The sequence below is a fragment of the Lemur catta genome, chromosome 2 (assembly GCF_020740605.2).
Source record: "Lemur catta isolate mLemCat1 chromosome 2, mLemCat1.pri, whole genome shotgun sequence".
NCBI lineage: Eukaryota > Metazoa > Chordata > Mammalia > Primates > Lemuridae > Lemur > Lemur catta.
The window spans coordinates 23356270-23483734 of record NC_059129.1 but is presented as its reverse complement, the minus strand read 5'-3'; the positions used below and the strand labels follow the sequence as shown (position 1 = coordinate 23483734).

General features: G+C 42.5%; 5 protein-coding genes and 1 pseudogene across 8 annotated transcripts; 1 reads left to right on the top strand and 5 right to left on the bottom strand.

Moving 5' to 3' along the window:
• Window positions 1-31359: 31359 nt before the first annotated feature.
• LOC123631550 (thioredoxin-like) lies at window positions 31360-31790 on the bottom strand. The gene is given in 2 exon segments (XM_045541306.1): window positions 31360-31590; window positions 31592-31790. Coding segments are annotated over 2 exon segments (387 nt in total). The 5' UTR covers window positions 31760-31790; the 3' UTR covers window positions 31360-31371.
• An 11108-nt stretch (window positions 31791-42898) lies between these two features.
• On the bottom strand, window positions 42899-44667 carry FAM220A (family with sequence similarity 220 member A). Its single transcript, XM_045541301.1, has one exon. It carries the CDS (start codon window positions 44665-44667, stop codon window positions 43906-43908), a length of 762 nt encoding a protein of 253 aa, XP_045397257.1. The 3' UTR covers window positions 42899-43905.
• On the bottom strand, window positions 44602-56227 carry LOC123631551 (small integral membrane protein 10-like protein 2A). Its single transcript, XM_045541307.1, has 2 exons — window positions 55840-56227; window positions 44602-44749 (listed from the first exon to the last, which is right to left on the bottom strand). Exons 1-2 carry the CDS (start codon window positions 56023-56025, stop codon window positions 44729-44731), a joined length of 207 nt encoding a protein of 68 aa, XP_045397263.1. The 5' UTR covers window positions 56026-56227; the 3' UTR covers window positions 44602-44728.
• LOC123633612 lies at window positions 45774-45902 on the bottom strand (annotated as a pseudogene).
• Window positions 56228-71101: 14874 nt separating the features above from the next.
• RAC1 (Rac family small GTPase 1) lies at window positions 71102-92276 on the top strand. Its single transcript, XM_045541305.1, has 6 exons — window positions 71102-71436; window positions 79966-80037; window positions 81958-82075; window positions 89326-89388; window positions 90142-90301; window positions 90613-92276. The coding sequence occupies exons 1-6, from the start codon at window positions 71402-71404 to the stop codon at window positions 90741-90743; spliced, it is 579 nt and encodes a 192-aa protein (XP_045397261.1). The 5' UTR covers window positions 71102-71401; the 3' UTR covers window positions 90744-92276.
• A 2822-nt stretch (window positions 92277-95098) lies between these two features.
• Window positions 95099-124704, bottom strand: DAGLB (diacylglycerol lipase beta). Of its 4 annotated transcripts, XM_045541285.1 has the most exons (15): window positions 124476-124704; window positions 122581-122732; window positions 115943-116114; window positions 114783-115041; window positions 113085-113207; window positions 112143-112270; window positions 109990-110116; window positions 107281-107364; window positions 105247-105324; window positions 101970-102050; window positions 101752-101879; window positions 98057-98125; window positions 97898-97970; window positions 96069-96319; window positions 95099-95950 (listed from the first exon to the last, which is right to left on the bottom strand). In XM_045541285.1, exons 1-15 carry the CDS (start codon window positions 124568-124570, stop codon window positions 95752-95754), a joined length of 2019 nt encoding a protein of 672 aa, XP_045397241.1. In that variant the 5' UTR covers window positions 124571-124704; the 3' UTR covers window positions 95099-95751. The 4 variants fall into 4 exon arrangements, with proteins under 4 accessions (XP_045397241.1, XP_045397242.1, XP_045397243.1 ...); XM_045541286.1 differs by lacking the exon at window positions 122581-122732 and having other exon boundaries at window positions 124476-124548; XM_045541287.1 differs by lacking the exons at window positions 122581-122732; window positions 124476-124704 and adding an exon at window positions 121176-121266.
• Window positions 124705-127465: the final 2761 nt, after the last annotated feature.

Below are 127465 nucleotides of genomic sequence, written 5' to 3'. Positions count from 1 at the left end.
AGAATAAACACATCCCAGTTACATAAGCAGAATTTTATATTATCTCTATGGTTTAGCCTGGGCCCCCATTTCAACAAAGTCTGCAAAAATGTTGGAAGGATAAAGGCTTAGGGTGTCATTTCTGTGCTTTTATGGGAAATTGGAAGACTTCAACACATTCACAACTCAAAGGAATTAATATCTAATGGAAAAATTAGATTTTTTTTTTAAAGAGGTACTTCCCGGTATCTCTCAAATCCCACCAAGATAGCAGTTATCTAATATGTTTACATGCATGTTGCCCCTATCCACTAAGGTAGGCACTCACTTTATGCCTAGTTTATGAGTGATTTGCTCAGATGTTGAAAGTTTTATAAGTGAATTTGTAAGAAAAACAATTCATGCAACAGGCATCCAACACCCAGTTCTACAAAACCCCTCTCAAGCAGATTCATGGAACATCACTCCAAGATAACAAGTATTAAACCCAATTATTAAATTGTTTCAATTGTTCAGTCAAACAATAAATATTTAGGTACCTCCTGTATTCCAGGCACTGTCCTAGGTGTTGGGAATACAATGATGGTGAAAAAGACAGATTCAGTCCCTGGCTTCATGGGACTGATGCCCTAGAACGAATGCAGCCATTAAGCAAATAATTACATAAATAATTATTTAATTGTAATTTTGATGTCCTACCCTGTTTATAGACTTTCTCAGTGTTTGCCGTTTCATGTACATTGGCTTTGCTGCCTTAAAACTCCTTCAGGACAGAGGCTGTATGCTGTATTTATTCTGTCTCCGCTATCTACCACAGGGCGTGGCCATGTCAAAAACGGGAGAAAACAACAGTATCTGTTACTGCTGCTGGATGAACAGGGCCATCAAAAGTGGGAAACGCTTTGAAAACATGTTGAAATCCATTTGTCAGCCTTTTGACCATTGTAGAAATAGTTTAAGAAATCAAGAATGTGAACATTCCGGAAAGGTCAGAGGACTTCTTCCTTGTACCTTCATCTCCATCCTCCAAGTGGAAGTCTGTGAAATCAGACAGAGGTGTCCTCTCCCAGTGCTAAGGATCACAAGAACCAAGGCCAGTTTCTTTATGCCTGGCCAGAAAGAAGCTGCCCGTGCTGCCTGAGTTGTGGCTGATTCCAGAACAGTTCTCATCTCCTCTGATAACAGTCAAGAAATGCAGACACAGAAGTGACTATCAGCAGATGGGGACCTTGGCTGATCTGTTACATGTGCTCAGGGGTCTGGTCTAGTCCAGGAAAAGCGCATACCGTGGCCAGCTCACTGCCGGCTCACAGTCACGAAAGGAAAGTAATGTTTTCTGAAATCTAATTTCATCTAGTAAGGAAAACATTTCTTTGGAATAGAGATGATCTCGTGCAGATTAACACACTCCACTCTGCTCAGACAAACAACATGGGTCCAAGTGTCAAGTCACATCCTCATTAAATTTTCAAAAGCCCAGACATCCCATCCTTCAGTGTGCTCTGTCTCTGTTTGCAGTCGTTCAATGCATCCCCCTTAGTCTTGTTCTGCCCTGTCTAGAATCCACACAGTTGACATCAGTTCCCTGGCCTCACATTACCAAGGGCAGCTTAATTCCTTTTAGATTGATTAGCAACTTGCATTTTTGTAAGAAAAAAAGTGGTCAAATTTCGCTTTTGTGTTAACTTAGAACAAATCATTTGACAACCATTTCGAGCTCTTCGCCTTTGGAAGAAAGGAATTATACCCAGTCAAGGCAGCATCAATATTAAACATTATATGCAAACTGTCTTCTATAGTAGTAAAAAGCTGTGTTATTTTTATCTAGTTCTTCATTTTTATAAGTATGTCCCTGACCTACTAAAAACAACTAAAAAAATTAATTTAAAAAATTAAGTTGGCCAGAAAAAAAGAAGTTGGTCGGAGTCTGCAGTGTACAGCTTAAAATCATCAAGAAAATCTATCCCAGGGTGCAGAGTATACTATCAGACAGGCAATTAAAAAGAAAAAAGTGAAAATTACAAACATAAGAACACAGCACATCTGTCTGCCATCATGGTCCCCTGAATAGGAAATATGCTCCTAGCTAGCCTCCAAGTGACAGAACACCAGTCACGGAGCACTGTGATCCAGTGGGCCTGACTGTGCCCATATAAATATGATTCTGCAGTTTGACTTGGAGGACAGCAAAAGCCAGCCATGAGTTCTGGTCATTGTACTAAGAACCAGCATTTGTCACTGGGTCCTAGCCATGATGCCACCTCGGGTACCTGGATAACCGGGCTCTAAAGTCAGACAGCCCAGACACTTCTGTTTCTTGACTTTGTAACCCTGATATTGCGCAAGTTGTTTCACCTCTCTGTGCCCTGGTTTCTGTGAAATTTTTCTGAAATGGAACCAAGAATAACCCTGGCCTATCTAGTAACCATGAGAACTAGATGCTATTGTACGCAAGCAGTGTGTGGCACACAGTAAGCACTCAATGAATGCTTGCCATTGTTATCCACAGAAGTAGAAAGGTTCCCCACCCTCTCATACACTAGCCTGACTGAATCTGTCAGCCAAGCCGGGATCCAAAGCTGAATTTCAGTGAGGGCTCCTGCTTCCTCGGCTACCTTCTAGTCACTGCCTTTCCTTTCAAGCCTGCCTTCTGGAACCCGCCCCTGCCAAAAGGGGACTCTGCACCTCCTCCTTTGATGGTAGCTTATTCGTTCAACAATGTGTTTCTTTTTCTTTTTTTTTTTTTTTTGAGACAGAGTGTTACTTGTCACCCCAGCTAGAGTGCAGTGGCGTCATCATAGTTCACTACAACCTCAGCCTCCTGGACTCAAGCGATCCTCCTGCCTCAGCCTCCAAAGTAGCTGAGACTACAGGTGTGTACCACTGTGCCTGGCTATCAGTGACTTTTAATGAAGGACATGTCAGACTGCAGCACCCACAGTCACTAAGAGGACCCTGGAAACCTTCACCACATCACCTTGCAGCAGGCAAAGCTCTTTTTCTTAGAAAAATAAAAAGAGAAGGAATCTGCTGTGCACACCCAACTCAAATACTTCCCGCTCAATAATACATTAATCATATACATTTGATTTTTAGAGTTTTTTTAACTAATATATTCTTTTTTTTTTTTTTTTTTTTTGAGACAGAGTGTCGCTTTGTTGCCCTGGCTAGAGTGAGTGCTGTGGCGTCAGCCTAGCTCACAGCAACCTCAAACTCCTGGGCTTAAGCGATCCTACTGCCTCAGCCTCCCAAGTAGCTGGGACTACAGGCATGTGCCACCATGCCCGGCTAATTTTTTCTATATATATTTTAGTTGGCCAGCTAATTTCTTTCTATTTTTAGTAGAGACAGGGTCTCGCTCTTGCTCAGGCTGGTCTCGAACTCCTGACCTGGAGCGATCCACCCGCCTCGGCCTCCCAGAGTGCTAGGATTACAGGCATGAGCCACCGCGCCTGGCCAATATATTCTTAATTTGTAATCAACGTGATTTAAGTTTATCACTGAGGTTTCAAATATGTAAGCAAACTATCAAGGTCACCTCCTTCACTGAAATAAAAACATGAAATGATTGTATTTCTTCCAATGGGGCTGCCCAATGATACAATACTAAATATCTCTTTCCCCTCCTTTAACAACACACTGGACAGATTCAGGGACCTGTGGGACTATAACAAAGGATCTAGCATTCCTATCATTGGAGTGTTCTGGAAAAAGAGGAGAAAGAAGGCAAAGCTGAAAAAATATTTGAAGAAATAATGGCTGAAAACTTCTTAAATTTGGCAAAAGACGTAAACCTACAGATTCAAGAAGCTGAATAAATTCCAAGCAGAATAAATCCAAAGAAGTCCACACCAAGACATATCATAGGAAAACTTTGAAAATAAAGGGAAAAAAGCTTGAAAGCAATGAGAGTGAAACAACACCTTATGTTATGTATATTTTATCACAATAAAATTTTTAAAGGCTGTTTTTCTAAAGATCAATAAAATTGACAAACTTCTAGCAAGATTGACAAACAAACAAACAAAAAAGACACAAATTCCCAATATCAAGAAGGAAGCAGTCTATGCATACATCAAAAGGATCATGAAAGCATACTGCAAAAAACTCTATGCTTGTAAATTTGACAACTCGGATGAAAAGGACAAACTCCTTGAAAAGCAAAAATTACCACTGTTCACCCAAAATGAAATAGATCATTTGAAGAATCTATAATGATTAAGGAAATTGAGTTCATAATTTCAAAACGTCCAGAAAAGAAGTCTCTAGGCTCAGACAGTGTCACTGGAGAAGTCTACCAGACACTTGCAGAATTATTTAATTAATTAATTAATATCAATATTGGCCAGGCACGGTGGCTCACACCTGTAATCACAGCACTTTGGGAGGCCGATGCAGGAGGATCACTTGAGGCCAGGGGTTCAACACGAGCCTGAGGAAGAACAAGAGCAAGAACCTGTCTCTGCAAAAAATAGAAAAATCAGCCAGGCATGGTGGTGTGTGCCTGTAGTCCCAGCTACTCGGGAGGCTGAGGCAAGAGGATCACTTGAGCCCAGGAGTTTGAGGTTGCAGTGAGCTATCATGACACCACTGCACCCAACCCACAGTGACAGAGCGAGACCCTATCTCAAAAAAAAAAAAAAAAAATGGGTAAAAGACATGAACAGACATTTCACCAAAAAGGATATATGGATGAAAAATAAGCACATGAAAAGATGTTCAACATCAATAGCCATTAGGGAAATGTAAATAAAGACCACATGAGACATCATTATAGACCTATCAGAACAGCTGAAAACAGTTAGTAACAACACCAAATGCTGAAGAGGATGCAAAGAAACTAGATATCTCATACTTTGCTGGTGGGGATGTAAAATGGTGTAGCCACTCTGGAATGTATTGCAATTTGGCTGTTTCTTTAAAAACTAAACATGAACTTACCATATGACCCAGAAATCACACTTCTAGACACTTAACACAAAGAAATGAAAACTTATGTCTACACAAAACCAAAGACCTGAAGGCTCATCACAGTTTATTTGTCATAGACAAAAACAGGAAACAACCAAACTGTCCTACGGTAGGTAAATAGTTAAACTGGCACACCCATACCATGGAATACAGCTAGCAATAAAAATATGATAGGGTCTATTGATACATGCACCATCTTGGAAGGATCTCAAGGGTGTTATGCTGGGTGAAAAAAGCCAATCTAAAAAGGTCACAGACGGTAAGAATCCATTTACGTAACATTCTCAAAATGACTAAATTATGAAGATGGAAGACAGATTACCAGGGGTTGGTATGTTTTCAGGGGAGAACAGCGGGTGTGACTTTGAAGGCATAGCAGGAGGAAGATTTTTGTGGTTGTGGAACAGTTCTGTACCCTGATTGCAGTGGTGGTCACATGAATCTGCACTTGTGATACAATGACATGGAACTGCACACATGCCTTTTGCCAGTGTCAGTCTCCTGGTTTTGATATTTTACTGTAGTTACATGAGATGTCATCAAGGAAGGAAATCAGGAGAACAGAGCATACACGAGCATCTCGGGCCTCCTCTCACAGGCATCCTCTGCCCTGGGGCTCCCCATCCAACTGGCTAAGATGCAGAGCGACATCACAGCAAAGGCCCTTCCTTCCCCTGTCCTTTTCCGGGGTGTCCCACCTGTGTTCTGCCCTGTCATCCAGCTCCCTCAGCGCATGGCCCACAATGAACCCTTGCACTTCTGACTACTCCCCAGAGAACCCCAACTGCACAGTGGCTACCTGGGGGCGAGGTGGTGTTGACTGGGAAGGGGCAAAGGAGACTAGCAAAGTTTTAACCTCAAAATAAAACAAAACACACAATATTGCTTAAAAGAGGAGAGGAACATAGGTGGTCTGGCTTTGAATCTGTGTTTCAAAGATTTGTGTGGATCGGATTTGTAGCTCCGAGATTTTTGGACTATGGCTTCCAATATGGAGTTTTTGTTTGTGTACTGGGCTGAATAATATCTCCCCCAAAATTCATGTCCTCCCAGAACCTCAGAATGGAACTTTATTTGGAAATAGAGTCATTGCAGGTGTTATTAGTAAAGACAAGGTCATACTGGATTGGGAGGCCCTAAATCCAATGACCGTTGACCTTATAAGAACAGAAGACATTCTTCTTGATCAGGTTCAATACTAAAAAAAAAAGAAGAAGAGACACAGACAGGGAAGAAGGCCGTGTGCTGCGGCTACAGTTCAGGAATCTAGGGATTGCTGGGAGTCACCAGAAGCTGGAAGAAAGTCCTGGAAGGATCTTCCCCTTGAGCCCTCAGAGGGAGTGTGGCCTTGCTGACACCTTGATTTTGGACTTCTGGCATCCAGAACTATGACAGAATAAATTTCTGTTGTTTTAAAACTACCAGGTGTGGTCATTTGTCACAGCAGCCCTGGGGTACTATTACTGTTAGACTCTGTCTTTCACAGGGTCCCTCTCGGGTAAGTGGAGTCTTTGGCTAAGGACACCCGGAGGAAGGAAAGTGTCTGCCGTCCTGAAGCAGCCAGTGCCGGCTCCCACACAAAGAGGATGAATCCCAGATGGAATCCATCTGGGAACTGAAGAACTGTCTTCTACAAAAGGAAAAAGGGACACACCCTCAAGCATGCAGCATTTTTCTGTGTGTAAAAGAGGAGCTGGAAAACAAGCAAACAAAAATCACATTCTGGCGCCACCGCACAAATGCACCGCCCAGGGCATACTCTCCTCTCGGCGCCTGCTCGCTCTTGGAAGACTCTAGGTCAGCCGGCTGAGTCACAGCCGTTCGAACCTCCTCCACACTGTCAAGTTCAAAGGAGACAAGAAGCGAGGCCTTCTGGACCTTCACAGGGAGACACCCTGCCAGAGCAGGTGACTCAGGGTGACAGAGTGTCCTAATTTCTGAAAAGGCTTTGAGTTCCCTTGGCTTCTCCTGAGTGGAGGCAAATTCCTTCAGGTGTCTCTCTCTTGGCCTTTAGCATCCTCTTCTCCTCTGGATTTAGGATAAGAGGTGAGCAGCTAGGGGGTTTGGGTTCTGACCAGCACCTCTGTCAACACCACCACCACTACCACTTTCACCACCACCATCATCACTAACATCATCACCACCACCATCACCATCACCACCATCACCACCGCCATCACCATCGCCATCATCACCACCATCACCACTGCCACCACCACCACCACCATCATCACTATCACCATCACCACCACCATCACCACCATCACCATCACCACCATCACCACCGCCATCACCATCGCCACCATCACCACCGCCATCACCATCACCACCATCACCACCATCACCACCGCCACCACCACCACCACCATCATCACTATCACCATCACCACCACCATCATCATCACCACCACCACCATCACCACCATCACCACCATCATCACCATCACCATCGCCACCATCACCACCATCACCACCGCCACCACCACCACCACCATCATCACTATCACCATCACCACCACCATCACCACCATCACCATCACCACCATCATGATCTTCATCATTTAATAAGTACAACAATATTATAGTAACTACTTCTAAGCACTAGCTGTATGCCAAACTCAACACTAAATGCCCTTCGTACCTTCCCTGGAGCCCTTCCAACCACCCTACAAGGTAGGTGTTGTTAGCCTCCTTTAGAAACAAGGAAAGGAGGCTCAGAGACATTATCTTGCCTGAAACCACACAAGTATGCACGTTTGCCACCCTTCCATTTGTGGCAAACACCCTGTCTCTGCTGCCCCTGTTCTTTCCAATACACCATCCAGTATCTAGCACATAAAAACAGGAAAATATTGCAGGTACTCCCCAGGCCCTGGCAGCAGCTCATGCCCAGGAGTACCCAGCCTGCCACCTGGACATGACCAATGTCCTCTCCTGTCCCCTCTTCTTTTCCTAACTCTGTCCCGTCTTTGTTGAGCCCCTACCAGATGATGCAGGCACTGATCTAGGGACTGGGATTTGACACTTAGCATTGAATTTTCCTGTGGCTCATGGTCAAAGGGTTTTGGATGGGAAATGACTCCTTAATGGGTATGGGATTTCCTTTTGGATTGACACAAATGCTTGGTGGTGGTTGCACAATATGGTGAATGTGTTAAATGCCACCAAATTGGCTAACTTTATGTTATGTGAATTTCACCTCAATAAATTAAAAAGGCATGAAAATTACACAGCAAAGGAATTCCATGGCTGATTATTTTTAACTCTGTCAGTGCCTAAAAGCCCATCCTGCCTCTTTCTTTGCTGGAAGCTGGCTCTCTGTCAAATGTGTTCAGGGAGCAGCAATTCCCCAAGGCCCCTGTGGTGGGCCACAATGGGACAGAATTTTGTTCTCACTGTCCTTCCCTCCCATTTTTCAGTGATTTCATGTCTTACACATCCTGTTAACACTAAAGTTGAGACAAGACAGGATGTTCACAGACTTGAAATTAAGGCTCTCTGAGAGGTGACTCAAGGAAGCGGATTTTTGCTGTGCCTGCCCCTAGAGACTGAGACATCTCCTTCTGGGTGATTCTGGAAAACCAACCACTGACAGAACTGCCAGCCCATGTCTCCAGACACCCTCCCCAGGAAGCATGACAAGGCAGCCTCCTAATTGCTGGGTGGCCACTGAGTGCTGTGACCCTCTGAGACATGTCACCCAGCAGGTTCTCCAAGAAGCACTACTTGTCCCACAAGCTCCAGGAGGCTCCAGCAGGACCAACCTGACCACGGGTGAGGAGGAGCAGCTCGGAGCCCTCTTGACAAGGACAGAAAGAAACTGAGAGCAAGACGCAGCCAAACAATCCCAGCAGAGGTGCCCAAACAATTCCTTGTATGCCAATGCTCACAGCAGTACTATTCACAAAAGCCAAATGGTGAAAACAGCCTAAATGTCCATATGACACAAGTGGTGTTATAGATCCATACGATAGAATATTACTCAGCCATGAAAAAGAAGGAAAAACTGATACATGACACAATGTGGATGAAGTTCAAAAACATTATGCTGGCCTGGTGCGATTGCTCATGCCTGTAATCCTAGCACTCTGGGAGTGTCAGGCGGGAGGATCACTTGAGCTTAGAAGTTCAAGACCAGCCTGAGCAAGAGTGAGACCCCGTCTCTACTAAAAATAGAAAAATTAGCTGGGCATTGTGGCACGCACTTGTAGTCCCAGCTACACAGGAGGCTGAGACAGGAGGATCGCTTGAGCCCAGGAGTTGGAGGTTGCAGTGAGCTATGCTGATGCCACTCCACTCTACCCAGGGTGACATAGTGAGACTATGTCTCAAAAAAAAAAAAAAAAAAGGAAATTGAAACCCCCTCCTCACAACCCTCACCCAAAAAAATTATGCTAAGGGAAAGGAGCCAGACACAAAGACCACATATTGCATGACTCCATTTATAGGAAATATCTACAATAAGTAAATTCATACAGACACAAAGAAAATTGGTGGTTGCAGGGGGCTGGGGCAGGGATAGAATGAGGAGTGACTGCTTATTGGGTATGAGGTTTCTTTTGGGGTGGGGTTTAAATATTTTGCAACTAGATAGAGGTGGGGGTCACACAACAGTGGGATGTACTAAATGCCACTGAATTGTATATTTTAAAATTTTATATATATTTTTTTTATTGTGGTAAAATACACTAGAATTTACTGTCATAATCATTTTTAGGTGTACAGTTGAGTGGCATTAAGCACATTCACATTGTTGTGCAACTATCACCACCATCCATCTCCAGGACTTTCTCATCTTCCCAAATTGAAACTCTGTCCCCGTTAAACAACAGCTCCCCATCTTCCCTCCTCGGCCCCTAGCAACCACTGTTCTACTTTCTGTCTCTGAATTTGACTACTCTAGGGACCTCATGTAAGTGGAATCATGTAAGTGGAATCATGCAGCATTTGTCCTTCTGTGACTAAAACGGTTGATTTTGTATTATGTAAATTTCACCTCAATTTAAGAAACAACAATACCAACCACCTCTCCACCCTGAGTGTTTTAGCCAAGGGCTGAATCTGAGTTGAGGCGACTACAGCCCCTCCTGGATCTACCTTCCACTGTCACCCCTGGGAAAAAATCAAATTGGCAGGAGATCAAACTCAGCATGTGCGGTGGCAGCTGCAGCCAGGCGCTTCCCTTAGGGAGACTGTGAGATCCGAGTAGGAGGAAATGCTGCCCAGGGCCTCAGACAAGGGCTCCATGAGCAAATCTCAAGTTTAAGTGCGTAAGAAAAGTGGCTCGGCTGTGGTTTCCTCCCTAAGTGTTCAAGAGCAGACAGCTCATTCCTGCTAATGGAATGGGCTGTATCCGCTTCCTGGATTTTGTGAATGGGGTAAAAACCCATGAGAAAAATATCCCATGCAGCCCCGCCAATGGCCCCCATCCATTTGATTTCTGAGCATAACTTCAGGTTAATTATTTATAATGGGGCTACAAATGAAGTGTTAGGAGTAGACAGGTTTCTTCTTCTAATTGTCAGGTTTCTGTGAAGGAGCCTTAGCCTGGAGGGGTTTTGTGATTACAATGAAAGAAAATATAAAAAGGTGAAGTGTGCTTTGGCCTGGTCCAAGATACAGCCAAAGTATTACTGAGAATTAAAAGGAGAAATTAATTCCTAATACTTAAAATATAGAAAGAGAGGGAACATGGAGGAAAGATGGTTTCTGTGAAAGTCCCCGTGCTACTTGGCCCTAATCTGATTGGCCTGCAGCTAGAAACCACAGAGAGCTGCCCACTAAGTCATATGCCAAGTGTGGGGTAGGTTAGTTGTTGATTCTGAAGATGAAACAGCAGAAGCCAACCTTCTGGTGGGAAATCCCAGGGCCAGGGAAGGGCCTGGAAGAGGCGTGGCCATGAAATCAAATTGAACTTTGTTTTTCTAGAAGACCACACATGTGACACCTTCTATTTAATTTCTAGCCACTTTTCTCTTGTAGGAGCATCTTCCAGCATTTCCCCGGTTGCTTCTTACTTGGGCAATGAATACCCAGCTCTTGAATCATTCACACCCCACATGATTAGGATGGAAGAAAGAAAAAAAATAGGAGGAAAGAAAGAACCAGCTTCCAAATAGTCCTGTTTTGCTACTCGCAGAACATTTGGGGGAAGAAATTCTAATGGTGTTAGCTCAAGTGCAATATGAATGTTACCTGTTTGTTTATGCACCCCCTTGTCCCCAGACACCCCTGGAAACTAAGAGCTGACATATTTATCAGTTTAAATCCCAGGTATTCTTCCTTTGAAGCCAAACGTGGCATAACAGGACACAATAGGAAGTTCCATAGAGAGGACTTGATTTGTATAGCTCAATCGTTGGAGGATTTCTTCATTCCCATCCCACTAGGTGGGTTTGAGTTTCTGTGAATTCTGAAGCACATTTTTGCTTCCACACATTGCACTTTGTGCACCTCAGAAAGAATTATTCATTTAGGTGTGAAATTTAATAACAGATACATTTAATTATAGACCTTGCAATTTGCCTGTCATGGAGTATAGAAAACAAAGTGTCCCATAGAAAACCCAAGAGAAGGAGAGATGAAGAGGCCGTGACTCTCAGGCCAAGAAACCACTGAATATTGAAGACTTGGAAAGATGTCAAAGCAGGGAGGGGCCACATGGTGTGACTGCAACTCTCTTCTGGCACTGTCCACCAAACCACTCACCCCCACGAGCCCCCAGTGGAGCAGGCACCATAGGACACATCACCAAGTTGGAAAACGTTGCTTGTGACTTTTCCTCTGCCAGAAGCATATCTCCCCCTTCTTTTCCTGGTCAACTCAACATGCTCAAAATGTAGCTCAAGCCTTCCCCCCTCTGGGGAGCCCTCTTGGAACCTCTGCTAGTGAAGGAATAGATCTCTGCCCAAGAGAAAGGATAGAATGGCACAATGATGTAACTGTCCACCTTGTGAGCACCCCATCACAGGATACGTTCAAGTGGAGGCGAGAGAAGATATGCCTGAATTAGATTGTTCCTAAGTCACTTCCAGCTCTTACAATTGCCTGGCTAGAGTGCATTGGCGTCCTCATAGCTCACTGCAGCCTCCAACTCCTAAGCTCAAGTGATCCTCCTGGCTCAGCCTCCCAAGTAGCTAGGACAACAGGCACACCACCATACCCAGCTAATTTGTTTACTTTTTGTAGAGATGGGATCTCACTATGTTGCCCTCCTGCCTCAGCCTCCCAAGAGTGCTGGGATTACAGGTGTGAGCCCAGCCTGCATTTTCAAGTTAACAGAATTAAAGGCCGTTACCAGATCACAAAAGCTGCTCCTCAAAGAACATTCCATCCTGCAAATTGTGGAGGGTAATAGCGGTGGAGTTTACTGAAACTGATGATGAACAAACCACTGTGACGGAGGATCAGAGAGGGCCTGCCCATGCGAGGATGTGGAGAAGTGGAACTGTCGTACACTGTTGGTGGGAATCTGGCATGATGCAACCGCTGTGGAAAGCAGTTTGGCGTTTCCTCAAAAAGTTAAACATAGAATGACTATATGACCAAGCGATCTACTCCTATCTACTCCTAGGTATGTACCAAAAAGAATGAAAAACAGGTGCTCAAACAAATACATACAAGCTTATAGCAGCATTATTCACAATAGTCAAAAGGTGGAAATATCCCACATGTTCATTAATAGATGAATGCATACACAGATTGTGGTATACCAACAATAGAATATTTCCATAAAAAGAAATAAAGTGCTGACACACGCTACAACATAGACAAACCTTCAAAACACTATACTGATGCTGAGGGAAAGAAGCCAGACACAAAAGGCTACCTGTCATACCATTCCGTTCATATGAAATGTCTGGAGTAGGTAAATCCACAGAGACAGAAAGCAAAAAAAAAAAAAAAATAGAAGAGAGCTGTCTCTATGTGAGGACTCCTCAAAGACACCCTGATAGGAAAATTTTAGTGCTAGAATGTGGGGCCAGTGTCCTTGATGACACTCTCAAGTCAATAAAATTGGTGGTCTCCAGGTTGTAAAATATACTTCTTCACCCTCAAGAACTGATTCATAAGGGAGAGGAGCAAATGTGACTACTTTATTAAGTTCTGCTTATTACACAACTATCAAAACTGGAATCCCTAAAGATGTCTGGTTGAATCCTAAAGAAAAAAAAAATGGAATCACCAGGTTAGGACTTAGCATTTATTGCATGCCTACTGTATACCAAACACTTTCCTTATCAGCACTCACGTGATTCTTGAGACTTTATGTATGTCTCATTTTTCCTGGGTTTTTAGAACCAGGCAAACCCTCGGAGTAAACCAGGAGGCCCAGAGAGGTGATCTTCTGCACATAGTCACATGGTTTAGGACCTGAGTCCTGGCTCCTTTTGGAGGCTCCTTTTCAGATCACCAAGGTACAAGGAAGATAGCTCAGGAATTTGCTAGAAAGCAGAAAAATCTTATATGAGATTGGAAATCTGATGGGAAAGACTTGCAACGCAGACGGCTGAAACACCACAGTACGCCACAAAAAGTTCACCTGTGGAGTTATTTATAAGAGTAGCTAGATCCCAGTATGCTTAATTCTCACTGTGCTTTTGCTCCCCTCAAAGAAATAAGCCAAATACAAACAGACCATTCACAAGAGATGATACAAATGATTCTAAAAATTCAACATGGAGCCGACAGTCATGTGCATGTGTGCCAGGAGTGTGAACTGATGAAACCCTTGAGGAAGAGCAAATGGATGATATCATTATAAAGCCTTTAAAATGTTCACACCCTTTCACCCAGTAATTTCCCCTTCTAGGAATTCATGCTAAAAAAAATACAGAGGTACAGACCATTTTTTATGTCTTGGATGGTAATCAAAGCATTATCTATAATGGAAAAGTAGAGAAAGCCTAGTCCAACAGTAGGGGGGTACAGTTCAGTAAGTTGTTACACAAATCCAGACAATGGGCTATTATATAATCATAAAATGATCTTAGTGATATGGAAAAATACTTGTGAGATAATATTGTTTGGAAAGCAGTATAAAAAATTCATAGGCAGAAAATAGAATGGTGGTGACCAGGAGCTGGGGGCAGGAAGGAATGGAGAATTAATGGGGATAGTTTCAGTTTGGGAAGATGAAAATTTCTGGGAGTGGATAGTGGTGATGGTTACACAACAATGTTCTATATAATGCCACTGAACCATAAGACTAAAAATGGATAACATGGTAAATTTTATGCTATATATATTTTACAATAAAAAAGCAAGATAAAAAATACCTATATGATATCTAACCACATAAGAAAAAACTTACATATAAAATATTACCAACAAAATAGACCAAAATAATAACATTGGTTACCTTTTGGTAAGAGGTCTATAGATGACTTTAATTCTCCTTTCTCTATTTTTCTGTATTTCCTATATATTCTGTGCACATACAGTATTCAGAAAAAATAAGCTTTCATGTTTAAATGCAGCCTAATTGAACAAAGGAAGGATTGAAGTTTCCACTGTAGCTTTTCTGCACGGTTAAAGCAGGCATGTTAAAAGATAAAACACACCAATGCTCACAAATATAACAACCTCCCTTAGCGTTCTTTTCAGAGATAAGAAATTGTTCTATAAAACAATTTTTTAAAAACCAGCATTTAAGAAAAAAAATCACGGTAAGTAAAATCCATGCATGTTTATAGTGTCTTGATTTGTCTTCATGTTTTGGTTTCGCCTGTTCTTACTCTCTTTAATTCTCCCATGAACTTAGAAGACATAGCCACAGTGCAGCTACAATTTTGCCTTTGCTAATAACTTAGTTTATGAATGTTATAAATATAACTGATTTGTAAAGAAGAAAGCACATTCTTGGCAAAAACGGAATGTCTCCTAAGATGGGCTTAATTAAAACAAAATACACTCTAAATAAAATATCTCATCAGAACACATGAAAATTTTAGAAGTTGAATATGACAGAGTATGCCTAAAGGCATTAAGAATATTTAAAGCAAACATTCTTCTTTGTACAAGTCCCAAAATATGTCTAAGAGTGCACAAAAAGTCAAGACCACAGAACAAAGACTCTCTGCTTGAAATTTTAATATGCACATTAAAAAGACCAAGAAATACGACTGTAATCTGGGTGAGATTAGACAAAACCAGGAAGGTGATAAAATAACAGAAGGAAGTGCCTTTCAACATAAGAATTTTCAGTTTTATTCAAGAGACCTTAGCTCTGAAAAATGACAGTGGCAAGTGGCCATGTTCGAGGCAAAACTTAATGGCTAAAAGACATTTTTAAAAGTTATTTCCACTTTCCCACTTTGAAAAGGCTTTCTTTGTTTGCTCAGCTCAATATGAAGTTTTACTAGTTTCCAAAGTGATCTTACCCACATACACTGTGCAAGTAACAGAGACTGAAGTTCTCCCATTGGAATTCCTGAAACAGATGTGACTTAGTGTGGCTTCTCTTGGAATCTCATATTCCAAACGATCAGTTAAAAACAACCTCTGAAGAGCACTGGCCTTTAAAATGTATTTGCCAAAAACCAAGCATTGCATTTTAAGTCCAAAGTTTTATCTGCTCTGTTCACCAACACTTAGAAGGTGAATTTTTGGGAAACATTGGCTTGGCGAGCAGGCATTCGTGTTCCTTCTTAACAAGCCCCCAAGGGACTCACCAAGCCAATGTTTCTGGGTTGTTTACCCACCCAAGAGCTGCTGCCTGATTGAATAGCCTGTAGGACTACATTATATTTCATTTTTCCATATGCCAACATACTTGCAAAATTTTAAATGGCAAATGTTGCAATTAAACATATCATTTTTAAACTTTATATCTGGAATTCTCAGGGCCTGAATGGGTTTACATATAGTTTCTCACAGATAGGTGGCCTCAGGGTATTTACATGTTTCCCAAGTAAAGAATCTACTTTCTGTTTCCAAATATATCAAACACTTTGAGCTTTAGCACATTCTTTACCCCTTTATTTTCCAGGAAGGGTGGGCTGGGTTAAAGTGAAGTAAAGTACCTCACTATAGTGACTTACATTTCCCTAAATTGTGTATCTTTTAATGTTGTGATTAATTGCTCCAGACTTTAACTATAGACGCTTGCCCCTGGAAGTCACTGTAGGATCCAAATAAAGAGGGTGAGGTAATAGGGCCATGTTTGGGTTTTAGAAAGATCAGTGTGGGATACAGAAGATTTGGAGGGTCAAGACAGGAGACAGAGAGACAGGTGTGGAATGTGCTGCAAGTAAGAGATAAAGGGCCAAGCTAAGATGGTGCAAGTGGAGACTGACAGGGAGAAATGGCCCAAGTCAGCAATGCATCTGAATGACAGCATCATTATCACTGTTCCAGGTACTCCTAACACACCACCCCAAAATCTAGATGTATAAAACAATCATTTTATCATGTTAATGTGTCTGTGTGTCAGGAATTAACACTGGGCACAATAAGGGTGGCTTGTCCCTGCCCCATGATGTCAGAGGCTTCAGCTAAAATGACTCAAAGGCTGGGAGGGGTGAGGGTAATTTGATGGCTGGGGGCTGAAATCATTCGGAGGCATCTTCACTCATATTTCCAGCAATTTGTGCTGATTTTCAGCTAGGGCTGTCAGCCAGAGCACCTACACATGGCCTTCCTCGTAGCTTGGGCTTCCTCACAATATGGCGGTCGTATGTAAGGTCTCATACATGATGATGACTCAGGGTTCCATGCACAAACATTCCAGAAAACAAGGCAAGAGCTGCATAGCTTTTGGACCCAGGCTTGGAAGACATTGAGTGTCATTTGTGCCACATTCTATTGGTTATAAATGAATCATAAATCTGCCCAGATTCAAGGTGGAGGTAGTATTCGATTCCATCTCTTGATGTGGTGACTAGGTTCTAGAAGAGCACGTGGGAGAGAAGATATTCTTGTGGCCATCTTCCTTTAATACAATCTGCCACATTCATCGACCATGTTCTCTGTGACAAGTGGCAGTCATCGGGCTACCTCTACCATCCTCATGTAACCCTCATAATGACAAGGAGACAGGTATTATCCCATTTCACAGATAAGTAAACTAAGGCTTAATGAGGTTGAGGGACTTGCTCATGTATATTAGGCCAATGAGTTAAAGATCCAAATGCAGGTGGTCTGACTCTGAAGTCCATTCTCTCACCCCTGCTCCCATCATAAGTGATTGTTGAGGGTTGAGGATGGGAAACAGAGAGACCAGGGACAGTTTGATGGGACATTAATGAGGGAGGAAATCATGGGGAAAGAGTGGGCTTTTGTGGTAGGGGGAGACAAGGGGATGCCTGGGACAAAACTAAATTTCTGCACCAGACATACCCAGAGAGCCAGAATGGGAGATGGAGGCTGAAGGGAGAGGAAATAGCTGAGCATGGAGGTGCAGAGGGCATCCGGCCGTTGGCGAGAGCTGGCTGGAGAATGGAGGCCTGGGCTGAGATGGCACCTGGGTTAGGAAGTAAGGGTGGGGCCATTCACTGAGAGGATGGAAGCTGGGCTGGATGAAGGACCCAACAGATGCAGATTGCCCTTGCAGGGCCACAAGTCTGACCAAAGAAAAAAATCTATTATCCGAACACATCATTCTAAGTGAAAGAAGCCAGACACAAAAGCCACATATCATGTGATTCCATTTATAAGAAATGTCCAGAGTTCGTAAATCTAATAGAGATGGAAAGCAGTGGCTGTAGGGAGGGGGGATGGGGCACGTTTGCTTAATGGATACAAGGGTTCCTTTTGGGATGATGAACATGTTCTATAATGAGATAGTAGTGATGATTTGCACAACATCATGAATATACTAAATATGACTAAAGGTAAATTTTGACATGTGTCTTTTACTGCAATACAAAAAAACTACGGTCACAATCCATATAAGGAAAAAAATGATAAATTAGACCTCATTAAAGTTAAAATTGTTTACTCTTAGAAAGCCCCTGATAACAAAATGGAAAGATAAATTGCAAACTGGGAGACATTATTTGCAAATCACGTATCCAACAAAGAACTTGTATCTAGAATATATAAAGAACTTTCAAAACTCAACAGTTAAAAAAAATGAGCCATTTGTGTCAAACAAATGAAAAAGCAGTACAGGAAAATGGCTCCTCTGTGGCTCACTGTAAGGAGAAGTCTGTGTGATTATCTAATGTCTGTGTCCCTGATTAGAGCCCATAAATGCAGGTACTGGGACTGGTTTTGTTCACCAGAGTGTGGCACAGGGCCTAGCACATAGTAGGAGCAGAATAAAAATTATTCAGTGGCCAGGGCCGGATACAGGCTCACACCTGTAATCCTAGCACTCTTAGAGGCTGAGGCAGGAGGATCACTTGAGGCTGGGAGTTTGAGACCAGCCTGAGCACCTGAGCAAGAGCAAGACCCTGTCTCTACAAAAAATAGAAAAATTAGCTGGATGTGGTGGTACATGCCTATAGTCCCAGCTATTCAGGACGCTGGCTGAGGCAAGAGGACCACTTGAGCCCAGGAGTTTGAGGTTGCAGTGAACTATGATGACGGCACTTCAGTCTAGCCTGGGCAACAAAGCCAGACCCTGCCTCAATATATATATATATATATATATATATATATATATATATATATATATATATATATATAATTCAGTGAACGAATGAATAAATGAATGAATGAAATGACTGAGTGCGAACAGGCCTGGCACAGTGAGAGCAGAGAGCAGGCACCAGGTAAGTGCTGGCCAGTTTGGGCCTGGAACTTCTAAAGCATCGTGGCTGGAGAGCCTATTGAACATAGCTCTCCAACTGCCTCGCCCCAGATGACAACAACGGGGAAAGAGTAGCATATTCATTCATTCATTCATTCAGCAAATATTTGTTGAATGTCTAATATGCGCCAGGCTCTGTTCTTAGCAGATGAAATCCATCAATGATCAAAACAGATGACAATCTCTGCCCTCCTGGAACACAATTCTATGTTATCTTAAAAGCCTATAGGCATTATTTACAAGAGCCAAAAGTTGGAAGCAACTCAAGTGTCCACTGTGGATGAATGGGTAAACAAAATGTAGTCTGTCCACACAATGGAATATTGTTCAGCCTTAAAAGGGCAAAAATTCTGACACATGTTACAACATGAACAAACTTTGAAGACAAAAGGACAAATACTAGATGCCACTTATATGAGTTACCTCATATATATACCTTATATGCTTCCACTTATATAAGTGCCTGGAACTATCAAGTTCGTAGAGACAGAAAGTAGAATGGTGGTTGCAAGGGGACAGGGGAAAGGGAATGGGAAGTTAGCGTTTAATGGGGACAGAGTTTCTGCTTTGCAAGATGAAAAATGTTCGGGAGATTGATGGTGGTGATGGTTGCACAACACTGTGAATGTACTTAATGCCACTAAACTGGTCACTTAAAAATGGTTAAAATGGTAAAATTTTACACTATTTTTATTATACCACAATTTATTTAAAAAGATGATAAGGGCTATACCACAATTTATTTAAAATGAAAAAAGGGATCTTGTGAGCAGGATTTACCATTTTTTTTTTTTTTTTTTTTGAGACAGAGTCTCACTCTGTTGCCCAGGCTAGAGTGCCGTGGCGTCAGCCTAGCTCACAGCAACCTCAAACTCCTGGGCTCAAGCGATCCTCCTGCCTCAGCCTCCTAAGTAGCTAGGACTACAGGCATGTGCCACCATGCCCGGCTAATTTTTTCTATATATATTTTTAGCTGTCCATATAATTTCTTTCTATTTTTAGTAGAGACGGGGTCTTGCTCTTGCTCAGGCTGGTCTCTGAACTCCTGAGCTCAAACAATCCGCCCACCTCAGCCTCCCAGAGTGCTAAGATTTACCATTTTAACTGGGGCAGTCAGAGTCCTTTTCACACTTTTATTCATACTCAGTTGATAGGGGGGGTTTTAAAACTGCTCTTCAGAGATAGAATTGTGTTATAAACTATTGTGCAATTGTGAGTTATATTGGAGCAAAGAGGATAGTTTAATTTACATGCTTCTGTTATCCAGAATAAAGGGAGAAAAATATTCTAGATATTTGAGAGCTGTGCCTTACATGGCTGAAACATTTTCCCAAACTTTTCTGTTGGAAATATGCATATATTGGGAAATCATACTACTGTCCTAACTTGACAAATATACTATACTTAAATAAAGTATTTATTTAATTGTTTTTAAAGAAAGTGATTAGGTACAAAGACTTGAAGGGGGTGAGGCAGTGTGGGCCATGTGGGCTCCTGGGGAAAAGCCGAGAGACGCAGGGCAAATCTCCCAGCCTGACTGAGCTTCCAGAAGGGCCCAGACACTGGTGTGGCTGGAGTGAGTAAGAGGAGGAGGCAGGAAAGGTCAGAGAGAGAACAGGGCACAGATGACGCAGGGCCAGGGAGGCACTGCTAGGACTTTGGTTTATAATCTGAGTCACAAGGGTAGCCAAGAGCTTTTATGCAGAACATCAGATCAATTTCAACAAAGTAGCAAAGAAAAGATCCCAGCCAGAGCTCTGTTCTCAGGGTCAATGGTAGCTCGAAACCGGGAGTTGTTTTTCCCTGTTATTTAATTTACACCAGGAATAGGAGGCCCCTAGAAGGAAACTGCGGGGAGCGGGTTACAGACTATAAAGAAAACTTTATGAAAATGTAATAGGCCACTGGTCCAGATTGCTAATTTCTCAGTTAAAAACATGAGTTCAGTTAAACTTGGGAGTTGTCTTGGCTTCTGAGATACTGAGCAACCATCTACTTCAGGAAGATAAATGCAAAACATAAGTGAGGCATGAAATACACTGGAAACTGGCCTGCCTTTTCAAGTGAATGCTTTCACCATGGTTCTAAAGTCTTGTATGTATAACCGGACTATTACGCAGATGTTGAAAAGTATGAGCTAGATCTCTACCAACCCCTGTAGAAAGATGTTCCATGATACATTGTGAAATTTTTTAAGAAAGCAAGTTTATCTGTCTCTAGTTTAGGACTGTTTAAAAAAACGCAAATTTAAAATGGTTTGCCTATCATCCCATTTTGGTAAGAAAAAAAGTATTTACATGAATGTCTTTATATTATGGTATATGCATAAGATAAAACTCTGATGAAGAATTAATATGGTTAGATCTCTGCTAGAATGACTGAGAACTTTCACATTCTGTGTTATATATTTCTGAGCCGTTGGAATCTTTAAATAATGAACATGTATTACCTCTGTAATAAGAAAAGGCAATAAAGATTTTTTTTTAAATAGAGTATCTAGCCAGGTGTGGTAGCTCACGCCTATAATTCTGGCATTTCGGGAGGACAAGGTACAAGGATCACTTGAGGCCAGGAGTTCAAGACTAGCCTGTGCAGACCATATGAGACCATGTGAGGCCATGTCACTGCAAAAAAATTTTTTTTTAATTAAACAAACATGGTGGTGCATTCCTGTAGTCCCAGCTACTTGGGAGGCTGAGGTGGGAGGATCGTTTGAGGCCAGGAACTTTTGTTCACATAAGCCAGTCACAAAAAGACAAATACTATATGATTCCACTTATATATCTCTAGAGTAGTCAAATTCATAGTCACAGAAAGTAGAATGGTGATTACCAGGAGTCAATAAGAGAAAGTACAAGGAGTCGTTTAATGGACAGAATTTCAGTTTTGCAAGATGAAGAAGTCCTGGAGATCAGTTGCATAATAATGTGAATATACTTAACATTACTGAAATGTACATGTAAAAATGTTTAAGATAGTAAATTTTGTGCAATGTATTTTTTACCACAATTAAAAGAAAATATATGGGGGCAGATATAAACTTCCCCAGAATTGAGAAAACCTGTCTTCATCAAAATTTTTAAAATATTTCTTCTGGCTGGGTGTGGTGGCTCACACCTGAAACCCCACTCTGTGGAAGGCTGAAGTGGGAGGATTGCTTGAGGCCAGGAGTTCAAGACCAGCCTGGGCAACATAGCAAGACTCTCATCTTTAAAAAAGATTTAAAAATTAGCCAGGCATTGTGGCACATGCCTGTTATCCCCGATACTTGGGAGGCTGAGACAGGAGGATCACTTGAGCCCAGAAGTTTGAGTTTATAGTAAGCTATGATCACACCACTGCACTCCAGCCTGGGCAACAGAGTGAGAGCCTGTCTCTAAAATATATGTGTATATACATGCGTGTGTGTGTGTGTGTGTGTGTGTGCATATATAGATGTTCACTTAACATATACTTTATGGGGTTTTTAATGTTAATGAATTATTTTCAACATATCCTTCAATGTGTTATGTCAAAAACAAAGTTCCAACAACATGGCACTGGTATAAAAATAGACACATCGATCAAAGAAACAGAATAGAGAACCCAAAAATAAAGCCTCATACCTACAACCAACTGATCTTCAACAAAGTAGACAAAAACATACAGTGGTGAAAGGACATCCTATTCAATAAATGGCACTGGGAAATTGGATAGGCATATGCAGAAGAATGAAACTGGACCCGTATCTCTCACCATATACAAGAATTAAATAAAGATGGATTAAAGACTTAAATTTAAGACCTGAAACTATAAAAACTCTAGAAGAAAACCTAGGAATAACTCTTCTGGACATTGGCCTAAGCAAAGAATTTATGACTAAGACCTCAAAAGCAAAGGCAACAAAAACAAAAATAGACAAATGAGACTTAATTAAACTAAAAAGCTTCTGCACAGCAAAAGAAGTAAATAGACAACCTGTAGAATGGGAGAAAATATTTGCAAGCTATGCATCGAAAAAGGAATAATCACCAGAATCTACAAGGAACACAAACAACTCAACAAGCAAAAAATAAATAACCCCATTTAAAAGTAGGCAAAGGATGTGAACATTTTTCAAAAGAAGACATACAAATGGCCAATAAACATATGAAACGTATGAAAGGTATGAAAAAATGCTCAAAAATCACTAATCATCAGAGAAATGAAAATTAAAACTACAATGCCTGTAATCCTAGCACTCTAGGAGGCCAAGGCGGGAGGATCACTCAACGTCAGGAGTTTGAGACCAGCCTGAGCAAAAGCAAGACCCCGTCTCTACTAAAAAAATAGAAAGAAATTATATGGACAACTAAAAATATATATACAAAAAATTAGCCGAGCAGGTGGCGCATGCCTGTAGTCCCAGCTACTCGGGAGGCTGAGGCAGGAGGATTGCTTGAGCCCAGGAGTTTGAGGTTGCTGTGAGCTAGGCTGATGCCACAGCACTCTAGCCTGGGCAACAGAGTGAGACTGTCTCAATCAATCAATCAATCAATCAATAAATAAAATGCACAAAACTACAATGAGATATCATCTTACACCAATCAGAATGGCTATTACTAAAAAGTCAAAAACCAACAGATGTTGGTGAGGATGTGAAGAAAAGAGAATGCTTATACATTGGTGGTAGGAATATAAATTATTAAAACCTCTGTGGAAAACAGTATGGAGATTTCTCAACGAACTAGAAATAGAACTACCATTTAATCCAGCAATCCCACTACTGCATATCTACCCAAAAGGAAAGAGATCGTTATATCCAAAAGATACCTGCACTTGTATGTTTACTGCAGCACTAGTCACAATCACAAAGATATGGAATCAACCTAAGTGTCCATCAACAGACGACTGGATAAAGAAAACGTGGTGTATGTACACACACACGCACACACACACACCATGGAATACTACTCAGCCACAAAAAAAGAATGAAATCATGTGTTTTGCAGCAACATGGATGGAACTGGAGGCTGTTATATCAAGTGAAGTAACTCAGAAACAGAAAGCCAAGTACTGCATGTTCTCATTTATAAGTGGGAAGTAAATAATGTGTAGATGTGAACATAAAGAATGGAATGATAGACATTGGAGATTCCTAAGGGTGAGAGAGTGAGAGGGGGAAGAGGGATGAGAAATTACCTAATGGGTACAATGTACACTATTCAGGTGATGGTTGCAAAAGAAGCCTAGACTTTCCACCATGCAATATATTCATGTAACAAAATTACTCTTGGGCCCTCTAAATCTATTTTTCAAAAAGTTTCTTCCTGCAGATCACATCAGGCAGAAATTTTTTAAAAATATTCCATCATCCAATCTGATAGATTTATTACATAATTCAAGATATGTATATATACCTCTGTCTTACAAAGTGTAGTCTATAAACCACCTGGGGTGCCTGAAAAGATACAGATTCCTAGGTCCGCACCCCCCCAGCCTTTATTGAGGGTGGGACTTGGCCATCTGTACTTTGTTAAGCACTTCCAGTCATTCTTATTTGAGAACCACTGGTACGGTTTATACAACTGAAGTTAGGGAACGCTCCAAATAAAACAAACATTTTGCATGGTTTGCAATACAAAACTAGGGAGTTCACTAAAGTGACAATGACCTTATGTAATTTTCTGATGTTAAAAGAGCACAAAGACTTCCAAATGTCAAATACAAAAATGAATCCTGGGAGAATAAAAGTCCCCAAAAGGCAACAATTTACAAACCCTAGATCTAAGAACTTCAGTGAAATTCATTTTCATTCATTTAATTTCATGAGTAACAACTTCTCTGGCACATAAGGAAGAAAATGTTTCCTTTCTGGTTGCTTTAGAGAATTAAAAAAAAAAGAAAGGAAAAAGAAAATGCTACAAGATGTGGGGACATTCCGGTTATGATATCTGCCATTGTCTCATTGGTTCCATGGGCCAACTGGGCCCATCAGTCTGCCGGAAGCAGTCCATGTGTCCATGTGCAGATGAATGGAGAAACAAATGTGGTATGCCAATACAATAGAATATTATTCACCCCTAAAATGGAATGAAGTACTGAGACATGCCACAACATGGATGAACCTTGAACACATTATGCTAAGTGAAAGAAGCCGGACACAAAAGGTTACATATTGTGTGAGTCCATTTATATAAAATATCCAGAATATGAAAACATTTGGAAAAAGAATATATATTGGTGGTTGCCAGTGAGGGGGAGAAATAGGGAGCAACTTTTTAATAGGTACAAGTTTTCTTGGTGATAAATGTTTTGGAACTAAATAGAGATGATATCTGCAGAACATTGTGATTGTATTAAATACCACTGAATTGTTTAGTCTGAAATAGTTAATTTATGTTATGTGAATTACGTCTATTAAAAAATGCTTAAAAACAGTATAAGGGAAAATAATTAGGAGTGCAAATTAATCTGAGTATCATGATCAATTGGAAAGATGTATGTGGGCTGGGAAAAAGCAATTTGTCTAAGGAAGGCATTTGCTTGTGCCTCAACCCTCCCAAACTGAAATTAAACCCATGTCTTTAGCCCCGAATAATTCCATCAGACATTGAAGCTTAATTTCAGTTAATTTCTCTGAACTTCTTCTAGTTTCATTTTAAATGCAAAATAGAAATAATTGCAGGCAGATCATACCAATAGCTTATTAAAAGTTGAATTCTGTTTGCAAACATAGCTGGTCAAATCAGGAAAGTTGATTTTTTTATCAATCATACCTTCATACACCTGGGGAAAAAACAAAAAAAGAAAGAGAATCGAAGGAATTGAAGAACTCAAACTCCAGTAAGCAGAAAGCACAGAAACTAATAACTTGGCCAAGAACACAAGTGCCATGGTAAGTAGTTTTTGGGTCTCACGACAAGCCTCAAAGTTACCATCCTAATAAAGGCAGCTACCCTCTAAGGCCCATTTATGAGTTGTCTGAGATCTTCAGCACCACAAGATGTGGCTGGAGAGGGGGAGCCAGGCCAGCCACCTGGGGAACCCACTAGGAGGAACCACACACTTAAGACTTATGAAGGTCCTCAGATATTGTTGGTTGACCAAATACATCCATTTTTATTTTTAATTCTTATGTTTGAAATTCATTATAAACAGAATATATTTATTTCTCATACTTCAGATTCTTATCCTTGACTATTTGTCATGAATCTTTTCCTCATAGTTTTGTCTTCGTTTGTTTGTTTGTTTGTTTTGAGACAGGGTCTTGCTCTGTCACCCAGCCTGGAGAGCAGTGGTGTAATCATAGCTCACTGCAGCCTCCAACTCCTGGGCTCTGGCGATCCTCTTGCCTCAGCCTCCCACATAGTTAGGACTACAGGTGTGTGTCACCTCACCTAGCTAATTTTTAAATTTTCTGTAGAGATGGGGTCTCACTATGTTGCCCAGGCTGGTCCTGAACTCCTGGTGTCAAGTGAGCCTCCCAAAGTGCTGGGATTACAGATGTGAGTCACCCTGCCTTGCCTTATAATGCTTTGTCTTTAATCACCAATGCTGGCACTGATGCCAACAACCAAATCGGAATTTTAGCCATGAAACATTTCCCACCGCCCCTAATGTACAACCATAGTATTTAAGACGTGCTGGTATTTGGGATTAGCAACCGTGAGGCTGAATATCAGGTTTTAATCTTAATTTTAATCAGATTGCTAGCTAGAAAGCTTTTTTAAAAAATGTCTTAACATTATTAGAGCTAGCTTTTATTTTTAATGTGGTATTAACTAGTATTTCAATGAATTGAAGTTCTCACGTAGGCAAGGACGGTGTACTGCCAACAGTATCTAGCATCCTCTGAGTGCCAGGCACAGGGCAAAGTACTTTGCATACTTTAGCACCTGCAGTCCTCCACTCTAGCCCTAATGGCAGAGATATTATTAATAATGTTTTATAAAGAAGGCAGCTGAGGGTCAGAGAGGTTTAGTGCCTTGCCATGGTTACACAGCAGGAAGTGCTGGGGACAGGATTCAAACCCTGGTCTGGGGCCAGGCTCAGCAGCTCACACCTGTAATCCTAGCACTCTGGGAGGCCAAGACAGGAGGATCGCTTGACCTCAGAAGTTGGAGACCAGCCTGAGCAAGAGTGAGACCCCATCTCTACTAAAAATAGAAAACATTAGCTGGGCGTTGTGGCATGCACTTGTAGTCCCAGCTACTCAGGAGGCTGAGGCAGGAGAATCACTTGAGTCCAGGAGTTTGAGGCTGCTGTGAGCTAGGCTGATGCCACTGCATTCTAGCCTGGGCAACAGAGCAAGACTGTGTCTCAAAAAAACAAAAACAAAAAAAACCCTGATCTGAATGATTCCCAAGACTTCCCACTGAGCCCTGTCCTAGGAGCATCATACTGGCTAATGGTGTGTTTGTTTGTGTGTGTGTGTGTGTGTGTGTGTGGGAGAGAGAGAGAGAGAGAGAGAGAGTATATGATTGTGGTAAAACACACATATCATAAAATTTACCATCATAACCATTTTTAGGTGCACAGTTGAGTGGCATTAAGCACATTCACATTGTTGTGCAGCCATCACTACCATCCACCTCCAGGACTTTTGCTTCTTCCCAGGCTGAAACTCTGCACCCATTAAACACTAACTCCCCATTCACCTCCCCCAGCCCCTGGCAACCACCGTTCTACTTTCTGGATAAGTGGGATTATATTTATACAATACTTGTCCTTTTGTGTCTGGTTTACTTTACTTGGCATAATGTTTTCAAGGGTAGGTTTGTTTTCTAAGTTAAAAAGCAATTTTCACAAACTTCCCGAAAGGAAATACCCTGTTTACCTGTAACCTTTAAAGACAAAGCCTGACTCTGGGCCCATGGCCACTGGAGTTGAGGGAGGCTGAGACCTGCCCCCCTAAAACTATGGGGAGAGCCCTGGGGCCAGATGATTCTCAAAGACATAGAATTGGATCAAACCCACTGAGCTAAGCAGGTGGATGTACAGGGTTGACCCAAAAGAAGTTACAGGACTATTTCCTAATATAACTTAAATTTGGAGTGATGCAGTTTTGGGTCAGGTATATGCTATTTATTATTGATGAAGATAAACTTTCTGGCTAAAAAAAAAAGAAAGAAAAATCTTGTTTCCTGTAAAGAATGCACTATTCATAGACATTCACAGCAATCATCTCTTTTTCTTCTTTTCTTCTCTCACTCTGAGAGGTTCCCTGAACAGAAGTAGATCGCCTGCATTTACCAGATTTGAGCTGTTTAACAAGTGGCTATTTTTGCTAATCTTTTGGATTAGTCTTTATAACTGCCAGAGAAACACCGACTTAAAAAGGAAATGTTTCTGCCTTAGAACTTCTACTCAGTTGAAAATAGTCATGATCAGTTAAAAAAAAAGAATGCTGCATAAGTACCCAAACAATTTATCTCAAAAACTGGCCTGGAGGGCTAAAAATAACCTCTAAACAAGTAACAAAACCTGGGCAAGGTCCAGTATAAGAAGCCAGAGCCAATAGATCCTTTGGGACGTGAGGAACCTCTGGGCTAAAGGGCAGATCGGCTCTTGGCTTACTTTGATCTGGTGCCAGGATCAAAGCTGACGAAGAGATTTATTCCTATGGTTGCAAAAGTGCAATGGAGCTTTATAAAGCTTTGGGTGGCAAAGCACTAAGATGCATGACGTCAAGAAGTCTTCCCTGGGCCAGGCGTGGTAGCTCATGCCTGTCATCCTAGCACTCTGGGAGGCCAAGGTGGGAAGACGGCTTGAGGTCAGGAGTTTGAGACTAGCCTGAGCAACAGCAAGACCCTGTCTCTACTAAACATAGAAACAAAAATTAGCCAGGCAACTAAAAATAGAAAAAATTAGCCAGGCGTGGTGGTGTGCGCCTGTAGTCCCAGCTACTGGGGAGGCTGAGGCAGGAGGATCGCTTGAGCCCAGGAATTCGAGGTTGCTGAGAGCTAGGCTGATGCCACAGCAGTCTAGCCTAGGCAACAGAGCAAGACTGTGTCTCAAAAAAAAAAAGCCAAAACAAAAAACAAAAAAAAGAAGTCTCCCCTGGGCAATGTTTTCAGTTGGGGGGAGGAGTGAGGAAACGGATGGGACAACTCTTAGCGTGCAGGACTGATGTGGCCCTGGCAGAATGTTTAGTTTCCCTGGCTCTCATCCCTAGTGCTGATGACACTTGCTAGCCATTGAGTCAACCCAAAACCACCCCCACATATTTCCAGATGCTCCCTGGGGGTCAGTACAGCCACCCCCTACTAAGAGCCACTGAGATGGCATGTCTGAACACAGCTCAGCCTGGCCAACTCCCATCCCAGTACTCCCTTTATTTCTTCCCTTGAACTGGCTATAGCATGGACTTAGAATGTACGCTAAAATAGCTTTATTGAGATATAAGTCACATACCATACAATTCATCAATTTAAAGTGCATAATTCAATGACTTAATATATTCACAGAGTTGTGCAAACATCACCACAATTAATTTTAGAACATTTTCATCACCCCAAATAGAAACCCCGTAACCTTCGGTCATTGTCCTCCCTAGTCCTCCCATCCCTACCCCAGCCCCTGGCAATCACTAATCTGCCTTCTGTCTCTGTAAACTTGCTTATTTTGGACACTTCATATAAATGCAGTCGTACAATATGTGGTTTTTTGTTTGTTTGTTTTTGAGACAGAGTCTCACTCTGTTGCCTGGGCTAGAGTACCGTGGTGTCAGCCTAGCTCACAGCAACCTTCAACTCCCAGACTTAAGCAATCCTTCTGCCTCAGCCTCCCGAGTAGCTGGGACTATAGGCACGTGCCACCATGTTTGGCTGTTTTCTATTTTTAGTAGAGATGGAGTCTCGCTCTTGCTCAGGCTCAGGCTGGTCTCGAACTCTTGACCTCAAGCGATCCTCCCACCTTGGCCTCCCAGAGTGCTAGGATTACAGGTGTGAGCCACCACACCCAGCCTATGTGGCCTTTTGCATCTAGCTTGGTTCACTTTGCATAATGGTTTTAAGGGTCACCTGGTGGTAGCACGTGTCAGTACTTCATTCCTTATTATCGCCAAGTGTCTTAGTTCAGGCTGCTATAACAAATTATTAATATCACAGACTGGGTGGCTTAAACATCTATAATATTTCCCACAGTTCTGGAGGCTGAAAATCTAAGATCAGTTCCAATTTTCTACATCCTTGGCAACACTTACATTACGTCTTTTTGATTATAGTCACCCTAGTGGATATGATTTTCATTTCCCTGATGGCTAATGATGTTGAGCACCTTTTCATGTGAGTTACTTATGTATTTGACTACTTTGTTGTTCCCCATTCTTACTGAAAGAGCAGATGAGTACAATAGTCAACATTTCCTCTTCCTGGGTGGCTTTGCACTTGTATAAACTTAGAAATATTGCCTTGTCCCTCAAGGGTAGAGAAGGAAATGAAACTAAATTGGAATGGTGTTCAATATGCGGCTGTCACTCAATTCTCTCACTTAATCTTTCCGACAAGTCTGGGAGGGAGATGGTGTAGTCTGGATTTTGCAAACAAGAAAACTAAGGCCAAGGCCAGGTGCAGTGGCTCATACCTGTAATCCTAGCACTCTGGGAGGCTGAGGCAGGAGGATCACTTGAGCCCAGGAGTTTGAGGTTGCTGTGAGTTAGGCTGATGCCATGGCACTCTAGCCAGGGAAACAGAACGAGACTCTGTCTCAAAACACACACACACACACACACACACACACACACACACACACACACACACACACAAACAGCTAAGGCCAGGCTTCTTAAGTATCTGCCAATGGATGGTCAGCTGAAACTCAACCCCACATCTGTGTGGCTATGTTTTCCTTGTGATCCTCCCCCATGAGCATCTATAGCAACAAGGTAGGAGGCAAGAGTATTGGCCCTTTTGCAGCACACTCTCTAGAAGCACAGAACAGTCCTTCAGGTGCCCATTCTTCTGAGAACCAGAGAGCTCAGAAACAGGAGCCCCAGGTCTGCAGACATTCTAAGAGTGAATTGTCTATTGGGTCCAAGGGTGTCATAACAGCTCAGGCTGCTATAATAAAATACCACAAACCAGGTGGCTTAAACAACAGACATTTATTTCTCAGTTCTGGAGGCAGGGAAGTCCAAGATCAAAGTGCTGGCCAATTCAGTTCCCTGGTGAGGACTCTCTTCCTGGCTTGCAGACAGCTGTCTTCTTGTTGTATCTTCACATGGCAGAGCGAGCGGGCAAACTCTAATCTTTTCCTCTTCTTATAAGGACACTAATCCCATCATGGGGGCCCCACCCTCATGACCTCATCTAAACCCAGTAACCTCCCAAAGGCCCCACCTCCAAATACCTTCACACTAGGTGTCAAGTCTTCAACATATGAATTTTGGGGGACACAAAATATTCAGATCTTCACAGAAGGTTAAGGTCTATAGCTGAGGAAACAAAGTGTAGGAAGAGGATGGAGAGATCTCACCCTCAAGAATAAGGAGAGAAACAGAGAGAGCTGAAAGATCATCCCATAACCAAGTCAGAAAGGAAGCCTGGGGTCACTGGGCACTTCATCTAGGTGGATCTCACAAGACCTCAGAACCTTTGTTATTTCTCCTTAAAAATTAAAAAAAAAATTTTTAAGGGTAGAATTAATATTTTATTGTCACTTATAATCAGGTGGCAGTTGGATATGTAGTCTCCATACTTCATACTTTATGTAAATAAAAAAATTACAGGTTTTAAGTAGCCAGTGGCTAATAAAAAAACATGATTAGACTCATTATTAATGGTGGCTTCAAGCCTTTCCCTATTAGCTCCAGAAAACTCACCCACCTTTTGTCCCTTTTTGAAAAACTGGTAGATTGGCATGCATTTGACTTCACACTCTGAAGCAACGTCCTGACAGTCATCCACATCTACTTCGAGGGACAGACACCACATTGGACTACTTTTCCAATGAAAAGAAAGAATGAAAGAAAGTCTTGATCATTTTGCAAGGTCTACACCCCGTGGCTGAGACATCAACTACTACTAGTTCATCTCCGGCAGCAGCCAAGCCTTCCTGAAAAGCAAAATTGCTCTTGATCTGCTCCACCATCATGGCTACTGGGATCTGATGAGTGACTGTAAGAACTGACAGAAATGGATCCAAAGCGCCAGATCAAGCTTTTTTAAAAAAAAATCTTATTGTGGCCGGGCACAGTCGCTCACGCCTGTAATCTTAGCACTCTGGGAGGCCGAGGAGAGCAGATCATTTGAGCTCAGGAGTTTGAGATCAGCCTGAACAAGAGCAAGACCCTGTCTCTACTAAAAATAGAAAGAAATTATATGGACAACTAAAAATATATATAGAAAAAATTAGCCGGGCATGGTGGCGCATGCCTGTAGTCCCAGCTACTCGGGAGGCTGAGGCAGGAGGATTGCTCAAGCCCAGGAGTTTGAGGTTGCTGTGAGCTAGGCTGACGCCACGGCACTCTAGCCCGAGCAACAGAGTGAGACTCTGTCTCAAAAAGAAAAAAAAAAATCTTATTGTGACAAAATATACATAAGAGTCACCATTTTAACCCTTTTTAAGCTTTGTGTCAGTGTGCAGTTCAGTGGCATCAAATACATGCACAATGTGTGCAGCCACCACCACCGTCCATCTCCAGCACCTGTTCATCACCCCAAACTGAAGCTCTGTCCCCATTAAACTCCACCTTCCCGTTCCCCCATCTCCCCTTCTTGCCAGTTCTTGTTCTGTGTTCTCTTCGCTGTAATTACAGTGAAACTTTCAACAGGACGAACCTTTATACAGTATTGGGGATCACAAGAAACTGGGGCAACTGCACCTTCTCTGCAGAAGGAAACCTCAAGAAATAAGAGCCAGCTCTAGCATCTGGGAAAGAAAAGGAAAAGCAAGCTGATCCCAAGGGGCTAGGAAGGAAAAAATGAAGAAAAAAGGGGGCCCGTCTGCAATGAGGGAGAGGACCAGGTGCCCCACAGAGTCAGACCTGCAGGACCTTGGAAGCCTCTGGAAAAAGCATCAGGGTGCAGCTTCCTAGGGCAACCAGAGCAGAAGTGTTGAATGGTCCCGTCACCACTGCCTACGACACTTTCATTTTCGCTCTAAGTGTTCCCAGTAATTTGCTGTTCAATTTGGTAGAAATACACCCACTTAATAGCAAATCCAATTAATGTGGATTTTCCCCATTTGTCATCCTAAGTAACTAGGGTTTGCTTACATGAAAACTTATAATGAATTACTTACTCCAAGCAGCAGAGCAAAACCTGACTGTAATTTCTTATTATCAGTTTGTTTTCACATTTTATTTGTTTTAAACAATTGGGTCATGATAAGGTTCTTTCTTGGGCAAAGAACCAAAAAAGAGAGAAAAGCTGCTAGAACTAAGGGCTGCGATAGGAGCTGGGCCACTGGCCACAAAGGAGAGGACTTGGTCTTTGGCAACTTGATGGGGACAGTGGCTGCCAGTCACAGCACATGACAGTATCAGACTTGTTGTCTGTCTGCTGCTTACAGAGCAGAGACGATGAATGGTTGCATGCATTTGAGCCTGGGGGGCTTCCGAGCCTGTGAGTTGGCAGGACAGGGGGTTCAGGGGTCCTGAAGTTTCTGTCCAAGGAGGGCAGGCAAAATCACACTTCTCCAGTCCAGGAGCTGGATCTCAAAGCTTTGTCTTGCAAAGTGTAGCACCTCATGCAGGCCTGGCTGGCACACTGTAGTTACTCAGCAAACCTTTGTGAGTCAATTAGCTAGGGCTGAAATGAGGCATCTATGATAGAAGCTTCCATCCAATCCAAGGAGCTGGAACTTGAGTCAGCAAGTGTCTGAGAGCCACTTCCAACACCTTCTAGGACTTCTCCCCAGCCTCAGAGACTATCTCAGCACTTACACACACCCACATGTTAATGATTGGTGTGGGGTCACTTACCTCTCCAGCCTGATGCTTGAGATCAACTTCTGTTTTGCTCACCTGTTTATCTTTAGAGCCTGGCACCTCTATCACAATGAAATAAAGACATCCAGTTCTTACCGCAAATCCTGGAACACTAAAAGTACTGTTGCGGAACATTTCGAGCCTTGGCCTGCCTGCTCTGATCTGCTGTATGAGTCCCAAATGCACGTGGGGCCCACAAGCCGGAAATGAATGTGTTTCCCTAATGAGACGACCTCAGTGCTTTGATGAGCCCTACCGAGCCCAGGATGGCATCCAAGAGGATGGAGGACGTCATTATTAACATTTGGCCATACTTTGTTCATGAAGCAGAAACACCCAAGAGCATCCAACTCTAGCCAATCTAACCTCTTCTGCTGCATCGTGTGGAAGAGCATGCTGTGCTTTCAGACTGAAGAATATCACTTTATAACAAGCATGTTGATGTTCTATTGTGAAATAGGACCAAGAAGGAATGCCCTTCCCAGCCTATCTCCAGGGAAATTCAGACTTCACAGGCCTGGCAGGAAAACATCTACTTCCTGCCCATGACTGTAAGATGCATTATGTCACATGGGGAATACGTTCCAAATCCTATTTTTGGCAAAAGAGGCAATGTTGGAGGCAATGGGGGCAGAGGGCACCAAGTCCAGCCTTGAGCTGGAAGGAGCTCAAGTGTTCCTCAGTAAGCCCGCAGTTCTAGGGGGACAAATGCTTCCAAGACCTGCCTCCATTCCTCACGGGCTTCTGGTCTCATGTTTCGAGGATCCCCGTGGCTCGAGTCCGGGGGGTGTGGGGGGTGTGGTGGGGGTTTGCTGTACAGGATGTTCTCATGAATCATTCCAAGTTCGACGAACTGTCTCATTATCAGAGCCAAGGTCAAGCTTTAAACCTGAGTATGCATTTCCTTTGGAGTGTGCTAAAGGGTAGCACACTCTTGAACAAGTCACACGCTCTGGCGACAGCGTAAGAGAAAAGGAAATTTTTTAAAAGGTGCAAGACCGAAAGAGACTTTTCAGCCAATTGATATTTGCACGATAAAGTGCTTAGGCTTCCCAAGGTTATGCATTTTTTAAATAAACAAAATAATGTAATATCAAGGCAAAGAGAGGTCGCCACTCGCCGAGAACCTCCTAGGTACCTGGCACTGGGCTAAACTTTCACATCTTTTACTCCCAGAGAACTATAAAATCCCTTGAGAATAAGATAAAAAGCAAGAGGCCAAAGACAATCCCTTTTGTAGAGCAAAAGCTTACAGAAAATCATGTGCAAACTCATGATCTTTTTTTTCACCACTTTACAAGAATGGTGTTTTTGTCTTACACTGATGGAGGGGTGGTTAAAGGTGAAAAAAATCACACACTTTAATATATTAAAGTAAGATCTTCATGTCCTGAAGATGCAAAATTGTCACAAGTATGTCCTTAAGGTCTAGCAGGCTGTCGAATAGAACTCTCAGTGACGATGGAAATGCCCTTTGTGTGCGCTGTCCAATACAGTAGCCACAAGTCACACATATAGCTACTGAGCATTTGAAATCTGGCTAGTGTGAGTGAGAAACTGAATTTTAAATTGTGTTTAACTAAAATTTAAGCTGTTATACATAAGTATATACAATTTTTATTTGTCAATTTTTTTTTTTTTTGAGACAGAGTCTCGCTCTGTTGTCCAGGCTAGAGTGCCATGGCATCAGCCTAGCTCACAGCAACCTCAAACTCCTGGGCTCAAGCAATCCTTCTGCCTCAGCCTCCTGAGTAGCTGGGTCTACAGGCATGTGCCACCATGCCCGGCTAATTTTTTCTATATATTTTTAGTTGTCCAGATAATTTCTTTCTATTTTTTTAGTAGAGATGGTGTCCCGCTCTTACTCAGGCTGGTCTCAAACTCCTGAGCTCAAACAATCTTTCCTCCTTGGCCTCCCAGAGTGCTAGGATTACAGGCGTGGGCCACCACACCCAGTCTTTATTTGTCAATTTAAAAACATTTTTGTAGAGATGGGGTCTCGCTATGTTGCCCAGGCTGGTCTCAAACTCCTGGGCTCAAGCAATTCTCCCTTCTTGGCCTCCCAAAGTGCTGGGATTACAGGCGTGAGCCACCCTGCCTGGCCTATTTGTCAATTTTTTTTAAATAAATAAAAATTTTAAGCCATCCCATGTGGTTAAAGGCTACTGTATTGGGCAGTACAGGTATACTAGCTGTAGATTCATTAAAGATCATCATTTCTTTGAATCTGAGGCCATCGGTGGAAAACTCTGAGGTGGACATGGCCAGTACAGCTTGAGGTTAGTGGAGATTCAAGCAAGAAGTGGAAGGCACAACTTTCTTCTTTGAAGTTCTCATCGATACCAAAAAGTTAACAGCATCATCCTCTTTAGGAACAAAGAGAGGTCTTGATTCTTTGACAAAATATTTATCATTTTCTCAACCAGAAAATCAAATATCAGTATACAAGCACTTTTATAACAGCAAAAATCCTTCCATTTCTCCCTTTGTGCTCCTTATGCCTTGATCCTTTCTGAGCTGCTGAGCTCTATGAGGACAGGGGGCATGTTTTATTTACTGCTCTATTTCCAGCACCTTCTAGGATGCCTGGTATACAGTAGGCACCCAATATTTGCTGAATGTTGAGTGACTATCTTGAAAGGAAATAACAAGGAACATGGCATGAACAGTGAACTGGGTTCATTAAGCTGTTCAAATCCAGACTCTCCCAGTCCCAAACCATGTGACCTTGCCCTCGTGTCTTCAGCACGAAAATGAGAGCCACTGTTTTTCAGGATTGTTCTGAAGATTAAGATAGTGCTACACCCAGCAGCTTCAATGCCTGTTCACACCTAGGAGCGGGGGCTCAATGAACAGCTGCTATTAGCTATTAAATGGTTAACTGCCTGATCGCAGATGGAATATTCTTAGGAGTTATGCCACTAGTGACAGTTTCTCTTTTAATAAAACATCTTAAAAGAACAGTAAGGGCTGGGCGTGGTGGCTCATACCTGTAATCCTAGCTCTTTGGGAGGCTGAGGTTACAGTGAGCTATGATTGGACCACTGTGCTCTAGCCTGGGCAACAGAGCAAGACCCTGCCTCTAAAAAACAAAAAAATCACAGTAAATATGAGGGAGAACCATGTGCATAAAGATATGAGCTTTACCCCCAAAAGATAAGAGTTTTATAATAAGTGCATGCTAGGTTTTGTGATCTTGCAAAATGTTTTGTTTTTTTTGAAACAGGGTCTTGCTCTATTGCCCAGGCTAGAGTGCAATGGCATCATCATAGCTCACTACAACCTCCAACTCCTGGGCTCAAGCGATCCTCTTGTCTCAGTCTCCCAAGTAGCTGAGACTACAGGCATGTGCCACCACGCTGGGCTAATTTTTCTATTTTTAGTCGAGACAAGGTCTCCCTCTTGCTCAGGCTGGTCTTGAACTCCTGGCCTCAAGTGATCCTCCTGCCTTGGCCTCCCAGAGTGCTAGGATTATAGGTGTGAGCCACCACCTAATCTGGCAAGATGTAATGAAGGAGTTCAACTATTACATGTCTGACTCAAGCAGGAGAGAGGAAGCACCATCCTAGCAATTTTTTCACAACAGACTAAAACAGAAATATTTAACAAAAAGAAAGCATAGAGCTTATTCAAACAAACTGTTTTATTTTCATAAGTCATAAGTGGTACTCAAAACATTTTTAAGACATTAGTTTGCAAGCTATTTATATATACTCTATTATCCCCATTTGCCATTAAAAAAAAAAGTTCCCTGCTACCTCCTTTACAAAAATGCATTGGAAAGAGCAGTCGTTCATTGATATTATGGAACAATAGCAGCTCCCAATCCTTTAATAGACGCCTACATGTTAAGAATATTTCACTACAAGCCACAAAAGAAATTTAAAGTTGTGATTTCTGTAGTGAAAAACTGACCCGTTCTGTGTGGCAGATTTCCCTTTAAGGCTCTCCAGGAGGCTCTCATGCAAAGAAAAGGCTCAAAAGGAGTCCACCGTGCCCCCCATGAATCGGCACAGGGATGCCACCATTCCGAAGGGGCCTGTGAAAGCTCCCATCCCTGGGGGGCTGCGTACATCCTCGGGCAGAAGTGAAAACTCCGACAAGCCCACTCTGAGCAAAACTACTATTCCTGTAGATGCAGTGCAAAAATGTGGTTTCTTACTGAAAGTCATTCTCCAAAATAAAAAATAAAAACAAAACCCCACGCTGGATTTCTCTAACGCCTTGATCATCTTGCTTTAAAGCACCATCAGTGGGTAGTGAATTAAAGAGTTACTATCTTGTTGTAAGGTTTGCTACATTACACTCACTTAGGTCAACAAACCATGCAGAACTGAATTCAATGTGGCATTTTCACGTTAATTTTTGCATAAGAATTTGGATAAACAAAATAACCAGAAAGAACATCCTGAATCAGCACACTCCCTGAGTGATCACGTGGCTCCCTCTCGTGGCGACTGTGAACCTCAGACGCTTTCTTTCTAACTTCACCCATTGCCCCCAAATTATGAAGCTCTATAAATTACCCTGAGCTTCACTAAATACACACCGTCCCGTAGCAGTGGCCCATCCACTGGGGCCTGCTTCTGTCATTCACCTTCAGAGGGAGGTGGGAATTTTCCATCCTAACTTAAAATTTGCCCGTAAAAAAGTCCACTTAATAAAGTGACTAATTGGCATTCTCAAATGACACTTGACCTCATCTGCCAACTTAAAACGCAATATGCATATGCCCCTATAGCTTCAAAAATAAGTATCACCTTTAAAATAGCCCTATGCTGATTTTAACAGAGTTTAAAAGAAAAACCGGGTTTTTTCAGTCATGTTAATAGCCATATCGATGGATTTAAACTATGAAAGTGGTTGTGCGCGTTTCCCACTGAGAAAGAAGAGGGCCACGACAGGATTTAAGCCCAAGAATCCCTTGCTTACCTGGGCAGGTGCCTTGATAGGAATGATTCTCATCCCTTTTCCTGGATCCCCTTTCCTGCCTCCCACAAACCTAAACCAAACCCGCCATCGGTCATGAATCTGAGTCGTAAAGGGCAAAATGCACACATCACATTTTAAGTTACAAGGTCAGGTCTGAAAGCTGAATCCTAGTGTTCTGCCACTCTTGTGGTCAAAAGACAAACACGTTGCTCCCTGCAGGAAGCTGGTAGAAAAATTAAGTCATTTCTGGTATAATATTCACCACATAAATGATGTGAATCTTCAAACAACACGGCTGATTCCGGTATCCCAGGACGCTTTTTAGAGACAGTATGACAAATAAAGACGACAACCAGAGCATATAACACGTTCAACGCCAAATGTATAATATTTACATGGAATCAAAGTGAGGTGTCCGGTTAAGATATTGTTATAGAATCCCTAATAGAGGAAAAAGGCAGCTGATTCTAATGGAAATTCCCAATGTTCCAACTTTTCTAAATTCATGTACTTGCCACATCTTGCTCTGATGCAGTGGAGTAGGAAACGTGAACATTAATTTAACAATGAACCCTGCCTGCCATTCGCCTGGATGCAAGGATGCAACATTTGCCTCGACATACTCTCCCAAAGGAACCACACACAACACAAGGCCAGAAAGAAAGTTTTTCTCCCTTACTGCAATTTCTAAATGAACGCAGACATGGATATGTTTGGTCTTGCCACATATAGAACAAAGTACTTGCATTTAAAATAAGTCAACCCCGTTCTTTTCTCAGCTCACCCTCATATGATAGGTTTTTCCGGAACGAGGTGAGTCATCACTAAGTCTTGGGAAGTGGGGGCATGACAAGAAACAGTGATTTCCTTACACTGAGTCATATGTATGTGCCTTTGTACTAGGTAGGATATCACCTTAGATGTCCTACAAAGTTCTAGACTTGTCAAGGCATCTGAGAACTCCGCTGAAAAGCAGCAGCTATGCAACTTCAAAGAAGCACAGACACAACACTTTCTCCAAGTCATCAGAAATAAGCAGCAGTGGAATGCTGGTAACCTTAAGTACAAGTTTTCAGAGTTAGAAAACAGAGCCTAGTTCCTAATTGTCAAATTACTCATTTGTTTTCTGATAGCAGAATCAGCTCTCTTAGTAGGCAGATGAGGAGAGAAAACAGGTTGAATTCATTGCCTTAAAAAAAACTAAAAGCATTAAACAGTTAATTGGAGAATTCCACTCATACTGTGTGGTAAGGCACAGCTACCCTAGAAAAATCCCTTGTATTACGTACCTAAACAATTTAAAAGAACTATAAGGAATCTACTCAAACCACAAAGCAAAACTGCAGTGATGTCTGCTCTGCTCCTGCTCCCTTCAATAATGGATCTGTTTAACAGAAGAAAACATCACACTTAAGGACTCCTCAGACCCAACATGCCGAGTGCAATGGCCCTTTCAACCCAACCAAAATGCTTTGTTAAAAATGTCTTGGCCAGGCACGGTGGCTCACGCCTGTGATCCCAGCACTTTGGGAAGCCAAGAGTTTAAGACCAGCCTGTACAATATAACAAGACCTCCCTCTCTACAAAATATTAAAAAAATTAGCTGGGCATGGTGGTGTGCACCTGTAGTCCCAGCTACTCGGGAGGCTGAGGCAGGAGGATTGCTTGAGCCCAGGAGTTTGAGGCCGCAGTGAGCTATGATTTGGCCACTGCACTCCAGCCTGGGAGATACGCTGATAGCGTCTCTTAAAAAAAAAGTCTGTATGAATTTCAGAATACACAGAGATTTACATTAATCCCTACAATGTTTTGCATCCTACTTATAAAATTAATAGACATACAAGAATGATCTAAGTTCAAGGGTTTCCTACTTTTTATTCTCTATATGCTTGCAACTTCATAATCACTTCAAGATCTTACCATTCATCCCAATGTCAAAAAAAGGGAAATTTTATTTCCAAATATGAAAAACTAAGTCCAAGACTTTGCACTATGCATTTTTTTTTTTCTTTTTTTCAAGACAGAGTCTCACTGTTGCCCGGACTTGAGTGCCATGGCATCAGCCTAGCTCACAGCAATCTCAAACTCCTGGGCTCAAGTGATCCTTCTGCCTCAGCCTCCCAAGTAGCTGGGACTACAGGTATGGGCCACCATGCCTGGCTAATTTTTTCTGTATATTTTTAGTTGTCCAGCTAATTTCTATTTTTAGTAGAGATGAGGGTCTCAGTTTTGCTCAGGCTGGTCTTGAACTCTTGAGCTTAAATGATCCACCCACCTCGGCCTCCCAGAGTGCTAGGATTACATGCGTGAGCCACCGCGCCTGGCCTGCATTGTTTCTAAATTTAAAATGATTGTGCTGTCCAACACTTAAGAGCAGAATCTATGTTCCATTTTTTTTTTTTTTTTTTTTGAGATGGGAGTCTTGCTATGTTGCCCAGGCTGGTCTTGAACTGCTGGTGGGAGCCACCACACCCAGCAAAAGCCAGAACCCAGAAAGGCAAAAAGGAAAAAAAGAGAAAGAAAATGCACGTAAACTTAAAGAACCACAGTTCTTTTCAAATAAGCTTCCCTTGGTTTTCCTTGCCAAAATGATATAACCTGAAGTACTTCAAATGAATCGTCCCTTTTATAATTCAATCATGGAAAGTTAATGTATCCGAAAGAATACCTTATTTCTGTACTAATTGCCTCAAAAATATAAAAGCTTATAGAAGGCCTTATGTGGTCATGAAGAACTTTATGCACATTTATCATCAGTTTCCTCTGGGCTGTCACCTCTCTTCCCCAGAACTTTCCACAGGAGAGGGCATCTTCAGACAGGAACACAGTATCAAAGAGAAAAACTGCAGTGATGTGTATAAAAAATTTAATGTGGGCCAGGCATGGCTCATGCCTGTAATCCCAACATTTTGGGAGGCCAAGGTGGGAGTATCACTTTAAGCCTAGGAGTTTGAGACCAGCCTGGGCAACATAGCAGGACCACATCTCAAAAAAAATATTCTTTTTCTTTTTGTAAATTTTCTTTTTTTTTTTTTTTTGGAGACAGAGTCTCGCTCTTTTGCCCTGGCTAGAGTGCCGTGGCGTCAGCCTAGTTCACAGCAACCTCAGATTCCTGGGATTAAGCAATCCTTCTGCCTCAGCCTCCCGAGTAGCTGGGACTACAAGGCATGTGCCACCATGCCTGGCTAATTTTTTTTCTATATATTTGTAGTTGTCCAGATAATTTCTTTCTATTTTTCAGTAGAGACGGGGTCTCGCTCTTGCTCAGGCTGGTCTCGAACTCCTGACCTCAAGCGATGCTCCCGCCTCGGCCTCCCAGAGTGCTAGGATTACAGGCGTGAGCCACCGCACCCGGCCAAATAATATTTTTATTTAAAAAATTAATGTAGGCTAGGTGCGGTGGCTCACGCCTGTAATCCTAGCACTCTGGGAGGCCGAGGCGGGTGGATCGCTCGAGGTCAGGAGTTCAAGACCAGCCTGAGCAAGAGCGAGACCCCGTCTCTACTAAAAATAGAAAGAAATTATCTGGCCAACTAAAAATATATATAGAAAACATTAGCCAGGCATGAAGGCATATACCTGTAGTCCCAGCTACTCGGGAGGCTGAGGCAGGAGGATCCCTTAAGCCGAGGAGTTTGAGTTGCTGTGAGCTAGGCTGATGCCACGGCACTCACTCTAGCCAGGGCAACAAAGCGACACTCTGTCTCAAAAAAAAAAAAAAAATTAATGTGAAGAAAAAAGTGATTGTGAACTTTACCCAAAAACTGTTTTAGAAAAAGCACACCTTATTTTTTATCCTTAAGAAAACATTTCAAATTTATTAACATTTGATGCTAAGTAGGGAATTCTGTACTTTTTCTTTGCAATTGAACATTTACATACTTGCAATTTACAAATCAAAACAAATAAAATGGTGAGTCATGGAAAGTTCTATCCCAAAGGAGTACGCTTATTTAACAAAAAATGGTGGGGAGAGTAAAAGGAGGGCTTGACAAGAAAACAGTTCCCATTTTCAAACATTTAAGCGTGCCCACCTCATTTCACAATCCATCAGCGACACCAAAAGGACATGTACATTGACCAGGGCTTTCCTTGCTCAATCAAGACAGTGTCATTTAGATTGGCTGGAGACGGTTTGTTTCGCAAGGACTCTTACTTTGGGACTCTGAGCACCACCCCAAAGGAACACAATACACTATTTCATTATATCCTGGGAGGAAAGTGAGAGTTGAGTTCCAATCTAGTTTAACATTTTTGTTTTGCAAGTTCTGCTTCTAATCTCCTGTATTAGCAACCTACTTTGGTGTTAGAAAAGTATTAGGAAGACAAGAGCATTAACAAAAACACAAGAAGAACCAAGGCCACACACATAAAATAAGACGTATTTATTATACTAAAGAACAAATTTTATTTTTCATTTTCCCAAAACACTAAAATAACACACAGCATAGTAATTTAGCACACAATATAAATTGATATATGCAATTAATAATCCCCAAAATGTTTAAGTCTTACTTTGGGAGTCCTTAAAAATTTACACCCTTAAATGACCTTTATTAAAGTTATCAACAAACAATAAAAGGAGTTACCTCAGAAAAATCTTAGTGTAAAAGATACCTCAATTCCTAGAACCTGGGAACTTTTTATACGGGAAACACTTGATTTCCCTCTCTATAACTGAGCTACATCAAATAGTTTCAAGCTCCTTTTTATATTTAAGGTAACACTGCTTGGGTTCCTAGTTTGAGAAAGGATTATTCTAAAGGTAGGTTTAATATTGCAACTTTCACCATAGGACCTCTGTCTAAATTGCATTTCCAGTGAAAGGAAAGGGGTGTGAGAAAGGAAATCAAATTTTGCTGCAGACCAAAATCATTCTACAAAATGCAGAAATGATAACAGCTTAACCATGAACTCAGCAAGGCTTAGTCAAAGTACAGCGGAGTAGACTTTACAAATATCCACTTCCATTAGGTGATCGGAGACAAGCTGAGGAGACACAGCATTTGGGACAGTAGCCCTTTAGAATGGGTATTGAAGATATGTAGAGAACTTCATGTTAATCAGAATGTTCTGATCTGATATTTATATAGGATATATCAATATTCTCCTGAATGTTTTCCCAATCCTGAATGTCTTTCAAGCATAAATTAAAAACACTCCAAAATTTCCTTCTGCATCAACCAGCTTCTTCTGAGTTAAAGCTCGACTTAATTTGTCTGGCCATATAAACCAAGGCAGGAACTTAAGGGCTGCCTGGTTTGCATCCAGATTTAATGCAAAAGAAATCATTCTAAGACAACTTTTAAAATTAATCTATTTTTATTGTTCTGCTTGTACCTTAACTATGGCATAATGGATTTGCTAATTCAAAAGGTCATAGAGCCAGTAACCCCGGTGTTATCTGCAGACCATTTGAGGTACTTTTTACACTTGAAAGCATTTTCCTGTATCCTACTGTTTGCTCTGAAAACATGCGCTTTAAATGTTCAAGAAAAACATGTTTTGTCTCATCATTCAGGAGTACTTCAGGATTCGCGTGCAGCATTGCAGACAGGACAGAACGCAGGCAAGACAGTTCCAACTCACAGCCCAGCCCCTCAGGAAAAGCACTTGGTGGGTCATCCTTAAAAATTCCCATTTCCAATAGTTCTTGATGGCATGGCAGTCCTGACACCCAAGGCTCTCCTTTGGAGCACTGTCCCCTGTGGCTGTCTGTGGCCCTAGGCCCTCTTCCCAGCCAGTCCCTCCCCAGAGCTTCCACACCACCACAGGACACTGCAGGAAAACACTCTTCTGCAGGAACAGAGAACAGACCCACGGCCTTGCTTGGAGTGGCTGCTGAAGCTGAATTTCTTCTTATTGATTCTTTTAAATATGGAAGCACTTTGTTGCCATTGTGAAGCAAGAAGTCAGCCCCACTCAGATCATTTTTCATTTGCAATGATAACGTCTCAGTCTGTGAATTTCCATTTACATCAACCGTAAGCTTATTCATCCAGGAAGATGTATCTGCTGGACAAGGGCTCTCCTCCTGTGTTCTTTTCTTAAGGCTGTATAATGGTTTGTCTGAGTCATCTCCTCCCTTCCACTTAACTTTTTCCAGGCAGGTGCCAAAAGGCTTTCTTCTGTCCCTCATGCTTTGTGTTCCTGGATGCAGTGAGCCTGAGGTCACGCCTTCATCAGCCAGGGGAGGGCCTTCAATGGATCTCAATATGAACCTAGAAAAGACAATCAAAGTTTTACAATGAAGACAGCAGGCTTAAGAGCATCTATACCCACCAAATATTTTCTAACAAATACCAAGATCTTTCTAACAATCTCTGCTACCGAGTCCTACACTGCAATAGAAAACAGAATGATAACCTACCCATTAGCGATCACAATAAAAAGAACAGCACTTTATCCAGTATTTCCTAAAAATGCTTAAAAATAAGAAAAGCATAAATTCTGAGGCTCTGTACTCTTCACATCAATATGGTTTTTTTGTGTAGCTTCAATAAAAATCTTTCCTCCCTTTCAACAGTATGTAATTGGGTGACTTGATTATTATGTAAACAAGGCCTTAACTGAAGCGTCCTATTTGAGAATGATTCTGGGGGAGTCAGGTATAACAAGCCACTTTTAGGGAATGAAGGTTGCTTTACTCATGGATCCAACAGGTCCCCACCCACTGGAAGCCAGCCTGGAGGGGTCCTGGCAAACAAGATCCCAGTCTTCAAGGGGTTTTACGGAAAGTCACTTCCGGAAGCTCAGCAAATTTGGAGCCTTGATAAGAAAATAATTCATCCAAACTTACAGGTACTGCAGGTAAAAATATGATGGGAAAAGTCTCTTGGGCTTAGTTCCCTACCATCAGATTAGCAAATAATGGACACTTTTAAAGGCTCACCTGAGAATCCTCACAAAAACTTCTGGACACTTGACTTGCGACCTTAGCAGTTATCCAATACCGTACAGCTCTGGGTTGCAAGAACAAACTCAAGGTGACCTAGATGGCTAATCAACACTCTTGCTGCACCTACAAACCTAAGGAGACCTTCTTCTGAGATCAAGAATAATCTGTCTTTGACATTATTATGCTACAAACAGGGAAGATGTCAGGAAAAATTGTGAAACGTAGGATTGCGGGGTCTGCTACCTAGTGCATCCTTCCAGGTTACCGAATTTTACAGGGGCCTGCACCTTTCATTGTCTTTGAGCTGCTTTACAACTCTGTAAATTGTTTTTTTTTTTTTCATTCAGTCCCCGTAGGGACCGTCAAAAATTGCCAATGCCAACTATATTGCAAGTCGTCATGGCGGGGTATTGGGAAAAGTTTTCAATTAGCAATAATTGTGCCTCGGATAAACCTCATTACCACTGCACAAAGCTACAACTCTGTAAATTGCCAAAACTTTAAGAGTAAGGCAAATGACTTCCTGTCCAAAGAAATGAGAATTAATTTTGTTTCATGGAATGTAACTGATTATTGCCCTGTAGATATTGACCAAGTTCGTGACTCACTATATTTAGAAGGTAAGATGGCTTACAGGTATCTTCTGACCTTTAATTCGGGGTGACAAAGGCATCTGTCATTAACTGCAAATGGGCGGAGAAGCAGGTCTGGAGGGAAGCTCAGTTCAGATTGAGACATACAGACTTTGACTGTGGGGCTGGGCACAGTGGCTCATGCCTGTCATCCTAGCACTCTGGGAGGCCGAGGTGGAAGGATGGCTTGAGGTGAGGAGTTTGAGACCAGCCTGAGCAAGAGCAAGAGCAAGACCCCGTCTCTACTAAAAATAGAAAAAATTAGCCAGGCAGGGAGGCGTGCACCTGTAGTCCCATCTACTAGGGAGGCTAAGGCAGGAAGTTCACTGGAGCCCAGGAGTTTGAGATTGCTGTGAGCTAGAATGACACCATGGCACTCTAGCCTGGGCAACAGAGCAAGACTCTGTCTCAAAAAAAAAAAAAAAAGACACTGACTGTGGGACTGTGGCAAGCAGTTGAATTAATTAATAAAGCCTTTAGCTCAAGAGAGATGCCAGAGCTGGGGACCTACACCTAGACATCGCCAGCTTCTGAGAGGCAGATAAAATGATGACCCTGGTAAACACATCAAGAGAGAAGACGGAAAGAAGGCACGCTTCAGAAGGCCAGGAACACCAAGATATAAAAACCAGACTGGGGAGGGGCCCACCACAGGCATCAAGAAGGAAGACTCAAAGCACACGGGGAAAATACATTTCTCACATGAACTTAGGTAGCTACAGGGAAACTGAAAAACCACACAATCTTCTAGAGCCCAGTAGTCATTAATATGGGGTGATCCCACGTCAAAGAACATGAGAGAGTAAATATTAGAATGTCTTGGCCTATTTTTATCTCTTCTCCTTTGAAACTTTTTCTGTTTAATAATATATATTTTGAGAGTAAAATGTATAGTTTATGAATACCCATATATATCCTGTGGCTCATGCTCAAAAACTTTTACTACTATAAGTATTACCATTACTCTATATAGTTGAAAAATATATTTGAACCATATAAAGTCATATAGAAATGTCAATTGTGAATTACTATAAGCGTGGATTCCAGCTACATTTCAAAACACATACTTCCAAAGTTCACTGAGTCAAACCTAATTAAATTCTCTCAAATTACCTTGTCAAAACATATTATTTCAAACCTTATATTTATTTTACTGATGAAATATACCGAGAATGAACATTACCCTTAAATGGAAGCATTACTAAATATATTTTAATACATATTAAAATAGGTATTCTTTAATTCTTAAGAAAAACAGGTCATTTAATATGGGACAGCTCTCAGAAAAATTAGTTTCTCACCACTTTTATGTCCTTGTACAAGGACTTAGTACTATTCAGAAAGATGAATTATTTCCAGAAGTGTATTAAAATACTTTAAGGTGCCATTAATATAATCATTTGTTTAATGATAAAGTAATCATGTATTCGACCATGACAGAATAAATTGGTCCCTGAAGTTCCTCTAGTTCTTTAATAAATTCAGTATTAAACAATGTATTTAATTCTCCTATCAAAAAAATACTTCAATAGGTCACTGAAAACACTTTGGTTCAGACCCCTCAACTGACCTCTTCTGATATTAGACTGTTACACATATTATTAATACTTAGATTTTGACAGCCAGAATAACTTCCAAATAATTTCTAAACATATTTATCATTATGAATATTTTTGTAGTTTATTCTCACTATACTAGATACATATTGTACGAAATAAAGTATGCACAAGTATATAAAATTAACTCTTTGGCCTCATCATCCCCCATCCCCATGTTGTATCTACACAATAACAAACAGTATAAATGATGGCAAAAAAACTTAGCCACTGAAACTGAGACCACCAAAATGAGGGAAGGAGGCTTATTTTGAAGATCAAGAGAGTATGATTCAGGAAAATTAAAGTACAGTCCCAGGAGTAAGTCCCTGAACCTATACCTCCCCCACCACTCACCAAAGCTGTTAAAGACTGAAAATTGATCCATGGAGGTCAGAGGGGCCTAAGTGTTCGGGGAAACAAGGTTGTCCAGGTACACCCCGGATCCTCATTGCAGACAGAAGGCACCTTCCCCACAAAGCGCTGCCTGTCTGAAGCAGCTGACCTGCTGGATGACAATGGCCTGACCCAGTTAGGCAGCTGCTGCCCTCTTGAATGCCTGTCCCCTCACCTTCCCTAACCCGAGCTATTCATGGCCTCCAGGGCCTGATGGTACAGAGTACCACTGCTTTGTAAACTAAAAATATCCTGGCCCTGGTGCTTCTGAAAACAAGCTGGCAAGGCTAGTTCCCAAGGGGGCTGGGGAGAAGACACAGCTAAAACCAGCGGGGCAACGAGGAGTCTTGAGGGGACCCTGTGAATCCAGGTGGCTCTCACACGCTCCAGGATGAGCTGGCTTCACCTGCCTGTAGATGCGAATGCTAGTACACCTGAATCTCACTGTGCTCATGACTAAAATGATCAGGCTGGAAGGCAGCTGAAACTAACCCCCCAAATTTCCACACAGCTTAGGATGAGAAATAGGAACAGCTCCATCATTTCTAAATCAAGCTGAGTCATAACCACAGGGAACACACCGACATCACTGAGTTGTTGCTACTAATCACTCAGCACACCTAAATCACACTTGCCCCTACAAAACCAGCTGTGCGCCCCTCTCTAGCTGCCACCCTGTTTCCTCCTCCTGTTCACCTGGGTGCTCAGAGGTGCACTCATGAGGTAAGGAAGGTACAGACGCAGGGCTGTGCCCCAGGTTGGGGACCTGGGCCATTTCTTGCTCTGGGAGACTCATACTTCCGTCCAGGATTCTTTGAAGACTTGTACAAAAAGCACCCAGCATCTTCTCTGACTAGCATCTGATAAATACCAGCTACTATTATCATCATCATCATCAAGAGTGTTTCAGGGAATGAATGAAAAAATGTTGCTGAGAGGTGCATAAAGCAGGGGACAGAGAAGTGACTGCTGGATATGGTAGCACAGAAGTGGCCCTAACATGGATAAGTGTGTTTCAGTGGAGGGGCAGAGGCTATGGCCCAGGCTGGAGTGGGCTGAGGCACAAATGGAGACCGCCCAGAGCACCCCCTGCATTGCTGGGAGGGCATACAGTGTAATAGCCTGGAAGGAGGGCAAGTTGATAACAGCTTTACAAATTACAAATGCTTAACACCTTTGATTCAGCATTCTGCTCTTAAGTTTTGCTACAGATTCAATCGGCAAACATTCATTAAGCCCCTACTCTAAGCCAGGTGCTGGTGTTAGGATAGTATACTGAGCAGACTAAAAGGGCTGTCTTCTTAAAGCTTACTCTCCAGTGAACCAACATAAAGGACAAAAATGCCACATGCACAGGTTTTTTACTGCAGTACTGTTTGGAGAAAGGTCAATTTGGACCCATCCTGCCCATCACATACTAGGATAAATTCCAAATGCATAATATTTAAAAGTAAAAAATGAAATAATAGTCCCAGGCTAAAACATAGGTGAATTCCTTGTATTCTTAGAGTTGGGAAGGCCTTTCTAACAATAACAAAACCCAGAGGTCAGAAAAGATTGTTAAACTTTGGCTACATAAAAATAAATGGCATGGCAAAAACACACAAGCAAAGTTAAAATGTATTAAGTTAGAAAAAAAATCCAACTCTTACCATAGGCAACTCTTATCTAACAGAAAACGTCAAGAAAATAAGAAAAAGACAAACCCAATAGAAAAATACGCAAAGAACACGGACAGTTCACAGAAAAAGAAATGCAAATGGATCTTGCTCTCACACACCAAAATTCAGAAACACATGCAAAACGCAACCACCTCCCTCCACCTCCACTGCTGCCGCCATGAAAAATCACTGTCATTTCTCACCTGGATTACTGCTTCCACCCTCCACTCTTACAGGATATTGAGAGCAATCTTTTAAAATTGGTTACAGATAGAGGTACATATGATCCAGCAATTCCACTCCGAGGTATAAAGCCAAGAGAAATGGAAACACGTCCACACAAAACCTATACAAATGTTCATAGCAACATTATTCATAATAGCCACAAAGTGAAAACAACCCAAAAGTCCAAATGATGGACATAAAATACAAAAAAAAAGACTAAGAAAATGTTACCAGTTGGAGGAGATTATCAAAAGACATGGCAACTAAATGCAGAGGGAGATCCTTCAACAGAAAAAGGACATTGTGTTGGGGGGTGGGGGGAACTGGTGAAGTCCAAATAGTAGTATTACACCAAGATTAATTTCTTAGCTTAGGCTTGCCATGGAAGATGTTCACACTAGAAGAAGCTGCACCTAAGGTCTACAGGAGCACTCTGTACTATTTTTGCATCTTTTCTGTAAGTCAAATTATTCCAAAGTTGTAAAATGAGCCGGGCATGGTGGATCACACCTATAATCCCAAAGACTCAGGAGTCCAGGAGCTTGAGACCAGCCTGGGCAACATAGCAAGATCGATATCCCCTGGGATTTATTTAAAATACTCCACTGTGGAGTGGGGAGACAAAGACAGTGGGGGGTTGGGGGGAAGAGATAAAAGTTAGGAAAGAGTTGATCCTTATTGAAAAGGGGTGATGGATGCACGGGGTTCATTATACTATTCCATTTTGCATCTACTTGAATGTTCCCATGATAAAGCTTTTTTAAAAGAACGATCCTTTAAGAAAAGTAGTAAATCAGGTTATGTCACACTCCTGAGCTCAAACATCCTGTTTCCCAATGTACTCAGAGTACCAGCGAAAGTCCTTACAAAGGAACATGCGACTCCCTCAAACTCCCATACTTTTCTGGGCTCCTGCTCTCTCCCTGGCCCACTCACTCCACTCCAGACCCACTGGCCTTCTTGCTGCTGTTTTTCCAATGCAGTGCTACTCAAAGAGTGATCTGTAGACCACTAGTTTGTTGTTGTGACTATACAACAGAAATTAGGACTAGGCACTTAGAAATTTTTACGGTACCTTAACATCATCACAATATCTAAGAGCAAAACCTCTTTTCTAGTAATTACTCTTAAAAATTGCAGTAGAATATACATAACTTAAAATTTACCATCTTTGGTTTTTTTTTTTTTTTTTTTGAGACAGGGTCTTGCTCTGCTAGAGTGCAATGGCACCATCATAGTTCACTCACTGCAATCTCAAGCTCCTGGGCTCAAGCAATCCTCCTGCTTCAGTCTCCCAAGCAGCTGGAACTACAGGTTCATACCACCATGCCCGGTTCATTTTTCTATTTTTTGTAGAGATGGGGTTTCGCTCTTTCTTGCTCAGCCTGGTCTCAAACTCCTGACCTCAAGCAATCCTCCTGCCTAGGCCTCCCAGAGTGCTAGGATTACAGGTATAAGCCACTGCATCCTGCCTCATAAACTTTAATATCTGCTTAAACCATTATATGATTTGTAGGACTCTCAAAATTTGAGTCAAGGATACAGGTGCTCACTATTCTTTCAAATTTTATATAGGTTTAAATTTTTTCAAAACAAAAAGTTTATGAAAAACCATGATTCAAGCATTCACTTGAAAGACAAGAAAGATTCCATAGTATTTGTTTCTTATATATTTAGTATTTACCACAGTTGTTCAGTATCTCAGAAACTAGGACAAACTTCTAAGTTTAACTGAGTTCATGTTTTTGGCCTGGCCTCTCAAGCTTTCACAAAGCTTATAAGCTTTTATAAAGTTTTCTTAACAGTCTATCATCTCCCTCAATTTTCTTCTAGGAACCTGATGTCAATCAACCAACAGAGTAAAACTCATTTCAAGCTGCAATCAATCCTGGGAACAGGGTCTTGGGATCTTTACTGCTTTTTAAAATCGTTTGGACACAAATAACATCATTTCAATCAGAGGCAAAGCCAAAGCCCTTTCAATGCCTGCAAGATAGCAGGGAGCTGCCCTTGAACCTCTCAGTCAGAATCTTCTACCACCTTTTTCCTCACTGACTCCTCCAGCCTCACCAGCCTTCTGCTGCTCCTGAACACACTAGGCTTACCCGGTTGTGGAGCCTTTGCCCCAACTCAGCCCTCTTCCAAGCCGGACATCTCTGTGGTTAAAGCCCCCTCCTCCTCCAAGGTGTTGCTCAAACGTCACCTTTTCAGTGAGACCCACTCTGACTGCTCTGTTTAGAAAGGCTACCAGCTCCCCAACCCTCCCTGCATTCCTGAACTCTTCCTACTTGCTTGGGGTGAATGAATAAAGATTTCCAAGTGATAAGTGAACACTGAAACGTACGGAGTCATGGATTTAGAAAGTCATTCAGAGAGAAAAGACTAAGAGTGAGTAGTCAGGAACACAAAACAAGGAGCGAGGCAGCAGCCAAAGAAAGGTTTGCAGGCCTGGTCAGTGCAGGACAGTGCAGCAGGAGGGTACAGGGAAAGCAAGGACATTGCTTGGTCTGACAACTATCACCAGCCTTCACCAGATCTTTTCCCTGACTGCTCTTTTTTAGGCCTTCTCTTTTAGTGTTTATAAGAATCTAGGTGACCTGGGATTAAGACACTTGATTCTTCCCTAAGGCCACACAACTGAAAATTATAGGTATGACTTGTTAAATTATAGCAGGTTCACAGTACCACTTTTTATCTTGCTTTTAATACATTTGGTATGGATTCTCATTCTTTTACTGCCTTGTATTTCAGATTCTGTATACAAAAGGAGGATGCTAATAACTCTAGGACACTAGGGCTTGCTTACTAACAGTATTTTAAATCATAACCCTTCTTAGTGTACAAAGCCCTTTTGCAATCTATTTTTTCATTTAGTCATCTTTCATACTAAAGAGGTATTAACCTCCTTAAAAATGCCTCACTGCCCTACAAGATTAGAAGGTCCTAAGCAAACATGTGGAAAATGGAGTCCTTTATACCTTATTACTTGTGAAAGAGATTCCAGCACCCCTGCAATCAAGAGGATGGGTACAGTGTGTTCTGAGAAAAACAGAAGACAATAAGTCACGCTGTCCCCCTTACTCAGATTCTATTTCCTGTTGCACTTCCCTTTACCAGAAGGTCAGAATAATGAAACTTTCAAATCAGGTAAGTTAGTAGTTTTTCACAAATGAACAAAAACTCTAAAACCTACAGGGTAGTTTAAAGTGGCAAATGTAAATATCACAGTAAAGAAAAAAGACACCCCAGCCCTCAACTCCAGGATGTGAAATGGCTGCTTGTTGCACTTGGTCAAACCCAAGATCAAGCCTAAAATCTCCACATAGTTCTTAGAAAGCTCTTCCTCAAGGTGCCTGGTGTAGTCACCTTGTCTGTGCAGCCCTCCAACCCCCAGAGCCTGCTTTCAGCTCCTGGGATTCACAAAAGCTATGCTGTGACTGGAGTATTACTTGATATCAAGCCCACCAAGTCACCCATTATGGGCTTTTGCAACTGGTGCGACTAGCTCTCCTCACTGCCCACACCACTCTTATTATAGATCCAATTTCCCTCCTCCAAAATGCACTTACCCTCAATCATTACAGTACAGACTCCTTGTTAGGAAATTTGTATTTGAATAACCTTTCCAGAGATTATCTGACTGCCCTACAAGTGAGTGATCTGGAAACCCTAAGCATCATATTGGAAATGGAGTCCTTTACCCTTTATTGCTTATAAAACAAATGAGCCTTCAGCACTCCTGCAATGAAGAAAGCAGGTGCAAGATCATGTAGATACGGTGATCACAAAAGCCTTCTCTGAAATGAGAACTAAAGTATGAGAATGTCTCAGCATTCAAAGAGCCAGGGAAGAGCATTCAAGGTGAAAAGAAGAGCCTGTGGGAATGCCCGGGAGGAAGGAAGGGGCTTGGTGCAAGCAAAGGGTAGATAGGACACCATGAGCAAAGCAAGCACAGTGAGCAAGGTGCAAGCCAGGTGGAGGTTAGAGAGGTGAGCAGAAGGCAAGTCTCTAACCAGGGTAAAAACATACGGACTGCTTTCTGGGTGCCATGGGAGCAGTTTTGTTTTATTTTAGGAATGACACGATCTAATTTACATTCTTAAAAGACTTCTGATTGCTCAATGGAGAACAGATGAAGGACCCTGCAATAGTCCAGCTGAGTGATTATAGTAGCTTGGACTAGAGATATGGTCATAGAGAAGTAGATACATGAAAAGGGTGACTTTTAATTTTAATGGTATAAAGCATGGTAATTTTCCACAAAGTGGGGTCAAATACAGCTGGCAGACACCTTTTGTTATACCAGAAAAGTTTCTTTTTTAAAAACCTTGAGTTAGGCCTGGCACAGTGGCTCACACCTGTAATCCTAGCACTCTGGGAGGCCAAGGCAGGCAGACTGAGCTAAGAGTTCGAGACCAGCCTGAGCAAGAGCAAGACCCCGGTCTCTACTAAAAATAGAAAGAAATTATATGGACAGCTAAAAATATATATAGAAAAATTAGCCGGGCATGGTGACGCATGCCTGTAGTCCCAGCTACTCGGGAGGCTGAGGCAGGAGGATTGCTTGAGCCCAGGAGTTTGAGGCTGCTGTGAGCTAGGCTGGCGCCATGGCACTCTAGCCTGGGCAACAGAGACTCTGTCTCAAAAAAACCTTGGGTTAGTTTGGTATCTAAAATATCAGGATTTCTGACTTATGTGGAGATCAGTAGACCTGGCAAACGCTGGGACCCTATGTCCACAGGGTGGTAACCGGCGAGAGCACAGGCTTTCTGGTTTACCGCACTTCCCACCACACCCAGCACCCTTCCCTTATTTATACCACCTGCTGGAGTTTTCTACTCCTCTAGTCAGGTACCATTTAAGGATGCCAGAAGCCCTTGCTCTCATAAAAGTATCTCAATTTGAACCTTAAAATAGAGAGGCAGGCTCACCTCAACTCACGTTAACACAATACTGATCAACAGTTGTCTTTCAGTTTCACGAGGACTACCATCCCGTGTCAGGGACCAAAAACCCAAAGATCCACACACAGGGACAATTACACTCTGATACAACCAAACCAGAGGGGAGAAAAGGGAAGACACCTGCTGAATCACAACTGCCTGGTGCTACTGATCAGACTGGTTAATTGTGCACACCAGGGAGCAACACAAAGCTCCCGAGGACAGGGACCCGTCCCTCCTCCATCAGGCATAAGCTCAGTATCTGGCCATCTTTCTTTGAGAAAGAATTCTCAAGTTGATACCTTTCCCTTCCTCTGGAAAAAGGAAACTGTAATCCAAGGGGTGTAGAAATATCAGTCATTGATAGCAAAACTGGTCTCCAGGGTGCTGGTGCGTGTGCCTACTCTTATCCCCCATCTGAATTGTCTTGGGCTCTTGGCCCTCCGAAACCTTTTGCGCCTCTCCCTCTTCCACTTCATTTTCCCTCATCTTCACACTCACCTCACTTCTACCTCTAGCCAGGATAAATAAGGTACATTTATCAAAACACCATTAACTTCCAATCCATTTTAAGCTTTGAGAATATGAAAAGGCTTTGCAAAGTTTGGGAAACTAGAAAATTCACCCATGAACCCACCACTAGAACTCAACAGTTTGTAATTTTCGGGGCAAAACGTCCTCTTCAGACCTGCTATCTCCTCGGACCCCACCCCACCCCCGCCGTGGGACTTTCCCCAACGTACGTCGCTTAACCTGCCCCCAATGGCTCGTTTGCAGAACAGGGATCACCACCACCGAAGTGGGTCTTCCCTCGTGTGGGGCCGCAAGAGAAAATGCTCGGTGCTTGGCATACACACAGCTGCCAACCAATGGCAGCTACCGTCGGCATCCGCACCCTGCTGGGCTCTGGGCCACGGGCACTCGGGGAGGGTCGGGGGTCCGGCCGGCGCGGCTCACCCACCTGCAGGCGGACGTTGAGCATCATGGAAGCCACGATGTAGAGGTAGGGGAAGTTGATGCGCAGCCGCCAGGCCAGGTCGAAGAAGATGAGCAGCGTGCGAGTCAGCCCCTTGCAGAAGACCCCATAGGAGCGGGCGGCGGCCGAGCGCGAAAGCCGGACAGCCAGGCCCGACAGAGCCGCCGCCATATAGAGACCGGCGCTCCCACAGCCCGCCCGCCCGCCCTCTCCGCGCCGCGTCGCCCCGGGCCTCTGCCCCGGCCGCTGGCCCGCGCTCGGCGCGCTCAGGGAGCGAGGCAGGCGGCGGCTAGGCCGGCGGGCGGGCGGGCCACGGGGAAGCGGAGTCCGCGCGTCAGACTCAGGGAAGCGCCTCCGCAAGCCACCGCCTGGTCCCAGCCCGGCCGCGCGGCCTGACGTAACAAAGCCCGCTCCGCGCCTGCGCGGCCTTCGGGCCCCGCCCCCGCCCCCGCCCCCGCCCCCGCCCCCGCCCCCGCCACCTTCCCGCAGGTGAGGCGCGCATGCGTGGGCGAGGGGGCGTGGAGTGGGTGGGGGTGCCGGTGCTGATGCGCTGTCTCCGTTCGCCCCCTAATGGTGAGTCTGAGAATAAAAACAAAGGGAAGAGGAGAACAGTGGATGTGGTTGTGCGACGATGTGAGTGTACTTAATGCCGCTGAGCTATATGCTTAAGAATGGTTACACGGGTTGGGCAAAGACAATATATGTAACCTACACATTCGTACCCCCATAATATGCTGAAATAAATAAAAAAATAAAATAAAATAAAATAAAAATGAAAAACAAGAATGGTCACAGTGGTAAATTTTGTGTTACATGCATTTTACCACAATTAAAAAGAAAATGAAAGGAGGCTTTTGGGGGCTAACGGGTAGTACATTCTCCCCATGTGAATTGCTTGTGGTCGCCAGCCATTCTTGTTCAGTGTCAAGCTATAGATAATTTAATCTTTTAATAGTTATGTTAATTAAAGCCACTGATGTAAAAAGTACAAATACTTAAGCTTTCAAAGGTTCTAGTGTTCTGGGGGTTTTTGACAGTGAGTTTTCTTTTCTTTTCTTTTTTTTTTTTTGAGAAAGAGTCTCGCTTTGTTGCCCGGGCTAGAGTGAGTGCTGTGGCGTCAGCCTAGCTCACAGCAACCTCAAACTCCTGGGCTTAAGTGATCCTCCTGCCTCAGCCTCCCGAGTAGCTGGGACTACAGGCATGCGCCACCATGCCCGGCTAATTTTTTCTATATATATTTTTTACTTGGCCAGATAATTTCTTTCTATTTGTAGTAGAGACGGGGTCTCGCTCTTGCTCAGGCCTCGGCCTCCCAGAGTGCTAGGATTACAGGCGTGAGCCACCACGCCCAGCTGAGTTTTCTTTTTCTTTTTGAGACAGATGCTTGCTCTGTTGCTCCAGGTACAGTACAGTGGGGTCATCCTAGCTCACTTCGACCTCAAACTCCTGGGCTCAGGAGATCTTCTTTCCTCAGCCTCCCGAGTTGCTGGAACTACAGGGGCGCATCACCACACCCGGTTCTCTATTTTTTATAGAGACGGGGTCTTGCTCTTGCCCAGGCTGGTCTCAAACTCCTGAGCTCAAGGGATCCTCCCACCTCAGCCTTCCGGCGTGCTAGGATTACAAGCATGAGCCACTGTGCCTGGCTGGCAGTGGGTTTTTACATTCCTACTTAAGCAGCTAGGGTTCTTTTAAAGGTTTGCCATGAGTGCCTTCCTTTTAGTTTTGGACAAAATATTTCATGTCTTATTACTTATGCACAACAAAAAGAAAGTCTGGAAATTTGGTATAAGTGGGAAAAAAGAGTTTCATTAATGAAATGCAAAGCAAGTCTTAAGTCTCTTTAAAAAGTGATGGTAGAAAGCAGCTGTACGAAATGGATTGATTTCACGTTCAAATCCTTTGCCCCAAAATGGATTTGTGGTAATAATTATTTTTAAAAACCGTTTTGAAATCTTTTTCCCCAAAATGGATTCATGTTCAAATCTTTTTAAAAAAATCTTTGTTTTATTCATCTGTAATCTGAAGAGGAAGATTATAAATCACAGAGGACATTTCTAATATTGCCATTATGATTATTCTTTAACATTATCATATTTCTTTAAATATCTACTGTATAAAAAGAATTGTACTTTTTGATGCTAATACTATATTTACTATTGTGTTTCAGGGCTAAACCATATTAAATAGATACGTGAGGGGTTTTAGCTTTTGGCTAGCTTTATTATTATTATCAAAATAATATTTTTCAAAGACTTCACAAACCTTTAGTTTCCTTTATTTTTGTAGCATTATATTTTGCCACATTTATCATTGACATTAAAAAGAGCTCACTTCCTTTTTTTGTAAGCTATTTTTTCCTTTCAGTACACACTGGATGCTATCTTGAGCACAGCAGAACACATGCTGCTGAATTATCATTGTTTTTTAAGCTACCCCTCAAAAAAAGCAGAATGAAAATGTCTTCATTCACTATTTGCGAAAATAATGTAAAGATTTGAAAGGTTAAGAGTCCTCAATGGAAAATTTGCCAGAAACCACAAAATTGATCTGGCAATGTGGAAAAAGGTTTGGAGCTCAGCTGAATTTATTCTCAGGCTTGTAAAGATTTTCTCTGGTGGAAAATTGTTAAGTCCTGTTTATTTGAACTATGTTGAAAGACCAGATGGCTGTGGCAATGTGAGATTATATACATATATATTATACACACACACACACACACACACACACACACACACACACACACACCTTCCTCCCTGGTTACTCATTTCTTTGTCTCTAAATGCTATTGAATCAATGAGGCATTTTAACAAGTCATTCAGTTACCATAAACAATGTCAAACAAAATTATCACAAAGCAAAACTGGGCAAGGTAAGAAGCCTGTTAGACATAATGAAAGGTCAAAGACAGAACAAGGAAAACTAATAAGATTTTAAGTTTAATATATATCAGGGTTAACTTGTTCTGAGCTACAGCACAGGCTGGTAAATGAGTCTAGGTTCATGACTTAACACTCAACTCAGCCCCAATTCACTGAGCATCTTTGTGAAGATATGTTGCTAATTATAATCTGAGAAACAAACATAGACAGAATTATAGGTGAGTACGAAAAATATTTTCATAGAGGTACAAAGGGTATGAGAAGAGGGAGAAAAAAAGATGCTGAGGTGACTAGGAAAATAATTTTATTAACAATGGGTCAACAGATTTCATGGGCTTTGCCTGCAGTCTTCCCTACTGCTAGCAGAGCTATGTCTCAGGTGAGGGAAATATTAATAGTAAAGCCTTTTTTTTCTTTTCAGCATTATCTGGTGCGAAAAGCACAGAGAAGCCAGGTTCCAAGTTTAGCAGTTTCTCAATGCCCTGTAACCTGGTTCTGCAAAATGAGGATAAGGACACCCATCCAACAGGATATTTGTGAGAAGTGAATGAGATCAGAAGTGCACAACATCCAGCACAGCCCCAGGGAGATAGAGGGCACCCAGAAAGTGGTAGCTATTTTTGTGGTCAGAGCCCTCGGAGTCCTTAGCCAGAATGCAAGTTTAGTGGATCCATTAATACTCATTATGATTAATAATGTTTATGGGTCACAGGCAACCTGAAGAGGGAAACAACTTGATTGTGCTGCTGGAGGGCAGGATGCATTCAAATGATCCCAAATATTGGTCTGAAATTATTTGTATTCCTTTGCTCATTCCTATGGAGACCAGGAAATGTGGGGTGCATTTAAACGTGTGAGTTTAGTTGCCATCTTGAGAAAATGCAAGTTTCCAATCTTTCAGTGAAAGGCTCTTTCTCGGCACCTGACACATGACATCATACATCACAGATCAAGGTCAATGTGAGTTGTTGACACAGAAGTAGTTCATAATGTTAAGTGAAAAAAGTAAGGGGAAGAAACGTATACATACAATGCCACTATTAATCTAAGAAATGGAGGGGTATGCAAACACATATGTACACACACATATACACAAATACATATATACATACATATGTTATATATAATACATATGTAAATATACATGTATGTTTATATAATTATATTTTGTTTATTCTGTAAATGAAAGGATAAGCCATAATTTATTTTAAAGTGGTTACCTATAGGGGGAGGAAAGGAGTAGGGTAAAGGATACAGAGATAAAAAGTTACGCTTCTCCAGGCTGGGTGTGGTGGCTCAGGCCTGTTACCCTAGCACTTTGAGAGGATGGCTTGAGGCCAGGAGTTTGAGACCAGCCTGAGCAAGAATGAGACACCGTCTCTACAAAAAAATAGAAAAATTAGCCAACTGTGGTGGTGGGCCTGTAGTCCCAGCTACTTGGAAAGCTGAGGCAGGAGGATTGCTCAAGCCCAGGAGTTGGAAGTTGCAATGAGCTATGATGATGTCACTGCACCCTAGCCCAGGAGAAGACAGAGCAAGACCCTGTATAAAAAAAAAAAAAAAAAAAAGTTATACTTCTGTGAATATGTCTTGTTTTTTAGAATTTGACTTTGGGACTTTGGAACCATGTATTTTACACAACTATAAAGCAAAATTAAATTTAAAAAAATACCTAAGATATATAAAAACTGAAAGCAAAATGAAACAAACAAAACCTGTATATCCAGTTAGTGGCACCACCACACACAGAGAGGAACTATTCCAAGAAACATTAAAATTATAAGTTGACTGTACAAAAAAAGTCAAAAACTTCAATAAACTCCAAAACTATTTTCAGTAATCATATTGTCGATGGTGGCATTGGTTTTGTTATTCTGAATCTGTTGTGTGTTTGTATTCTAATGAGAAATTATGTTGGTGTTATTGAGAACAAGGATTTTTGGCCTGGGAGAAAGGAGTTACTGATATAAGCTTGATGAGGTTAAATAAAAATGCTATAATCCTGAATTTGAATTGTAGGTATGGTATGAACTCATATGTATTTATCTGAAAAATATGTGTATGTTTCCTATCTCTATTCACTGAAAAGCCTAGGAATAGTGACCAACCTAGAAGCAATGAACACCCCTAGTGCCCAGGTTGGAGTCTGTAAATACCATTTCCCACTAAAAGGCAGAGATCAGACCTGGAGCAAATAATGTACAAGATAAGCCTGAAACTTATTGTCACATCAGATAGCAAGGAAGTTCTCAAAGACTGTTAGGGATGTGTCAAAAAGACTCAGAAGGGCCAGGCATGGTGGCTCATGCTTGTAATTCTAGCACTCTGGGAGGCCGAGGCAGGAGGATTGCTTGAGACCAGCCTGAGCAAAATCAAGACCCTGTCTCTACTAAAAATAGAAAAATTAGCTGGGCATTGTGGCCTGAGCCTGTAGTCCCAGGTACTTGGGGGGCTGAGGCAGGAAGATCACTTGAGCCCAGAGTTTGAGGTTGCAGTGAGCTATGATGAAGCCACTATACTGTAGCCTAGGTGACAGAGCAAGACCCTGTCTCCAAAAAAAAAAGACAAAAAGACTCAGAAGCCAACTTAAACAGATGCATACTAGCCAAAAAGGAAACAATTTGAGCATCAATAAGAATAATACTACAACAGAATGAAACATATCAAATACATGCAAATCCCTGAGTTCATTATGATACTAATTATGCATCCTAGGGCTGCCATAGCAAATTACTACAAACTGACTGGCTTAAAACAACAGAAATTTATTCTTTTATAGTTTGGGAGGCAATCAAGGTGTTGGCAGGGCTACAGTCCTCTGAGGGCACTAGGGAGAGTCCTTGCCTTTTGCAGCTTCTAGTGGTTGCTGGCAATCTTTGGCATTCCTTGGTTTGTAGCTGCATCATCACTCCATTCTCTGCCTCCATCTCCACGTGGCCAACTTCCCTGTGTGTTTGTCTGTGTGTCCTCTCCTCTTATAAGGACACCAGCCACTGGATTTAGGGCTCACCCTACTCTAGTATGACCTCATCTTAACTAGTTGCATCTGCAAAGACCTTATTTCCAAGTAAGGTCACATTCTCAGATTCCAGGTGGACATGAATTTTAGGGGAATATTATTCAACTACAGTACTCAATCTCACAAAACAACACAACAATATCATGGGTCACCTTTGGAAAATACTTGGAGAGAAACTCATTTTCATAAACCAGTAAACAAAAGGAAAGAATTAAGCATGTATCGTACTTTACCTGTATGAACTGTACCTCAGGGTTAGCAGGTAGTTGGTAAAGATACATTTCTTTGTATAGATGGGCCCAGCTAACAAATAAGACAGGAATTTAGAATTAGAATATCATCATTTTGCAGCCCTTAATGAATTAATGAATTTAAGGAATGATCATCAATGGCTGCTAACCTCATAAAAACATGATCACAAAAAAAGTCACAACTAGACATGTGACTCCTGATGAAATACTATTGGGGGAAAAAAAAAGACTGAACCTGAATCCTTCAAGTCTCTGGATCTAATTACCAGAGGAACATATAAAATGATTACAATGAGGAAGTCAGCAAAACCAAGACTGCGGTATTTAAAAAATGGTACTTAAAAAAGGAAGAGAAAGGAGTAGAGAGGAACTTACGAATTTAAAGAGACTTGAGATTTAATTTAAAAAAGAGAGAAAGACTTGAGAGATTTATCTACCAAACCAATGTATAGACTTTGTTACAAAAAAAGGCAATTGTGAAAAAAAAAGGGGGGGGGCAGACTGGGCACAGTGGCTCATGCCTGTAATCCTAGCACTTTGGGGGACTGAGGTCAGGGGGCAAGAGGATTGCTTGAGACCAGCTTGAGCAAGAGTGAGACCCCATCTCTACAAAAAAAAAATAGAAAAATTAGCACATGCCTGTAGTCCCAGCTACGCTATTCGGAGGCTGAGGCAGGAGGATCACTTGAGCCAGGAGTTTGAGGCTACAGTGATCAACGATGAGGCCTCTGCACTCTAGCCCAGGTGACAGAGTGAGACCTTGTCTCAAAAAAAAAGAAACAATATAACAGTGGACATGGAAGTTGGAATCTGCCAAGAGTGTGAAAAAATTATCTGCCAAGTTAAAAAAAATTAAAAGAAAGAATATAAAATATCTCAACAATTTTTTTTTTTTGAGACAGGGTCTCTTGCTGTGTTGCCCAGGCTAAAGTGCCGTGGTGTCAGCCTAGCTCACAACAACCTCGAACTCCTGGGCTCAAGCGATCCTCCTGCCTCAGCCTCCTGAGTAGCTGGGACTGCAGGTGGGCACCAGGATGCATGGCTAATTTTTCTAGTTTTAGTAGAGATGGGGTCTCACTCTTGCTCAGGTTGGTCTTGAACTCCTAAGCTCAAGTGATCCTCCCACCTTGGCCTCCCAGAGTGCTAGGATTACAGGTATCTCTCCCATCCCAATTCTGGGCAGGACTCTCACCTACAGGCATGCTCACCTCCAGAGACAAAAGCAGTAAAGACTGGGGCCAAGCAAACAGCCTGCCCTTGGGCGAGAAGGAGCAAACCCTTTGGCTGCCTCTGCCGTGGTTACTCTCTGCCAGCCCAGGCCCAGCTCTGCCAGCCCAGCTAGACCTATGGAGTTGTCCTTCACCACCACCCCTGGCTAATTTTTTATATTTTTTGTAGAACCAGGGTTTCACTATTGCCAGGCTGCCTATGACTTTAATTAAAAAAAAAAAATCAAAGCCAGGCGTGGTGGCTCAGCCTGTAATCCCAGCATTTTGGGAGGCTGAGGCAGGGGCATCACTTGAAACCAGGAGTTGGAGACCAACCTGGGCAACATTTCAAGACCCTGTCTCTACAAAAAATAAAAAAAGATTAGCTGGATATGGTGGCATGTGATTGTCCCAGCTAGCTACTAGTGAGGCTGAGGTGGGAGAATTGCTTGATCCTGGGAGTTTGAGGCTGCAGTGAGCTATGATTGTGCCACTGCACTCCAGCCTGGGCAACAGAGTGAGACCCTATCCCTAAAAAAATAAAATACAATAAAATAACTAAGCAGTAAGTTATTAGTACTAGCTTGTTCCTCCTCATCTTTACAGCCCTCAGTGGAGTTGTGGACCTGTACAATTGAGAGCACAAGGTTCATTCTCCTCATTGTGCAGATGGGCAAAAAGTAGTAACCTAGCAAAGTCACAGAGTCCATTGGTGGCTAAACTGGGGTCGAGCCAGCGGCAGCAGGGTGCATTTCCTGTGCTCCTACACCAGTGCTCTTTCCCCTGTGCCACACTTCCAGGATAAAATGGCAACAAGGTTTACGTGATTAAGAGAAGACAGTCATTTTTTTGGGCCACGGGGCACTCATATTTGAAGGAATCTGGAGCATACCATGGGCTTTTGGTTCTTTTCATTAAGATGCCAAAGTATATTCACACACTCAGATCTTTTTAATTTCCTTTTTGAAATCTACTACAGTGAGTTTAATTTTTATTCATATTTTTGGTAGCTAATACATCACAGAGTATAAAATTTGAAAGGAACAAAAGGGTAAATAGTGAAAAGTGTCCCTCAGACTCCTCTCCCCGGGGTACCCAGTCTCCCTCCCAAGAGCCATCATCACTCTTGCCAACTTCTTGTGTCTCATTCCAGAGATATTCTATGCATTCATAAGCATGTATATATACAACAGAGAATTTTCCTTCTTTGGGCAGATTTGTGATTTTTTTCCCCCTGCTTTGCAGTCTCCAAGAATCAGAAGACTCTTGCCAAGTTGTTAATCAAAAATTAAAAGACCAGCATAGTGATTAGTCACACACACACACACACACACACACACACACACACACACACACACAATGTTTGACATCATTAGCCACTAGGGAAATGCAAACTAAAGACACAATGAGTTAGCACTAGAAACCTACCGGAATGACTAAAATTAAAAAGACTGATTAAAAAAATGGCTTTTAACAGCAAGTAGTGGCAGGGTACATTGTTGGGAATGTGAAATGGGACAATCACTTACTTTGCAAAAAAGTCTCACAGTCTTATAAAACAAAACATTTATTCTATGACGTGACAATTCCACTCTTACAAACTTACTCACTAAAAATGAAAACATGTGTCTAAAAAAAGGTTTGTACAAGATTTGTTCTTATCAGCTTTACTTATAATAGCCCAAGTCGGAAATACCCTAGGTGTGTCCATCAACAGGAAATGGATAAGCAATAATATATCCTACAATGGATTGCTATACAGCAATAAAAGGAATGAACTTCTGATACACCCAACATGAATAAACCTCAAAAGCATTATGCTGAGAGAAGCCAGACACACAAGTATGTACTGTAAGATTCTATTTATATGACATTCTAAAAAAGGCAAAACTAATCTATGAAAAAGATCACAACAGCACTTCAGCACTTGCCTTTGGGAGTGGGGCAGAGATTGACTGGGAAGAGATATCCCGAGGGATGGTAATGTTTTATGTCTTGATGGGGTTTTGCGTTACACAGGTGCAGGTACTTGTCAAAACTCAGTGAATTAGCCGGGTGTGGTGGCACACACCTGTAGTCCCAGCTACTTGGGAGCCTGAGGGGGGAGGATCACTTGAGCCCAGGAGTTTGAGACCACCCTAGGCAACATAGTGAGATCCTGTCTCTAAAAAATAAATAAATATAAAAAATTTAAATAATAAAAACCTCAGTGAATGATATACTTAAGATTTGTACATTTCATTGTAAGTTTTACCTAAAAAAGAGAAGGAACTATAAACAAACGTTGAACTCTAATTAATGATATGCATGCTAAAGTGTTTAAGAATAAAATGTACTGATTTGTGTAACTTCTTTTTTTCCTCTCTTTTTTTTTGTAAACCCTTCTTCCTGCACACTGAAATGACTTCTTTTCAAATGCATCAAAAAATGAGATGAATTGTTGAATAGACAGATCTGCCATAAAGCGAGTATAGTAAAATGTTCATTGTAGAATTTAGGTGGATATATGTAGAATTTAGGTTCTCTGTATATTTCTTTCAACTTTTCTGTGTATTCAAAAATTGTCATAATAAAATGTTTGCAGAAAAAAGACAAAAGAGAAGTATAGGCATCAAGAATATACTTCTCTGGCTGGTCTTAGTGGCTCATACCTGTAATCCTAGCACTTTGGGAAGCCGAGGTGGGAGAATTGCTTGAGCCCAGGAGTTCAAGCCCAGCCCGGGCAACATAGCAAGACTCTGTCTCTACAAAAAATTAGAAAAATTAGCCAGACGTGGTGGTGCACACCTGTAGTCCTTGCTTACTCAGAAGGCTGAGACAGGTGGAGAAAGCTGAGAAGGCTTACTCAAATGTGAGTCCAGGAGTTTGAGGTTGCAGTGAGCTATATAGATACCACTGTACTATAGCCCAGGCAACAGAGTGAGACTCTGTCTCAAAAAAAATCCCAAATAAATAAAAACAAACAAACAAAAAACCCAACCAACCAAAGAATATACTTCTCAGGTCAGGTGTGGTTGCTCGCGTATGTAATTCCAGCACTTTGGGCGGCTGAGGCGGGAGGATCGCTTGAACCCAGGAGTTGGAGGCTGTGGTGAGCTGTCATTGTGCCACTGCACTCCAGCTGGGGCGACAGAGCAAGAACGTACTTCTCATTGTTGTCACATCCATGGCTGTCATCACAGTGGAGATAGTTAACAAAAGTGCTGGTTCATCTTTCACTAACCCTGGCTGTTCACGCCAGCGGAAGTGGCCACAGTTATAGACCCTGTATGGGCTCGTGGCCACAGAGTGTCTCTGCTCCAACGTGGGATAGAACAGTCACCATGACCCGGGAGGCCCCTTCTCTCTTCTGCTGTGTTGGATCTCCAGTTTCTGCCTCTCTTAGCCTCTTTTGGTTTATTTCCTCCTACTGGAGCAACATATGTTCCAGTAACTTCCTGGGATATGGTGTGTGGGAGGTGAAACTTTTTTCAGAACTTGTCAGAAAATGTTCTTATTTTACCCGCCTACTTGATCAATAGTTTGGCTATGAGTAGAATTTTCATTTGAAAATCATTTTCCTTCAGAATTTTGAAGGCATTTCCCTACCAGTCTAACTGTTTGAAAACCTGAGAAGCCATTCTATTTCCTGTTTCCTTGACTTGTGTTTTCTCTTTGGAAGCTTCTGGGATCTTATCTGTTCCCATTGTTCTGAAGTTTCACAGTGATGTACTCCAGGGCAGTCTATCTTCATTTGTTGGGCTGGCACTTTCTATCTATAAACTCATGTCCTTGAAGTCTAGGAAATTTCCTTTGAATATTTTCATGGATGTTTTTTTCCCTTGCTTTTTCTCTGTTCTTAATTTTCTGTTATAGGATATTACTAGGATGGTTGGAGCTCCTGGTTCTCTGGTGTTCTCACCGTTTGCTATTTTCTATCTATCCATGTCTTTTGTGTCTTCTGAGAGATTCCCTCAACTTGATGTTCCAACTTTTCTATTGCGTTTTTATTTTTGCTAGGTTGCTTTTAATTTCTAAGAATTAAAAAAAAACTTTTGAATGCACCTTTTTTTAAAAAATAGAACCTGTTTCTTATTCATAGATGAACTGAAAATATTGATAACTCTTTTTAAAAAAACATTCCCTTTTTGCCTGCTGTGTTTTTATTTTCCCCCAAATTTGTTTATTTTGATTATTTTGATTTCTAGCTTCCATTCTGGAGATTTTCCTTATATGTCTTTTAATCCTTGGTTGTGTGTTGCTGATCAAGGATGAGAAACTAAAAGTTAATGGAAAGCTCTGAAGGGGTGGGAGGATTCCTGGAGACCCCTGCCCATGTTGATATCTGTTTGGTTTTTCCTCCTGGGCTGAGAAGATTCCCCAGGGAAGAGCACTCCACCATCTACCCTCCTACCAGAGGGAAACAGCATGTTGGGGAGGTTCAAGATTCAGCCTACTAAACCCCTTTGTTTTTGTTTTGTTTTCCAGGCTCCGATGCCTGGTCCCATGGTCCAAATACTCTCTGGTTCACGCTTTCTAGAGAGGAATCTCCAATCTTTTGCAGGGGAAAGGGAGGGCGGCCACCTTGCCTAGTGCATGACGGGTAGAGGTATAGGTTTCCTGGTTTGCTTCTCAGCTTTCATCCCATCTTCCTTATCCTGCTCTCCCTTCACTCCCAGTTCCAGAAGGCCCTGGTGCTGCCAATTCCCAGCTCCCTGATAGATTGGGGTAGATGTGGTGTTGATTTGCTTTTCCCACTGCCAGACTAGGTGGCTACATCAGTTATAACCACTCCATCCATGCACTCCTTACCTATGCTCCCTGTTCTAGGATTATGTCTGGTATTTTTTAATCCCTTCTGTAGTGGTATTTCTAGTTCTAGTGGGATTTTGGGTAGAAATGAAATTAGACATTTGCATCCAATCCATCACCTTAACCTGGAAATAATACTATACATTCATTTGCCTATAATGTGTTCCCCCAGTAGAATGTAGGTTCCTTGATAGTAGGGATCTGTTTTGTTCATTTCACACTACCAACACCTAGACAGTGACTGAAGCAGGATAAATGAATGACCTCGAATGAAGGACCTAAGCAGAGTATATGATTGCATACATAATAGGCACTTGATAGCTAAGTACATGGCACATTCAGAAACACACAGGGTCTAATAGAGTAGTTGTGTTTATGAATTTTAACTTTTTGGACTTTTTGTTGCCATGGGGAACATTCCAAGAAGATAATGAAAGCTAAACTTGCAGAAGTGTTATCAGCCTTTAAATTAGGCTGATTTTCATATGTGGGTTGTATGTTAATTTTGTAATTTTATAAGCACAGTTGAACTTGTATAGTGGATTTTCACTTTGCCAATCTAGAGAAATAATGATCTGAATGTGGCTGTGTCACATATTGGTTCAAAATGTCATAGGAGATGTCATTGGTTCCTCATGTCATAGAAAAAACTCATGTCATATCAGAGTAAACAAGGCAGTCTGTTATCCAGCCTGCAAAATCAATAACCACCAAAAGTCCTACCCAGACCCATCTTTCAACTCTCATCTCTTTGATGAAAGTCATTTTATTAGCATAAATAGTTTTTTGCCTGCTAATAAGAAACATATTTGCAACCCACTTATAACACTAAGCTCAGTGGACTGGGTATCATGGCAACCGTGTCCCTGTCTTGTTCATATACTACCAATCCATTATACAACAGGACTCAAATATTTCTTCAATTGAATTAAATTATTGACCTGAGACCCCACCCTTTTATTTCCTTCTGGTCTAAAAACATCAAGGTAATTATAGTTAATAGTTTAGGTTTGTCATAAATTCACTGGAAAGTTTTATCAGCAGTGATAGCAAAGGGGATGTTGTTGCTCCACATCCTTGAAATTTCAACTATTCTTCAATGGAGATTTTTATGAACAGAGCAAAAAGAAGCTGTCTTTTGCCCTGGGAACATGTTTATTTTGAAAAAATTGCAAGACAAAAATGCTTCTAAAATGTGTAGAAAAGGTCTGAATTCAGAAAAGTGTTAAAATACTGGGCAACAGATGAGTTACAGGACGAGAAAGCTTACCTTATGAAAATATTAGAAATAACTCCCGTAGAAGGTCCACTCTCAAACAGGGTTGATGGGACACCACCTATAGGAGGGCAATGCAACAACGTGTATTAAAGCTTTAAAATCCAGTGGGTGTGGTGGCTCACCCCTGTAATCGTAGCACTTTGGGAGGCCAAGGTGGGAGAATCGCTTGAGGCCAGGAGTTGGAGATCAGCCTGAGCAATACAGCAAGACCCCATCTTTTAAAAAAAAATTAGCTGGGTGTGGTGATGCCCGTCTATAGTCTCAGCTACTTGGGAGGTTGAGGTGGGAGGATCACTTGAGCTCAGGAGTTTGAGGCTGCAGTGAGCTATGACTGCACCTGGCACTCTAGCTTGGGGAACAGAACAAGACTCTGTCTCTAAAAAATAATAATAATAAATAAAAATAAAAAAGCTTTAAAAACATTCACCCCTCTGGACCCAGCAACTCCATTTTGGGGAATGTAGTCTAAAGAATAAAGCTATGAATAAAGAGTCTTGCACAAACATGTTTATTCCAGCATTGCTTACCATAAAGATTTTTTTTTTTAATAGAGCAGGGTCTCACTCTGCCATCCAGGCTGGAGTGCAGGGGAGTGATCACAGCTCACTGCAGCCTCTAACTCCTGGGCTCAAGCAATCCCATCTTCCTGCCTCAAGTCTCCCAAGTAGTTAGGAGGGTCACACCACCACACCTGGCTAATTTTTTTTTTTAATTATTTTTAATAGAGACAAGGTCTCACTATGTTGCCCAGGCTGGTCTCAAACTCCTGGCCTCAAGTCATCCTCCTGCCTCAGCCACCAAGAGTGCTGGGATTACAGGCATGACCCATGTGCCAGGCCTTTATCATGAAGATTAGATACAATCCAATTGTCCAAAAACAGGGGAATTGGTTAAATGAAGGTACATATATATAATGTAAGCAGCCATTAAAAATGTTCCAACAATGATTATGATTTAATTTTGCTTAAAACATGTTCATTACGTATATCAAGAAACAACTAAGAGAAAATATACCAAAATATTTGCACTTTCACCATCTGCTAACAGACCGTTATTTCTAGAACTTGGCACAAAGCATAGGACATACTAAGCACTAAATGCACTGAAACAATTGATAGGCCAGGCGCGGTGGCTCACCCCTGTAATCCTAGCACTTTGGGAGGCCGAGGCGGGAGGCCTGAGGCCAGGAGCTGGAGACCAGCCTGAGCAACACAGTGAGACCCCCGCTCTCTACAAAAACTAGAAAAATTAGCTGGGCGTCGTGGCACGCGCCTGCAGTCCCAGCTACTCGGGAGGCTGAGGCAGGAGGATCGCTTGAGCCCAGGAATTTAAGGCTGCTGTGAGCTATGATGACGCCACCGCAGTCCAGCCCGGGCGACAGAGCGAGGCTGTGTCCCAGAAAAAAACCCAACGAATAGAAAACTGGTATGCGAAGAAAAAAGTTTAACACATATTTGACTGAATGAACATTGGTTATCGCTGAATAATGGTATGGTGTATAATCTTTTTCTTACAGTTGTAGATTTCAAAGTTTCTAGAAAGACCTCATATAATTTACAGTTATCACATAAAAAAGGATAATAAAAAGGGGACAGCCTTCGGACAGCCTCAGGCAGGAGCTGGTGGGGGGAACGTAGCTCCTGGAACTCCCAGCTCCTTCCGAGGCCCGAACCCCTCCAGGGAGGCGAGGGTCCCCAAAGCCCGGCCGCGCCCAGGCCGCGGTAGCGCGCAAAGATGGCGGCGGCCGCGCCCCGCGGCCCGAGCCGAGCGCTCCCGAGCACTCCCGAGCGTTCCCGAAGCCCAGAGGAACTCCGGGAGCCGCGCGGGCGGAGCGGCCCCGCCCGGAGCCTGGAAGCGGTGGCGCCGGCGCGGGGGAGGGGAGACCGGATGTGAGTGGAGCGGCCATTTCCTGTTTCTCTGCAGTTTTCCTCAGCTTTGGGTGGTGGCCGCTGCTGGGCTTCGGCTTCCAGTCCGCGGAGGGCGAGGCGGCGTGGACAGCGGCCCCGGCATCCGGCACCCAGCCGCCAGCAGCCGCGCGCCCGCTCGCTGCGCCCCGAGCCCGCCGCTTCCCGCCTCACTGCCCGGCCGCCGCCGCCGCGGCCCAGCGAGCGGCCCAGATGCAGGCCATCAAGTGTGTGGTGGTCGGAGACGGGTGAGTGCGCTGCCGGGGCCGGGCTGGGGGTCGGGCCGGGACTCAGGCCCAGGCAGGCCGGCGCGGGCCAGCGTAGGCCCTGGGCCGAGCCTCTCCGCTGGGCGCGGGGCGCGGACGGGCGCCCCCACCCCACCCTCCCGGGCCCGGGTGGCGCGTGCCTGGTTCTGGCTCAGTGGGGGAGGGCCTCGGCGCTCGCCGGCCGGAGGGAAAAGTGAACTCCACCCTCGGCTTTCCTCCCGAGCCCGCTCTGCGTCGGCCGGACGCCGCCCGCCGCCCTTCCCTCAGTGGCACGTAGATTAGGCGGGCTTGGAGATTTTTGCCTTTTTCCAGAAAGAAACCTTTTTTTCGGTTTTTGTGTGAGCCCTCTTGAGAGCTGTGGCGGGTAACGGCGGTCGGGTCGATCCTATTCGGTGAATGTATGCACAGGCCACTTTGGTGACCCTAAACTTAGACCGGTTTTCCTCGACTTGGTACTTCGCTACTTTTAGGATTCTTAAAATTATTTTTTTCGCCCTTTCCGTGGAGAAACTTTTTGAGATGCTGGCTGTGAGGGGCCGGGTGTGATGAAGACTGTTCCTTCCTTTGAACGTGGTGTGGGTCATAAAAAAAAAAATTGTCCTGCGCCTAACGCGTTAGGTATAGGATGTAGCAGAACTGGCTCCCCGTGACTCAAGGCATTTCTTTTCATTGCTGTCCGTGGTGGTTACAGGCCCTAGAGGAAGACAAGACTTGTTGTATGCAGTTTTTTTTCCCCCGTAGGAACAAGAATCTCAGTGTAATCGGAGCAGAATTGCGCGTCTCAGCATTGCTTGTGTAGGTTAGTGTTAACGAGGAAGCTTGAAGAATTACTACCAGTTTCATCAAAATGCAACTGGTAACGATTTCAAGTTGAGTAAAGTCTAAGGAAAGTTCTGGCATCACTGGTAATTTTTGGTTGCTAGTCTTCAAACCCATCATTAGGACTGATTTTATGCCTCTAAATGAATCTGTGGATTCTCAGCTTATTTAGATCTAAGTTAGACATGTGAAACTGTTTCTATAATTAATTCAGATGCGAGGACAATTAAATACTGATTTTTGTAAGCTACCCAGCCTGTGGCATTTCTTAGAAGTGTGAAGGATTAGTAACACTTCATAATTCTATGTATGTAATTAAAAATTGAAAGTTTCACTTAGGAATATGTATGCTTTTTTTTTTAACCTTTTAAAAGAAAGCTTTGTCACTTGGGGAAAAAATGCTCAATTAATTGGTTGGATGGTGAAATCAGTGAATTAGTTGACTTTTTTTTTTTTTTTTTTTTTAAGTGATAAGAGTCTGGCCTGGAATTTCTGGCCTCAAGCAGTCCTCCTGCCGTGGCCTCCCAAAGTGCTGGGATTACAGGCATGAGCCACTGCGCCCCGGTCGACCTCTGCTTTTTATTGGCTTTTTTATCAAGTCAGATACTTGTTGAATGCCTCCCATGGAATGTGGATCCTCCTATTGAATCCCCACCCCTTCACCCATCCCCAAGAGAGGCCCTTCAGGGGAAGTTAAACAAGACTAAACCAGATGCTGAGTATTAAGTGCCTCATAGATGCCTGAATCTTTGCTTAGTGCGTAATAAGTGCCAGGTACCATTATCCTTATTGCTTTTTCTACTACTGTAAGGCTCTGTGAGGGAATATTGGGCTTAAAAAACACAGTTCCTTGCCTTGAGTTTTAAGTCTACTGTTCTCGTACTGTATTTGACATTGGTGTTGTTGACCAGAGCTAAGTGATATTAGAAATGAAATGTACCCTTACAAAAAAAATTTATGCTGTATTACTTTAAGGGAATATAGGTAGCAAACATCAGTGAAAAATTTAGATACATAATTTTCTATACCAAAAATATTTTTTGCACTGAATATAATAAACTATATTCATTATGATGTCCTTGGAATGCTCTTTTTTTCAGACATTGTTAAAGCTGTAAGTATGGGTCTAAATTTTGTGGGGCTAAGAAGCTATTTAATCTTGTGGAATCTCCAGCAACGGAGGGCAGTTTAAGCAGTGAGGGCAAACTAATTGAGGTTCCATAAATTTCAAGCTTTCTTATTTAAAAAAAATATTCTTAAGAGATATTTATTCTCACTTCTTGCTTTGACCCTGTGCCCTGGCTGTGGTGGTGTCCTTTCTGGCTATATCTCCTGCCAGCCTGCCTGCCTGCTTCCGTGCCTCTGCTTATCCTGGGCTCCTAAGGAAACACTACTCTTCCTGTTCCTTCATCCCCAGGGGGGGTGGTAGTATCGTCGCACTGTTGTTAATCTTTGGGTGTCTTCCTCCTTAACTTTGTCTGCAATTTGGTAAATAACTCCTTCATTAAAATCTCTTTATTTGAACCCTCGGGGATGAATTGTTTTCCTTCTGGGACCCTGACTGATAGATACAGAGACGGATAATATACCTGTGTGAAAGTAGTCAACGATAATTTGCAACACATGTTGGAAAGCTCTAAATTAGGATCACTAGCCTGTCAAAAGGGCCCAAATAAGAAAATGAGATAAAAAAATGTTTTTGGAATTAGGGTTAAAAGCTATGTTATAACCATATTATAACAAGGGTCAGTTAGCCTATATTCTTCTAATGGATTATTTCCTATTTAGCAATTTAATTGGCATTAGGCATACAACATGAGATAAGATCAGATACTTTTTTTATTCTAAGGTAGTCCTTTAATACAGGGCCTATAACTTTTGTTTGGGGGACCTTTGCCCCTAGATTTTCTTTCAGCTTTACTTAGATAAAACAGCATCTTGCATTCAAATATTTATAAACAACTGGTTGTTGTTGTTGTTTTTGAGACAGAGTCAGTCTCTGTTGTTGCCCGGGCTAGAGTGAGTGCCATGGTGTCAGCCTAGCTCACAGCAACCTCAAACTCCTGGCTTAAGCAGTCCTGCCTCAGCCTCCCAAGTAGCTGGGATTACAGGCATGCGCCACCATGCCCGGCTAATTTTTTCTATATATATTTCTAGTTATCCAGCTAATGTCTTTCTGTTTTTTTTAGTAGAGATGGGGTCTCGCTCTTGCTTAGGCTGGTCTCGAACTCCTGAGCTCAAACCATCCGCCCACCTGGGCCTCCCAGAGTGCTAGGATTACAATCATGAGCCACTGCGCCGAGCCTATAAACAACTGTTTTTAATAGTGTTGTTTTGGCTTTGGTTGACTAGAACTGTGGTCCCCAACCCCTGGGGCCCTTGAGCTCTACCCCACCACCCTCCAGTCCAGAAAAATTGTCTTCCTTGAAACTTGGGGGTGAGGGATGCACAGCAGGAGGTGAGCAAGGGAATCTGCATCTGTATTTACTTCATCTGTATTTACAGCCACTCCTCCAGCTCCCCTGTGGCTGTTCCGCATCCCATCCATTGATTGAATCGCTCCCTGAGCTCCGTGCCCTGAGGCACACTCCCCCCTCCCAAAAGAAATTGTCTTCCATGAAACTGGTCCCTGGTGCCAAAAAGGTTGGAGTCCACTGGACTAGACGGCTGGGAGTGAATGACTTGAAGCCCCTCATATTTTACTCTATACAAAATGGTGTCCAGACTGGGCTAGTGATCTATACAGCTCAGTGTCTGACTTAGATATTACCAGGAGTTTTTTTAGTTGAGCATAATAAATGCCTCTGCGACATCATCCTTATAGGAATGTATACCATTTACTCTCTACTTTCATTGAACAGTGATGGCATGATGGGTGACTTTATTTAAGCTCTTAATGAATTGTCCTTCTGTGTTTTCCTCTCGAAGAATGGCTTTATTTATTAATTACCAAGAGATAAGACATATTTTTGACCTGTTGTAAAGGTATTTGGATTTTGCACTGGCTTCCAGTTTAGGTTTAGTATATGGCTCTGATCTTGATTGTTAAAATTATACATGATACTTTAAAAAAAATTTTTAAGTGATAATCCCAGTAGAAGTTTGAGATTGGGTTAAGTGGAGGAGTATCAGGAAGCCATTTTTAGAAACCTTAAATCTACCCTTCATAATGTTCTGTCTTTTGCATTAGTCATCTAACATCTTAGTATTTCCCACTTTTTCACCTCTATATCACCAGGTAGCTCTGTCTTATAATTGTAGTCTTCCTAGAAAGGAGATGTTTTTATTAGGAGTTGTTCTACCATGGCAGTTACCACATGTGATCAGAGGAGTATGTTTCCTACAACATCTTGATATGAAAAATTTCAAACATACAGAGCAGCTGAAAGAATTGTGTAGTCAACACCCACATACCTATCGCCTAGATTTTGTGATCAACATTTTGCTCTATTTGCTTTGTCATTTGACTTCCTTTTATCAGAGGAAATATTTTAAGAGAATTTAATAGATAAGTTGATTTTTAAGGAGAATGGGATAGTGTGCAGTTAGATATAAATTCTTGTTTTTGAACTCTGTATGTTCAGCTGACTCTCATCAACTACACCCGGGTTAGGCTTGATGATTCTAGAAGGACAGTCTAGAGTAAAGCCGGCTTCAGACTTCAGCTCTGTCATGGGTAACATCTTTAGCCTCAGTGTTTGGGAAACTTTGTGCACAATCTTAATTTTTTGAAGCCTCTAATGGTGATAATGGCTAGCTTTCTGTACTTTGGTTGTGATGTCACCTGTTGGTAACAGAACATCAGAATTTTAGATTGGGTTTTGTGTTTTTGTACACCACTCTAGTCATACATATTTCTGAACAGATTCTCCACATAGTTATGTATTTGTTGAAGGCCTTCTGTTACAGAATCCCCATACTTTATTTCTCAGTGTAAATTGAGGACCTTCATTCAAGGTCTTTAACTTAACTCAGTATGTATGAACATATATATTTGTTACATGTATTATAATTCTACTAACTTGTCCTTAAGATCTGTCTACTTTTAGACAGCAATACATCTTCTGTATTTTGGTTTATAGTTGTAATTGTCATTGGAAGAGTCTGATTTTCTTTTCCTAAGATCAATTTGTGTTATTTTTTTTGTATTTATTTTGAGACAGGGTCTTTCTCTTTAGCTTGGGCTAGAGTGCAGTGGCATCATAGCTCACTGCAATGTCAAACTCCTGGGCTCACGCTATCCTCCTGCCTCAGCCTCCTGAGTAGCTGGGACTACAGGCATGTATGGCCACGCCCAGCTAATTTTTATTTTTTGTAGAGATGGGGTCTCAATATTGCCCAGGCTGGTTTCAAACTCCTGGCCTCTAGCAATCTTCCCACCTGAGCCTCCCTAAGAGCTAGGATTACAGGTGTAAGCCACTCCACCTGGCCCAAAAGTTCTTAGTTTTGAGCTTCCTGTATGCCTTACTAACATGAGGAAATTGCAAGTGTTAACAGGTTTATTGATTGTATGTGCTTTTAAGCTTTGTTTTATAGATTTCAGGAAGTAACATTAAAGTTTACCCCCCAAAATAAATAAAAAGTTCTTTTAATGGAAAAATGAAGAACATAGTAGGAACATAAGGTATTGGCTTTAATCTTGGTTGTTTCTACAGGATTGGGTAGGGAAAGCACAGATAGGTTAAAAAAACTGTAGTGTCATGAGCTAGGGGAAAATCCAGTATAGAACTGCTGTGAGCTCTCTTCCAGCAGACTCATGTTCATTTTCTGGAGTTATGGCATCTTTCAAAGATTCAAAAGAAGTTGAACTGAGCAGTTAAGTATGTAAAGTTGGAAACTCCAAATAGTAGCTTCCAAAAATTCTGCAGCAGCATCAGTCAAGGGCTTGTGGCCATGTACGGCTTCCATTTTTCCCAGGGGAAGGCCATGGACTTTGCCTAATGCTGATGTCAATTTTGGTCTCTAGTGTGGTGTTGACAAGGAATTAATAAATAACATTAATGGGAGGGAAATGTGTTTTTCTTTGATCTGTTTTAAGTAAAAATTTAATCAAAGGGAGGACATGCACTTATTCTAAAAGTCAAAATTCTATAATTTAATTATGCTCTTATAATGGTTGGTAATAAAATTTCAGTCAATATCAGATTATGCCGGTACCTTGAATTCCTTCATAGTTAAGGTTTTTGAAAGATGATGCCTCAGCTGAAGATGTAGTTCAGGAAAGGAAGTTTTAGAGGTTTTAACACAGCTATAGTTGTATTTATAGTAATGGCTTTGTTCCTCATATCCGTAGAAGAGACTTAGAAGGGGTCTTAAAAGAAGTGTTAATGACATTTAATCATAACTGTCAAAACCTCATAAAAGTTTATCTGCTACTTACCTTTGACATTGTGGCAATAATTGTTAACGTTTTTTAATACAACATTTGTAATTTTGAAAAAGGTCCAATTATCATGGCCTCAGATGCCACTCTCTTCCTCAGCTACCACATCCAACCCATGGCTGAGCCATGCTTGTTCTACCTGGCGTTTAAGTAGCCCACGAACCACCCATTTGTCTTTGCTCTCTAGTCCTCCTCCTGGTCTAGAATACCATGGGTGGTTCATGGAACACAGCAGCTTCCTTGTTTTCCTGCCTTGGGTCCTGTTCTCAGGCCTCTTGCCACACTGCAGTTGGAGGCTTCTAAAATCTGATGCTTTCTTGGCAATTTAAAACCTTCTGTGGCTTCCCAAGGAGGAGCACATCCCACGCCCTTAATAGGAAGAGGTGACAACCTCTTCACATTTCCCTCTACCACTGCCCCCTCATTTATTTCAGTTATGCTGGGCTTATTTCTGTTCTGGGCATCCTCATATACTTTTGCATTTGTTCCCCCCATCCCCGCTTCTCAACACACACTGCAGCCTCCTCTAACTGCCCCCAAGGCTAGGTTAGATCTTTTGCTGTCCGTTTCCAGAGCATCCTTGGTAACACTATGTAACACCTATAATTATATGTAATGATTGTATTCTTCATTTTTTAATTTAATAACTGCATACACTCAGTGAGGTCTTACTCATTGCAGTATCTTTAGCCCCTGGTACACTTTCTGATATAGCACACAGTTAGTTGGTATGAATTGAAATTGAATTAATGCTCACAGTAGTTTGGTGATGGAGTTGGTAGTTTTGCATTCATTTTACCAAGAAAAGTGAGGCATAAGGAAGTCGAAATTTACCAAAAAATTACAGCCAGTGAGTGATAACCAGCTGGCCCTGAGTCATAAAAACAGGTTTCTGATTCCAAATCTTAGGCTCCTGCTCATACAGGTTAAAAGCTCATTCTAAGCTTTTAACAAAATGTATGTCCAGTGAGTCATTTCTGTTTAGAATGCCTTTAGGAGTTGGAAGTTACCTCCTGATGATGTAATGTTTGACTCTCTGAGGTCTTTGGGGTGGGGAGTTCCAACTGTTGTTAAGCTCTTAATAATGTTAGGAGTCAAACAAGTATTGGCAAGACTGGATGGGCCTGTAATCTGCCCTTGGTGAGAGGTTTTCACTTTAAGCGTGAGAGGGAAAATAGAAAAGCACTTAACTTCTTTATGGTGAATCCTAATTTATAGTATTTGAGATTGAATGATAAAAATCTTAAAAATTATAACATCAGTATATCATCATGACCTTGGCAAGCCCAACAGAGGATAGTAGGGATAGGGCTTACTAAGGAGAAATGTGGTGGATTAACCCTCAGGATGCCAGAGACTTGGGCTCTCAGAGCAGCGCCTAAAGTCACCCTGTGACTGTTGTAAAATTTGGAGACGTTTATTTTTTGCTAATGGTGAGATGATCTTAATTTTTAGGTGATACTCTTTTGAAAAAAATTATACGTGGTTGTCAGTCACCACTCTGATTTCTGCTTGATTGCACACTGTTAATATTATTACCAGTCTTGTACCCATGACCAGTTAGTTGTGCAGGTGGTGTTCCTGTCTGTGGAGTATTTCTCCCCGGTTGTCTGGGAGGTTTACTCCATCATCTCTGAGCCATTAATTAATGTCTGGGATACATTATGTTGGGCTCTGCTTAAATGCTTGTGATGATATGTGAGGATTGGGGGGCTGGGGAAGGTGGCAAATGAATATAGATGAATTAAGGTGAGAACAGTTAATGTGTGGTGGTTTATTGACTAAGTAATATTAAGAGAGCAGTCATTACTGACTGCCAGAAGGAAGGCTTTAGGAATGTGGTGGGATTTTGAGCTGTGCCACTTAGAGGCAGCAAAATAAGTTACTTACAGAAGTAACAAAGTATAAGTTGCTGAGGAAAGGTATGTTTGTATATTAGTATTAATCAAAATACTTTTGGAGATAGAATTTAAGTTTCTTGGATGAAAGGCTTTTGCATATGTTCACAGAAGAGACAGGTTTTTAAAATGTTGTTCTGCTTGAACCTTGTACTTACCTAATAACTATTTCTTGACTGTTAGCGCTAAAGTCAAATACCTAAAACAGAATGTGACAGCTCCTGACTACCTTTCTGAATAATTGTAGTTTGTTTACTTTAAATTTCAGGATAAAAATGTGTGTGTAGTGTTAAAGGGTTACTGAAAACTGATTGTATACTTGATTTTTTCTAGAAGTTATTTTAACGGAATAATGAAAGCTAGGATTACATTCATGTCCACTAAGCACCCTTTTTTTCTTTCTCTCTTTAGAGCTGTAGGTAAAACTTGCCTACTGATCAGTTATACAACCAATGCATTTCCTGGAGAATATATCCCTACTGTGTAAGTATCTTCAGTTAAATTGGGAATTAATTTGCCTTTGCTATGTTTTTCAGATTCTTTTGACCATTTGTTTTGCTGTAAAGCCATTCTTAATCCTTACATGAGCAAGTATCATTAATTTTCTTCTACGTTATTCACTGAAATCTAATTATAAGGTATTTTGGGCTTTTAAAACAATACTTAGTCTAATGTAAAGTTTTCTCATATGGTGGAACAAACACAGCTTTCCTAATTGATTTTTCAACATTTAGGAAACAAAATTAAACTAACTTGGAAGTATAGAGACTTTAATGTTTGTCCAGAGCTGGACAAAAAGACTTTGACCAAAAGTTTGATCAGAGATACTCCTTGTCTAGGTAAGAGTTTCAGATAAATTTGGCTCTCTGGGAACTAGAACATGAAGCACTCCATTATGCTCTAATTGGTCATCAGTTGGTTACATGTCAGTGTTGAGTTACAGGGCTTTGGAATCGAAACCTGGGTGTGTCTGGGGCGGAGGGGTGTATGGGAGGATGGTCTTTTGACTTGCTTATTCCCTATGGGCAGCAGAATTGGGTGGAGATGGGAAAATGCTTTTCTGATGATGGATTACCAGGGAGCCCCCTGCAGCAGGGCCTCATAATGTACTGCACCAGCACCATAGCCACCGAGAGTGCTCACCATCTGCGTGTGGGAGGAGGTGCTGCCTCAGTTCCTACCTGTGCTCACCTCCTCGAGCACAACACCACACACTTAGGTGCTCTCTAAGTGTTGTGCCTGTTATTTGAATCATACTGTCCATGTTATCCTGAATTTATGATGGGGATTTTTCTTATCCACTTAATGTAGGTTAGAGCTTAAATAGTTAATGATTAATTATTTTGAATTCCTATAACTAATTTAACCACTGGTCATTTAGAATTTATTTTTGGTATAGTATGAGACAAGGACCTGATGTCCCCCCACCCCCCATAGGGGAAAAAAGTCACAATATCTGAATAATCTATCGTTTTCTCATGCTTGCACAGTTACTACATTCATCACGCTTTTTCTTTATGAAAGCTAGTTTGGTCATTAAATTCTATCACATTGGAACCTTACTCAAGACCTTGACTCTGCTATCACAGTGTAGTAAGACCTCCTGAAGTTTTAGTGTAAGGGATATATAAAAATAAATTCTTGACTTTTAAAGGCTGATGTATCCTCATTTTAATGCTTGTCCTGGTTTGAATTACAGGGCCAGGTTTTGTTTTGTTTTTTTTAAACGACCTACTTTGATACCAGTAACTATTTTTAAGGTCAGCTTTATTTTCCTACTGTCAGACTGTAGACTTTTCTGGGCTGCGTTTTCCTATAGTTAACTAATCTGTGAGTAGAAACTTCAAATTAATTTGAACATTTGTATAATTGGGTACACTCACTTTGAAAACATTATGGGGTGGCTTCTAAAACCAGGTGTGTTTTGTGTTACCACCCTACACTCGGCTGTAGGGTGGAAACACTTTAGAGTGTAGCTCTAGTGGTCACCTGCCTTACAGAAAATGAGTAACATATGTACGTGGAAAACCCAACAAGTCCAAGTGGGATTTGAAAGAGGGGCTAATTTTACACTTTATTTCTTCCTGGGAAGAAAAAATCTTGACTTTATACTTGTTAAAGGTTTTTTATTGCTGGTAGTAATTTGTTTCACTTAAATAGCTTGTCCTTTGTTTCTCAGACACGTCTTAAGTTGTGGGTTTGGTTTCCTTCCCCGTATACTCTAGGGCCCCCCTCTTTTCCCTCCAGGCTTCTCCTCCTCATGCTCAGACGGGTATTTGTTGGTGTGCCGTCTTCCCAGGCCCATTCTAGGTCTTCTCCTCAGCACACCTCCTCTGGGATGCTGACTAGGACAGTGACTTAGGTCCTGTATTTGTGACTGATCATTTTTATTCTATTCTACAGCTTTGACAATTATTCTGCCAATGTTATGGTAGATGGAAAACCGGTGAATCTGGGCTTATGGGATACGGCTGGACAAGAAGATTATGACAGATTACGCCCCCTATCCTATCCACAGACAGTAAGGATTGCAACTGATTTCTAATGTGTCTTTTAGAGTATACAATTCTTGAATGTTTAATTAATGATATCACTATAGCATTTCTTATATTGCTATCATTTGGATATATTATGTAATAGCAAATGAGGTTAAATTGGTTCGTTCAGTAGTAAATATCCCCTAGATGCAAGTCAGAGTGTTTATTTTTTGAGCATCACCAGTTATTCTGATGCTGTGCATTTTACATTCTTCCATTTAGTTTTAGGACAATCATATGAAAGGGGTAGGGTTTTTTTTTTTCTGTTTGTTTTTGCAAACCAGTTTTTAACAGCAATTAGTTTGAAGATGGTTTGCTTTGTGACAGTTTTGTACCACAGAATCAAATTAAGCAATTAAAATTAAGGTTCTTTAAACCGTTAACTAATCTTGTTTAATATGTTTCTTCCATAAAATACATAGTTTCTGTGGCTTTAGTACCTAATTCTTTTCAATGTAGATTAAGGTTTCAGTTTTATAAAATGTGTCCACTGTGTCTAATCAGAAGAAAACTTGTAGTTTTGCTTTTATATCAGACAACTAAATGATTTCTTTACCAGAGCTTGTTAGAGCAGTAGCTGGCAAAAACAATGTTGTGGTTAGAAGCCACTTTTCTTTAAATAAGCAGTTGTCTTACATGTGTGTCATGTGCTTATCTTGTTAATATTTGTTCTTCATTTTTCAAAGTATTGTCTTGGAGGCAGAGTGATTAACTAGTTGAAGCAAAACTTAAATAAGCAGGAGAAGCAACAGAGCAGATTCCTTGGGTTCACAATCCTGCTCTCACTAGCTGTGTGACCTTAGGCAGGTTTCTTCATCTCTCTAGTCCTTACCTGTTTTCCTCATAGGCCGAGATGAGTTAATACATGGACTGCACATACATCAGTCCCTGGCATGCCACAGACACTCAGTGTTAGCTGCTGTTAGGATTCGTCCTCGATCTTATTTATGTGTATTGATCAGTCTAGAGAGCTCAGCAGTTCCACCTTGTGCCCAAATGAGTGGAAGTTGCTGTTGGTGCTCTGAGCAAGCCTGGGTTGGCCAGGGGGGGTCACGGTTAAGTGCAGGATCAGAGTCAGACACAGCCTAGAGAAAGGCAGGGTTGATTGGTTTAACCATTACTTTCTTTTAGGGGAGGTAGTATGGATGGAAATAACTACTTATTCCAGTCTACCAGAATCTTATGTTTTGTTTTGTTTTTTTATGAACTTCTTGTTCAGTAGTGGTAGTTTCAAACGTTTGAATACCTTTTTTCCCTGCAGCCATCACTGTCTTGTATGGTTGTTTCTGCTGAAAGTCTCTTTCAGCTGTAGATTTTTTATTAATTGTCTTTTAGCTGAATTCTAGTTAACAGTGCTAAATAAAGACCAAAAATATAAAATGGGAAGTTTGAATTGGGTGGTTTCTCAGTAACCTACAGCTACAAATTAACTAAGATTAAGTATTAGAAATTAGCCCATAATCACCAAATGATTCGACTTCTTTAATATCTTAGGAAACTATTCTATACCCAGTAGGTATTTAATAATTCTAGATTTTAAATGGGTTTGGAAACATTAATTGGTAGAGTGGAGTCTCCAACCCACTGGATACATCTGGAAGGGTGTGGTATCACTTCTGAGAAATGAGAGCCACCCTGATGTGACTCAAGGGTACAGAGTAGGGTGAGGCCTTTTTCTCTAAGGGACTCAATCATAGTAAGTCAAAGGTGACTTGGCAAGAGTCCCACTTTGTGTGCTGAGGAACACATAGATAAATAAGGTGGACTCTCCCCTCCACCTTACCTGAATAAAGCTGTAGTATGTGAGGCCTGAAATCAAAGCGGGTATTGTCCTTATGGCGCTAGGACTTAAACTTTTATGTCTCATGTGTAAAGCAGTGCACTATTTTCCTACAAAATATTTGAGTAGCAAGAAGGGAGTAAGAGATGATTCTTGTCCTCAAGCAGCTCACAGAAAATTCCCATAAACCAATCACTGTGTAAGACACCCTGTACCAGCAGGGGGTCAGGGACATCCAACTAGCAGTGGAAGATATGCCTGCTTGGATTCTGTTGGAAAAAAGGAAATTATCTTGGCTACTAAGGGGCAGGTCCCGAATACTCAAATATTGGTGGTACCTGGAAGGTCTAGTCCTTTGAACCACATTGTCCTAAGTGGAGCAGGCTCTGGGAGTTACAGGCTGGCCCGTTGGTCTCCTCTTGAGAAGGGGAACCTCTAAACTGTATGCTGAGTGGAACGTGGTCTCTGGCTCTTGGCTTTTTGGTCTGCAGGCAGCTCATGTGGCTCATCCAAGACTGGGCTTAGCCCCACTCCTGAAGGACCAGTTAGGAGATTTTTTATTTAGGGCATCCTACAAAGAGATGTTGTTACATTTCCTATGGTCATTTAATGTTGGCATCCTCCTCCTTTGTTGGGTAGCTCTGTGTAGCTAAGTTAAATCTATTCAAAGCATTCATTTCTACTTAGTTCTCCAAAAGATGGCGAGCAAGTAGTTGTTTTCAGTTGAAATTGCCCTTCACGTTTTAATTTTTCCAAATTAATCTGTAAATAAGTTATCTTTATTTTCCCTTAAAAATACTTTATAAGTTCTGCATACTCATCTTCATTTGGCATGCACCTAATCCAGGTACGATCGTAATGCCCAGGTCCCCTGTATTTGCCTACTTGTGCCAGAATTAGTGGTATGTGTGGGAACATGAGTAACAAGCCAGTGTCACAAGGCCTGAGCCCCGTGTGTCCCAAGTCCCAGGCTGCACACCACCTGCTGTGGTGCTGGGGTCCTCTGTGTTCCAATCAGCCAGGACCCCTGTGTGTCAGGCCAGTCTTTTCATTTTCTCTGTGTGCTCTGACTTGAGAAAGGTTTGAGAAAGGCTAGAATCCTATGACAGGAGATAAAAAGAAAGCTAAACTGCTTAGCTTGGCAATTTTGAGTTTCCAAAGTCCTAAAAATTGTGAGGTTGACCGTTACAAGTGTCAGTGTCCTCCAGCCAAAGATCATTAGGAGCACACCGGTAGTTAAGGTTGGGTTTCTTACTCTTTGTCATGAGGAAGATAGACTCCTGGGCGCTGTGGGGTAAGGCTTGTGTTGGGCGTGGGGCTCCAGAGAGCACAGAGGTTTGCTCTGAACTGGGCACTGTCAGAAAGCTGGGTGATTCTGTAATCTCATCTAGAAGGCGAGAGAGTAAAGCTGTGATTGGTTTAAAAAAAGTTGTCCCTCACTTCTGTTGCCTGGGTGTGGGGTATGTTTGGTGATTTTGTAGTTTGCATAGTGACCTTGGATTTGTCATAGACAAGGTTATGAAGTGGTCTTTTGTTAGTTTATTTACTTCTGGTCTCATGTCAACATGGTCACACAGTGACCTTGTCTGATGTCAGTGTTCTGGGAAATTGTTCTGTTTAACAGGAGCACCTTGACCATGGCAAAGCTGTGAGTGCTAGGCCAGTTCTCAGATGTCGGGGCTGCTTTTCTCTTTTTTCTAATCTTATTTTTGTAGCAGCTCCATACTGAGGACGCATGTCCAGCTTCTTTCAGTTCTGTCTTTTTTTTTTTTTTTTTGGCAATGTTCATATATCCTGTCCTTTTCCCTGTGCATAGAAACATTTAAAAATATTTCAAGCCTGAAAGTAAAATCCAGGTGGAAAGCATTTGGAAGAGAATAAAATGAAAGAAAGAGAAGCAGTGCTGCTTTTGGAGTAGTGAGATTGCAGCCATCTAAGACGTCTGCCCAGTCTCAGTCCGCTAAAAGCAGACTCTCTTTGTGGGCGGTGCCGCTGACAGGCGGAGGAGGCAGCAGGAAGAACTGCTCCGCTGACTTTTGCCCAGCGAGGAGGAAGTGGTTTGTGCCGCAGGCATGGTGGGAGTCTGGTGTAGTAAGAAAGAGGAAAGTCACATTTAAGTCGACTGGAAATGGGCCAGTGACCAGAGAGCCTGTAGCTCTCACATATACAAAGAACCTGTGAGGAAAGAAAGGGAGAGAGACCCTTAATGAGACATAGGTGGTGCTCTCTGAGGCACTCCAGGTGTTACAGGGACAGGGAAGAAATAGAGACTGCCAGCCAGGCTCGGCCAGCGCAACCTCCGTGTGCTGAGGCATTAGGGAAGCAAGGGTCGGAAGGAATTAATGCTACAAAGTAAGTATCAGAAGCACCAGACGTGTTTTCTGAAAGCTATGTTTAGGCTGGGGAAGAAAAAGGAACAAGGAAGGAACAGGCAGATGGCGTAATGCTAACGTAGGAAGGAAAGTGGAACTGCTCGGCTCCTGTTATACATGTTTCTTCTCCATCAGAAAAGATGTTCTTAAAAATTAGGGTACAACAAATTTGATTAGAGGACATTTTGAAGCTGTATTTTTATGACTGATCCCCGGTGAGCCTCTGTATCACAATAAAGATTTGGCACCATATCAAGTCCTTGGGAGGACAAATCTTCAAAAATAGCCCATAGATAAAACCAAGATAGCTGTGGAAACTAATACTCTCTTTGAATTGTAAATCAGAGATGCTTGAATGAGATGAAATTAGAGTAATTCTCTTGTCCTTCTCTTAAAAGAATTCTGGGGTTCTATGTTGGAAAAGCAAATCTGTCAATTTTTATTATAACAAAGAAATGAAAACGTGAAAAAGTTGTCACTTCTAAAACTTGTCACTAAGGGGTGGCCTCATCCAGATCTGCAAAGGGGCCAGGAATTGAAGGTCTTAGTGTCAGTAACACTGTTCATTTGGGTAATACAATTCTGTAAATTCAAACCACACTTCCAGAACTAGGGGGAAGATAGGAACAAAATTTCTGCATAGGAAGGCCAGGCACAGTGGCTCATGCCTGTAATCCTAGCACTCTGGGAAGCCAAGGTGGGAGGATGGCTTTAGATCAGGAGTTTGAGACCAACCTGAGCAAGAGTGAGACCCTGTCTCTACCGAAAATAGAAAAATTAGCCAGGTGTGGTGGCAAATGCCTGTAGTCCCATCTGCTAGGGAGGCTGAGGCAAGAGGATCACTGGAGCCCAGGAGTTTGAGGACACAATGAGCTATGATGACGCCACTGCACCTCTAGCCAGAGTTACAGAGTGAGACTCCATTAAAAAAAAAAAAAGAAAGAAAAAACAAATTTCTGCACAGGGGACTCTCAGTGTTCAGGCAGCATTAAAACTGTCAGCTTTCAGACCTGGCTGTGTCCTGGGAGTGTCTTTTGTCTGGTGGGCATGTTTTACAGTCAGGGGCCTTTCCTGTTTGCTGTGGCTTCCTTCAGCCGGGCCTATGTCTGATAACTTGGACGGAGCTCTTTGAAAGATACGCCTGTTGGCTGATGGATGCCAGCAACAGCATGTGAGCATGCCTTGTGTTAACAGACGCTTCTAAACATCCCCAGCTTCGTAGGCCTGCTGTCAGCTCTGGTGTGTGCTGCCACAGTAGAAGGAGCACCTTTGTTGCATCCCCAGTATTTGCCTGACTTCTGTTTTCACCACTGTTGAACTACGCAGGGAGATACACCCTCTCTTTTGGCCAGGTTTCATGGAATGTTTTGGTGGCACTTGTCATCAAAGTCGTGTTAGATTATTATATGCTTTTGGATCCCTGGGAGAGTTGAGACAAAATTCTGATATAAGAATCAATAACAGGTTATATTGATTTTTATTTTCCTCAGTTTGTACTAAATTCAAACCAAGTTCTCATGCATTACTAGGTTGGAGAAACGTATGGTAAGGATATAACCTCCAGGGGGAAAGACAAGCCGATTGCCGTATGTAAAACTTTCAATCGACTTCAGTTTCAAGCTTTATCTTTTCTCTCATTTCACTTAGTTTCCCTAGGATTTCTTAGCGAGCCTCAAGTTCCTTGAGTGTTTTACATTTTAATTCACTCAAGGTTGGGGTTTTGCTTGATGGAATAAGCTTTCATTAGTGCGTGATGGTTGACCCACCAGCTTGATTTGAAGCAGTTTGAACTGCAGTCTTCCCTCCTTCCAAGTGAAAGGAGGGCTGAGTGAGAGGGCCTCTCTCCTGGCTGGTTGGAGATGGGATGTAGAGATTCCATCTGGTGGAATCTGAGTTAGTGCTGAGCCAGACGGGACTAACCTTGCTCAGGGCCTTCTTTTTCTGCTTTGGTGTTCTGTGTGGTGGGGCTGTCTGGCTGCCCTGGTGAGCTAACCTGACCGTGCTTTGAGATGGTTTGCTGGGATGCTGTGGTGATTCTTGTACAAGCTCGTGCATGCGCCAGCATTTTTAAATGTCATTTATAAAAAGCTATTGTGTGGGATGTTTCTTTCCCTTTCAGGTACAGGATATCAGCTGGATGGTTTAAAGTGTTAGCTTGGGAATTGTGTGCATTTCACAAAGTAACATAATTGCCTTTTTCCATGAAAATGTTTTATAAACCTAGCAATTTAGAAACTCTTGGGCATTGCTTTTATACAGGTAAATATTTGAATTCGACTTTATACACAGTACAGAATGGAAAGAGAAACTCAAATATTTTACATTTAGCAGAAATTCTCCCCAAGAATGTATTCTGCACCTACTTTTCTTTCCATCTCTACTTCAGCTACAACTGCCCTGGGTACAAGTTTGCCAGAGGGCCTGGTTGTGTTTGACAAGCTGTGACAGTGTGAGGGTGGTTGTCAGCCAAGAAGATGCCACTTACACATTAACCCATCCTGCCTCTCAGAGGGAAGGGCTCACGTAGCTAATATTTGAGTCCCTACTTTGTGCCAGGGGACTGTGACGAGCAGTTTCTAAAAAAGCAGTTAAATTGGAACCCAGTGATAACCTTAAAATGTTTGTACTTGACATGTCAGTGGCAAGCTTGATTGAAAAGCACACCATTTGTAGATAGTTTTTAAAATGGACTCTGCTTTTGGGAAACAGACGCTGCAGTGGTACCTTCATACTTGATTTTGTCTGTTTAGGTAATTAGGTTCCCAGTCGAGAATTGGGAGTGATGGAAAAGAGGCCTTCCAGGGTCTGGTTTGATACCTCCCTGGCCTTGAATAGCTTCCAGCATATTCTCCTTCCACTTTACCCTTTCTCACAGTAACTGGCTGCTTGATGTGCTGGTTCTGGTCTGGGAGCCGCCTGACACTGAAGGGCTGAATCCAGGGAGCTTTTGACACGATCTGCTGGTGCCTCGCAGACACGCTCCACGAGTCTGGCGACTCCTTCCCAACGGCATTTAGAAAGCAAAGTGCATTCATCATTTTATGATCGTTTTCTAAATGTCTCCTGTGTTTCCTTTTTATAGGATGTATTCTTAATTTGCTTTTCCCTTGTGAGTCCTGCATCATTTGAAAATGTCCGAGCAAAGGTAAGTGGGGATTTTAAAGAATATGTATTGTTATGTAATGTCACTCTTAGGAGGAAATATTTAAAAATACCATTACTGCTAAGAATTATTTAAATTGGTTTAAGTAATTTTACTACTTAGGTACATAATCAGTTTTTAAGTATATGACTTAAATATGTAGATTTCTAAGGCTTCAGGTTCTGATTCAGAAGTTTCATGTTCCTCCTTAAAATAATGAAGCATTTTGGAGTTGATCTAATAAAAATATTACCATTTCTTTCTACTCCAGCATCTTTGACAAATGTCTTAGTGAAAATGACAGACCCTTTAGGTGTGGTGATCAGGGATGTTTTCGGTGGGTATTATGGTGGTAGAGCTGACACCTTGGTCTGGGTAGTTTGTTTATTCTCATCCCTGAATAGATGGGGAATTTTCTGAGATGACCCTAAGAACTTAACTTGTTTTACCCAAAACAAAGTGATTTGCTTTTGGAGGCCCTTCCTTCCTGCTATTGACAAGTAGAGCCTTTCCTGTAGGATCCTTAATCTCAGGCGGGAGCGGGGGTCCTGACTGGCTAATCAAACACTCCAGATATTCCTTATGGTTCTTTAAGGTTTGAATTGAAGGTGTGAACTGCATGAAGGCTCTGTAGGGAAGGCGTTGACTGCGGTTGGGTGGCTGACACACGGGGACAGACACCCATTGCATGTAATTTAGGTGAAGGAAGTTTATAAGGGAGAGTATTATAACCTTTGTTCCTTTTTTCGCATCTAGTGGTATCCTGAAGTGCGACACCATTGTCCCAACACTCCCATCATCCTTGTGGGAACCAAACTTGATCTTAGGGATGATAAGGACACGATTGAGAAACTGAAGGAGAAGAAGCTGACTCCCATCACCTATCCGCAGGGTTTAGCCATGGCTAAAGAGATCGGTAGGAAATCCTGCCATTTTCATGGTTTGCACATCTTTTTACTTTAGTGACAGAGAATGGAGTCCAACCTGGGAAAGTAAAGTGTGTTTTTCCTATTCAGGGTCTCGCTTATGTTTGGGGAACCCGCTAAGCAAGGCCCTTCTGGGTCTCAGTGTTAGCTTTGGAAGGTGGAGGCAGGGTTAGAAGTTGGCTCTGCTGTGCTGTGCTGTGCTGGCAGGAGGTGCTAGGTCCCAGGGGGCTGCCTCTTACCATTATTCTGATCAGGAGGGAGACGTGGAGTGTACAATGCCATGTGGCCGTGTTTCTTATAGGTGCTGTAAAATACCTGGAGTGCTCGGCTCTCACACAGCGAGGCCTCAAGACAGTGTTTGACGAAGCTATCCGAGCAGTTCTCTGCCCACCACCTGTCAAGAAGAGGAAGAGAAAATGCCTGCTGTTGTAAATGTCCAAGCCCCTAGTTCTTGGTCCTGTCCCTTGGAACCTTTGTATGCTTTGCTCAAAAAATGTTGGAGCCTTTGCACTCAATGCCAAGTTTTTGTTACAGATTAATTTTTCCATAAAACCATTTTGAACCAATCAGTAATTTTAAAGTTTTGTTTGTTCTAAATGTAAGAGTTCAGACTCACATTCTATTAAAATTTAGCCCTAAAATGACAAGCCTTCTTAAAGCCTTATTTTTCAAAAGCCCCTGTTCTTGTTCAGATTAAGAGTTGCCAAAATACCTTCTGAACTAAGTTGCATTGTTGTGCTATGAACACTAAGCACTAAACTGTTTAAAGACCTTTGTCTTTAAGAAGACTGTAGCTTCTGAAGTTAGGAGATGCAGGTACTTTTCTAAGTAGTTTTCAGATATGTAAAGCATATCAGCCTCTTTAATGAATCGTTGCCATTTAATGCATCAATAATTTACCTGCCCATGTTCGTTACATAACATTGTACTGTATATCATAATGGAATGAGTATAACAACTCAGCTCTTTGGATCAGTCTTTTGGATTTCATAGTGAATTTTTTTTTTAAAAAAATGAGTTGATCCGCTTTTGCTGAGATTTTGAACAGAACTCTTATTCATGTGTTTCCTCTAACGAAGTATTCTGCTCTTAGTCATGGGTGCGCTGGGGTGGAATGTGTGAAACACTTAATGTGATCAAAGGATGAAGACAGTATTTTGACAAAACATGAAGTGGAGATTCATTTACACTACATTGTACAAGGAATAATCAAACTGAATATAAGTATCACAGGTACAAATTTTAAAAGGTTAATTTCTTTTAAATGCAGATGAGGAAGAAAGGTCGGTATTATCAGTAAGTGTTTTCTTAAGCTTTTCCTTTCTCTTACACCTGCCATCCCTCCCAAAATTGGGCATTTAATTCATCTTCGAACTGGTCATTCCCTTAGTTGCTAACTTAGTGTTTTTCTATAGAACCCCTTTTTAATGAGCAATATGCCTCCTTGTATTATAAAATCTTTCTGATAATGCATTAGTTTTTTTGTAGATTAGTAAAAGTGCTTTCCTGTTTTCATCTTACTTTATTCAGAGCTAATAAGCGCTTTCCTTAGTTTTCTAGTAACTAGGTGTAAAAATCATGTGTTGCAGCTTCACAGTTTTAAAAATATTTTAGATATTCTTAAACTATGAACCTTCCTAACGTCACTGTCTTGCCAGATTACCAACACTGTCACTTGACTGAGACTGCCCCTCTGTACCTCACCCACACAGACACATGCTCCCTTCGTTGCTTTGCCTAACAATGTTCCTTGGGTCTATGAGGTTCTGTAAACTGTGCTAGTGCTAACAATGTTCTGTACAACTTAACTCACTGGCAAGAATACAATGTCGGACCTTTCAACCACTAGAACAAAATTTTTTAAATTGACAGTTGCAGAATTGTGGAGTGTTTTTACATTGATCTTTTGCTAATGCAATTAGCAGTATGTTTTGCATGTATGACTTAATAAATCCTTGAATCACATGACTGGTAATACTTGAATTTTTGAGACTTGACAAACAAGCTCTTGGTGTGTTTGCCTCACTTTAAAATCCAGGATTACTGGAGACATTCATTGTCAATGCATGTTTTCACATGGGAGGGACAGAGGGAGTGCCACCTCCAGGGGAGAAGGTGGGCGAGTCCACAGTTAATACAGCAGGGGCGGGAGGTGACGCGTTCAGGTTTGGATGTGTCGAGTGGTGGTGAGATGTGCACATTCGGGCATGTGCAAGTACATCTCGGCCTAGGGCTTGTGGCTGAAGATGCAGATGTTGGGAGCCCCATACAGCAGGGCAAGGTAGAGGCTGGATGGACTATAGAACCTTAAGGTCCTTTCCAGATCCTGAACTTGTATTAGAACAAGGTTCATGATAAAATTAGTTTTGTGAATATTCCTTTTTATTGAAGATTGTTTTACTTTTGAGTATTTTTCCAAAGTTGTAAAGGTTAGAAAAACAGCAGTCTTCTCCCTTTATACTCTCTCTAAAGGCAAGACTTTAACGCTTTCAGTTCATTTATCTAATTTTTGATAGCTTCTCTCCACATGTCTAAATTATTTACTTTTCTTGCTAGTTGAATCTTTCAGGTTCAACCATTACTGTTGATATTTCCTCTGTGGAAGATGTTTGGCTTTCTCGCACTGCACCCTTCCCCCTGCAAACACACCTTTCCCATTCCCCTAGCGTGAGGATTTTGGTGGCTCTTACGATTTAGTGTTGCACCATTATTACTAAACAACTCATAGCCACACCATGTAGTAACAGAACTCTGCCTTTTCTGCACAACTTTTGGTTTCCTTTGGGATAATTAATGCTTAATTTGCTTAGTTTTCTGTGTACTTAATAATTCAACCATGAATTTCTTTTATCTAAATTTCTCATGATGTTCAAATATATTTTGTATTTTGTTAATTTTCATTTTCCTAAAGTCTGAGTCATCTGAACTTTACATCTCTTATGTCTTGACCTTTATTTCCTACAACCTGAGTCGGTTTTTGGATTTACTTTATCCTGATGAGTAGCTTCTCCAAGAGCTTCCTGAGAAAAAGGGTGTGTGGGAAGTATATACAGTCACATACACTGCGTGATGTTTTGGCCAATAATGGACCACATATATGACAGTGGTCCCATGAAACTGTAATACCATCTTTTTGCTGTACCTTTTCTATGTGTAGATACACAAATATTTTAAGATTGTGTTGCAGTTGCTGACAGCATTCAGTAGAGTAACATGCTGAACAGGTTTGTCGCCTAGGAACAGTAGGCCATACCAGGTAAGCCTAGGTGTGTAGTCAGCTTTATCATCCAGGTTTGTGTGAATAAATACTCTATTATGTTTGCACAATGATGAAACTGCCTAATGCATTTCTCAGAAGGTATCCCCATTGTTAAGCAACACATGACTGAATTTTTGAATCCTTGCATCTTTGAAAATAACTATTTTTGAGCCCTTGCATCTTTGAAAATAACTGTTCTATGATACTTCTGGCTGAGACTAAAATTCTAGGTTGGTGATAACTTCCTTTCAGGTTTTTCTATTTTAGAAGAAAGAGACAGGATCTGACTACCTTGCCTAGGCAGGACTTGAACTTCTGGGCTCAAGCAAACCTACCTCAGCCTCTGAAGTAGCTAGGACTGGAGGTGTGTGCCACCACACCTGGCTGCCCTTCGGATTGGGGAAGGCATATCTTCTGTCACTTTCTTAGCCATTTCCATTGGAATGTATTTTTTCTCATGTATGTATCTTGTGAGATTTCCCTTTTGTCTTCCATATCCTAGGGCTTACTTTTATGCTCTGTACTTGGTGGGCTCTTTTCATCTAGAAACTAATCTCTCAATTTTCTGTTCTTTCTGGAACTGTTATTCTGATATTTGACTTCCTGGAATGGTCTCAACCTTTCCTGGTTTGTGTTTTTGAGTTTTGATTTCATCTCTCATACTTGTAAGTTTCAGGTGTTCTTTTTGACTCTCTAAATATCCTGGGTTGGTTTTGTGATTGCAGCATTTTTTCTGTGGCCTAAGCCATTGCTGGGGTTGTTTGGAGCTTCTGCCTGCATCATCTTGTTTCTTTGGGCCTCTTGTTGCTTGAGTGTCTGGCAGTGCTTGGCTCACGCTTAAAGGCTGAGAGTGGAAACTGAGCACAGCAGGAGGGTTACAGTGCAGCACGTCAGATCCTCCTACCTTTCTGCCACTCGGTAAGTGCAGGAATTGTGTTTAGAAATGAAACTTGAAGCAGCTGGATGTTGCCACGGCATTTCAATTGTGAAGTTTTTAATGCAGCCCTTTTCAGGTTTTCCAAAGCTCTACAGTGACATGGCTGACATGGCCACAGCTGAGGAGGGTCCCCGAGATGTGCATCTCCTGAGGTCAGATTTCCCTGGAGGATTTTCTCTCTGAAGATCCTGGGAGCTGAGTGGGAGGAGCTGAGGAACGTCGTCTTTCCTCAGCTGTGCTGCTGTCATGTCCCACCTTCCGCCCCAGAGTACAGGTAGGGGCAGGTTTCTTCCAGCTTCCAAGCAAACCCACTCTGGCTGGTCCTTATCTTTGTCACTTACACATCCCAGGTGTGTGGGGAATCTGTCTCGTCTGTGAGGTTAGCTCACCTTACCTTCCCCCTTAGGATTTTGTTTGACTCTAGCCATCCTGGTGTTCTTGTCTCCTTTTCCCCCATCTGAATCTAACTTAAACTTAAAAAAAAAAAAAAAAAAAAAACCACCAAAAACTTAAAACATGATTGCTGTAAAACCACCCAGTAAAATAGACCAACCTGGAAACCTCCAATAGAAGAGCACATGACTATACACACACTGTGAGGACATGTGCTTTATTTTTTAACTCCCTCTGAATCCACTGGCCACCCTCAGAGCCAGAATAGTACACGAGAATTAATTAACTCGATGTTGACAAATGTAAACGAGCTGGAGTGCTGGGGCTCAGGACAGGGCAGGAGCCATGATCTCCACTCAGTTCCCCAACCAGGTTTTGTCTTCGTTCCCAGAGTTCAGGGCTGTGCTTAGAGCCACCCAGGAGAAAACTCCAGGCTGCACCCTCATGACAGTTTTTCACATAGCCAGGAAGACTCAGTTTGAATAAACTGCGCACCTCTAAGCCAAGGTCAGTGAGAAGGATTGCCGGTGCTGTGGGATTCCTGCCCTTCCAGGGCAGGTCTCAGATAGCCAGGGGAGCAGGGCCTCCCGAGGCTGTCTCCGTTCACTGTTAGGCTCAGGAGTTCTCAGGAGTCCCGTTGCCTCAACGAGCTCTCCTGACTCTGTTAATGTGACCAAAATTATTTCCCACAAATTGTTCAATCATTTAGAAGCCCATCAAGTTCAGTGCCCCTCCGATTCCTGTTGACAATGTCTGCGATATCGGCGTCACAGGAATCACTCAGACGGTAAGTCAGTTTAAGAACAAAAGTTGGAGTCCATTGTTCCTGGGACAGTTGCTAGTAGCCCCGGTTATGCCACATCCACAGTAGCGAGCCCTTGTGCTGGACAGGAGACACAGGCCGCTCTGTCGGAGACCACACTGTCCAAGGCTCTCATCAGGATGTCCGGCATGTGGTCTGTGAGCATCTTTGGGCCTATGAGTATTTTGCTGAATTCCGCTTCGTGTGACCACTTTGCAGTATACTGAGCAGCAGAACAGCAGCCAAACCTTAATCAGAAAAGGAAACATCAAATAGCAAAGCTGTACTTGAGTCCAACACACATTCGCTTTTGCTGTTGGTGAGTAGACTGGACCTCATCAGACCCGCAGACCCGTCCGCACTCACCTCCCTGAGGTCCCCTCTTCCTCCAGGTGGATGATCCTGCCGGGGGGATACAAAGGAGGGTACTTGGGTGGAGAGTCCAGGGGGGAGTCACTGGAGAAGCTGTAGGCTGGGGACCAGCGTGTCAGCAGACTCTGCTCCCCGAGAAGGGGCTGCGTCAGGTCTCCCTGGTCGCCCCCATCCAGCTCAGTCGGAAAGTTGTCGGGGTTCCCCCCGAACAGTTCATACCAGCACCCCTGCAGCAAGATCTTGTACTAAGGGCGAGAGCCAAGAAGGAAGAATGTCACTTCGAGCCATTCACTGTCATCACAGAAACCTCTTCAGGCCAGGAGCTGTGCTGGGTGTCAGTCACCCTAAGGACTCAGGATGAACCCCCAACACCCAGTCACGGGCTATGAGTGTGGGTGTCTCTTGGGCAGTGAAGCCATCACACTTGGAGCAATATTTAAAAAACAAATGCAGATTTTGAGGAAAAATTACCCTGGATTCTTTTTTCCCTTTTTTTTTTTTTTTTTAAGATACAGGGGTCTCACTATGTTTCCCAAGCTGGACTTTTGAACTCTTGGGCTCAAGTGATCCTCCTGCTTAGTCTCCTGAGCAGCTGGGACTGCAGGCATGAGCCACCGTGCTACCCTTAATTCTTTTCACGCAATTCTGCAAATCAGTACCCTGTCTGCAAAAACATTAATTTCTAAAAAATTTTGGGAAGTAATTGATGAGGAAAAAATTAACTTAAAATTTTATTTTTTTTCTGATTAGGAACAGAAACACAAAGTCAAAAAAGAAAACAGGTTGGGTTGGGCCGGGCGCGGTGGCTCACGCCTGTAATCCTAGCACTCTGGGAGGCCGAGGCAGGAGGATCGCTCGAGGTCAGGAGTTCCAGACCAGCCTGAGCAAGAGTGAGACCCCATCTCTACTAAAAATAGAAATTATCTGGACAACTAAAAATATATGATAGAAAAAATTAGCCGGGCATGGTGGCACATGCCTGGAGTCCCAGCTACTTAGGAAGCTGAGGCAGTAGTATTGCTTGAGCCCGGGAATTTGAGGTTGCTGTGAGCTAGGCTGACGCCACGGCACTCTAGCCTGGGCAACAGAGTGAGTGAGACTCTATCTCAAAAAAAAAAAAGAAAACAGGTTAAAGAAGTGAAAATCATCTCTAACCCTATAAGCCAGATAAAACCACATTTTGGTTTTTTTTTCCCCCCAAATTTTTGTCAAAACTCCTAGCTATATCTCCTTGTCCCCTCCTTCTGCCATGGAGCATATCTCTTAAGAATCATTTTGAAGCTCCCTTAAAAAAAAAACAAACAAAACATTTTTCAATATATCATAGATAACCTGTTTCTATTGGTAAATATAAATTTCTATTTTTTATGCCTCCTCCCATCTATTGGTAAGTATAAATTTCTATCACTGTTTTTAATAACTGCATAATATCCACAGTATGGCTATACCAGTAACTCTTAAATCTGTATTTGGCAGCCTTATTTTTTTAAGCTTTGGGACAATATCACCAAAAAGCATCAGAATACTGTCAGAACAAAGAAGTTTGACAGAAAGCAAATCACTTATTAGAATGGGGATTGTTTAGTATTTTCTGACTGTGACATACCATGTACTTGACTTAGCCATTTGCTTTCTTAGGCATCACATACAGAGTCCTAGACAAAAATCTGGTCAAGAAGGTGTGGAAGGAGAACTTCAAGCAACAGCATAAAATGCCCTGGGCTAAGAGGCTCTGAATTTAGAAAATTCTCAGCTCCACATAACCATCTGGCGGAGAACCTCAAGCTTCCTGCAGATCCTCTTAAAAGGGCACCCCAAATTACCTTGGGTTTATTACAGTGAGCAATCACTCGCAGGATTCTTTTCTTCAAATCTTCTAAGTTGGTCACACTTAACCTGTTTAGCAAAAAGTCATTATTGAGGCTCAGTACTCAACATTTTCAATTACCCCAACCCACAGACAAACCATCCCGCAAACTTACCTGGGAATCACATCCATTCCTAGAACAAGTGACACAATGAAGTTCTTAGAGTATTCACAAAGAGATTTGCTGAAATTTTAAAAAAAGAGAAGTTTTATAATTACATTACCCACAGAGGGTTTCAAAGACAGAAATCAAGTAACACTGCCAGGTCAATGGCAAGTTAGTTATCACAGAACTCAATTTTATTCTCTATCCTCTAAAAGAGAGACCAGTTAGAATAACCCACTGGCCAGATTGTACTAAAGCAACAATATACATTCAACAGAGAAGTTCCACAGCTCAAATCTCAAACTGGATCGAGATGGCAGACCGAGCGTATACATTTATCCTTTTTTATTAAGAGACAGGGTCTAGCTCTGTTGCCCAGGCCAGACTGCAGTGGTGTGATCGTAGCTCACTGCAGCCTTGAACGCCTGGCCTCAAGTGATCCTCTTGCACTGGCCTCCCAAAGTGCTGGGATTACAGGCATGAGCCACTGTGCCCTGCCTGCGTTTATACTTTCACCCAGCAACTGCACTTGGAAGAATCTATCAAAGACCCACAGGCAAAAATGTAAAAAGGCAGAGATGCAAAAGGTTGTTCACTGCAGCATTACTTCTAATAGCAGAGGCTGAAAACCACTTGAATATCCTTCCTCAGAGAACTGTATTCAATTCACAAACTATCCATATAATTAATGAGTCCTTTACAGCTATGAGAAAGAATGATGGTTATCTGTACCGTTACAACTGTTAACGGGTAATCTCGTGGATATACTGTTAAAAACAATAACAACTAAATACAGAGGAGCAGGTATAATATGCTACGTTTTATCTGAGAAGAGGAGAGGAATACAAATATACACCTATTTGCTTATATACGTGAAAATAATGAAAAGATAAACAAAGGGCTGGGCATGGTGGCTCACACCTATAATCCCAGCACTTTGGGAGGCTAGCCCAGGAGTCCAAGACCAGCCTGAGCAAGAGCAAGACCCCATCTCCACAAGAAAAAATAGAAAAATTAGCCAGGTGTGCACGCCTCTAGGCCCAGCTACTTATGAGGCTGAAGCAGGAGGATCTCTGGAGCCCAGGAGTTTGAAGCTGCAGTGAGCTATGATGACCCACTACCAGCCCGGGTGGGGGATTGGGGGTACCCACACACATTAAAAATGGTTACGTCTGGGGTGAGAGAAAAGACATTTTTGAGGGAACAAGGAAAGAAACTAGATTTTTCTGAATGTACTTTGCTTTGTAGAGTTCTTTGGAACCATGTTAATGTTTTGTTTTACATAATAAGTAAATAAAAACAAAATAGCAACAAAAGCAATTCTTTTTTTTTTTTTTGAGACAGAGTCTCACTCTGTTGCCTGGGCTAGAGTGCCATGGCGTCAGCCTAGCTCACAGCAACCTCAAACTCCTGGGCTCAAGCAATCCTTCTGCCTCAGCCTCCTAAGTAGCTGGGACTATAGGCATGTGCCACCATGCCCAGCTAATTTTTTCTATATCTTTTTAGCTGTCCAGATCATTTCTATTTTTAGTAGAGATGGGGTCTCGTTCTTGCTCAGGCTGGTCTTGAACTCCTGAGCTCAAACGATCCGCCCGCCTCGGCCTCCCAGAGTGCTAGGATTACAGGAGTGAGCCACCTCACCCGGCAAAGAAAGATTTCTTAAATCAGAAACAAACACCTCACAATCATAAAGGATGGGTAAATTAGGTAATGTTAAAATTAAGAACTGATAAACTGAAGACACGATTTAAAGAGTAAAAAGACACATCGAGTGGAAAGCATATTTACAACACATTTTCAACCAACAAGGAACTGACATAACAGAATATACAATTACAAATCAACAACAAAAAAACAGACTTGAGAAAAATGGGCAAAAGGAACTTCACAAAAGTGCAAACTCAACCAATAAATGAGAAGACTCCAACCTCATTAGTAATCAAGGAAATGCAAATTAAGCCACAACAAACCATCACTACACACCCATCAGATTAGCAAACATTTTAAAATTTGATAATTCTAAATAAGTGTTGGTGAGAATGTAAATTGGCACAGCCACTTTCTCAAACAAACCCTGGCGAACATCCAAAGGTTGAGCATGAGCAACTCTACAATGTACATAAACAACTCAGAAGGTTGGAGACAGCACTGCGTGTGACAGCCCCACACTGGACACAACCCAATGTCCATCACCAGTGAAACAGATAAAATAACGGGTGAGAGAGAGATGATGAATTTAATGAGAATTTACAGAATAACATCATATAGGCATCAAGCATAATGTGGAACAAAAAAAAGGAAGTCACAGAAAAAAATATAGTACAATTCTCTTTATATAAAGTTCAAAATCAAGCAAAACAAACTATATTATTTGGAGACATGTGTATAGGTGGTAAAACTATTTGTTTTTAAAACAAAGGAAGAGGCTGGGCGCAGTGGCTCACGCTGGTAATCCCAGCACCCTGGGAGGCCAAGGCGAGAGGATTGCTTGAGGTCAGGAGTTTGAGACCAGCCTGAGCAAATGTGAGACCCCATCTCTACCAAAAACAGAAAAATTAGCCGGGCGTGGTGGCACACACCTGTAGTCCCAGCTACTCAGGAGACTGAAGCAGGAGGATGGCTTGAGCCTGGGAGTTTGAGGTTGCAGTGACCTATGACGGCACCACTGCACTCTAGCCAGGGCAACAGAGTGGGACTCTGTCTGTATAAAAAATAAACAAATAAAAAACATGTCCTCAAAAAATATTTAGTATATAATATGTATAGGGTATTACTTCAATCTGTAAAAGAAATATCTGTACACGCAAACAGCTGGAAGAAAACAAACCTAAATATCTACACTGGTGATTTCTAGGTAGATCTCTGGTCTCTCCACTTTTCTATATTTTCCAAATTTTTTATGATGGATACAAATTCCTGTTTTTTTCCTCTTTTATTTTTTATTTGGTTTTTTTTTTTCCCCCCTTCTTTTTTGAGACACAGTCTCTCTCTCTGTGTTGCCCAGGCTGGTCTCAAACTCCTGGCTCAAGTGATCCTCCCACCTCAGCCTCCCAAGTAGCTGGGATTACAGGAGTATGTGACCACACCCAACATCTTTATTTTTTCCTCCTGTATTTTTTTTTATTGTGGTACAAATTTCTTTTATAATCAGGGCAAAAGGTACACAGCATAATCCAGTCAGTATGTTGAATCAGCAAAAAAAAAAACAAAAAAAAAACTCTACTTTTCAAATTCAAAAATGTCATTATGCATTTGACCAAACCCACAGAATATATAACATCAAGAGTGAGCCCTAATGTAAACCGTGGACTGTGGGCAATGATGTGTCAGTGCAGGTTCACTGACTGTGGCACAGGCAGCGCTCTGAGGGGGCTGCTGCTAGTGGGGGAGGCTGTGCAGGCAGGTGCGGAGGCACATGGGAACTCTCTCTACCGTCTGCTCAATTTTGCTATGAACCTAAAACTGTTCTAAAAAATAAAGTCTATTACAAAAAAGAATGTTAGAATCATATCACTTGGGAGACTAAAGCTATGGTCAGAGAGATGTAAGAAAGGGTATTCAATCTTTCTTCAATGAAACAGTGCTTCAAAACACAAACTTCTCCTGAAGATGAGAAATTATCATTAAATTATGAATAAAAGATAAGTCTTGACCAGATGACTTCTAAGTAGCAATGTGTTAGATGCAAGAAAACAAAGAATTACCTTAACAACCCCCGGGGTGGGGAGAAGGCATAGCCCCTGACTTGGGGGTATGCGGCTTTGAGCATGATGGCTAACAGTGCGGCAGCTCCGGCCCCCAGGCTGTGCCCCACGATGACAAGCTGGTATTCCTAGAGGACACAAAGCACAATGAGGCAAAAATTAGAAATAACAAACAGCTTATGACAAGAAAAGAAAATAAAAATTAAGTAAAATCTCACAGGAGCGATGCTGAAGGCTTGGCTCAAAATCCCATCGTTGATAAGTCGTCGGTAAACGTATCTGGCTGCCTGAGAAATCCCCTAAAAACACAGACAAAGAAGGTGACTATTAATCCTCAGACAAGGCAGGTTCAATTGCAGTCAGAAGGCAGGATGACACAGTATGTACACTGATCTGAGTCTCTAATTACCTCCCTAAACAGGACAGGAGGTCAGCAGCCACACCCGTTGCTCACTGTTGTGTTCCTGGCACCTTTCAGAGAGCCTGGCATGAAGGCCATGCCTAACAGACAAACTAGACCATCAGAAGTGAGTTCTACAGAGGTCAGATTTGGGTTTAATTTCAAAAAATAGATAAAATTTAAAACTTTCTAATATGTGCATCTGTCCTAGGAAACAGGCTTCTGGAAAATTAAGCAGTTCCAACAGAGGAGAGACAACCCTGTCAATGACAAGTATCTTCGGAGTGCCTGCTCATAGCAGCTTCTCCACTAATCCCCGAGGCAAGAAGACCTGGCCCCTGTCCGGGGCAGGTTGTATTCTAACAGGATGACGTATAGGAAATCTTGTACAAGATGGGAGACTGTTTTGGATGATCTCTAAAGCAGCTGCAAATTCCTAAGATTTAACAATTCTGCAAAAAGAATGCTGACCCTGACATCATACAAGACAAATCAAAAAGGCAGCTGTGACATTCTATGTATAGTATGACAGCACTTAACAAACCATCAAATTCCCTTTTACTCTCCTGCACCGTACAGTGTGGTCAAGTCCAGTCAGCACTTATTAGGCACCTACTATGTGGCCAGTCCTGGGCAACATAACCAAACAGAACTTGGACTACAACTGCTCCTGGTGAGCCTCCGGCACAGGCACTAAACAAATGCCAAGTTCATTTGCAGCTTCACATGTTTGGGCTCCAATCACTGTGAACAGCATCAAAGCCAAAATTCGGCCACAGCTCAGCACAAGCGAAGCCAAGAGCAGAGAACAGGCCTTGAGTGACTGCCTTCCCAGCCGGGGGGAGCAGCTGTCCCTGAACACACACTAACACTGTGTGAGGGTCCCTCTGCTGCCAGCCAGGCCTCAAGCCCCTCAGCTTGTGGTCACATAAAGCCTTTTCCTGATGGACCACTGCCCAGGCCGGAGCCCACTGGACTCTGAAGGTATCTGGGGCTGGCTGGCTGATGTGTCTCTATAATAAGGTTTCAAATTTTTCTTTTTCTTCATACATACCCAGTAATAGTTAAACTGGAGTCTTTTGTGAATTGAGGCACAAAAAGACAGCTAAGGGTTAAAGAAACATCCCGATTCCTAGGACTGTCAGGCTTCTGACTGGTGGCAGAACAAAAGCTCCACCCTGGCCTTTCCCTACAAACTGTCTGAAGGACAGTCAGTGCGGGGCAGTCAGCCTGCAGCTGTATTCTTGCTGTAACACATTTTCTTAAAATAAAAACTAGACATTCTATTTAAAAAATGGTTACTGCAGAAGCAGTACATGTTTTGGTCATAAAAACACATCAAGTATACAATGCAGAGTCCAAGCCATGGCCTTCTACCCCGACACCTTGGTGCCTCTTCCCGAGAAGGAGCCCCTGTAACCTGTGGGAGTGAATCATTCCAGATTCTCCCCTACATGTTGAAAACTCTGCCCTGCAACATCATTAGTGATCAGGGAAATACAAATCAACATCATAATGAGACATTACTTCACATCCACTAGGATGGCTATAATAAAAAAAAGGGAAATAATACGTGTTGACAAGGACATGGAGAACCTGGAAGCCCTGTGCATTATTGGTGGGAATGTAAACTGGTGCAGCTCTGTAGAAAAGCTCAGTGGTTCCTCAAAAAGTTAAACCTAGAATTACAGTATGACCCAGCAACTCCACTTCTATGTATTTACCCAAAAGAAGTGAAAGGACAAATTCAAACGAATCTGTAGATCAATGTTCACGGCAGGAATATTCACAATAGCCAAAAGGTAAACACAACTCAAGTGTCCACTGATGGATAAATGGATAAACAAAGTGTGATATATCCACACAAGGCAATATTACTTATTCTGCCTTAAGAAATGAAATTTTGGCTGTGCGCGGTGGCTCACGCCTGTAATCCTAGCACTCTGGGAGGCCGAGGCCGGCGGATCATTTGAGCTCAGGAGTTCAAGACCAGTCTGAGCAAGAGCGAGACCTCGTCTCTACTAAAAATAGAAAGAAATTAGCTGGACAACTAAAAATATATAGAAAAAATTAGCTGGGCATGGTGGCACATGCCTGTAGTCCCAGCTACTTGGGAGGCTGAGGCAGAAGGATTGCTTGAGCCCAGGAGTTTGGGGTTGCTGTGAGCTAGGGTGACGCCACAGCACTCTAGCCTGGGCAAGAGAGTGAGACTCTGTCTCAAAAAAAAAAAAAAAAAGACATGAAATTTTGATGTATGCTACCACATGGATGAACCTTGAGGACATTATGCTCAATGAAATAAGCCAGTCATAAAAGGACAAATTCTGTATGATTTCCACTTATATGAGGTTTCCAGGATAAGCAAATTCTCAGAGCTAGAAAGTAGAACAGAGGTTGGTAGAGGCTGGGAAAGGAGGAGGGGGGTGAGTGTTTAACAGGTGCAGAGTTTATGTTGGGGATGATGAAAACATTTTGAGTACAAATAGTAGTGGTGATGGGTACACAATGCTGTGACTGCATTTAATGCCACTGAATTGTAAACTTACAAATGGTTAAAATGATAAGTATGTTATGTATATTTTACCACAATTAAAAAAAAATCTTTTAAAAAATCCACAGCTCTAACTCTGGGCAGGCGGTTTTCTACTCCTTCAGGAGGAGCCTGTGCTCCCGCTCCCCCAGGCACAGCACGGGACGAAGGAAAGGGAGAGCCTGGGGCCGCCACAGCTGCATGGAGGCGAGTCTTCACTCTCTACTGCTCCGAGCTGTCCTAAAGCTTTTTTGTACCATGGGAATGTTTTACTTTAATTAAGATGGAAGAAGAGCCGTAGAGCTGGGTTCCACGTGCACGATCTGCCTGCCTGATCAGCCGCTTATTCCAGTAACCAGTAACCACAGGCTTAGGGCAAGTTCCTCAATCTTTTTGAACCAACTTCTCCCTTAAAACAAACAAACAAAACCCCCAACCTCACAGGGCTGTTGTGAGAATCAACTGGGTAAGAGGTAAGAATAGAAAGCACTTACTTTGCACTGGTGGTAACTATTTGTTACAGTTAGCATTAACAGGAAAGATCCACAAACCCCAGGGCTGATACCTTGTGTGCCAAACAGTCTTGCACCTCACACTCTAAGTTGAGCACCTCACTCTCCGCTGACAGATCAGTAAGGATGTCCTGTAAGAAGGGGCATTGACAGAAGAAGGCATTAGCCTGTGAAGGCACAGAGTGGGTGGGTCCCTGCTGCCACCACGTTCCCTCTGAGGAACAGCGGAAGGCTCAGTCTCCCGGTCAACCTGAGAACTGAACTGTGATGTCTAAACTTGGGAGGGAAACCCAGGCGGTGGCCAGAGAGCTCCTGAGGGCCCCACGGCATGACCAGCTCTGGGCAGGGCATGAATGGCGGAGGGAGATAAGGAGGCGTCTAAGAGACACCCTCTGCCTTCCACCATCGCACGCTCACGTTCTAAGGACCCACATGGCACAGAGCCTGTACCAGAGTTTTGAACAAAGCATGGTTCTTGTCTCTGGGGCCCACAGTAAACAGCTCACTGAAACATACGACCAAGAGGCCCCTCAGCTAGTGCTGCATCAACCAGTGCTGCATCAAGGGGCCAACCGGTGGGGGCAGCTCCCTGGAGGAGAGGGTGCCTGAGCCAGGGCCTGAAGGAAAAGCCTGATTCAGGGAGCAGAGAAGAGAGGCGGCTTCCCAGCCACGCTCACTGAGGGACAGCAGGACCCAGGGCAGAGGCCTGGCCCAAGCACCCTGCTGGGGCTGAGTGGTTATGCTGAGCACCTACAGTATTTAAAAAGCTCCACAGGCAATTGGGATGGTGACTGGGATGGGCTGAGAACCACTGAACTGGAAAGGCTGGCTGGGTCAGGTCATAAAGCACCAACAAAGAACGATAAGAACAGGAACTTTACATTAAAGCAGTGGGAAGCCACTGGCGGTTTCTGAGAAGGATGGTGATACCCAACCCATGTTCTAGAAAGATCACTGTGGGGACAGTAGAAAGAGCTCTCTGAAAGACTGGGGACACGAAAGACTAGACAGGGACCGAGACAGAAAACTATTTCATGGTGCAGGAAAGAGGACTGGGGCCAGCAGTGGGGCTGTGGTGCTGGAACAGAGAAGAGACAGTGCAGGGACCAGGGCCGGGGCAGGAACACCGCACGCAACGGGCTGGACAGTAAGTGAGCAGAGAAACCAAAGACGATGTCACTGCTTCTTAATGGGAGACTGGGGACACTGGCAGATGAACATGAATAGGAGGCCCAGCGGAAGAGCAGACCTGGGAGGGCAGGGGTCTGGTTTCTCTGGTGCCTCCAGGGAGACCCCAGTGGCTCTAGAAGGTACAGATTTCCTAGCCCTGAAAACGAGGGGGCTGCCCCCAGAACTGGTAAGAAAGCAGAAGAGGGTTGAGGGCGCAGGCTCTGGAGTCTCATTATGTTTTCTGGGTCAGCAGAGAAGAACAAGGAAGTGAGACCAAGGAGGGGCCAAGAAGACACTGAACATAGAGGGAAAAAAGTTTCAACAGAGAAAAATTCATCTGGTGTCTCCAAGGGGCAGAGAAGTTAGGAATCAGGAAGCAGAAGAGGAGTCCCCAGGCCAGGGATAGATAAACAGAGGCTCTCGCTGCACCTGGGGGAGAGACTGGCACCCACGTGGGGCCGGTGTGGTCCCAGAACAGGAACTTGCAATGGGGCTGGTAAACAGTGTTGTGACTTTCGGCAGAGAGACTTAACTTACTGTCCACTTCAGGCTCTAGGTGCAGGAAATTCAAGGGAGGGTCACCTGGGCTTGGGGCCTGGCTGGGCACATCCAGGGAAGTCAGGCAGGAGGGAGCCAAGCAGGTGCCCCTCTTAGAGCTCTTGACTGGGAGCCAAGCCTGCTGGCATCTGTTGCTGACAGTTTTCAGTTAAAAGAAAACCACTTCATCCTTTTTTGCAAAGGGAGTATTTCACACCCTGGACTCACTTCCTTATTTTCTGTCCTCGGTGTTTTCTTCTATGTCTAATGCTGTTACTTAAGAATGTTTTTCTCTGTTCTGAGCATCTGCAGCTTGCTGACTCATGCTCCTGGCTCCCACCTCCAGTTCCCCGGTCTGATATGTCAGGCCCCAGCGTTACCTGCAGAGACATGGTCCCTCTCACGGCTACCACAACAGACTCTTTCCTGTGATCCAGAGCCACTAAAAATGGCAGCTCATATACCTGAAGGAGAAAGAGACAAGTATGAGGTGTAAGTAACAAAAACATGCACCTAGCGATACACAGTTAGACCATCCCAGTATCTCTAATAACACGGGAGCTTATTACTACAGTGGCACCGAGTCCTGTAGCACAGAAGGAAGGGAATACCCCGACCCACCTCTCTCTGCTCACCTCACTACACAGTGCGACTACTTTGATACTGTGTAAATGAAACGCTTTCATAAAACATGCTATTATACATAAAAAAGTATCTTTGTTTTCTTTCTTTCTTTCTTTTCCTTTATTTTTGTTTTAAGATAGCATCTCCCTCTATTGCCCAGGCTGGAGTGCAGTGGCATCATCAAAGCTCACTCCAACCTCAAACTCCTGGGTTCAAGCAATCCTCCTGCCTCAGCCTCCCAAGTAGCTGGGACTACAGGTGCATGCCATCATACCTGGATAATTTTTCTATTTTTTTGTAGAGATAGGGTTTCACTACGGTTCTCAGGCTGGTCTTGAACTCCTGGCCTCAAGTCATCCTCCCACCTTAGCCTCCCAGAGTGCTAGGATTACACACGTGAGCCACCATGCCCAGCTTTTCTTTCTTGCCCTCTGACTCCCACAAAAATCCAATCCACTACATGGCCAGACAGTGGATATGCCCACTTTATCCCCCTCATTGTGGTGCCAGCATCCCCGAGTCGTCAATGGATGAGTTCATTTCTGTGCTGATCAACCAAAAGCCATCCCTCAAGGCCAGGACTGCAGGCGCTGTTCACTACAGCTCTTCAGGTTTTCACCACCCAGGTCCCTGCCAGGAGTAGGGAGGGACGGCTCGGCAGTGCTACACTGCAATCAAATGCTGGACCAGAGTCACCTACTTTGCTTAAGTCCAAGCAGCAGGTAAAGGGCTTTGGGCCTTGTGAGCCACTTTCATTTAGAAGTAGCTACAGTTAAAGCTGCAGTTCGAGGCTTCTGCCTTCAGCAGCCAAGCCCTGGAAGAACACTGGAAGGGTCTGGGGCTAGGCAGACCTGGGTCAGAAACTCAGCTCTGCCCCTTTCCTGCTATGTGGTCCCAAGCAAATGTCTTAAGCTCACTCAGTCTCTGTTTCCTCATCTTTAAGAAGGATATAATATCACCTAACTCATAAGAGCTGGTATGCAGGCTAAAATGAGAAAGTGCCTGGCTCATGGCAGGCAACCGATCAATGGTCACAATGACCATGATAACAGCCACTTGTCTGTGGTGGGCAGCTCAGCATCTGGAGCAAGCAGGGAACAGACTGCGACTTCATTTCCCTGATTCCACACGATAGGGACTTTTAAATGATGCCATTGTGTGGGAGCTTCAGAGAGTTCTCAGAACTATCAAAAACCTTCTGTGAAAAGTTTACTTTCAGTTACATCTGTCCTTTCTGTCATGACCACTCAGTACAAGGCAATGCAGAGGTTATCACAGGTTCCTGACCTGTGCTGCCCACCAGACTTACTGGGGATTTTACAAAAATACCCGTACCTGGTTGCACACATTCTAATTTAATTGGGAAGGGTGTGACCTGGACATCAGGATTATTTTTTTAAGAGACTGGGTCTCACTTTGTTGACCAGGCTGGAGTACAGTGATGCAATTACAGCTCACTGCAGCTTCAGTTTCCTGGGCTCAAGTGATCCCCCTCCTCTCCCTCCCCAGTAGCTAGGATGATAGGGGCGTGCCACCATGCCTGGCCTTTTTTTTTTTTTTTTGAGACAAGGTCTCGCTATATTGCCCAGCTGGTCTCCAAGTCTTGACCTCAAGCAATCCTCCTGCCTTGGCCTCCAAAAGCGCTGAGATTAAAGGCATGAGCCACTGTGACCAGCCCACTGTACCTGGTCAGATAACAGGATTTTCAAAAACTCCCCAGGTGATTCTAAAACACAGTAGTGTGAGAGCCACTGGGCTAGAGAGTAGTGGTTCCAAAAATGATCTATACTCTGGAATCACTGGGGGGCTTTAAGAAACTCTGTGCTGGGGTCTCATCTCCAGAGATTCTGATTTAATTGATCCAAGGTGTGGCCTGGACTTAAGGAGTTTTAAAAGCTCCCAAGAGATTCTATTAGGCAGCAAAGTTTGAGAACCACTGTACTACACCAGCGGTTCTTCAATCTTGGTGCACACAAGACCCACCTGGACAGATACTAAGCAACGCTGACACATGGATCACTGACACTGGACAGAACTGGCTTTTGTAGCTTCACCCAAGATGACTCTGATACCCTACAAGGTGTGAGACCCACCGGACTACACTACTGTTGATGGAGCTCAAGACCCAGAAAAAGGATTATTAACCCCAGAAACCTATGCAGAATTAATACTAAAGGAACTCATTGTTCTTCAATAACAGATGGGCTTATGTAAGATACATGATATGGTGTCTCTGATGAAGACTTCTTTATCTTATGTTAAACCTGGGTTTCGAACCTGGACCAACGGACCTATGTGGACTTTCGAGGGGCTCTGTGAACCCCCTGAAATGGTTCACGGGATTTGGGAGTGAACATGTGTATGTGTGTCTATGAACTGTATGAAGAATAACCCATAACTTCCATCAGAATCTCAAAGGGCTCTAAGACCCAAGCGAAGTTAAGAACCGCTGTCTTATACTGTACCTTGTCATGAAAGCTTATGTGAATAAAATCCCTGTACTGTAGCCCTGTTGTCTGCAGGATAGAGCCAAAATGACAGTTGAGCTGATCACCTCCGACCAAGTCATATTCTGTTGTTCTGCTTCTGCAACTGAAAAAAGCGGACAAGGATGTTACTGTGCCAGCTAGAGCCACCTGCCAGGAACATCAGTCCTCATCATGTTTTCCCAGCAAACATGAACACTAGAGTTTACAATTTTTAGGACTTAGCCTGGCTAACGTAGAATGGCTTTTTAAAGGTAACTATTCCTCTGTGTATACCTCTTAGCAGAGTTTTTACTTCTGGCATCATGTTAACGCTTTACATATTTAAAAAATAAATTAAATCAACAAGGATGCGGGAGACCCTAAAACTGAATGTCAACAGAAGCCAGTGAACAAAATTCTTCTAAATGAATGATATAACCATCTCTGGAGAAGAAAAAACAACAAAAGAACTAATCTAAGTAACTTTTGAGTAAGTCTAAAATACTCTAAGTCTAAAAACAAAAAAAACTACAAACAAGTCATAAACTCTACTTAGCAGATGTCTTTTTTGTAGTAGTACTGGATATAGCAATTCTGAAACTATTTTGTGAGTACTGGAGGATTGATTTTGTTGGGTGCCAGAGTTCTCTTTGTGGATAAAGTAGACAGATATGATATGGGAAAAGACAAGGAAAAATTCTGTGGCTTTGGATGAGAATTAAAAGATATCAGTATAAACTCACGATTTTTAAAATAAATATATATTGGACTGAATCACATGAAATTGCATTTTCCCCCTGTTTCTGTCCACTGAAAAGGCCCAGAAGCAAAAACACCCCAAGAGTAATACGCACATCTAGCACTTACATTGATTTCTAAATACCACCGTCCACACTAAAAGCAGAGGATGCCCTGGAGAAACCATTCCAGGGAAAGCACAAGATGAATCTGCAACAACTTATGTCAGAAAATTAGGAAGTGCTCAAACGTGATGGGGTCGTATCAAAAGGATACAGGAGCCAGTCTGCAGGACCAAATCTGGGACATTTTGAACATCAAATAAACATTATACTTACTACAAAATGATCAGTAATTATAACCCATTGAATAATGTAAGAAGCTATAAATCCATATTGATAATATACTGTAGGGAAGAAAAAGCTCTTCTTTACTGTAGAATGACAACTAATGTAGAAGAAATGGTGAATTTAGAAAATCAAAATTTTGCAACCATCCTAGTAATAAATGATTCAGACAAGAACCAATGGATACTAAAAGTACCAGGTCAAAGTCTGGAGAGGAACAGGATATTTAAATGTTCTCAAACTATCTCCCCAAAGATGACTTCTGTGGCAAAACCTGGCAGTCACCACCTCAGCCAGCCAAGCAATCAATGTTAACATCACCAGAGATGGGACAACCTGGCATCCTGTATCTCCTGATAAGATGTACTAACAAGGTCACAATGTTCCTCATGGAGCATTCCTGCCAAAAATTCAACACTTGAATCTGATCACAAGGAAACCATCACACAAATGGAAACTGAGGGCCATTCTACAAAATACCTGCACTGTCCTCTTCAAAATGTCAATATCATGAGTGACAAAGAATTGCTGAAGAACTGTTGCAAACTTAAGGAGACATGACAACTAAATGCAACGTGTCATCTTGGATTGGAGAAAAAATTGCTAAAAAGGGTACTGCTGGGACAATTGGAAAAATGTGAATCCAATTTGTAAATTAGCTAATGGTCAATGACAAATATCCCAAATTTTATAATTTTACAGTAGTTATGTAAAAGAATGTCCTTATTCTTAGGAAATTCAGGCTAAAGTAAATAGAGATAAAGGGTCACAGTGTCTACAACTAAATCTAAATCTAAAATGGTTCAGGGAAAAAATATGTATAAAAAAGTGTGTGTGTGTGTGTGTGTATATATATATATATATATATATATATATGGAGGGGGGGGGAGGGAGGGGGAGAGAATGAGAGACAGCACATGTGACAAAATGAGTCACAACTGGTGACTCCAAATAAAGAATATATGGGAGTTCTTTGTACTATTCTTGCAAGTTTTTAAAATACCTCAAAATGGAAAGGGTTTTTAAAAAAGGGAAATATGGAGGCCTCAGACCATGCCAACCTACCAGTCACCACCAATCCTGCACAGCCCTGTAAATGGGTTTCTATAAATGTAGAGTGGCCACCCATAGGCAGCTGCTGCAAACTGCATATAATGATGGCAATTTTCTAATTCTGCATCCAAATCAGCTTCCTGGAAGAGGAGAAAAAAAAGATTTTTATTTAGGGGAACGCATTACGTAGAGGATCAACACACTAATATCTTAAACCTGAACTCAAACTCCTGATTCTTCCTGCTCCTTCCTCACAGAATGTAACTCTCAGAGACCATACAAAGGGAAGACTGGTCCTTAAATACAGACTGAGATGGACTCCTCAATTTATAGGAATGCAGCAAGTATGGTGGGAGTTAACAGCAAAAACAACCCTAATGACTTTTCTGACTCCTGCTGAAATGAGCCAGTGCTTCCTGCCTAGATGCATCACACTAGCAGATTTCCACACCACTGCTGGTGTGGCAACACGGGCTGCCAAGAACTGAGTGCTTGAACAAGGGGCAGAGAAATACATATAGGCTATGTGCAATTTTCTCTTTCCAAAGCATAAAAATCTGTGGCAGGAAAACTATCATCAAGCAAAGCTGAACTATTTCTGCTCTGTAAGCCCAGAGAAGCAAGCAAGCATGCCAGGGGAGAATCATAGGTCCCATTCCAGAAGGAATTTGTCTGATATGTAGAATTCAACAGTGAATTACCTAAAAAGAGAAGGCTTTAAGAATACAACGGATGGTGAACTGGCCAGGAATTGGCTCCCAATACCTGAATGCCAGGTGATGAGGAGAAGCTTCACCTGACAGGTGATAAGTTACAACCATCAGAAGCCACAAATCAGATTCCAACCCAATTACTACTGAAATGGCTGTTGGCTAGCTGTATATTTTTTAAGATCTACAAAGAGGTGTAAAATAAATGTCAAAACTGTACAATCCTACAGGAACACCGGCTTACCTGGGAGGGCCCTGGGGAGTGGCTGATCACCTCGTCAGGCTCCTGGTTACTCCCGATATTGTCCTGTTGCTGATGGAGAAGGGCAAGACCCGCTGCGATGTCGCTGGGTACCAGATCTGTGTCCTGGGTGGAAAACCACAATGGCCTGTCATAAAACCCAGCAGGAGCTGCCCATGAGTTCCCTAACATTCAGTTTTATATAGTTCACAGGCACACATACTCACAACACATAGATACACTTATATGTACAAAGATATTTTAAAGAGAATTTTCCTTACAGGACTCCGTCTATACGTGAGCTTAGTATTTTTCACATCCTGCCCCCAGACAAATCCACTGGAAAATATAAAAAATTTCGTTGATCTCCATTTTAAAATTTCATGTCAAGTGACTCATCTATTTTTAATCTACTTTAAATCTTTCATAAAGTGGGGGAATAAATGAATAAATTCTCCCTTTGTGGTAATACACAATTTTAGCTCAAGTGTATACTCTCATTTCTTAAGATGCTATGAAGGTTTTGTTGAAACATCCTCTATGGCAGAGATTTAGGAGACTGAACTTACACTCACTTGGGTACAGCAAGGCTCAGGAAGGACCCCAAGCTAGTAAAGCAAGAGAGAGTGAGTCTTCCTGAGTCTGACCATACCTTTTTTCTTCAGGATAGATATGAAAGAGTCAGGAATCCTCAACCACCTTCAGGTATTTCCAGCTCATGAGAAAGGACAATGTTCTGGCCACTTCACCTCTGAGCCATCAGTCCTGCCTAGGATGTAGATTAAGATAGCCCCTAAAAATAACCAGCTTCTCTCCCTCCTTCTTCCAAATATCTTAAGACTAGGGGGAAAGCACTCCTTTAAATTACTGAGGGGACACACTTCCCTGATGCCTACGTGGAGGCTACTGCTATGGCCTGATATTAGGCTATGGGCCCAGCCCTGAACAGTGCAAAGCTGGACACCACAGAGATGCGAGAAAGAGACCGGCAGGTGTGCAGGATGTCAAGAGAACTCTTCCTCCCTTCCTTGGTCTCAGTGCTGAGCATAACAGCAGCTTATCTGAGAACATCACATGAAAAGACAAAATCACATGCTAGATGTGAAAGAAAAACAAATAGTTGCAAATCACCGAAGAAATCGCTCTAGAAGGATGACACCCTTCTGCTCTGCAATAATCTAGTCAAATTTTCCTTCAAAAGTAGAATAATTTTTCTTATAGAATAAGCCAGAAAAAAAATAGGATAATCATTTCCATCATGACATAAAGTAGTAAGAAATCACTATCTGATACTACCTTCAATGCAGTACACTGCCTGTACTTGGTATCTGCTGAGTACTAGCTGGGTAGATGATACATAAAAAGGTAACTGGCAAATTATTCCCAAAATATACAGGTTCCATTATTTAGTTCCTTACAAACTAATTCAAAATCTTGGCAGTATAATGAATAGGCATCAATACAAAGATGTACCCGACCAGAGAGGCAGGATCTGAAAACAAATGGCCCTGCTAGGTTAACTGCTCCCTTGAGTTCTCAGCCCAACAGACCATCTCCCCCCATCCCCACACACCCCAAGATTCCAGGTTCTCAAAAGCTAAAACAGAACAGGGGAATTGGCTCAAAAATGCAAAGTACTCATCTTCACATAAGAAGCATTTAAACAGAAGAAAGAGACCAAACCAGACCCCTTCAGCTTACTGAAAAGTAGGTTGAGAAAAGCTCTGCCGTACTCGAAAAAGCAACTCGAGTATGGTCGTCTTTCCCAATGCAACAGCACAAGAACTTGATTCTGGTTTCCCACACGCTTGTAGCTGCTGTCTTGAGGCCATTAAATAACTGGCTTGAATCATGACTATCCAGGTGACTGGGACCAGCACAGGAATATGAAGCCACTTTCCCCCCCAGTGGGTCAAAGACAATGATAATGGTAACCACAGTGGCGACGATGATGATCCAACTGCAAAACAGAGAGAGGAAAGGCTCGATGACTGTGGGCCCCCTCCAGATGCAGGGCCAAACGTTCCCTCCTTTGGGCTGTTTCTGCATCTCTCCAATTGAGGGTCCAGTTCCCAAGGAAGATGAAGATCTCTCAGAACCAGGCTAAGGTGAGCAACTCATTTCTTCTAGAAAGTTCCCTATGAACCTATAGCCAACCCAGGCTCCACAAAGATCAGAGCCCTAAAAGTAAAGACCACAAAAGGAGCACAGAGCTGTCTGCTGGGCACAGAAGCAGTTGGAACTTGTTCACCACAGCCCCCGACCACGACCCAGGCCTTTACTTCTCAATGCATCAGCGTTCTCCTCGGTAAAACCAAAAGAATTTCCGTATCACAGGATACTCTGAAAGGTCTTTTGTTCATATGCTTATACATTTCTACACTGCCCATGGTGTGCAAGACATGGATTCATGAACACACTGGGAAGATGCACCTCTGTGAATGGACTCTGCTGATGATCATCTCTAAGATTTTTAGCCTAGAGAATGTGAAAACTTTATCATTGTAGAATATTATTCCCTGCAGCAATTCCTGACACTATATCTTTTCTCATACCTTCAGTTTTAGTTTTTGTCCTTGTTTTGGTCTTCGGTTTTCTTCCTTCCCTTATAAGGGAAGGGAGGGAATGAGAAAAGTAAGAACTAGTAAGAAAAAAACATCAATAAATACATAATGAAAGATGAGTAATTTCTCATGTAAATAAGGGTCTCTAAATTTTCATGAGTTACTCAGAGAGGGTCCAATTTCTAAGTATTTTAGGAAGCCCACATGACACTGGGCTATCTGTTGTGTTAGTCAGAAAGGTTTGTTCACATACATCTCAAATGCATTTAAACGGTAAGAGAAGGAGGAAGACCTCACCTGACAATGACGGTTGCAATGATGCCATTCACAACTATCTTGTCGCACTGAATACTGTGTGCTATCCAGGCAGCCCCCAGAGAAGCCCAGACCATCTCTGGCAAAAAGAGCGCCAGGCGGATGTAAAGCAGCTTAGTCATAGACTTCCGGGGTCCAGGGTTACAAATGGTTCCTGAAATACAGCAAATATTCAGACTGCTCACTTGCTTCCTCAGAGATAAGAACTTCCTTTGTACAAAAATACAGCTATTAGAGCATACATTTGTACTGTACACCCACCCACCAACTGACTTGTTCTACTTGTAATCGGTAAACAATGCCTAAGTTTGAGAGCAGGTGACAAAGTAAGGATAGAAACATGACAAAAAGCCTCAGATTCATTTCTTAGATTCACCAGAGATTAAAAACACTCCCGGGTTCTAACTAGGGTGACTATATAATCATTGCCCAAATTGGGATACTTTTGAGAACAAAAAGTGGTGCTATTAATAATTATGCTGGGACAACGCGCATGAAACAGAATTGTCCCAGGCAAACAGGGATATATGGTCACCCAAGTTCTAACAGCCAGGAAAATAAGCTCCGTGTCTATCTGAAACCTATATTGTTCTAGATACCATCCTAAAACACTGCATGCCCATTATTCTTTAATCCTCACAATGACTGTGGGTTAGTCATTATCCCATTTTATAAATGAGGAAATTGAGGCTCAGAGAACTTAACAGCTATTTTCTAAAATATAATCCAGGTCTGCATGACCTGGGCTCTTTGCCCCCATGGTCCTCATTTTGGGGAAGTGAACAATTCTGTTGTAAAAGACCACTTGAAGAAGCCTAACATTTAGATGTGACATTTTCAGTGTATTTGTAAAACAAATCCAAGTATGAATACATGCCTGTGTTCTTTAATTCTTAGTGTAAAACATCAACTCTCTCCCCTTGGAGAAAAGCTATAATAAACACTAAGTAACATAAAATGCCACATGATTAAAACAAAAACAGTGACCGAAAAAAAAAAATCTAAGCTCTAAAGTATGATTTGGTAAGGAAACAGCTTTTAAATTCTAAAAATTATCTTCTGTTAGAATGATTTACACAGAGTAACATTATAAAATATTAGGCACTATCAGGCTTCATTTTTGCTTTGTTTTGGTTTTTTTTTTGAGACAGAGTCTCGCTCTGTTGCCCGGGCTAGAGTGCCGTGGCGTCAGCCTAGCTCACAGCAATCTCAAACTCCTGAGCTTAAGCAATCCTCCTGCCTCAGCTTTCCGAGTAGCTGGGACTACAGGCATGTGCCACCATGCCCGGCTAATTTTTTTTTCTATATATATTTTTACCTGTCCAGATAATTTCTTTCCATTTTTTTAGTAGAGACGGGGGTCTCGCTCTTGCTCAGGCTGGTCTCGAACTCCTGAGCTCGAGTAATCCTCCCACCTTGGCCTCCCAGAGTGCTAGGATTACAGGCGTGAGCCACTGCGCTCGGCCCAGGCTTCATTTTTGGCACAGAGACAAAATTTTATGAGGTAATGAATTGTAACAGTACTCTGTCTCTGAGGGGCAAAGGGTGCTGGTATCTAAGATAAAAAAACTCAGTCCTATATTTGGAGCTTGTTATCATATAATAGCCAATCACCCAAGAAAAACAGGAAACGACATCTGCATACACAAGTGCTTCCTAGAGGGCTGGGATTCTAATTAAGGACATATTGTAACGTCAGCAGCACCTGGACTTGAAACTCCAACAGTGAGGGCAACTACTGATACTGCTATTAATGAAATAAATACATACACAAGGAAATAAGAAACGAAGTTGTTCTGATTAAAGTTCCAGAAAAGAAATAAGATACTGAAAAGGTCTCCTTTACATAGTTACATCTGCCTAGAAAACCAATTTTTATTTTATTTACATATTTATTTTCTTCTCAAGATAAAGGGATACTGGCATGGACCTGGCTGCTGCCATGGGCCTCATGATGCAAATGGGCCCACAACCGAAGAGCACAGCTGCATTCCTGAATGTAACGTCCTCAGCAAGTCTTGGTTAAACAGCCCTATCATCCTTCACCAGGCACAGCCACTTATGTAAGAGCAAGAAAAAGAAGGCCTATACCACAGAATTGTTAGATTCAACACCTACAGCCACTACAACAGTCTTCTCTGGCATGAGATTAGAAACGAGCTCTTGAGATACAAATGCAGAGGAAATGCAAGGAGACATCCTGTAATCAAAGCCAAACATAGCAAATGGCAGACTTTGTATGTCAAGGGTGTTCTATCAAAATGTAGTCATCATGAGGATGAACTGTCCCTAATTAAAGCATGGTAGCAACAGTAGGATTTCATCTGGGAGGTTCTCAAGTCAGTAATAGAAACTACCCCAATATCAAGATTTTTCCCAACTAAGCTATATATATTTATGAGCAGGAAAAAGAGGATGAGTCTTTTGAATAAAGACGACTGAAATCTATTTGTTCCAAATGTTCCCTCTACAACTTGTGATGTTTCTTGTAGAGAGGAATATCAGCCAGAAGCTAAATAAACATTGTCTTTCAGCTCAAGTGACAGATTATTGGGACTTGACTTATGAAATAAAAGGCAATAGAAGTTATCCATCTATCAAGAATAAAATTAACCAATGTGTTAATAACTTAACAATATATCTAAAATTTGCAATTTGTAAAAAACTCATTGATTTTGTGCAGGTAATGCACCTAAAGGGTAAAAAGTCCAAACAGTTCAAATAGGTATAAAGTAAATTTTAAGCCTTCCTCCCGCCTGGAAGTCCCAGAAGTCTCCATCCTTCCATTACCTTCCCTAGAAGTAAACCAGTGGCTTATATATCCTCCCAGAAAGTCTCTGCATAAACTAAATGTATATGTCTTTTAGGAAAAAGCAGCAAATTACATAGAATGTCCTGTGCCTTAGCATATTGGAAATCATTCTTCTGTTCACAAAGAATTTTCTCATTTTTAACGTGTATAGAGTAGACCATCATGTGGATAAACTACAGTTTACCTAACCAGTTGGCATACTGACGGGTATTTAGTTTGTTCTGATCTTTTGTTCCTATAAACAACACTGCACTCACACCTGTAATCCTAGCACCCTGGGAGGCTGAGGCGGGCGGATTGTTTGAGCTCAGGAGTTTGAGACCAGCCTGAGCAAGAGCGAGACCCCATCTCCACTAATAATAGAAAGAAATCACATGGACAGCTAAAAATATACATAAGAAAATGAGCCAGGCATGGTGGCGCATGCCTGTAGTCCCAGCTACTCGGGAGGCTGAGGCAAGAGGATTGCTTGAGCCCAGGAGTTTGAGGTTGCTGTGAGCTAGGCTGACGCCACGGCACTCTAGCCCGGGCAACAGAGTGAGACTCTGTTTCAAAAAAAAAAAAACACAACACTGCAATGAAGATCCCTACAAGTATTTCTTTGCACAAGTGCAAATATATAGGAAAAAATCGATACATACAGACAGCCATCAATTGGCCTCCAGCTATTCAATCAATTTACATTCCCACCAACAAAATGAGCTTCCTGTTTCTGCACAGACGCACCAACTCAGTATACTAAGTGAATTTTTATTGTGATTGAGGCTCAATATTATATACATTTAAAATCATTTATATTTCCTTTACTGTTCATGTTCTTTACCCATTTTTCTACTGACTATGGGCTTTTTTTCTTTTTTACCTATAGAAGCCCTTATATACTACAGAGATTGCCTCTTGGTCTCATGTGTTATAAATATTTTTTCCCATGTCTTTTTTCAAACCTTTATTGATTGTTCTTCACAGGATTTACACAATATTTTTAATAAGTCATATGATGTTAATTATTTGTAACAACTGGCAATTAAACTAACATGTTTTCATAAAATACTGTTTTCAGTTTGGTTGGGACATCTCTAGCCACAAGTAACAGAAAATTCAACTCAAACTGGCTTAAAAGCAGGAAGGAACTGTACTGACTCAAGGGACTAGAAGTGCAGAGGCAAGACGGTGCCTGGGCTGCCTGGACTTGGGACTCTGGCTCTGTCTCCCTGTGCTTCCCACAGCTCTCTTCTCTGCTCAGCCCATCATGTGCTGTGAGCAGAGACACAGCATCACCCAGAAGGAGAGTGGTATGTGGATTTTGGATCTTTCCTAGAAGAGCAAGGAAGCACTTTCCCAGAAACTTCCAGAAAACTCTCCCTTTCACTGGCCCAAATCGGGTCTCATGTTCATCCCTGAACCAGCCACTGACACAAGTTCATTCCTGAGCTGGGCCTAGGGCCTGCATCTCTGACACACACTTGGTACGTGTGGGATGGGGGGTGGGATGGGGGATATACTGAAAAAACTGGGTTCTATTTGGAGGAGGCTTGAGATAGGCAACTCACAACACCTGGGACAACCTGTAGGCCATTTCTGAGCTCTGACAACAAGCAGTGTGTGATGACACAGGCATCAAGCAAGTACCTGGGAGGAGGGGACTGAGTGAATATAAGCATCCATCACAGGAATGTGACTGTGCCCTGACACCACCAAAAATATCTGAAGAAAAACAAATATTTAAGGAGGAAAAAAGTTTATACTTACTGCTTCCAATCTGAACCTACTATTACAGTTATAAACTCAGTGGCCTAATCAGAATGTGGCATGAAAAAAAGTGCAAAAAAGTTAGATAATGCTACATCTAAAATAACACCAGTCTAAATAATTTACCTTCATTAAGAAGCCTCACAGTGCTAAAGCCACATTGTACACATTGCTTCTTCCTTTCCTTCAGCATCCAGCACCAGTGACAAACCACATTTGGGGGCTGACACAGACCACAGAACTGGGACCTTCTTCAATCAGACCCCATCCATCCATGTTTTTAGAGGCATACTAAAATACAAAGAACTCTATTTTCCATGTACTACAATAGTAAGTGGGCACATGCCACTCTTCTTGGTCATCCAAAACCCTAAGGTCTTTTTCTCATGAAACACTTTGCCACTAACATTTCTCCCCTCCACATTTCTCCCGTGAGTGAACTTATTTTACATTTTGATCCATCATTCCAAACTGTTAAGATGATCTTGATCCTATCACACACTGTATTACCCCCAGGCCCTCCAAGTTTATCATCATCTACCAACTGATAAGCATGCCACCTACATCCCGATTCAAGCAGGGATAAAACACTAAAACACAGTGCATGGTGGCATGCCATACAGCCCTGCCTCTGAGTGATGGATTTTTACTTACTAATGCATTTCTTTGTTAGTTACTAGAGTACTCAGCTCAGGGTATGAATCAGAGCAATCAAACAGGGAAGGTTTCCAACATTTCTAGAGACATTCTCAGTTAAATGATTGTCTGCAGCAAACTGTAACATGTAAAAAAAAAAATTAAGAATAGGTATAACTCTTACAACTCATAAATAACAAGATAAATAATCTCATTTAAAATTGGGCAAAGGATCTGAATAGACATTTCAATGTCTATTGATATACAAATGGCCAATAAGCACACAAACGGATGCTCAACATCACTGGTCACCAAGGAAATGTGAATCGAAACCAAGAGATTAAAAAAAAGAGACACCACTCCATACTCACTATTAATCAAAAAGTCAGATAATTACAAGTGCTGGTAAAGATGTTGAGAAATTAGAACCCTTATACACTACTGGTGGGAATGTAAAATGGTGCAGCTGTTTGGAAAAGTCTGTCTGGCAGTTCATCAAGAGCTTAAACATAGTTACCACATGATAGAGCAATTCCACTCCTAGGTACATACTTAAGTGAAATAAAAACATATGTCTACACCAAAACTTGTACATAAGTATTCATAGCAGTATCATTCATAATAGCCAAAAGGTGGGAACAACTCAAATGTCCACCAACTGACAAATGGATAAGTAAAATGTGGTATATTGATTCAATGCAATATTATTCGGTCATAAAAAGGAATGAAGTACTGATACATGCTACAATATGGATGAACCTTGAAAACACTATGCTAAATTTAAGAAGCCAGACCAGGCTGGGCGAAGTGGCTCACGCCTGTAATCCCAGCACTTTAGGAGGCCGAGGCAGGAGGATTGCTTGAGGTCAGGAGTTCAAGACTAGTCTGAGCAAGAGCAAGATCTCATCTCTACAAAAAATAGAAAAATTAGCCAGGTGTGGTGGCACATGCCTATAGTCCCAGCTAATCTGGAGGCTGAGGCAGGAGGATCACTTAAGCCCAGGAGTTTGAGGTTGCAGTGAGCTATGATGATGCCACTGCACTTTAGCCTGGGTGACAGAGCAAGATTCTGCCTCAAGAAAAAAAAAAAGAAGCCAGACCAAATGGCCACATAGTGATAGTTGCACTTATATTATGTCTAGAATAGGCAAATCTGTAGAGACAGAAAGCAAATTATTGGATGCCCAGGGCAGGGGGGGGTTGGGAGGAAATGAGGAGAGACTGCTAATGGGTACAAGATTTCTTTTTGGGGGTTATGAAAAACTTCTAAAATTGATTGTGGTGAAGATTGCCCACCTCTGTGATTATGCTAAAAACCAGTGAATTGTACACTTTAAATGGATCACTTGCAGGGTACGCAAATTATATTTCAATGAAGCTGTTAAAATAAAAAAGGTGTCAAATAGAAAAGGCTACTTTTTACCTTTCATGCTGACATACACAATGGCTAACACAGTACATATAATAACTGCCAGGAGAATAATGAGAACGATCAAGTAACTGCTGAGCAGGGCCCCACCAGCACAGTCCAGCTTCCCTCTGTGCATGAAATACAAAGTCAGAATGCCAATCCACCTGTGGAAAAAGAGGGAGGGTCAGAAACGGAATCCAAAGAGCTGCTTTGTAAAACACGATATAAAAAAATAAAAGCAGTTAATATTTTCCGAAACAAGGCAAGGTTCAGTTTGGAATACAATTTTCATCAATAAAAGATCTAATAAGTCAATTAAAGACTATGGCTTTTCTTTTTTTTATGAGTTTTTTACTTTCCATGCTTACATCGCTGTTCTTATCCTGTGTTTGCTATAATCCATGAGAGGCATTTAAAACCAAAAGCAAGCAAATATAATGTGAGCTGCTGGAAAATATCTCCATTGTGACTCAGAAACACACAACTGGTAAACCAACAAACAATATGTTTGCTAAATTATTAACAAGAGAATTTTTACTTCTTTGAATTAAGAAATTGACAAACGCACATTGTAATCTGCTGTCTGTAATACAAAACCAAGAGGGTGGGAAGCCAGTTATGCAAAGATGTTCCATAGTGAACACTGATAAACTTGAAAGTAGTACTGTGGCCTCACAACTACATCTTGTAATTCAGCCCAGAACAATGAAAGACAGCACCAGGCAACCCAAAGCAATAACAACCCATCATTAGAGGTATTTCAGCAGAAAACAGAACACCACTTGGCAAGAGTGCCCTATGAAGAATTCAAGCCCTATGTTTTTGTCAGTTTTGTGGTATCAGGACTTTGTATCTAGAAATAATAAAGGGGAAACAATTTCAGAAATACCTGGCCCTGGTTGGGTGTGTGGTATCATGCCTGTAATCCTAGCACTCTGGGAGCCCGATGCAGGACAACTGCTTGAGGTCAGGAGTTCAAGACCAGCCTGAGCAAGAGTGAGACCCCTCTCCACTAAAAATTAGCCGGGTTTGGTGGTGTGTGATTGTAGTCCCAGCTACTCAGGAGGCTGGCTGAGGCAGAACGATTGCTTGCGCTCAGGTGTTTGAGGTTGCTGTGAGCTAGGCTGACGCCATGGCACTCTAGCCTGGGCAACAGAGCAAGAGAATCTGTCTCAAAAAAAAAAAAACAGAAAAGAAAAGAAAGGAAGAAAAGAAATGCCTGGCCCTGAAAACTATAAAACTCCTGGGAAGCAGCCCAAAACATTTTATGTTTTTATATTCCTTTCCCTCAAGAATCCACTATTTCATAACAATATTATTCCTTGCCGAGACCCTCTGGGAACAGACTGCATGCACCAATGCCCCTTCCCACTGACTCCACACTTGGAAAGAGCGTGTATGGAGAGCCTGTCTGCTTCTCGTGAGATTCAGCCACAACCGGCTCAAGAACGAATGGCGCTGAAAGGTAATTTTTTTCTCTCCTTCATTCTGCAGATACAGGTACTTTTCTTTCCCATGCAGCGGGACCGAATGATACAAGTGGCTGCTCCTGGCTCGAGGAAGGAGCTCTCGAGGCCATGGCTTTTGGTGAGCAATAACGTCCTCGCGGCTCTCAGGGCCAGGTGGCAGCGCCGCACACGGAGGGGTGCTCGCGTCTTGCAGCGCAGACTTCAGGGCCCCGCTGTGTGACCCCGGGAACGGCCCATCCTCTCTGGACCTTCGTTGCCACCCGTAAAAAGGGGAGAGCACCAGGACCTGCCTCCTCGGAACAGATAAGAGGATGCACGGCAAGCGCTTGGACCGCGTCCGCGCTCAGTAAGCCGGCCACTTTTGCCAGGGGACAGACAGCTCGCCCCCAGCTCCCTCCTCGGCGCGGTCCGGCCGCCCTCAGAGCCGGCCGTCCTTACCACAGCACTCGCACGAACAGCTCGAACAACCCTGGGAAGACCAAGTCGTCGCTGGCGATGGCCCAGCGCCGGCCGAAGAGCACCATCCCAGGCATGGCGAAGGTTCCGCCGCCCGGCCTCAGGCCAGCCCCAGCGCACCGGTCGCCACTCGCAGCTCCACGACCTCTGGACGCCGCCGCCGCCAAACTGACCGCGGCCCGGCGCAGGCTGATGCGAGGGCGGAGCCCTGCGCATGTCCATTCTGAGGCCCAGGCTGGCGCACGCGCCCTGAGCCCCGCGCCGCCGCGGCCGCCGGAGCCCTCTGAGCCTGCGCAGATACGCTGAGCCGGAAGTCGCCGGCTGTCTTTATCGTAGGTCTGTGCCTGTTTGAATTCCATTCTGATAATATTTCCATTTTATGGGTAAGGGCTCTTCAGGCCCGGAGGGATTAGCTATCCTAGAGACCCACGGCTATTAACGGCGGCTCTGGAACTCATTCCAGGTCTGTGAGACTTCCAAGCGTGTGACGACGTTGCTGCCTTCTGTGTCCCGCTGTAAGGAGTCCCTTATTAAAACCTCCTGATGTTCAGAGTCCGAAACTCCACCCCGCAGCTGGCGGGGTACGGTCCGACCACTCCTCAGTACCCCCACATCCCCCACCCTGCTCTGAGCCACTTTCCTCTCTTGCCTGAGCTTGTCACCCCACTGCGCTTCGCTCATTCTGCCCTGGCCCCTACAGCAGCCGGGGTGACGTGGAACCTTAAGACGCAGCCTGTTCTCTGCCTAAGGCCTTGCAAGGCTGCACTTTGTGCATAAAGTACACTTCAACCCCTCGCAGCGGCCTTTCCCTAGTAGTCACACATCAAAAGTCTGATTGCGTGTTTGGTCCTGGGTTAGGGTTAGTACTCTTTCCCTCCATCACCCCACTTCCTGCCGCCTTTCCCCCCTCGAAATACATCAAGGACATTCTTGCTCCAGGACTTTTACATTCCCTGTTTCCTCTGTCAGGGATGTTCCTCCTGCAGGTATCTCTGTATCTCTCTCTCACTTTACTTAAAGCCAGCTCAAGTGTCGCTGCCTCAAAGAGGCCTTCCCTAATCACCTTCTTAAAACAGCTCAGGTCAGCTCCTATTCTTTATCCTGCTTTAGTTTTCTTTATTGCACTTATCTCTCCCTGACATTATATTATATGTTTATTATCTCTCTTACCCCTTCCTTCAGAGGGTAAGTTTCATGAGTATAGGCACCTTGTTCACATAATGCACATAACATAGCACACTGTAGACACTTATTAATTACATGATGAATGAATAACCTCATTAAACACGTGTCAGGATAAAGTGGAGGGACCAAGAGGCCCTGGGCAGGATGGAAGTTACTCAGTGTAATGGCAGGGCTTGGGATGGAGACGAGGGAATCCAGAGAACCTCAGAAAATGGATGTTAACATTGCAAGGTCTTTGGGCAAATGTATTTTTAGACAAGGATATTTCATCAGGCTTGATGAACATTCTGGAAATGGAGGATACCTTCCATCTGGTGAGGTATATTGGGCTTTTTTCTGCATACCCAACACTGCATTCTTCAACTTAAACTTCATTTACACCAAATTTCAGCCTCTCTTTGACAGGCAGCACCACCAGTTTTCAAAATCAGAGCCCCTTTGCACAGGAGGTCCTCCAACTATGCTGTCATCAGTGAGCTGCAGGGGAGCATTTTTGTCATTCCTGATCTTCTGATATGTTCTGATTGTCTCTCAACCAGACAGAGTATTGATTAGGCTTCTGCTGTGTTTGCAGAGCTTGGGCTGAATGCTGAGAAGCCAGATGATTAAGTCATGGACTAACCTCAACACACTCTCTAGGGATGAGACTTGAGCTGGTGCCTCAAAGAGGGATAAGATTTGGAAACTCAGTGTGACTTTGGGCAAGGTGCTTCATCTCAGCTAAGCCTGTTTCCTCATCTATAAAGTGGGCATTAAGTTAATAGTACCTATTATAGCCATTTATACGATTGTTCCAACAAGTAGATGTGATAATGTATAGAACATGCCAGGATAGTCCCTGAAGCACAGTAAGTGTCCAGCAGTTCCTAACCAGCACCAACTGCTACAGCTGTGTGGGTCTGCCACACTGCCCCTAGATTCTGCCTGTAAGGAGAGAAGAAGCCCAAATAGATACAGTTTATTATTTATGGAGACAGGAAAAGCAAGATCAATATGGTGTTAGTTCCACATGACTCTTGTTCCATAAGACAACTTGAAAACACAGGGTCCAGGTGACAGACAACATGAAGGAGACGGGTCCATAGCACAGCTAAGCAGTTTGACAGCCTGCAGCTATACCCTAAGTGGGCAAAGTTGCAAAGGCAGGCCCTTGCCTCACCAGACCCAGAGAGGCTCATGAGAAATTGCCTCATGACAGCCTCTGCCCACGAGAAGTGGCCCCGCGGCAGCTTCTCACAAGGCTGCCCATCTGCCGTTTTCCAGGTAAGCTCACAGGGTGTTCTGCCAAGACTTGGATCAGACTGTGGTTGAGTCTTGCCTACCCAGCCTATGTGGAAATGTGCAGGATCACCAGGGTGCCATGGTGCCATGGTGGAGCTGTTCCCCTGCATTAAGCACTCAACTGTTAGCCATTATTAATACTGTTATTATTCCAGGAAGAGCAGCCAGCATGAAGGCTACTGAAGCTAGCCTTATGACATTGGGCTTTTGTGTAGTTAGCAAGGGATCTTTGACTAGAAAAAAAGTTAAGATTAACTCAAGGTTGAAGGAGACAATTTGGTGAGGTGGTAGGCAGAAAGAATTAGGAAAGTGCTGTCCAGTGGAAGTATAACACGAGGCACATATGAAATTTTATATTTTCTAGTGGCCACATTTTAAAAAGTAAAAAGAAACAGGTAAAATTAGTTTTAATAATATGTTTCATTTAGACTAGTATATCCAAAACTATTATCATTTCAACATGTAATCAGTATATTAATAAAATCATTAAGGAGATTTACATTCTT

Coding starts and splice junctions, on each gene's coding strand:
- LOC123631551 (XM_045541307.1), bottom strand. CDS start 56,025: ATGGCGGCGGCTCTGTCGGGCCTGGCTGTCCGGCTTTCGCGCTCGGCC. Junction 44,750..55,839: donor TGCTCAACGTCCGCCTGCAG/GTGGGTGAGCCG, acceptor TGTCTTTTCTAG/GTTCATATTGAGATCCATTG.
- RAC1 (XM_045541305.1), top strand. CDS start 71,402: ATGCAGGCCATCAAGTGTGTGGTGGTCGGAGACGG. Junction 71,437..79,965: donor TGTGTGGTGGTCGGAGACGG/GTGAGTGCGCTG, acceptor TTCTCTCTTTAG/AGCTGTAGGTAAAACTTGCC. Junction 90,302..90,612: donor AGCCATGGCTAAAGAGATCG/GTAGGAAATCCT, acceptor TGTTTCTTATAG/GTGCTGTAAAATACCTGGAG.
- FAM220A (XM_045541301.1), bottom strand. CDS start 44,667: ATGAGGGACAGAAGAAAGCCTTTTGGCACCTGCCTGGAAAAAGTTAAG.
- DAGLB (XM_045541285.1), bottom strand. CDS start 124,570: ATGCCTGGGATGGTGCTCTTCGGCCGGCGCTGGGCCATCGCCAGCGAC. Junction 115,042..115,942: donor ATTGCAACCGTCATTGTCAG/GTGAGGTCTTCC, acceptor TCTGTTTTGCAG/TTGGATCATCATCGTCGCCA. Junction 107,365..109,989: donor ACATAAGCTTTCATGACAAG/GTACAGTATAAG, acceptor TTTCTCCTTCAG/GTATATGAGCTGCCATTTTT.